The sequence below is a fragment of the Muntiacus reevesi genome, chromosome 6, assembly GCF_963930625.1.
Source record: "Muntiacus reevesi chromosome 6, mMunRee1.1, whole genome shotgun sequence".
NCBI lineage: Eukaryota > Metazoa > Chordata > Mammalia > Artiodactyla > Cervidae > Muntiacus > Muntiacus reevesi.
In genome coordinates this window covers 72,566,473-72,705,686 of record NC_089254.1, presented here as the reverse complement: position 1 = coordinate 72,705,686, position 139,214 = coordinate 72,566,473, and the positions used below count along the sequence as shown (strand labels likewise).

General features: G+C 50.9%; 4 protein-coding genes, 1 long non-coding RNA gene and 3 other non-coding genes across 20 annotated transcripts; 1 reads left to right on the top strand and 7 right to left on the bottom strand.

Moving 5' to 3' along the window:
• Positions 1-14,699: 14,699 nt before the first annotated feature.
• MYO1G (myosin IG) lies at positions 14,700-30,612 on the bottom strand. Its single transcript, XM_065938733.1, has 22 exons — positions 30,436-30,612; positions 28,761-28,969; positions 28,493-28,586; positions 27,528-27,693; positions 27,200-27,253; positions 26,473-26,568; positions 26,103-26,222; positions 24,752-24,976; positions 24,511-24,656; positions 23,693-23,807; positions 23,365-23,535; positions 23,090-23,160; positions 21,639-21,713; positions 21,321-21,453; positions 20,380-20,546; positions 19,772-19,979; positions 18,053-18,276; positions 17,332-17,476; positions 16,533-16,637; positions 16,078-16,191; positions 15,003-15,157; positions 14,700-14,921 (listed from the first exon to the last, which is right to left on the bottom strand). The coding sequence occupies exons 1-22, from the start codon at positions 30,528-30,530 to the stop codon at positions 14,765-14,767; spliced, it is 3,045 nt and encodes a 1,014-aa protein (XP_065794805.1). The 5' UTR covers positions 30,531-30,612; the 3' UTR covers positions 14,700-14,764.
• A 2,777-nt stretch (positions 30,613-33,389) lies between these two features.
• On the bottom strand, positions 33,390-36,458 carry LOC136171012 (uncharacterized). 5 transcript variants are annotated; one of them, XR_010663735.1, is made up of 5 exons: positions 36,326-36,415; positions 35,955-36,003; positions 34,405-34,686; positions 33,877-33,999; positions 33,390-33,577 (listed from the first exon to the last, which is right to left on the bottom strand). It is a non-coding gene; the product is annotated as an uncharacterized lncRNA (long non-coding RNA). The 5 variants fall into 5 exon arrangements; XR_010663731.1 differs by having other exon boundaries at positions 33,877-33,996; XR_010663733.1 differs by having other exon boundaries at positions 33,877-33,996; positions 34,405-35,611; positions 36,326-36,413.
• LOC136171294 (small nucleolar RNA SNORA9) lies at positions 35,406-35,537 on the bottom strand. The gene has a single exon (XR_010663834.1). It is a non-coding gene; the product is annotated as a small nucleolar RNA SNORA9 (small nucleolar RNA).
• A 7,627-nt stretch (positions 36,459-44,085) lies between the features above and the next one.
• Positions 44,086-95,278, top strand: CCM2 (CCM2 scaffold protein). Of its 6 annotated transcripts, XM_065939436.1 has the most exons (15): positions 44,086-44,280; positions 44,770-44,862; positions 45,404-45,460; positions 45,552-45,639; positions 46,687-46,750; positions 60,019-60,174; positions 66,157-66,330; positions 85,500-85,583; positions 86,076-86,259; positions 90,133-90,269; positions 91,112-91,247; positions 92,529-92,586; positions 92,912-93,050; positions 93,724-93,862; positions 94,757-95,277. In XM_065939436.1, exons 6-15 carry the CDS (start codon positions 60,076-60,078, stop codon positions 95,035-95,037), a joined length of 1,431 nt encoding a protein of 476 aa, XP_065795508.1. In that variant the 5' UTR covers positions 44,086-44,280; positions 44,770-44,862; positions 45,404-45,460; positions 45,552-45,639; positions 46,687-46,750; positions 60,019-60,075; the 3' UTR covers positions 95,038-95,277. The 6 variants fall into 6 exon arrangements, with proteins under 6 accessions (XP_065795508.1, XP_065795509.1, XP_065795506.1 ...); XM_065939437.1 differs by lacking the exons at positions 44,770-44,862; positions 45,404-45,460; positions 45,552-45,639; XM_065939434.1 differs by lacking the exons at positions 44,770-44,862; positions 45,404-45,460; positions 45,552-45,639; positions 46,687-46,750.
• A 984-nt stretch (positions 95,279-96,262) lies between these two features.
• On the bottom strand, positions 96,263-106,938 carry NACAD (NAC alpha domain containing). 4 transcript variants are annotated; one of them, XM_065939621.1, is made up of 9 exons: positions 106,811-106,938; positions 100,993-104,717; positions 98,289-100,716; positions 98,029-98,153; positions 97,885-97,959; positions 97,338-97,484; positions 97,111-97,260; positions 96,882-97,004; positions 96,263-96,793 (listed from the first exon to the last, which is right to left on the bottom strand). In XM_065939621.1, the coding sequence occupies exons 1-9, from the start codon at positions 106,875-106,877 to the stop codon at positions 96,779-96,781; spliced, it is 6,855 nt and encodes a 2,284-aa protein (XP_065795693.1). In that variant the 5' UTR covers positions 106,878-106,938; the 3' UTR covers positions 96,263-96,778. The 4 variants fall into 4 exon arrangements, with proteins under 4 accessions (XP_065795693.1, XP_065795692.1, XP_065795690.1 ...); XM_065939620.1 differs by having other exon boundaries at positions 98,289-101,114; positions 101,211-104,717; XM_065939618.1 differs by having other exon boundaries at positions 98,289-104,717.
• A 5,274-nt stretch (positions 106,939-112,212) lies between these two features.
• TBRG4 (transforming growth factor beta regulator 4) lies at positions 112,213-121,478 on the bottom strand. The gene is made up of 11 exons (XM_065939306.1): positions 121,359-121,478; positions 119,381-119,845; positions 117,257-117,580; positions 116,480-116,651; positions 116,044-116,201; positions 115,332-115,442; positions 114,212-114,356; positions 113,611-113,856; positions 113,353-113,464; positions 113,124-113,238; positions 112,213-112,516 (listed from the first exon to the last, which is right to left on the bottom strand). Exons 2-11 carry the CDS (start codon positions 119,792-119,794, stop codon positions 112,415-112,417), a joined length of 1,899 nt encoding a protein of 632 aa, XP_065795378.1. The 5' UTR covers positions 119,795-119,845; positions 121,359-121,478; the 3' UTR covers positions 112,213-112,414.
• Positions 116,296-116,431, bottom strand: LOC136171290 (small nucleolar RNA SNORA5). Its single transcript, XR_010663830.1, has one exon. It is a non-coding gene; the product is annotated as a small nucleolar RNA SNORA5 (small nucleolar RNA).
• LOC136171291 (small nucleolar RNA SNORA5) lies at positions 116,819-116,954 on the bottom strand. The gene has a single exon (XR_010663831.1). It is a non-coding gene; the product is annotated as a small nucleolar RNA SNORA5 (small nucleolar RNA).
• Positions 121,479-139,214: the final 17,736 nt, after the last annotated feature.

The following is a 139,214-nucleotide window of genomic DNA, read 5'->3' as shown; positions in this document are numbered from 1 at the left end:
TGGAGAGGAATGTTGGATTGTGTCCTGGAGTCACTCTGATTGGATTTAACCCCTATGACCCGGCTGGCCTCTGTCCTCCAGGTACTGCTGACCTTCCAAGACAGAGCTCTGCTCTTCCTCTTGACAATCCTGCTCCAGAGCTCAATGTTTGACACACAGCAGCTTCTTAATAAATATTTGCTGAAGGAATGACTGAATGGGAGAAGTGGTGGTCTTGGTCGGGGATGGCTAGTCTCTATGGGGGTAGCTCATCTCCCTTCCTGTCTCCCCAGGGTCCCCAGGGAGATAGATTCCCCATTTCCCTCAACTGAGAAATGAGGGCATTCACTTTGAAGTTAGTTGAGAAGATTAGTTGAGTTGTGTGTTAAGTGCTTTGGAAATGTCAGAATAAGTGTCTTCAGTCTTGCCTTCCAGCCAGTTCTGCCCTTGTATTCAAATATTGACATTGAGCTTAACATGGCAGATGTGAAAGAAAAAGTAGCCACCTGAATCTTTCATTCATTCCACTAGAGCCTTGGATGACAATCATTCATTCATCCCATTTGGCCTCCCACTGAGCATGGCCTCATGTTCAGTCAGTTCAGTTTGGTCGTGTCCGACTCTTTGTGACACCATGGACCGCAGCATGCCAGGCCTCCCTGTCCATCACCAGCTCCCGGAGTTTACCCAAATTCATGTCCATTGAGTCAGTGATACCATCCAACCATCTCATCCTCTGTCATCCCCTTCTCCTCCTGCCCTCAATCTTTCCCAGCATCAGGGTCTTTTCAAATAAGTCAGCTCTTCGCATCAGGTGGCCAAAGTATTGGAGTTTCAGCTTCAGCATCAGTCCTTCTAATGAACACTCAAGCCTTCTGTTAGGTTATGAGTATTTACCCACCACTTGCTGAGTGTGGCCTTCTGGAAAGGTCCTCAACTTTTAGAAGGGGAGTGCAGAGGGCGCAGACCACCTCCAAATGTCTGGGTGTTCTTTTTGGGTGAAGATGCTAGCAGGGTTTTTGCAAAAAAGCCCCCCCACCAGGGGCCAGAACGGATTGAGCAGAAACACGAGAAATCTGGCGGCCGCAGAGCGCCCACTCCCCCTGCTGGCCATCGACTGCACCTCGCGCGGCGCTCCTCTTCCTAGACAAGATCTCTGGCGACTTAGCCTTGCTCTGCGTTCCTTGGTTCATTCATTGATTGGTCCTGAATGATTTGCGGGCCTCCAGAGCACTCCAGTTGTGTTGTGCGCTGGCAGCCACAGGGCTATGAACAATTGCAATCGGGCGAGTCCAAACTGAGATGTGCAGCCAATGGGAAACACACACTGGATGTCAAAGACAGTACCACCCCTCCCCCCGCCAAAGTTAAATGTGCTATTAAATAATGTTTTATTGGTTCCAGGTTGAAATGATAATATTTTCAATAAATCGTGTTGAATAAAATATGAGTAAAATGCAACGTGGCTGCTGGAAAGCTTAACATTCCATATGTGGGCTGAATCCTATTTCTTTCTGTTGGATAGTGCTGTCTCTAGACCATCGATTTCCAGGCCCTGGGATTTCACTGATGAGCAAAAGCTCCCCAAATGTGACTACCAATTTTCCACTTTGCTAAGTGACGATGTTTTAAAAAGTACTAACCCCGCTATTCCAGTGAGGATGGGCTTTCTGCTACCAGAGAGGCAGCATGCCAGGGTTAAGAGTAGAGAGCCCGCTGAACCACTCACTCAATGGCCCATTGATTCTTTTTCTCACTGAGCTGCGTCAGGCCCCGAATGCGGGGCGGCTCTCTAAGGGGCTTCGCTTGCCCTCTTCCTTCTCGGTGTCCACACCAGTTGCAGCCCGATATCTGCAGGTGCCCCGCGAGGCTCTGGGACCCGGGAAAGCTGAGGAGGCAGGGAACCACAGACCTTTGGTCTATGGATGTCACGTGGTCCTTGGAGCCACGCCCTTTGTGTAAAGCTGAGAAGAGACGGAGGCAGCTGTAATCCGTTCCCAGGAGAAAGGGCAGGCTCAGTCCCTAGACCCTAGGGATCCCAACACTGTCCCCTGATCCCTGCTGCCCACCCTGCTCTGCTCAGGGGTGGAAAGAAATATGCTGGGGAAGGCTGCATTCCAGACCCACATCCCCAGGCTCACTGGCACAGTTCCTTGTCAAGGGTGTGATCTGGGCTCAGAATATTTTTTTTTTTCTTACTGCCACATAAAATTTGTTCAGAGCATAAACTTCAGAGGATAGAGCTGAGTAAAAGGAAATAAAGACACAATGAGGTCATACAAAGGCAGCACCTTTAGCAGTAAGATCTCTTTCCTGTCCTGCCTCTTTAACACACAACCATATAATTTGCAAAACTGTGAGCTATAATTATTCTATACTTACTTATTTCATTTTGCTTAGGTTAACATCTTCCCATGTCATTAAATATTATTTCAACAGTCTTAATGGTAGCATTATGTTCCTTTCTATGCTCAACCATGGCTTACTGAACTCATTTTTGAACATTTAAAATTTTCCAATGTCTTAAGTTTAAATACAATATTGACTTGATATTTCTGCTGTGTCAGTTTTGAAATGAATGTTGTCTCCCTAGACTACTTTTTAAGATGCATCCCTGCTTTTCATAAGCCACGTGAAATTGTGAAAGTTGGTATCTCATGTTTTCATTCACGTGTCTTACTCAGTTCAGTTCAGTTCAGTTCAGTTGCTCAGTCGTGTCTTATTACATTCAACATTTAATATTTTTTCATGAATTTATAGACCATTTGTATTTCTTCTCTTTGCAAGTCCTATATGTGTACTTTTTTCAGTTTTCCAGAAGGCTGGCAATATTACAAGTGATTTAAAAAAATATATTACAAGTGATTTGTAAGGACAATATATATGAATATAAAAACTTGACATATATGCTATGATTTTTTTATTTCATCATTTCTCATTTAATTTCATTTGTGGGTTTTTTTGTGGATTAAAGAATTTTGCTTTTTATATGCTGCTGCTGCTGCTTCTGCTAAGTCACTTCAGTCGTGTCTGACCCTGTTTGACCGCACAGACGGCAGCCCACCAGGCTCCCCCGTCCCTGGGATTCTCCAGGGAAGAACACTGGAGTGAGTTGCCACTTCCTTCTCCAATGCATGAAAGTGAAAAGTGAAAGTGCAGTCTCTCAGTTGAGTCTGACTCTTAGTGACCCCATGGACTGTAGCCTACCAGGCTCCTCCGTCCATGGGATTTTCCAGGCAAGAGTACTGGAGTGGGGCACCATTGCCTTCTCCATTCTTTTCACATAGTTATATACATATATGCAACACATATATATGTGTATATATACACACATTTTGCTGTATTTTATGCTTTTTTTTTTAATATTTTATGTTTTGCTCTTATGTTTAAAAAGATTTCCCACTGCCAAGATAATATAAAATTTGATATATATTATTAATGGTTTTCTTTTACATTTAAAACTTTACTCAACCTATATTAATTTTAGAAAGCGATGATAAACCAAGACAGCATATTAAGAAGCAGAGATATCACTTTGCTCACAAAGGTCCATATAGTCGAAGCTATGTTTTTTCCAGTAGTTATGTACAGATGTGAGAGCTGAACCATAAAAAAGGCTGAGTGCCGAAGAATTGAACTGTGGTGTTGGAGAAGACTCTTGAGGGTCCTTTGGACTATAAGGAGATCAAACCAGTCCATTCTAAAGGAAATCAACCCTGATTATTCATTGGAAAGACTGATACCAAAGCTGAAGCTCCAATACTTTGGCCACCTGATTCGAAGAGCCAACTCACTGGAAAAGACTCTGGTGCTGGGAAAGATGGAAGGCAAAAGGAGGAGATGGCAAAGGATGAGATGGTTAGATAGTATCACCAACTCAATGGACATGAATCTGAGCAAACTCTGGGAGATGGTGGAGGCCAGAGGAGCCTGGTATGCTGCAGTTCATGGGGTTGCAGAAAGTCAGACATGACTTAGCGACTGAACAACAAAAACATGTAGTGCAATAGAAACCATTTTTGAGATACCTAGCAGTTTTATCCTCAAAATGTTTATTAAGAAAGCAGCAATTCTTTGCAGCTGTATTTGTCATATTTCTTATCTTTATAATAGAATTCTGCTTTTGGACTTCCTAATTCATTTCATTGGTCTGTTCTTTATATTTGTCCTGGTGTCAAGAAGCCTCAAAATTAGTACCAATATGTTAAAATTTGTAGAGTGTGTCCTCCTAATTTATCTTCTAACTTTGTACTTTTCTGGTTATTATCACATATTCATGCCTTCCAGATGAATTTAAAATATAATAATATAATTAATATAGTCAATATAATTCAAATAATATATGACAAGCCTCTCCATAGATACAAGACAGATAGTTGAACAAAATTCAACTGCATTGACAATTTAAAGTTACTCAATAGTGTAAGAAATGTTTTAATAATAACCTCAGGTCAAAGCCAAACCCACCATATGGCAGAACTATATAGGCATTCCCTTTAAATTCAAGGAGATAATGCCTTTTACTGCCTGCTTACTATTTAAGTTTTGTTTTCTACCACACTTTTCATGTTTCAGTGTTTGGTAGGGCTTGTGGCTTGTGATTTCCTGGCTATTGTATCCTGGTAATTTTTCCCTATGAACTTTCATATCAACTCATCCATGTTCACAAGAGATCTTGGTGTTTTTATGGGAATTGTGTTGAATTTATAAATTAACTTAGGGAAACTGACATGATAATAATATTGACTTGCTCTATCTAAGACTAAGAAATACATATCTTCCATTTATTCCCATCTAGGCTTGTGTCTTACAGGAATGCTTTGATGTTTCCCTTCTACAGGTTTTGTACATTCCTTTTCAAGTTTCTTCCTAAGTAGTTTATTCTCTTTCGCGACATTGCATATCATTTGCTCTACCACTGTATCTGAAGGCTGTTTGTGATTTGTGTATGTGAAGGCCATTATGCATTTCTCTGTGTTAATCTTATATCCTCTCACATAGTGAATTCTTACATTGTCTCAGTTAAGATTTATCATTGCATCTCTAAACACAGTCTTGATCCTAAACTAACCTTAATTCTAATCCAACCTTTAACACTAAAACTCAATTTAACCCTAAATCTAACCTTAATTTTTTTAAAGGTACATTTTGTTGTTTTAAATTTTTTTTCTTTATTTATTTATTTTAGCAGTGCTGGGTCTTTGCTGCTGTGCACTGGCTTTCTCTACCTATGGCAAGCAGGGGCTACTCTTCACTGTGGTGCTCAGGGCATCTCTCGTTGCAGAGCCCAAGCTCTAGGCACACGGGCTTCAGTGGTTTCATCACGTGGGCTTAGTAGCTGTGGCGCACAGGCTTACTTGCTCCACAGCATATGGAATCTTCCCAGACCAGGGATCAAATCTGTGTCCCCTGAATTAGCAGGCAGATTCTTATCCACTCTACAGCTAGGGAAGTCATAACCTTAATTCTAAACCTAGCCCTAACCTGAAAGTGAAAGTCACTCAGTTGTGTCCGACTCTTTGCGACCCCATGGACTATACAGTCTGTGGAATTCTCCAGGCCAGAATACTGGAGTGAGTAGCCTTTCCCTCCTCCAGGGTTTCTTCCCAACCCAGGGATCGAACCCAGGTCTCCCACATTGCAGGCGGATTCTTTACCAGCTGAGCCACAAGGGAAGCAACCTTAAACTTAACCCTAATGCTGAACCAAACTTCAACCCTAAACTTTTACCACCCTAGCACTAACACCCTGTACCTAATGGTAACTAGCATTAACGCAAAAGTTAAGGCTGTCATTAACTCTAAATTTCATTCCTACCCTTAATCATAAACCTAACTATAACTGTGACCCTGATTCCAGCCTAATTTAACTCTGACTTGAACTCTAACCCTAATTCAGGCTTGGAACCTACCACTCACAGTAGATGAAACATTGCCTTCCTGGGACTTCCCTTTTCAATGAGGGCACATGAGCACTATCCCTGGTCAGAACTAAGATCCCACATGCTGCTGGGCCACTAAGCCTGTGGGCCACAACTAGAGAAAGCCCTCACTCTGCAACGAAGACCTGGGGCAGCCAAAAAAAGAGAAACACAACGTTCCCTCAAACTGAGTCCTAATCCTAAAGCTCTCTCTAATCCCTGGCCTTAATAGGCCTTTCCCGCCCCTAAAATTACCTTAATCCTAACAGTAGCTTCCTCCCTCTCACGTGAGTCTAACGTTACCTCTAGTACCGACCACAGCCCACCCCTAACCCTAACCCTAAGCAGTCAACCATTCTAAACCCTGAGACTAACTAAGGCTGAATGTTTGTGTGTCCCCCAAACCCACGTGTTGAAGTGCCAGTTTCCACTGTGGCTGTATTTAGAGATAGGCCTTTACGACGTAGTGAAGGTTAGTAAAAGTGAAAATGTTAGTCTTGTCTGACTCTTTGCAACCCCTTGAATTGTCGCCCACCAGGCTCCTCTGTCCCTGGGATTCTCCAGTCAAGAATTCTGCAGTGGGTTGCCATGCCCTCCTCTAGGGGATCTTCCTGACCCAGGGATCGAACCCATGCCCCCTGCATTGCAGGCAGATTCTTTACCGTCTGAGCCACCAGGGAAGCCCGAGGGTTAATAACGTTATAAATAAATAAGTGTGGGCCCTGTTCCAGTAGAACTACAGCTAAAACAAACTCCAACCCTAAAGTTAAGTTAACCCCAAGCCCAGTGCCGCCTCTAGCACTAAATGTATCCTTAAACCTAATACTACTCCAGCAGGAAACTTAACTCTTTTACTCTCAATTTTGATTTGAATAAATAATCCAACTCAAATCTCTGTCACTATGTTTATATTCCACTATGTCATAAGATGAAAAGAACCGTGCTGATAGGCACATCTCCCCCTAACCTGCTGTAAATGCTGAAATTCTAAGTAGAGGCCACATGATGGTTTTCGGAGAGACTGGTGCCCCTTCCGGGAAGGCTCCATCTGATACTCTGATCCCATTACCAGATCTTTGTGTGATCTTTCTTTGGAATCCCTTCGAGAGTGCACACAGAGGTGACCTGAGTTTTGGAGACTGATTCATACTAATAAAAATCTAACAGGTAAATGTATAAATCAAATCACTGGCCTTTTAATTTACTAGGTTCCATTTTCCAGTGGGGTCACCCATTTACTAGTGATTGGAATAGTTCTGACTACCGTTCATGAGACCGTTGCTAAAAAGTGTCTTTGGAAGACTGCTCTATGTGGCCACTGCCCCACTGTTTTGGTTCTTGTGTTCAGATGTCCCTTGGACTTGAGGCAAGGGTCCCCACAGCCAAGGAGATGCCATTTAGCACCAGCCAATGAGAGACTGAATATATAGACAATAGCCAGGCTATTTATAAAAACAGTGCTCTGACCCACAAGCCACAGTGGTCAGTCAAGGGAACCAACCCTTTCTCTACAGCAGCCAGCCAAGGAAGTCGGCTGCTGTTAGGTCAGACTTGAAGGAATCCAGTCTACTGTCTCTAGGGACAACCCAGGAAGCTAAACAATAACCCCTGTAATGTTTGGCCCCAAATGGCCAGCACTTTGTCAAACTGACAGCTTCCCCAATTTCTGTCCCTATTTCCAACTCAGGACCAAGCAGAGAAAGTCAAGCATGTGTCCCCTCCCCCAAACCAATCACATGAGATGCCCCCTTCCAGTGATGGTACCTCTAGCTTCCCCAGGCCCCCAGCTGCCTCCTGAGCACACCTGCACCCCTTCCTCCCCCAGGAAGCTTGCCCACTCCCTTGCTGGCCCATGAGTCTCTGCCAGACCAAGTGATGAGGGCGACTTCCTCATTACAGGCAGATCTGAACACACACCTCTGCCCTCCTCCTCTGGTTGGTCTTTGGGTATTTGCACCCCAATCAAGGTCTTGCCATCTTCCCAGCCAACAAGAGGCTCGGGCAGTGGCACAAGCCCAGTCCCTGGTCAGGGGTTCCTGGGAGAAATTTTCTCCTTGACTAAAGGCTTCAGGGTGGGCACACCCTCACTCTCTTGGGTGTAGCCCTGTGAGCATTGAGGCTTGAGTAATGCATCTTGGGGGCAGAATCAGACGCCCGTCAGACAGGCTGCCAGTACTAGGTTCTTGTTGCCGAAACTCTTCCAAGACTCTGGAAAGACTACGCCTCTCCTATGAACACTTACTTATTTCCAGACAAGACCTGAGTCACCCTGACGGCCTTGTGTCCCCAGGCCTCTGCTCCACTCTGGCCTCTAACTCCATCATCCTCTCTCCTGTCCCTTCCAGCTTGTGTTGCCCGTCACCAGCTTCAATCCCAACACTCATGGGGTTTTCAGATCCCTGAACTACTCCTTGCCCTGGCCTCTCCCCTCCATGTCCAGCCTGCCATTCAGACCAAGCCTCTCTCAGCTCTCTGGTCCCCTCAGTTCCACATGGGATCATGACAGCCAGCTGGTGCGGCCCATGCTGCTTTGGGGAGGAATCCAGCCTGCCTGACTGCAGGGCGAGAGCAGGAGAGTGGAGGGTTTCTGTCCTGCTTTCTTCACTTGGGAACTGTATGGACTGCTTGGTGGCATGTTTTTGACCCTGGGAAACTGAGGGCAGAGTGATGGGTGGAGTTGGGAAAATGAATTTGGGGCCGTGACTGCACAGTGCTGTGATGAGGACCTTTGCATCATGCCCTTTCTCCACCTGTAGCATCGTTTGACTGTTTGTTCAGCTCAGTGAAGATTTAAACAGAACAGATGGTCTGCTCGTTCAGATTTGGTTTCTGTAATATTCTGTCTTTTTGCAGGCCAGAAGGGTATTTTTCCCCCAAGCAAAAGTAAAAAGCATAGTCTGCTAACTAACCTTAAGGGAGGGGAGGAAAGAACAGGGCACAGCTCTGGCAAACCAGACAGTGGAGTGCCTTCACATAGGGAGCTGCCCTCACCCCATCTTGCATCTCATCTCTGGGCTGCCTCCATCAAGACCCTGTGCTGAAATGCCGGGCATCTGCACAAGGCTCTCAGGGAAGGTGTCAGGGGGTTGACAACACTGGCTTCGCTTCATGGATCTCATAGCAGCCTGCCCAGGGCCCTGCCAGTCAGGCCAGCTCAGGTTGGTGATATTTATTGTGGAAATCTGGAGAAAAATGAAAAGCACCTGCAAAAATAAGCTAGAAATCACCTATAATCCCAATAGCCAGACACAAGCACCCTTAACGTTTTGGTATCTCCTCCCATCTTTTTCTACACAGGAGACACATAGACAACACATATTATTCTGTCATAACAAATGTGGACCACCCCCTCCCTGGCTCCGGCTCTACCCTCTCGTACTATTCCTGATCCATCTCACTGGCCCAAGGCCTTGCCTGGGCTCCCGGGAGGGAAGCTGTGGGGGGTGCCTGCAGTGGCTGGAGGACTCTCAGAGATGGGATGGCAGACCTAGGAACACTAATCATCCTACCTGGGATCAAAATAGAGCTTCTAGAAGATACTGCTGCATTCTCAAGCATGGGGGCTGAGCACACTTCCTGGTGTGGGCAAAGCTTCATCCCTTCTGGGGCTCAGGAGGGGGCGGTGAGATCACTCATTACCTGTGGCCACCTGCAAGGCCACACATGCCTGCGTGACCTGCTGTCCGGACAGAGCTCTGGGTTTCCACTCCACATGGCTGGCGAGGGGTCTCGGTGAACAGGGGTCAGACCCAGCTGCTCCCGGCTTGGAGGAGCACCACAGTGACCACCAGGGAAGGGTCAACAGCCCACACATCATCTCAGCACACACCTTTCTGAGATAAATGGTGCTCACGTGAGTCCACCTCTCCCCGCAGACTCGTGAGGCAGAACACCAGCTCACAAGCCATTAGGGAAACACTCAGGTTAGGCATTCACCCAGAAACAGGATGAGGTTCATTGAATCAGATTGGGCTGAGAAGTGGGTCTCTCCTAGTACTTCAGACACACATTTGTTGATGTGCTCCCTCCCAATAGTCAGTGTAACTCTGGTTTTAGCCTATGCACAATATAAAACAAGGGCTTCCCCAATGGTTCAGCGGGTAAAGAATCCGCCTGCACTGCAGGAGACACAGGAGACATGGATTCAATCCTTGGGTCAGGGAGATCCCCTGGAGAAGGAAATGACAACCCACTCCAGTATTCTTGCCTGGAAAATCCCGTAGACAGAGGAACCTGGTGGGTTATAGTCCATGAGGTTGCAAAGAGTCAGACATAACTGAGCACATAAACTCATTACTCATTAATATAAAACAATGAAACCTTATATTGTTGCTTATTTTAAAAGTGGCAGAGGGACTTCTCTGGTGGTACAGTGGATAAGAATCTGCCTGCCAATGCAGGGGGCATGGGTTTGATCCCTGGTTGGGGAAGATTCCACATGCCAAGGAACAACTAAGCGCATGTCCCACAACTGCTGAGCCTGTGTGCTGCCACTGCTGAAGTCTGTGTCCACCAGAGCCCATGCTCTGCAACAAGAGAAGCCACCACAATGAGAAACCTGTGCACCACAATGAACGGTAACTAGAGAAAGTCTACATGCAGCAACGAAGACCAATTAATTAATTTTTAAAAAGTAGCAGAGTATCTGGAATATATAAAGAACTCCTACAACTCAATAATCGAAGACAAGTAACTCAATTTAAAAATGGGCAAAAGGGACTTCCCTGGTAGACCAGTAGTTAACACTGCAGTCTTCTACTGCAGGTGGTGCTGCTTTGATCCCTGTTCGGGGAACTACAATCCTGAATGTTATGTAGTACAGCCAAAAAAGAAAAGGACCAAAAACTTGAAGAAACATTTCTGCAAACAAAGTACATAAATGGCCATAAGCATATGAAAGTTGCCTGATACTACCAGTCATGAGGGAAATGCAAATGAAAACCTCAGTGAGACACCACTTCACACTCTTCATGATGGCTGTTAAACACAGAAGATAACAAATGCTGGGGTTTCCCCGGTGGTCCAGTGGTTAAGAATCTGCCTTGCAATGCAAGGGACACTGCTCTGGGTTTGATCACAGGTCTGGGAAGATCCCACATGCTGTGGGGCAGCATCTGCCCATGTGCCACAACTAGTGAGTCTGCACTCTGAAGCCCATGAGCTGCAACTTCTGAGCCCACATGCCACAACTACTGAAGCCTATGTGCCTAGAGCCTGTGCTCCGCCAGAGAAACCACAACAATGAGAGGCCCAAGCACTGCAACTAGAGTAGCCCCCGCTCACCACAAGTAGAGACAGCCCATGAGCAGCAAGATCTAAACACCAAAAATCAAATAAATGCATATTTTAAAAAATCTGGGACTTCCCTAGTGGTCCAGTGGCTAAGATTCTGAGCTCCCAATGCAGGGGACCCAGGTTTGACCCCTGGTCAGGAAACTAGATCCCACATGCAGCTCCTGAGAACCAGCGCAGCCAAATAAATAAATAAATATTAAAAAAGAAAAATTCTCAAGTGTCTGAGCTACTTTGTAAAAAAAAAAAAAAGAAAATAACAGATGTTGGCAAGGATGAGGAGAAACTAGAATACTCATTGGTGGTGGGAATGTAAACTGGTGCAGTCACTTTGGAACCGTTAGTGGTTCTTCAAGAAAGTTAAACTTAGAGTTACTTAAAAAAAAAAAAAGAAAGAAAGTTAAACTTAGAGTTACTGTTTGACCCAGCAATCCCACGCCTAGGTACATGCGAAGAGAACTGAAAACCTATATCCACACAAAAACTTGTGTACAATTACTCATAATGGTCAACCAAATGTCCATCAACTGACTAACAGATGAACAAAATGCTAACAATAGAATATTATTTGTCTGTAAAAGAATAAAGTACTGGAACTTCCCTGGTGGTCCAGTGGCTAAGACTTTGTGCTTCCAATATAGGGGGACTGGGTTCAATTCCTGGTCAGGGAAACAGATCCCACATGCAGCAACTAAGACCCCATGCAGCCAAATAAATAAATATTTTTAATTAAAAAAAAAGAATGAAGTACTGACACATGATACAATGTTACAATATGGCTGAATTTTGAAGACATTATGCTAGGTGAAAGAAACCAGACAAATGAGATTAGATATTGTACAATTCCACTTATGTAAACTGTCTAGAATAAACCAAATCTATAGACACAAAAAGTAGGTTAGTGGTTGCCAGAGGCTGGGGAGAAGGGAATGGGCGTGACTGCTAGTGGGCGGCAGCTCCTCTTTGGCATGATGAGAAGTTCTAATATTAGATGATGGTGCTGGCTGGTTGCACAACCTTGTGAATATACTAAAAACCACTGAATTCCCCAAATCAAAATGGTGAGTTTTGTAGTGTGTGAATTATATGTCAATTGAAAAAAAAGTGGCAGAAGTGTATGCAAGGTTAATTGAAAGAATTAAGTCTAAGCATTTTTTGAGGGGAGACCAATATAACTTCAAATTTTAAAAAAGAAAAGAAAAATGGCCACCTTAATGGTTCTGTTTCCTCGTCTGCTAAATGGAGATCACCTTTTCTGCTCCTGGGGTTGTGAAGGGGCCAGACACACTGAGGGAAGCCACTGATCGAGCCACGTATGAGATGTTCCTGTCCCTGCATCCGGATAAGGCTCACCCCTGTGTGCTGGGCATCTTCCCCACAGCCTCATGTAGTCCTCCAAACAACCTGAGAAGGAGGTTCTACCAGACTCACTCTGCTGACAGGAAGATGTGAGGGCGATTTCCATGCCTGGGGTCCACAATTCTAACAGAAAGAGCCGAACCTGATGCTGCTCTGTGGAACTTTGGGGTGGATGCTCCAGACCCTCACCTCAGCGTCTTCTCAGGGAATGGCCCTCAGAGCCAGCAGGTTTGTTTTGTGGGAACATGGCCCTTCTGGGCATCAAAACTCTTTTTCGTGAACAGGTCCCATCCTCTGTGGGAAACCTCAGCAGGTCAAAACACAAAACTGTGAGAGCAGCCCCTTCCGTGGATGACGGCCCTCCTGAGAGAGGAGGGGCTCAGGGGCTCTTGGGACTGACCCCCTCTTGGCAAACCCTCTCCAGACCCAAGCTTAGGTTTGTTTTCATTGTTTTACTGATAGGGGCTTTCCCTGTCAGGATGCCACTCAGCAGACACCTCCTGTCATTGGTCAGTGAGTGGTCCCTGCGTGCCCCACCAGGGCCAGCCCCGCACTGGAGCTTCAGTGGTGAGCAGAGCAGTGTCCATCAAAGCCACCATGACCAGCCCTGAGGACTGACTCGAGCAAACAACAATAAAACCAATGAAATGTTTGCAGGTGAGCGGGATGCTGCATGAGAGATGCACTGTGTGCATGACTATTTCATGACATGGTGCTCTGCAGAAGGGGGCCAAGGGGGTAGGGCAGGAGGGGTTCTCAAGGCATAGAGAACATGTAGGAGAGGACCTCAGGAATGAGGCTCAAGCAGGTGAAGAGAGGCAATGGGGACACTCTTCCCAGAGGTAGACGCATGTGCAAAGGTCCCAAGGAAGGAGGGGGCTGGGGTCCTGCTGCCTGAAAGGGCTTTGAGCTTGTGGTGGGGATAATTCTGGAAGTCCTATCTGATTAGGATTTGCCATCTTCCTAAGAGCAGTGAGAAGGGGGGCCTCAAACTAGGCAGCATTCTCCACAGACAACTGGTAGCCATGCGGAATGAGACCACAGTTTAGAATTTGAGAGAAGGTGGAAGTCCAGGGTGATGGCTGATAAGTGTGCTGATCTCAATGTGATTTAAAGGTGGAGACAGTTCGCCTTGATGGGGGCCCCAAATAATCAATGGAGGTGAAGGTAGGCTGCAGGATTATGGTGTGAGTCTTGGGGCAGGCGCCTGCCCTAAGACAAGAATACTGGAGGGAAGGAGCCAGCTTAGCCATCAGCACTGGGGAGAGACTCTGGAGTAGGCCATGTGGGGGCTTTGGGGGGGCCTCAAGTCTGGATTCCGAATCAAGCTGCTCTTTCAGGTCAGGAGCAGACACAGACTTGCATGGCAGGGAGGTTACCCCACCCACCTCCAGGAGAGGAGAGGTGTGACAAGGGGAAGCCTTAATAAGTTCTGAGCCCTTCCATGACACAGACAGAGTCCACAGCAAACAGAGGTCAACCTCTGTCTACACCAGCGGGTCACAATTAAGCAAGGATGCCCCCCAAATCAGAGTGGCCCAGGAAGAGGAAGGGAGCAGCTGTGAGAGCAGAGAGGCCACCCATCAAGAAAGGAGAAGGTCTGGGGCTGGAGAAGGGGTGGGAGGGGAGGGGCTCGGGGGGGAGGGGCTGGAGAGCTGGGACGAAGGGCTGGGGGGTAGGAGGGTGGGGAGGACCCAAGGGGTTGGGGAGGGGATCTGCTGGTCGGAGCAGGTAGAGGTGTATCCACTCTGACCTTCCCTGGGTTGGCTTCCTGGAGAAGCCCAGGCACAGGGATGCCCTCCCAGACTCTGGAAGGTCCTGGCTCCCAGCATCCCAGATGTAGGGTTCTCAGGGCCTGGGATGGCCACACTCAGCACCGACACAGACAGCAGCTGGGACAGTGTGTTCTCTGCCCAAGCCTTGCCCCAAGACAGTCCTGGGAGTCCCAAGCTTCCCCAGTGGCCCAGTAGGAACAATGGGCCTACAGGAGCGGGGGAAAGAGAAGGAGACAAGGCTGTAGGGACAGTCAGAAACCCAAGAGGGGCAGCCTCAGATGTAGGGGTCAGCAGAGGACATGGGTGACATTTGCCATGTTGGCGGCGGCTGGAGACTGTGTACCCATAGACACAAGCCACGCCCGTCACAGACTCAGCATCCTTTATTGCACAGTGAGACTGCGATCTGTCACTGGTGTCGGCGCAGGTGGAGAAACTCTCAGCAACTCGGCCACAGGAGGGTGAAGGCACCACGGCTGCAGCGGAAATCCGGCTCTGGCTGCTCTGATCTGGGCTCCACGGAGACCAGGCGCCGGGCCCCGCGCTGGGTCAGGGGGATGCAATCGGACACACGGACCTCCAGGGCCCGTCCCTCCCTGAAGGAAGGAGGTCAGGGTCAGGATGGGCCAGCTTCCTCAGAGAGGCAGCCACCGCCCTGCCCGTGCCCAGGGACTCACCCCTGGCAGTGCGCGGCCAGCACCCCCACCAGCTCCCCGATGCGGTTGTCCAGCGGCGGCTGGGAGCGGTGCAGACACACCACCAGATCGTCATAGCCCCGTGCATGCAGCACCACCAGCTGGTCCCGCCCGCTGGTCACGCTCAGCCCAGTCACCTGAAGGGGGCAGGGTCTCAGGGTCAAGGGTGCGGCTGGCCCTCCACCCCGGCCCTGCATTCTGGAGGGCCCCAGCATCCCAGGAACACAGGTCTGCCCTGGTGTCTTCCCCTTCCAGCACTCTCCTCTCTTCAGACAACCTCCTCTAGCTCCAGTCCTCCGTCCTCCCTGCAGACTCTACAGTCCTGCTGTCCCCTTGAGGTCCCCTTCCTCCCTTTCTGGTCCTGCCCATCAAGGAGAGGGTTGGGCAAGGTGCATCGCACAAGAGGACTTTTGCCGTGATGGAATATTCTAGATCTGCGAAGTCTAACATGGCACCATTGCTCACCTAGAGCTTTCTAGCACCTGAATGTGCTAGTGCGACTAAGAAGCTGAACTTTTGGTTTTCTTTCCTTGTCGTTTGCATTTAAATGATCACACTGGTAGTGGCCATGGTTCCAGATAGTCCCTCACCTTGGGAGTTATAAAGACCTCTAGTCTCAATTTCTGCCCTGGGTTGTCCCTTGCCCTGAGGGAGTATGAGCTGTGACTCCAGGGAGTAGGTGAGCCATAGAGCTGGGGAGAGGGGTGAAGGGAAGGGACGGGGTCCCATGGGTGGCAGCCACACAGTGCAGCCAGGACCATGTGGTCCAAGTAGGAAGGACCCCCAGGCAGGCTCAGGCGCAGATGTGGGGAAGCAGGGCCGTTTGGCTCTGCCCAAGAGTACAGCAGGAGGTGGGTGAGGAGGCTGAGCATGGAGTTTGAGGCCTTATACCCATGGGCAGGCTGTTCAGTGGCGGTTGAGGGGAAGCTGCCATCTTGAGCCGATGCTGAGTTCTAGATAGCTCTGGTCATCCCAGGGAGGCACGAGGGGAGGGGCCCAGCAGGACACTGGGCCCGCTGGAGCCTGGCGAATGCCTCTGCCCTCCCACAGGGCTCACCGCATCCAGGGGCACGGCCCGCATCACCCGGTACTGCCGGCCCGGCTCCAGCTTGTAGAGGTGCCGATCTGTGAGCAACAGTGCCCGGTCCCGGCTTTTGTTGAAGCGATTCACCTGCAGGACGGGTGATTTCAGGGTCACTGCCTGGCCCGGGGGGCTCCCCAGTAGGTGTGGCTGGAGGTCTCCCCTCTGTGAAGCCATTCTCTCACTAACTGGGTTGGAGCTGAAGTTTTTGAAATTCAAGAGTAGTTGTGGGGAATACTTCATAAGAGGGGCTGTTTTTTTTTTTTTTTTTTTAAGCTTCACTGTTACTAGTAGTGCTAACAACTTGGGAGTTTGTAAATTTTAGTAAAATCACACTTGTTTAAAAAAAAAAAAAAGAGTAGTTGTGAAACCTCTTAGCTGGGCCTGGGCCAGGGCTGTCATCAGCCAGCAGCCCTGAACCCACTGCTCACCTTTCGGACGTGGCTGGAGAAGAGCACGGCCCCAAAGCCGTCTTTCTCCCGAAGCGTCTTCAGTCGCTGAGCAAACAGGCCCGAGGCTGTGGGGTTGTCTGTGGCCTGGGGACAGTTGGGGGTTGCTTGGGGTGAGGTCGTGGGGCCATGTGTGATTGACCGCGACTCTTGAAGAATCCACACAGCTATCCTTGACCTCAGAAAACCTTATCAGGTCATGCATGAACCTCCCGGTGGGCCCAGCCACCACGCTGGGTTCCCTGAGGCCCGCCACACAGCCCTGCAGTCCTAAGGTTCTAGGCACACGTCTGAGTCCTTCACATCCACCCACCCACCCAGCTCCTCAGGCCAGGCCTGGACGGACACTGAGATGTAAGGGGCTGGGCGGGAACTGGCTTCTTCATGCTAAGCCATCCATTTAGGCCAACCTCACACCCCTGAGGCTTCAACCCCTGCAGAACTGGGGTAGCGGGCCACTCACAGCGCCCATAGTGGGCCAACGGGAGCCAGGGTGCCAGTCAGGGGGCTGTGCCTAACAAGGGGGTCTGTGCCTGAGAATGGGGGGCTGAGAACATAGGAAAGGGAGTGGGAGTAGGGTAGAGGAGGAGGCTCTCAGTAAAGCCTAGGTCAGCTTGTTCTGAGTGAAAACCCTTAAACTGTGGCGGGAAGGGGCAAGGACACGGGGACAGCCCACAGGACAGCCAGGCCCAGAGACAGGACAGCTAAGGTGGACACAGGCAAGGTCTCAGCCTGGAGCCCCTCCTTGGCAGCCGCCAGCCCCCGCAGCCCCAACACTTACCGACGACAAGTAGTCCCGGGCCCAGGCCCGCCGGCATCCCCAGTCCTGCCGTAGCTCCTGCAGGGCCGCCATGGCGGCCACCTTGGCCTTGATCTGAGCCATGTCCGAAGGGGGGATGTTCTTCACCAGCTGCCGGGCCCGCCACCTGGAGAGGGCCAGGTAGTCAGATGGACCGCTGTGAAGGCCTTAACCCTGCCCACTCCTGGTTCTGCTCCCCTTCCTGAGAACACACGTTAATGACTTCTCCCACCCTTTACCCAATAGGAGAAGGCCAAGGCCCTCAGCCTGGCACTGGCTGCCCTCTGTGTCCCAGCCCCCCTGGTCTCAATGGAAGGTGGCCTCTCCTGCTCTGAGTACACTGGTTGCCCTTCACACCTTGTCCTAAAGAACTCCTACTCAGCCTTCAAAGCCTGGCTCAGTGGCAGAGTTTCCCCCATTTCTAGCTTCAACCCACCACCCACCCTGCAGGGCCCTAGGAAGGAGATAAAGGCTTGCAAGCCCTCCAGATGTCCAGAATGGTGCTGGAGACATTAGGAATCTTCTAGCGGTTGTGTGGTGTAGGCTGTCAACTGATGCTCACAGCCCTCTGTCCTCCTGTTTATCCAGTGGGACTGTGTGTCTCTTGGTTGGCTCCGTGGGGTTCAGATGACCTGGTCCAGGTGTTCAATGGGCTCGAGCTGAGCAGAAAAGACCAATGGGTGTGGTGGCAGAGAGCAAGTACCTGGAGAAGAGGGCCTGGCAGACGTCCTGGAAGGGCTGCAGCACCGTGGGCGGTGGGGGCCAGACGAGGTCACGGCCATAGTGCGGGGGCTGCCGCGCGGCCTGGAATCGCCGCTGCAGCTCTGCCAGGTGAGCACGCACCTTGTGCCTCCGGAAGCAGCGCATGATGGTGTAGGTGGCCCTGAGTCGCCGGCAGCGCCTCCTGGCCAGCGTGCCCCGCCATGCCTGGGGGGCCAGTAGGAGGTAGTGCTCGGTTAGGCCATGCCAGGCCCCTCCTTCCTCACACGTGCTGCTGTGTTCCGCTTAGTCTCCCAGTTGAGCCCCACTTTTGCAACCCTATGGACCGCAGCCCTCCAAGCTCCTCTGTCCATGGGAATTCTCCAGGCAAGAATACTGGAGTGGGTTGCCATGCCCTTCTCCAGGGGATCTTCCCAACCCAGGGATCAAACCCAGGTCTCCCACATTGCAGGTGGATTCTTTACCGTCTGAGCCACCAGGGAAGCCCCTCCCTCATATGGAGAGACCCCAAATTGGAGGGGTACCCTGAGAATGTGACCATCAAACCAGACTGGAGACCCTACAAGGTAAGCAACCCAGTGAACTCACAGATTAAAACCTGACTCGAACAGACTGAGGACATGATTGGGGACATGTGGTTACTGACTGGACAGGACACAGGAAGTCAGTAACAACTTTCTAAATCCTATTTCTGGGATGGTGTGGTATTGTGTCATGTTCTTAAAAATAACCCCTGTGTATTAGAGGAGATATCAGAGGTAACAAAATGCAGTGTGTCATCATTCACTGGATTCTGGGTTTTTAAAAGACATAACGGGTCATAGTGGGACCCTTTCAGAAATTTGAATACAGCCTACATGTTAGATATTCAGCTATGTAGGTTATATTTTATCAGTATTAGTTTTCTTGAATGGGCTAGTGTCGGTATGATTATAAAGGGGAATGTCCTTGTTCTCAGGATACACGCCTGATGAAGGATTTAGGGGTCATTACTTTATGTGGCTAGGGAAAAAATACAAATATATGGGTATCTTTATGTGGATGTGGAGAGAGATAAAGACAGACAGACAGAGATGGGGTGGTGAGCAAGAACACATAACTGTAGTCATCCAGGTGAATGGTACATTGTACGAATCTTTCCAGTTTCTATATTGAAATGTTTAAAACGTTATGAGGAGAGGTGGGAGAGTCCTTATCCTTTGGAAAGGCATACTGAAGTGATTATAAACGAAATGATTCGATTCAAAATAACAGGAATGAAGGTGAGGTGTCTACACAAAACCACAGGGGTCATGAGGCAGGGCAGTCAGAGTGTGGGAATTTAGTACACCATTCTGCCTGATTTTCTCCAGGTTTGAAATATTTCAGGATAAATGGAAGAAAGGAAGGGAAAGGAAGGAAGTAAAGAAGCCAGATTCCTGATTATCTTGTTCTGAGCACCTGGACCTGAGGCTGGTGGCCACAGGACAGAGGTGACCTGAACAGAAATCCAAACGTTTTGCTTGTCAGTTTCAGTCTCCGTTTGTCACCTGTGAGCAGGGGACTTCTCCAGTACTTGGAACAGTGTCTGTGGTCCCCTCAGTGCACGCACGCCCCCACCTCGGGTGGTGCACACCCGTCTCTCCCCTACCCCCAAGTAATGCTCAGAGCGCTCTCCGGCCCCCCTCCACACCGGCCCTGGCAGGCGTCCAGCCGGCCGCACCTTCTGCAGCAGTAGCACGATGATGGGGATGAGACAGGCGCGGCTCTGCTCCAGCGTGACCAACGTCCGGGGTGAACGGATGAAGAGCTTGCTGTGACCAAAGGCCACGTCCCCCTGCAGCCCGTGCTGCTCCAGGAGAGCGCCCACGGCCGCCTTATCGGAGCCCAGCAGGTGATTCGGCCACGTGTACTCACAGGTCATCTTGTACCTGTCACGGCAGGACCGGGCTGTGGGCTGTGGGCCCTGGGGAGGGGTGTGGAGCTAAACCCCCATCCTCCTCCCCTCTCCTCCCCCTGACCCTCTCCCCCTGACCCTCTCCCCCTCCCCCCTCCTCCTTCCCACCCTTTCCCCCAAGCCACTCCCACTCCAACGCCAGCTCCCTGCCACGCCCACATCCCTCCGTGCCACGCCCACCTCAGTCCACCCTGCCCAGCCCCACCCCTTGTGTCACGCGAGGGGCCTCCAAGACTGGCAGTATCCCCGGGTCAGCAGCAGCTTGCAGGCTTCCGCACTGACGTCTGAAAAGCGCTCGTTGCTTTGGGCACCCCCTGCCGGCTTGATGGAACTTCTCAAGGACCAGTTCCCCGCCACGGGAGAAGGGGCTGTACCTGAGCAGGAATCGAGGATAGGGCTGGCGCGAAGCGAAGCCTGCCCTGCGGACCCTCACGTTCTCCAGCAGCCCCAGGTATGCGACCTGGTGGCGACAGTGGCCCTCGTCCAGCTTCCCAGCCACCTTGTCCTCATTGGGCTTGATGCAGCGGACGTAGAAGGGCTCCTGTGGGGACAAAAGACGCTCGGAGAGGCCAGTGTCACAGCCCTACAGTTACCGGCCAGGGGCAGCGAGGAGCTCAGGCCTGTCTCTGTCCCTCCCACGCTGCCATCCATAGAACAGAGGCTCTCTCAGGGGGATGGGGAGGCCAGGGGGCCAAGGGCAAGCAGAAGGGCCAGGCCAGCCAGGAGGAGAGTGGGGATGAGGGCATGGTGGGCAGAATGGGACCTGGGAGCTCCAGTGCTGGGTGTGGGCAGGGTGCTGGCCCACATTCAGGTTCTGACAGTGCAGCAGAGCCCCTCAGCCCTTCCTCTTGCCTTCCCAGGTGCCCTGCAGAGTGTCTGGACATTCCACTGTTAGGCTGGCCCTGGCATCCTCCTGCTGCCCTCTCTGACTTTGAGCCCCAATCTCTGCAAGATGTGAGTGCCACTTTCTTGTCTTGGTGGCTCCAGCTTCCAGAAAGCTAATCCTGGCTCCAGGCAGGACAAGGGCTGGGCCAATTCAAGTTCTGGGTGAGGTCTCCCCTGGCCCATCCCTGAGAAGCACTGGGGCCAGGGGAAGGCTACAAGCATCTTGTGTTTACTCAAGCCTTGGCTCGGCCCAGGGCATCTTAACCTGAGCAGTGGCAGGTCCCTTCCTGCTGGAGGAGGTATGGCTCACAGCAGACAGTAAAGGAACACCCCCTCATGATGCGCGGATGCAGTGGGGGACCCAACGTGACATCCAGGCACAGACAGAAGGATCTGGAAGGATCCAGACTCAAGGTGGAGGGGGCCATACCTTGGAGGCCAGGTTTTCCACCAGGGCCACCATGGAGTTCTTGAAGAGTGTGCCGGCCGTCAGGGGGCGCTTGGTCACCTCTGTGATGTCCTGTTGCCCATCTGGCCACATGGCCCGCAGGGTGGGATCCGTGCTGTGGACACAGGCCGCATGCCCAGATGCCCTCCAGGAGGATAGCCCCACCCCAGCTCGGCCACGTGTAAACTTCATGACCTTGGGCTGTGAGGGTCAGACGGAGTGTCTGAAGGCCCTTCCAGCCAGAGTGCCTGGGCCTTCACCGTCTGGTGCCCACACCTGTGCCCAGAGAGCCCCCCTCACCTGTTGTATAGCAGCCGCTTGAAGTCCTGGAAGAGGAAGTCTCTGTTCTTATCAATGAAGCCCTCCACAGAGTACCTGGGGGAGGGCCGGGGGAGGACCAGTGAGGAGACCAGGGGCTTCTGACCCCCCTAGCCTGCCCCTCCCCCTCCCTCCACCTGGTCAGCCTCCTTTCCTTTCTCCTCACATGCTCCTCTTCCTTCCCCTCTCCTGCCTGCTTTCCCTCTCGTCATATAAGACCTCTTCCCTCAGAAGTTTCTCTCTTGAAAGATGAGTTGCGTTATGCCCACGGAGACAAATGTCACATCACTGAATCCTGGCTTTAGCACATACATGCTGTGTGACCTGGGACAAGTGACTTAAACTCTCTGTGCCTCAGTAGACATCACACCCTCAGAACAGTGCCTACTGAGTTTCCATAAATAAATGTCAGCGATTGCAGTGACAACCAGGAACTCCTGAGTCATTGGTCTGTTTGGCTCCTTGGCCTGGAGAACCTCAGATTCATCATTCTACCCTTTGCTAGAAAGCTCAGTGCCAAAATCTTGGCTTCACTTGCAGTTCCTAGAAAGTCTCAGGGCCATAGGATCTGACTTCTGGCAGCTTCGTCTTTTTGATTCTATTTCTTCTCCTCATGAAGGATACGTGGGACACTTGTGCCTCTCTCTGTGAGTCACCTCAGATCCAATTCCGGGTGAGGTGTGTGACAGGGGAATTAATAATAATCATGGCCACTTCTGGAAGACACTAGGGACTTTGATGCTCAGTGTGTGGCCTGAGGACTGGCCATGTCCACCTGGCCTGGGAGCTCATTAGAAACACATCATCTGGCCTCTCTGCTCCTCCTTGCTGACAAAGGGTGACAAGAAATGGCCCCAGGGCTTCCCTGATGGCTCAGTGATAAAGAATCTGCCTGCCAATGCAGGGGACATGGGTTTAGTCCCTGGTCTGGGAAGATCTGCCGCAGAGCAACTAAACCTGTGCTGCACAACTGTTGAACCTGGGAGCCGCAGCTACTGAAGCCTGTGAACCCTAGAGCCTGTGCTCTGCAACAAGAGAAGCCACCACAATGAGAAGCCCACGCACCGAAACTAGAGAGTATCCCCTGCTCTCTGCAACCAGAGAAACGTCCACACAGCAATGAAAATCCAGCACAGCCAATAAATAAAGAAATAAATAATTTTTTTTTAAGTAAAAGAACTGGTGCTGGGCTCAGAACAGAGGTCCCACCCTAGCTGCACCTCGGAATCTCCAGCCCCTCTACCAGAAATTGGCTTTTTCTTTTTTAAAGCTGCCCAGAAGATTCTAGGATGCAGCCAGGGCTAAGATCACTATCTTAAAAGCCCCACTTGACACTTCTCATTTGTGAATCTGGTGAAGAGCATATTTCCAGTGTCTTAAAAAGGGGAGGGACGGTGGGGGGGAAAACCAGACGCCCAGTGGGGGGCCCTTACGTGACATCCCCTGCATAGTGCTTGATCCGGAAGTCTCGGCCAAACTCCATGGTCTTGTCTGTGGGGCAGAGCTATGGATGGGGACAGCCAAGGTCAAGACCTAGAAGGTGTGTGTGGGGGGGATCTGGGGGAGAAGGGGGAGACAGCCCTGCAGAGGAGGCTGAGTCACGACCAAGACCCCCCCACCCACCCCAAGACAGGCAGTGTGGCACTGTGGGGCGCCTGCCAGTGCCGGGACCAGCTGGAGGGGCACAGGGTGGGGGCCGCAGGGGCACCTGGCGGCTGGTATAGTGGGGGTGGTGGCGGTGGTGTGTGTCCAGCGTCTGCAGGAAGATCCGGTCGGTGATGGGGCCCGCGGTGCTGCAGGCTTCATCCAGCACGGCCAGGATGCCCCGGTGGGGCCGCTCCACCAGGTCCACGATGGTGGCGTTGTTGAAGTACTCCACCTGTGGCAGGCAAGCAGGGCAGCTCCCGAGCCCCGTCCGCCAGCCTCCTGCCCGCGTTCCTGCCCGACGTCCACATCTCGCAGCCCCGTACCACCCCTCCCCCTGCCCCCACCCCCAACCCCAGGACCCGAGGGTGCAGGGAGGGCCGGGCACCCACGGTCTGCCAGGCGATGCCCTCCCGCTCGTATTCCTCCTGCTCCTGCTTCAAGATGAGCTGGATGAAGAGCTGCTGTAGCTTCTCATTACAGTAATTGATGCAGAACTGCTCGAAGCTGGGGGAGGGGTGGGTGGAAGGGCCAGTTCAGAGTTATGCTTCGACCACCCACTCTAAGGCTTTGGCTCGGAGGAGAGTGAGTGCAACCAGTAGCAGCTGTTCTGTGCTGTGCTTAGTCGCTCAGTCGTGTCTGACTCTTTGTGACCCCATGGACTGTAGCCCGCCAGGCTCCTCTGTCCATGGAATTCTCCAGGCAAGCATATTGGAGTGGGTTGCTATGCTCTCCTCCAGGGGATATTCCCAACCTAGGGATCAAACCTAGGTCTTCCACATTGGAGGAGGATTCTTTACCATCTGAGCCACCAGGGAAGCCCAATGAATAACAAGATTCCCCCCAAATAGATGCCCTGAAGATTGCCTGAGGGGTCTGGAGCCAGGTACCCCAAGTGGCCTCCCAGTAGGGGTTGCATCTCCCACTCTAGGCTTCTCTTTTACCTGGTCGCTACCCCCCAGCCCACCCAGCACACACACCCTGAAGTGGATTGGGGAGTCCCTGTGAGGGGAAGTAAGCCAAGATCTTGCCATCCCAGGCACCAGTGGGTGGTGGCACGGCTGAAGCAGGCTTGAAGACATGAGCCTGGGGGCCAAGGACCAACCATGATGGACACTGGGCATCCTGTTCCTCTGCCCAGCCGAGCTCCTCAGGACTAAGAGTTATGGCAGGGGGTCAGAGTGTGGGATGTGGTGGCGCGGCTACCCACCTATTGACAGGGAACACCTCAAAGCCATAGATGTCCAGCACACCAATGACCGTGTCCTTGCCGTCACGCCGTGGGTCCCGGTTCCGAGGTTCCATGACACGATTGATCCGGTCCACCACCCACTCAAATAGTCGCTGGTACACTGCCTGGGGAGAGGCAAAGAGCCAGCTGCTTCTGATTGCCTCTGGTCTTGTTTCCTCTGGGAAGGCCTCCGGGGTTCTTCACCCACCCCCTAGAATACCTTGGCACAGGCGTCCCGGGCATAGCTGGCCTCGGCCGCAGTATGGCCTTTCTCAATGACCTCCCTGCCTCCAGAGGCCACAGTGCGAGCTAGTAGGCAGCGCAGCACTAGCTCCCGGGGTGTGGCCGTCAGCTCAGCCACGTGGTCCACCAGCCCTTCCTCAGTCACCGCTAGGCGCCCCTGCTCCAGGCTGTCCTCCTCCAGCTCCACGAACTCAATGTTTCCCTGGTGATGGTAAACCGTCAAGAGTCAGGCTCTGTGTCTCAGAGGAGCCTGTACACTTATGTCCAGGGAAGGGAAGGCAAGGGCATGGGGAGCGGCTCCTGGAGCACACCCGAGCCTTCCCCAAGGCTTCCCACCGGGAATGTCATGTGAGTGGTCCCACCGTGTCCTCCTGTAGCTCCTTATGTGCTGCCCACACCTCATGTTTCCTCAGAGAGAGCAGAGGCTCAGAGTCACCGAGTAACCTGCCCAAAGTCACTCAACTCTTAGGTGACAGAAGCAAGAGCCAGGTCTGCATGTTTGTTGTCGGTCGCTAAGTTGTGTCTGACTCTTTGCAACGCCATGGACATGCATGCCAGGCTTCCCTGCCCTTCTCCATCTCCCAGAGTTTACTCAAACTCATGTCCATTGAGTCGATGATGCCATCCAACTATCTCATCCTCTGTTGTCCCCTTCTCCTCCTGCCCTCAGTCTTTCCCAGCATCAGGGTCTTTTCCAATGAGTTGGCTCTTTGCATCAAGTGGCCAAAGTATTGGAGCTTCAGCTTCAACATTAGTGCTTCCAATGAAAATTCAGAGTTGATTTCCTTTAGGATTGATTGGTTTGATCTCCTTGCAGTCCAAGGCACTCTCAAGACCAGCAGTTCAGTTTGAAAGCATCAGTTTTTTGGTGCTTAGCTTTCTTTATGATTCAACTCTCACATCTGTATGTGGCTACTGGAAAAACCATAGCTTTGACTAGACAGACCTTTGTCGGCAAAGTGGTATCTCTGCTTTTTAGTATGCTGTCTAGGTTTGTCATAGCTTTTCTTTCAAGGAGCAAGCATCTTTTAATTTCATGGCTGTAGTCACTGTCTGCAGTAATTTTGGAGCTCAAGAAAATAAAAATCTGCCACTGTTTCCATTTTACTGAGCCCAAACTGCCCTTACCTGCTAAGTACAGGCTAATCTACCAGACATGGACCAGGCATATTATGGGAACCCATAATAGAAACAGTTTGGGTTTCAGCAGAGGGCGGAGTGGGCCAGTTATGCCGCTGGGTTGTTAGAGGTCAGTCTTCCCCTGCAGGGGAGGTGCCCAGCCAGGCACCACTTGGGTAAATGGCCGCAGTGCCCACAGGCAGGCTCACCAGGTGCAGTATAGCAGCCAGGATTCGGTGCACAGAGGCCACCTCCTCAGGACTGAAGCCGATCACCTGCATGGCCTCTGTCACCGCCTGGTGGTGGCTCTTCTCGTCGATGTCCAGGACCTGGGGGAGAAAGGGCTCAGCACACCACTGCCACACTGAACCTCAACTCCTCTGCCCCAGTGCACTTGCTCGCCATTGCACCCTTTCCCCACGCTGAGCTCTGATTCCTCCAACTGAAAGCCTGCTGAATCAGGCCCCACCAGTCCCACTGAGCCACTCACACCACCCTGGGCCCAGCTGAAGCCACTGGTCACCAGCCCCAGAGTCCTGGGACTAGGAGTGAGAGCCTGGGCTCCCTGCCCCCACTCACATTGAGCCCCGCACCCTGGCGGGTGAAATTATACAGTGCAGGGTTTCTCTGCAGGTGCAGTTCTTGCAGCTCCTTGTCCTCACAGCCCCGCAGCACCTGGAGGACCCAGACATCCCTCTGTTAGGCTCCTGAGCTCCAAAAGACTCCCCCCGCATACACCCTACCTGCAAACAGATGGCGTCCTTCAACCACTGCTGACCCAACAAATGCATGATATGAGTCAGCATGGTGATGGTGTGGACAGTGCCTGAGCCCAGGGAGAACCCACTTCTAGGTCAGACATGGTGTAGATCCTGAATAAGTCTGATGAGAACCCACTCGATGTGGTGTAGACACCACTAGAATCCAGGGAGATCCCATTTTGGTGTCAGACACTGTGTAGAAACTGCCTGTGTCCTGGGAGGACCTACTTCAGTGATCAGACATCTGTAGATATGGCCAGTGTCCAGGCACCCACTTTGTTGAGTCAGAAATGATGTAGATACCACCTCCAAGTCCCAGGAGGTCCCACCTTAGTGGATCAGACATGGTGTTAACATCACCTGAGTTCTCAGTGGGTCTCACCCAGTGTAGACACTACCAGTGCCCAGAAACCACCTCAGTGTCAGACACAGTGTAGACACTGCCCTGCCCAGGTCCAGGGAGACCCCGCGTCAGGGTCAGATGATGTACACACACTGCCATATCCAGAGAATTCCCAGCCCAGTAGGGGTGGGGGACGGCTCACCTGGTAGAAAGCATGGAAGTTCCTTTCGCCTACGTGCTGCTTAAGGACCCGAGACTGTGGAGAAAGGAAGAGCTGGACTCATGCCTGGGACTGGCCCCATCCCAGGGACCTGTCCCAGAGCCCCCAGGACAGGGCAGGTCGGGGGTGGTGGTGGACCTGGCTATGGAGGGAGCCCTGCCCTGTGAACCTGAGACATCAGAGAAGGTATGTTCCTGCCTCCAGGGCGCCAGGGCTGGGAGAGTCAGCAGGGTGGGACAGCTCTGCCCGGTCCCCCTGAGGGAGGCCAGTTTGCAGCCTGCCTGCCTGGGGTCTTGGTAGCAGGGCCCACCTTCTCCAGCAGGTAGCTGTGGATGTGTCCCCCCACGGGGTCTCCTTTGAAGTCAAAGTTGATGTCCATGTACTTGCCAAAGCGGCTAGAGTTGTGGTTGCGGTTGGTGCGAGCGTTGCCGAAGGCCTCCAGCACGCATGTGGACTTGAGCAGCACGTCCTTGACCCTGCGTGGGGTGGATAGGTGGAGGGGCCAGGACTATAACTTGAAAACCTTGCACTCGGGACTGTGTCCCCGTCCAGGATCACTGCCTGAGGCTTCCCAATCACAGGAGGAGAGAGAGTCTGAGGGCCCGGTCTCACCCTGCACTGCCCCTTGCAGGTGCTTGACTCTGAGATGCTGGGAAAGGCACCTGCCAGGCACTCATGCTGGGTCTCCTGGAAAGCCTTGAGCCTTGAAAGGCGTTGGCCCTGCCTTCCCAGACCAAAGCTGTAGCCCAGTGAGGAGCTGGATCTGGACACTTGGTGCTGTCAGGCATGTATGCTTGGGAATTTCCATTGTTGTTGCCACCCCAGTCCTACCCCGAACCCCACCTTACCCCACCTTAACGGGAAGAGGCAGAGCTCTCACACAGGAAGCTGCTCCCACAGATCCCTGTTGGTGAGCTGCTGGCAGGTAGATGGGTCCTGCTTTCTGGGTTTCTGGCCCAGCCCTGACACTGGCCTGGCATCCAGGGCTTTTCTTACGGGCAGCCAACCTCTCTGCTTCCGTTGGGTCCCCGTGAGGGGCCAGTACCTGTCTGTTGGCCCTCTACACCTCCTCCCTCTCCCGTCCCTAGGGGAAGGGCACCCCCATGCTGGGCCTCGCCTCTCCTTGGGTAGAGAGGTCCTAGATGAGGGTCACTTGGCATCTTACTGACAGCCTGTGAACTTGGCTGCAGCTGGGCTCCACTGTGTTTCTTGTCCTCCATCAGGCACAAGACACAGGCCAGCCCTTCCCTACCACCCCCGCCTCACTGCCCTCACCTCTCCACCTCGGCCCTCTGGCTTGGGTTGGTAACGGCTGCGATGTATTGCATGATGTGCTTACTGGCTTCTGTCTTCCCTGCCCCACTCTCTCCTGCCAACAACAGATGGACAGTCAGAATTTTTGGCTGCTCCCCCTTAGCCAGCTCCCTGTGCCCACCCGTACTCCCAGGCACTCCAACCACCACACCATCATTGACAAATGAGAACACCGGGACCCAGGAAGGCTGTGAGCCTGCACCTGGGCCCCCGAATGCTAGGCAGGTACCTGAAATAACAATGCAGGTGTCCCTGGACCGCCGCTTCATCGCCCTGTAGGCGGCGTTGGCCACAGCGTACAGGTGGGGTGGCCTCTCATAGAGCTCGCGGCCCTGGTACCTGGCGATGGCTTCCGGCCCGTACAGGGGCAGCTCCTCGTAGGGGTTCACGGACACCAGCACCTCACCGATGTATGTGTAGATGCGGCCTTTCTTGAACCTGGCACAGGCAGGGCAGGGCCTCTGTTCAGGGCCAAGGGGACACACACCTAGGTCCCGGGGCATTGGGCCCAGGTGGGAAGCCTTGGGGCCCTGGCCCACCCTCAGGGCTGAGGGCAGAGAAGCGCATGGCGGGGAAGTGGTGGGGTTGACTTGAGTCTGCCGGTGCCGTCTTGCTGGGAGCCTCACCCACACACAAGGTAGTGTTGGGATCCAAGCTGCTCTCCACGGGGTGGAGTCACAGGAATCCTGACTCTCGGTTTTATCAAGGGACTGACTTGCCCAAGGCCACACTGGGCCAGGCAGAACCGGCAGCTTAGGCGATGGGGTTGAGCTTGGGGAGGGGATGGGGGTGGGAGGAGGAGGGAGGGAGTTGTTTCCGTCTCAAGACCTGGGCGGGGACCGAGAAGCAGAAGCAGGACCCGCCCAGCCCCACCCAGCCGGCAGGGACTGGGAGGCACTGGGAGGGTGCCTGGGGCAGCAGTGCCGCCAGCCTCCCCCTGCACTTCCTCAGACCTCTCGACCCTCGACGTGAACCGAGTCACCCACGAGGGTGCCTGTGTCTCCTGACCTTTCTGCCCTGGGAGGAGCCCTAGCCCGCCTGCTCCCCGTGGTGTCTGGGACCCGCCCTGCCCCTGACTGCCGGTCCCGGGTTCCCCTTCCTCCACTGCTTCGGACACAGGAGTTCTCCGGCTTGGTTCCCTGCATACCCAGGACCTGCTGGAGACAGACTCTCCATCTGCAAGCTGTGCGGCCCTGGGTTCAGGGTCCCAGTGTTAATATGGTGATGGTAGTACCTATCTCAGAAGCTGGTTTGTAATCTGCTTAGTTCTGTGCCTCATACAACAGAGAAGCTCATTTCCGGTCTGACTCTCCATCCCACAACCCTGGCCTTGACTCAGGGCCGGTGGTGTCTGACTTCAACCATCTGGGCTCAGAGGGACCTGTCCCTAGGCTCTGCACAGGGGGTTACCATCGGCTCCTCGTGGCTGTCCAGGGATGAAGCCAGCTCCTGCTGCCACCCCTTGTCACCACCAGCTCCTCCCTGCCCTCTGCCGTCCGGCAAATAGGGCCCCGTGTCACCTCTGCCAGCCACACCCTGAAGCACCCCACATGTCCCCTTGAGAGTGTCATCTCAATTTGCCCACCTGCACCCCAGGGAGCTACCTCACCACTTCCCTTTGAGCCCCCAGGGCTCAGCACAGCCTCACTAAGAAGATGCAGCGGCCACTCGGTCCAGATGCCTGGCACCTGCCTGCCCCTGCCAAGAGGAAGGCTCAGGAGATACCTGGGCTCTATGGGAGGCACGGACCTGGGGAGCTTGCTCTAGCACTGGCTGACTGTCCTGGCCCTGAGAGGACAGTCCTCCCAGCCCCGACATCTCCCTGCGGTCACCCAGATGGTGGGCTGATGGAGACCAGTTGGGGATGGGGACGGGAAGAAGGGGAGCCCATGCCCTGGGTCTACCTGAGTTTCAGATTCTCCATGAAGTCTTCCATGGTCACCTGGTCCAAAAGCACAAAGTCGGGCTTGCCGCACTCAGGGCCTTCATCGTCCTCCATCCTGCCGGCGCGGGAAGCACCCAGGCCAGGTTGCCCCAACCTTCCTGTGCAGAGCGGCTGAGGGGAGGGGTGCTCTCGCACAGGCCCAGCCCTCCCTGCCCGCAGCCTCCCTGCCTGCCGCCCCAGCAGTGTGGTGAAGTAGGAAGTGGGTTCTTCTGGCTCCGGGAAGGGGTTGCCCTCCCCGCTTGCTGTCCCCTCCCAAGGGGCTCTGACCCCTGCTTCCTGGTTCCCTCCCCTCCGGGCGTGCCTAACGGTTGAGGTTGAGGCGGTCAAGGAAACTCCGACCCTCTGTGATCTCACCCTCACCCCAAGCAGAGGAGCCTCTGCAGTCCCCGGCCCTACTGGTCACTTGTGGGACACTGAGGAGAGATTTCTTGATGTGGTCCTGGCTACAAAACTCTTGTGTGTCCGTCAACTCTCAGACCTCAGCATTAGATGGATTTTAGGGTAGGCACATTGTGCCTTGAGAAAAAGTCAAAGAATGCTGTGATACCCAGGCCTTTGGGGCAGAAACCTAGGCAGTAATCCTTCAACGTGTGTGAGACCACGCCAGGATAAATGACAAATGACAAAGCCAGCTTCACCACATACCCCACCACGACCAGGGGCCTGATGTTTTGGGTTCATCATGCTGATACTCAGTCTTCCAGGCTTCTGGATGCTTCCTGGGAGGGTCCTGTGTCCTTGAGGCCCACCTGCCTGTCCCTCTAGTAGTAAGGACAGGAACTGCTCCAGGCCCCCCATCCCACCTCGGTCCTCACCTCACAGAGGTGTGGCCTCACTTTGCTGTATAGACCACGCAGCACCTTTAGAAGTGGCCAGACTGGCCAGCTCAGATTTTGACCACATGGCGTCTGGATTAGGGTTGGGGAGGGGACAGTTCTCATCTCTCCCCTCACACGGGGAGGACAATGTTTCCCAAATTTCAGTCATCTCTCTATTACCTTTGGGATTCTGTACTCAAAAAACTAGTTTATTTTGAAATATTGTTTGATATGCAAGGCTTTTTTCTCTTCAAATACCTTAAAATGACTCAATAGACATGAGTTTGAGTAGACTCCAGGAGATAGTGAAGGACAGGGAAGCCTGGTATGCTGCAGTCCCTGGAGTCGCACAGTCAGACATGACTTAGTGACTGAATTAACAACATCAAAATTGTAAAGTGTTAATTTTCAAATGCCTGAAAAAACCAAACCTCGCGTTATTACACACCACTGTTCTGAGGGAACCCTTCTGTTAGGATCAGGCTTTGGTTCCACCCCGTGCCAGGCCTGGAGCTCCTTTTGAGCAAAGTCTCCTCAGGTTTTATCCTCCCAGTCTTAAAAACACCCTCTTCATCCCCTGCCTCTTGGGCTGGTGCTTTTGAAGGGTTTTCCAAACTGAAGTTCAGGAGTATCTGGGGAGTTCTCACAGAGCCTCAAGGTTTCACTTCCCCAAGCTTTGGGCCTCCCCAACCTCCTGGGCCAGGGTTTACATTAAATTAACATGCATAAAAAATGATATGGTTGTTCCAGTGAAACGAGACACTGAAACCTGAACTTGATAAAATTTTCATGTCACAGAATAGTTTTCCCATGTAAAGATGTCAAGATTGTTCTTAGGTTGGGGATTGGCCTGTGGGTGGAGCTTGCCAGATCCTACTGCTGTGACCCTGAACTGCAATCATGATTACAGTCTCCACTCTGAGAACTCACAAAAGGGCTTCTCACTCAGTACCTCGTTTATCTCACGAGGCTAATGACAGCACACCAAAACTCCTTTCCCCTCCTGAATCTGGCTGGACCTCCGGGTCTGCTGGCCCCTGCCTCTTCTCAGGCAGGGAAAGTGGCAGCCCTATTTGCCACTTCCCTGGGGAAGAGTGTGACAAGCTGGGGCAGTTGACTAGGTAACAAGTGGGTGAGGAAGGACAGCTGGGAGGGGCTCCTGGGGGCTGAGGGTTAACAGTTTCACTGGTTATCTAGGTCAATTTCAGGATGCTGCCCTCTATCCAGTCCCTTCAATGACCCCCACTCTGGCTCCCCTTACTGATGCCATTGACCTATGTAGCAGGACTCCAGTTCCTATTTCTTAGCTCTCCTACACAGCTGTACCCATTTTAGGATTTGCTTTTGCTTTTGCCTTGTCTCAGAGCACACACTAGTTTTGAGTTAGTTGCAGGGAAAGGTCCATCCAAGGGCCCTGGAACCGCCCACATCCGCAAAGGCCACATGACCCAGTCTGAGGGTGCTTGTGAGGAGCTGCTACCTCTCACCAGGGAGGATGTCAGCAGGCTTTCCCCTGGTGTGTGGTTCTGAGGTGTGAGGCTTTCTGCCTCTGCCCCCCTCAGGATGTAGCTGCAGTGACTCAGGGTGAAGGAACCTTTGGGTACTTTTCCATTCATGACATCAGTAACAAACTGAACGTAAACGTGGCTTACTTAACTTTTTCTGGCTCAATCAGCCTTGGCCTAACCTGCTGACATTCCTTGAAGAGATCACCAAAAACAAGCTAAATAGGCTTCAATTATAAAATAGTTTATGAGATGAAAAAGATCTTGAGGATGGAGCAACTCATCCTAAAATTATCAATCCACATGCTGGGGTCTCAATACTTCGGTGTGTAACCAAGTCTGACCCACACTGGTGTAGAGAACAAGAGCCAGAGAACCCTGTTAAGTCAGTGGAACCCACTCTGGGATCTCAAGGTACAGCTCTTGATGACAGGTCCTAGTGCTCTATCAATCACTCTGCAGTCTCAAAAGCAATGGGAATGCGAGACACCTCAGGGGCTCCCCAAACTTGGCTGAAACTCCTTCAGGAAGGGCAGGGCCCTCCTCTTTGTATCTAACACACAAAAAAGAGAAACAGAGGCTGGGCGGAATTACAAATTTTAAACTGTTTTATTAAACATCGCTTTTTATTCAGGAGATGTCAGAGGGGCCTGGGTCCCAATGTATAGTGAAGATCCTGGTTCTGGAAGCAGACAATATGGCATCCAAACCTGGGGTCAGAGGAGGTCAGTCAGATGTGCACATGTCAGCTGGGCCAAGAACCAGAAATTCCTGACTCCTGGAAGGGGAACAAGTGAGGATTTAGACTTCTTCAGAAAACTGGTGCAAAGGCCTGGGTTCAAATTCTGCTGCACCTTCACCAGGTGCATCAATGTGGGCAAGCTACCACCACAGTTCCCATTTTTTCATCTGTTAAAACAAGTTGGAAACAGCATGGAGGCCTGTTGTAAAAAATAAAGTGATATAAGGATATAGGCAGGGATTGTTAAATTAAGTGGATGGTTTTGAACCTCTTGGCAGGGAGACCTACAGCAAATGAACAGAAATGATCTGCTAGGGCAGACCCGGCATACTTACCACTTCGGATTCCCTGGAAGAATCTATCATCCATGGAAGGAATCACCTCTCAAGTCTCTTCTAGTTCTCTCATCCTGGGATGTCTGCTGCTGAAGCTGGAGCAGGAACACAGTGCAGAGCCTGCTGGGTTGGGGGGCAGTGCCTGTCAGGAACTGTGAAGGATCTGATATACCCACAACCAAAAGCAGGTGACAAAGTAGCCTGTCAGTTACACGGATGCTGGTAGGAGTTGCTTATTCACCACAGCAACATCTAGAGCGTCGGTGTTCTCCAACCAGCCCCATTTCCCACAGGTGACACAGGGGAGCCAGAAGGCACCTGTACATGCAGTGGGCTGCATCACAAAAAAGGCTCTCTGAGCACAGGAAAGCCAAGCCCTTTACGTCGGACAGAAAGTGTGCCTGCTCTCTGCTCTGGAGGCACTACGTCAAATGTCCCAAGGCTGGTTGTTACTTGAGTATCTTTGAAAATAAAGTCAAAAGGCAGCTAGAATCTCACTCTTGAGGACCGCAGAGACATGAGACTCACCTAGAAGTGCCTCAGACAGCAACTTCAGGAGACGGGCGTGTTCAACGCTTGCACTGAAGAGACGGATCCAAATTTGCTAGAAGCTTTGACCTTCAGGGGAGAAGGTGTGGTGTGATCCCTCTGTCCAAGAGCACAGGAGCTCTGCTATGACCGTGCTGGCCGCTCTCTCCATCCTGGTGTATCTGTGCCTGGACCCAACAGCCCTTACACCAATGGCATTTCCCTCCAATCCAAACTTCCTATCCATTTCTGGATTTCATTCCTCTCTCCCTGTCTGGAATTCTGTGAAAAGAGAAGACCACAGGATTGGAGAGGCCTGACTTGCCATTTTCTGGCTAGGAAAGCCGGGCACACAATTCTGACCACGACTCCTTCATCTGCATTGGACCTAAGGCTACCTTATGGTGGTCCTCAAAGATTTAAATAGGATTAACAATTGAGTTGGGCACAAAACATAGTTCAACCAACATTTGTGCCCTCCTAGCCCACGAGGTCTTCCTTTACAATCAATGCATACTGACCTCACCCTCTGTAAGTTCCATGGGCACCCAGCACTGTTGCAGAACTTAGCCTTTGGTTCTATCTTGTTTACCAGCTAATAGTAACACCCTGTATGTCAGTCCCTCAGGGCAGGGCCTATTCCCATTCTTTCTTTCTACTCTATAGAAAGAGTTGCTGGTCTGACTCCACCTTTAGCACTCCCTCTGAGCTTCATTTTCTTCTGTGAGAGTTTTGTTGGAAAGATAGAATAAAATTTTCAAAGAGCCTGGAACACACCTAAACACCCAAAGTCCAAAACAATTTCTGCAAAGATATCAATGTTCTCTAATCTGCATGTTTCAATATAGTAGTCGCTTGCCAAATGTGGCTACAAGCACCTAAAATGTAGGTAGTGTGAAGGAAAAACTGAGTTTTAAATGTAACCATATGTGTCGAGTGGTCACATCAAACAGTACAGGTCTGTGTGCTGCCCAGAATAACAGATAGGGAAGGGAACAAGCAACTGTCTGAAATTTCTATAACCTTGCTCTGGATGGAGCAGGGCAAGGCCTCAAACCGTTTCAAAATTTTCTTGCAAGCACTGTAGGAATGCACAGGGTCACCGCAGACCCAAGCACGCTGGAGGCTTGCGGCCCACATTCCTCCAAGTTCCTAAAGCTCTGGGTAGACAGCAGTACTTTCACTAAGCACCAGCCTGCACCAGAACCTGGAAGAGATCATGAGGTTGAATTAGGCCTACTTGGATTTCCACGGACACAAATAAGACCCACAGTAGGGAAGAACAGAGGAGGGACAACAATCTTTTCTGGCTCAGAGAGTGAGGGAAACGGTCCTGGGGAGGCAACCTGACAGAACAGGATAAACTTTAACTTCATTTCTTACAAGCCTATAAATATCCTCACCATCACATCACTAAACAAAATAGCTCTGTCTTCCATATTCCCGGTATTTTTCTTTTTTTACTATTCAGAGAATACTTAGGAACTGCAGACCAAAAACGGGGACCCACTTCTGGGAGCGGGGAGCTGGGCCGGGGTAGCGTCACTTACCAGCACATCTTACAGGAGCTCTGCTGCGGAGCAGCCGAGGGTCGTCCACCTGGCGGGAGCACACGGTCAGCTAGAGGGAAGTCTCGTATCGCCTCCCTAGTTCTCGTCCCTTGGGAGGTCATACCCAAAACCCTATTCCTCCCGGAGCCGCGCGCCAAGCCCGCACGTATACTCCGAACAAGACTCGGAGAAGATCGGTTAGAGTCCCCCTGCAACCGCGGGATCGAACCGCCAGGGCCGAACACCCGGAATGCGCACCGGACCGACGGGCCCAAGCGCGGGAAAACTTGGGGAGAGCGCGCCAGCTCCCACTGGGTCCAGCGCCCGGCAAGTCACACCCTGGCAGGGCCTCCAGCCTCCACGATCCTCACCTGTACTTAGCAGGTCGCAGGCACCACCTGGGACCCTCGATGGCAGTGGATGGTAACAACATCCAGGAGCACCCTCACCACCGCAATCACACATGCCTGCAGTCGCGCACATTCTACTTGCGTCACCACGCTTCCCGCCGGCAGTGGTACGTGCATCACGTGACCCGCGGACCCGTGCGGCGCCAGGAGATGGCGTCACGAGAGCGCCGGGGCGAGGCGGGGTATGCTTTAGCTGTTCCTTACGGCTGTGTTGAGCAGTGGCTGGGAGGCACACCGCCTTACTGCTACCTCGGGGCGGGGACTGAAGGAAGCGGCCTTCCTAAAGGAACAGGAGTACCGGAGCCGACGGGGAGAGGGGCGCGGGCAGGCTGGTGCAGGCCAAAGGCAGCACACAACTCAAGATTATGTTTCAAAGGACCTGGGAACCCTCTTTCTGAAATATTGTCAAGGGACCGAAACTCTGATCTCCTTGTGTCTTGGAAGGTTAAGAGCCCACTTGTCGCCTGACTTCAAATTGCATAACCTGCCTAGGGTAACGGGTTATGTGCTCTTAGCTATATAGAAGAGTAGGATTTCTATGTTTGCATTTTTCTTCATTGTGATGCGCATCACTTTCTGGTTTAATACTTATCCGATAATAAAATTGTTTTCTTTCTCTTCTAACTTTGTGGAGAGGTTCTCTGAGTTGAGAGGAAATTTTGTTTTTTGTGTGTGTATTTTTTGACTGTACTGCGCAGCTTGTGGGATCCTAGTTCCTCCACCAGGGACTGAACCCCAGGCCACAGCAGTGAAAGCACGTGAGTCCTAACCACTGGACTGCCGGAGAATTCAGCAAGTATTTCTGCCACACAGGCTGAAGAAAAGCACATTGGAAATTACTGAGACTAGCAAGGGCGTGGCTTGTTGGAGATACAGTAAGTACTAATGGGGTTTTAAGAGTCTTTTACATAAGGAGATACATGAGAACTACATACTCAAGTCTTGAACATCAGGCTAGGAAAGCAAGAACTTGGTTCTGTAAAGAAAAGCAAGCAATACTGAAAACTCATATTTTATGTATGTCTGCATGCTAAGTAGGTTCAGTTATGTCTGGCTTTTTTCAACCCCATGGACTGCAGCCCACCAGGCTCCTCTGTCCATGGGATTCTCCAGGCAAGAGTACTGGAGTGGGTTGCCATGCCCACCTCCAGGGGATCCTCCCAACGCAGGGTTCAAACCAGTGTCTCTTACAGCCCCTGCATTGGCAGGGGGGGTTGGGGGAGTTGGGGGGTGGGGGTGAATCTTTACTGCTAAAGTTACCTGGGAAGCCCTTTTTTATGTATAGTACCTAGTAAATATATTCAATTTGACTTGGAGAATTTTGAGCATTACTTTGCTAGCGTGTGAGATGAGTGCAATTGTGCAGTAGTTTGAGCATTCTTTGACATTGCCTTTCTTTGGGATTGGAATGAAAACCCTGACCTTTTCCAGGCCTGTGGCCACTGCTGAGTTTTCCAAATTTGCTGGCATATTGAGTGCAGCTTTCACAGCATCAACTTTTAGAATCTGAAATAGCTCAACTGGAATTCCATCACCTCCACTAGCTTTGTTCATAGTGATGCTTCGTAAGGCCCACTTGATTTCACATTCCAGGATGTCTGACTCTAGGTGAGTGATCACACCATTGTGATTATCTGGGTCATGAGATCTTTTTTGTATAGTTCTTCTGTGTATTCTTGCCACCTCTTCTTAGTATCTTCTGCTTCTGTTAAGTCCATAACATTTCTGTCCTTTATTGTGGCCATCTTTGCATGAAATGTTCCCTTGGTAGCTCTAATTTTCTTGAAGAGATCTCTAGTCTTTCTTTTCCTCTATTTCTTTGCATTGATCACTGAGGAAGGCTATCTTATCTCTCCTTGCTATTCTTTGGAACTCTGCATTCAAATAGGTATATCTTTCCTTTTCTTCTTTGCTTTTAGCTTCTTTTCTCAGCTATTTGTAAGGCCTCTTCAGACAACCATTTTGCCTTTTTGCATTACTTTTTCTTGGGGATGGTCTTGATCACTGCCTCCTGTACAATGTCACAAACCTCTATCCATAGTTCTTTAGGCACTCTATTTATCAGATCTAATCCCTTGAATCTATTTGACACATCCACATCCACTGTATAATCACAAGGGATTTGATTTAGGTCATACCTGAATGGTCTAGTGCTTTTCCCAACTTTCTTCAATTTGTCTAAATTTGGCAATAAGGAGATCATGATCTGAGCCACAGTCAGCTCCCAGTTTTGAGCAAATGCTCAAAATTCTCCAAGCCAGGCTTCAACAGTATGTGAACTGTGAACTTCCAGATGTTCAAACTGGATTTAGAAAAGGCAGAGGAACCAGAGATCAAATTGCCAACATCTGTTGGATCATCAAAAAAGTAAGAGAGTTCCAGAAAAACATCTACTTCTGCTTTATTGATGACACCAAAGCCTTTGACTGTGTGGATCACAACAAACTGGAAAATTCTTAAAGAGATGGGAATTACAGACCACCTTACCTGCCTCCTGAGAAATCTGTATGCAGGTCAAGAAGCAACAGTTGGAACTGGACATGGAACAAAAGACTGGTTCCAAGTGGGAAAGGAGTACATCAAGGCTATATATTGTCACCCTGCTTATTTAATTTATATGCAGAGTACATCATGTGAAAAGCCAGGCTGGATGAAGCACAAGCTAGAATCAAGATTGCCAGAAGAAATACTAATAACCTCAAATTCACAGATGACACCACCCTTATGTCAGAAAGTGAAGAAGAACTAAAGAGCCTCTTGATGAAAGTGAAAGAGGGAACTGAAAAAGCTGGCTTAAAATTCCACATTCAGAAAACTAAGATCATGGCATCCGGTGCCATCACTTCAAATAGAAACAATGGAAAACAACAGAGAAACAATGGAGAAACAATGGAAAAAGTGAAGGATTTATTTTTGAGGGCTCCAGAATCATTGCAGATGGTGACTGCAGCCATGAAATTAAAAGATGCTTGCTCCTTGGATAAAAAGCTATGACCAGCCTAGACAGCATACTAAAGAGCAGAGACATTATTTTGCCAACAAAGATCCATCTAGTAAAAGCTATGGTTTTTTCCAGTAGTCATGTATGGATGTGAGAGTTGGACTTTATATAAAGAAAGCTGAGCGCCAAAAATCAATGCTTTGAAAAAAGTGTGGTGTTGGAGAACACTCTTGAGAGTCCCTTGGACTGCAAGGAGATCAAACCAGTCCATCCTAAAGGAAAACAGTCGTGAATGTTAATTGGAAGGACTGATGTTGAAGCTAAACTCCAATACTTTGGCCACCTGATGTGAAGAACTGACTTATTGGTAAAGACTGTGATGCTGGGAAAGATTTAAGGTGGGAGGAGAAGGCAATGACAGAGGATGAGATGGTTGGATGGCATCACTGACTCGATGGACATGAGTTTGAGTAAGCTCTGGGAGTTGGTAATGGACAGGGAAGCCTGGCATGCTGCAGTCCATGGGGTCGCAAAGAGTAGGGCACGACTGAGCAACTAAACTGAACTGATGATATTCAGTTTATAGTATTCAAATCCCATTATTTCCTTAAATGTCATGTGACAGAGTAGGAACAGTCTGCTAACATGGAAAGTAAGTGTGAAAAATGTGTAAGTGTTAGTTGCTGTCATGTCTGATTCTGCGACCCCATGGACTGTAGCCTGCTGGGCTCCTCTGTCTGTGGAATTCTCCAGGCAAGAATACTGGAGTTTGTAGCCATTCCGTTCTCCATAGGATATTCCTGACCCAGGTGAGATCCAGGTCTCCTGCACTGCAGGCAGATTCTTTACTGTCTGAGCCACCAGTGAAGCCCCAACATGGAAATTAACCTAGAGAAGTTAAATGGCTTGCTGAAGATCTCACAGAAGGCTAGGGCTTGATACAGGTTGTTTAAGCTCAGAATTTACTGTTCTCCATTTTGTCACTCTGCCATGAGATTATCAAAGAGATCCAGGAAAGTAAATGGTTATGAAGGGTCAGAGTATGGATGTGAGAGTGTGTGTGTGTGTGTGTGTGTGTCCAAAAATGGTGGACTTGCCAAGGACTGAAATAAAAATTTTTTTCTGAAATGATAACCAACAAAAGTCACTAGAAAGGGCAAGATGCTCCAAGTAATAAAAAATGATACGAAAACATTAAAAACCACACAATCAAAGCTCAACTTCCTTATACAAGGAGGCTGCATTAGACTGGCTCAAGGAGAGACAGACCTATCAGCAGTATCTTAACTACCTCAAATATTGAAAAGAACTTTTTCTAAAACCACATCTCCAGACTTTCCCAATGGTCCAGTGGTTAAGAATCTGCTTGCCAATTCAGGAGACAGAAATATGATCCCTGGTCCTGGAAGATTCCACATGCAGTGGGGCAACTAAACCTAAGCTGTACAGCTACTGAGCACACACACGAGGGCCCATGAGCCGTGACTACTGAAGCCCTTGTGCCTTAGTGCCTGTGTTCCCCAACAAGAGAAGCCACCACAGTGAGAAGCCCAATTGCTGCAACTAGAGAGTAGGCCACACTCACGGCAACTAGAGAATGCTGGTACACAGCGACTAAGACCCAACACATCCAAAAGCAAAAATAAAACCACATTTCTGAATAGTAACTTCTTTATTCTTCCAAATCAATTGGGATGTATGCCTGGAAATAAAGTTAGTGATTTGGCTCTGAAAGAATATAGAGTAACAACTACCTAGAGACTTCACTGGTGGTCCAGTGGTTGACTCCACGCTTCCACTGCAGGAGGCCTGGGTTTGATCCCTGCTTAGGGAACATCCCACATGCTGCAACTAAAACCTGGCACAGCCAAACTAACAACCCTGAAAAAACAATAAGGAATCTGTCTTCCTGAGTTTTGTGAGCCATTCTAACATTATTTGCATTCAAGGAGGGGATCCTGGGAACCTCCAATTTATAGCTGGTTGGTCAGAAGTACAAGTAACAATATGAACCTTTAATTGTCATCTGAAGTGGGATGCAGGGCAGTCTTGTGGAACTGAGCCGTTTACCAGTGAGATCCAATGGTCTCTACAGGTTGCTATATCAGAACTGATTTAAATATAGGACAGATAGCTGGTGTCAAAAAATTGGTGTGGGAAAAAAGCCCACACATCTGGTGTCAGAAGTGTGAGTATGGTAGTGTGAAAGCAAGGGAGAAATACAGGAATTGAGTGAGATTTTCCTAACATTAGGTTAAGGGAAGTTTTAGTAGGGTTATTGACAGCATTATAGCAGGATGAGTATGCAAAGGTACATTAGTGGAAGATCTCAAATATCAGGCCTCTTTTCAGTGAATGGTGGGGGAATAACCACTGAATGCATTGCATTATTTGTGTCTGTGAATGTGGGAAGCTAAATTATTGCAGGAGGGAGATTGAAAAGTCATTTCCCACACTTCAGCTTTATGTGCCAAAGGGACTGGAATACCTAATGCCTTTAGGGAGTACTAGAGACCACTCACTTTTGTGATATCTTTATCAAATAGGATTCAATCAGGAGATAGAAACAGTGTAGGAAACATTTACTATAAAGAATTATTAAGTATAACAGAAAATTAGGGTAACAAGGGAATCGGTATTAAAAGTGAAAAGAACTCTGAATACAAGAAACTACTGTAATGAAGGCTACTGCAGGGAACACAGGCTCTTCCTTCCCCTGGGGCTGAGGTCCAGACTTTGTCAGAGATAGGATAGCTACAGCTCACCGAATGGCAGAGAGGTGCTGGCAAAGCTTGCTGAAGTCTACCCTCTACTGCAGTGGCCCCCAACCTTTTTGGCACAGCACCAAGGACCAACTTTGTGGAAGGCAATTTTTCCACGGGCATGGTAGCGGGGATGGTTCAGTCAGTACTGTGAGCAGTGGGGAGCCACGGGAAAGGCACATGAAGCTTGGCTTGCTGGCCCACTGCTCACCCCCTGATGTGTGGTGGCTTCGTTGCTAACAGGCCTCCCAGAGGATTGGGGACCTCTGCTCTAGAGTGCCGGGAAAACTGTTCTTGGAGTGGGTCTTGCTGACCACTCCGGATATAAAACTTCTCAAGATGAGTGCTGAAGGAATCTGCCGGCTGCTGGGTGTTGCTGGCAGGCCCCCACTGCAGTCAAGTGCTTGGGAGAACCCAGAGTAGGAGAAACTACCCCTGATGTAGGAAGGTGTACGCTTCAGAGGCTTCTTTAAGCATGTGCCTGCCAAGAAAACTCACTGAATCTAGGTAACAAAGCCCCTTCCCTCTCACACTGTCTCCAAGAAGTTTCTCCTGGCAAAGCAAACACTGGGTTACTCGGCAAAGGACTAATGCTCAAAAGGCCAAGCTCCATCCTGCGATGAGAATTGAGAGTGAATGTCAAGCTGAGAGATAATCTACTGACAGCTGCCACAGGAAGCAATACTCTTAAAAAAGATCAGTTGAGGCAATTAGTGGTTTGTTTCGTGTGAGTTTACATGCTACCTGTGCTGCAAGGTTCTTACTGGCAGCTGAGTTGTGGCAAAAGAGTGGGCCTGCTGCAGCTAACTCCAATTTACAGTGTACTTTTGGGCAAACCAATCCATCCGGATCTCATTGTAAAAGTACTTCTAGGTGACTGGTTAAAGTTCGAATAACTGTGGTGTTGGAGAAGACTCTTGAGAGCCCCTTGGACTGCAAGGAGATCCAATCAGTCCATCCTGAAGGAGATGAGTCTTGGGTGTTCATGGAAGGACTGATGCTGAAGCTGAAACTCCAATACTTTGGCCACCTCATGCGAAGAGTTGACTCATTGGAAAAGACCCTGATGCTATGAGGGACTGGGGGCAGGAGGAGAAGAAAACGACAGAGGATGAGATGGCTGGATGGCATCACTGACTCGATGGGCATGAGTTTGAGTGGACTCCGGGAGTTGGTGATGGACAGGGAGGCCTGGCGTGCTGCAATTCATGGGGTCGCAAAGAGTCGGATACGACTGAGCGACTGGACTGAACTGAACTGAACTTCTAGGTGACAGGTTAAAGTTCGAAGTTCTATTCTATAGGGTTCGGACGTATTCTGTTGCATTTAAACTGTCCTGAAGGATTTGTATAGGAAGTCTGGAACATAGGCAGTCTTCCTAGTGCCTGCAGGAATGGCAAGTAAAGGGAGAAAAGAAAAGGGAGTGGTCCTGCGCCCCTCGCCCAGGCCCGGCTCCTCCAGCAGGCCCAGCTTTTGGCTTCCCGCCTTCCCGGTTCCGCAAGCCCCGCCCTTCTATCCCCACCGCCCTCTCCGCCGGTCCCGCCCCTTCGTCAGCTCCGCCTTTCCCTCCCACAGGCCCCCTCCCAAGGCCCCACGCCCTACCTTCTTCCGGCGCTTTACCTTCCCCACAGGTCCCACCCGTCCCGCCAGCCCCGCCCTCCGCTTCCTGTCGGCCCTAGCTCCCTCTCCCTGAGCGCGAGGCAGGCTGGGAAGTTGGCTGCCGTAAAGATGGCGGCAGACTTGAAAAGCTGGAGGCGCTCCTGTAGCTCTGAGGGGCAGGAGGACGGGCTGAAGGCGGGGCAGGCGCGCTCCGGCCCTCCCAGACGGGCGTGGCGGGGGTGGTGGGTAGGGGCGCGACAGACGCGCTCCCGCGTCCTGAAGGGGCGGGGAGGGCAGGCTAGCTCTCGGCGGCTCTGAAGGGTTGGAGGCGGGGCGTGTGGGCCGAAGGGGCGTGCGCGCACGGGGCGGGGCGTATTTGCGGGGGCGGGGCCGCGCCCTCGGCCCGGAAGTGCGGGGTGTGGGGTGCAGGGCGCGGACGGCCCCTGGCGGCCACGGGCGGAGACTGCGGCCGGGCGAGCGGCGCAGGACCGGCGGTGGCCGCGGGGCCAGGGCGAGCATGTAGCGGCAGCGGGCGGCGCGGCGCTCCCGGGGCGGGCCAGGCCGCGGGGGCCGCTCGCGGAGACATGGAGGAAGAGGGCAAGAAGGGCAAGAAGGTGAGCCTTCAGAGCGCGTCCGCCCGAAGGCTGAGCCGGAGGCGTGCTGGACCCCAGACCTAGGCAGGCGGAAGGCTGAGGGGCTGGGGCTGGGCGGGGAAGGGCTCGGGGGACTTGAGAGGGTCCCTCGGGGCTGCCCGTCGGTCGGCCGGTACGGGGCGTGGGAAAGTCTGGCTTGGGAGGTCCGTGGAGGGGAGTTCTGATTTAGGAGGTTCGGTGTGGGGAGGTCTAGGGCGGGAGTCCGGCGTGGGAAGGCCCGGCACGGGAAAGTCCGAGGTGGGAGTCTGGCGTGGGGAGGCCCCAGGTTGGAAGTCCGGCGTTGGGAGGCCCGGAGGCTCACTCTGTTGGAGGTGAGCGTGGTGGGCACGCCGGGGTCCCCAGGTGAACGGCGCACGGTCGGGTCCGGGACTGGGTCGCGGGAGTCAGTCTCCGCGCTGGAGTAGGAGACGAGCCCCTGGACAATGGGTTTAGGTGGTCTTTTGCCTGCAGGGCGCGTGGGGGAGGAAGGAGCCACGCCTTTCCGCCCCTTCCGGTCAGTGACTCTCCCCCAAACCTAGGCTCTCCACATGGCCTTCCCGGCGGGTGAGTGACCAGGGGCTGCAGAGCAGCTGGCCCCGGTTATGGGCCAGAAAGTTTTCTAGGGTTAGTGTCTTTTAGAAAATGGGGCGTAAGGTTAATGTAGAAACATTTGCTGCTTAGTTGACTTCATTATTGGAGTATCAAGTAAAAACAAAAACTGCTTCATGATACAGCCGGTTCACGCTTCTGCCGGCGCGGGCTGAGTTTTGCTCTACCTAGTACCAGCTGAGCGATTTCAGTTACATTTAGCAGTTGGATTTAGGACATAGTTCAAGAGGCTCCTTAGTCTGTGTACTTTTTAAACTGTCTTTAATTACAGGCTCGAGTAATTGATAAAGAAACTCAACATTTCAAGGAGACAAATAACCACATGGGATAAGCTATCATTGAAATGAAAAGTGGATTTCAATGAAATGTATCTTTCTTAAGTACAGGCTTTATAATCCCAAGTGTCTTACTTGTTATTTTCATTTTTACGTATGTGCACTTTTATGCACAAGTTTAAAACAGACCTTTATAAATCTTTTGATTTTCTGCTCTTCAGAGCCAGCTGTGTCCTTCAGTTGAGGATTACTCATCACAAGGGGCCCCATTTCAAAAGGTATTTCAAATGAAGTGCAGCCAGATGATCTTCAGGAGATCGTGTTCTGCTTCTCTCACTTTATTTACTCATTGTTTTGTTATGTTTTTAGCACACCTGTCTAAATTGAAGTGCGGTATCAGTTGCAGTTACCCGCAAAGTTGGTTTAAGTCTGGAAAACAACCCAAGAAAGTGATTCTGTAAGCAATTGACCACAGAAGGATGCTGCCCACCAAAAAGGGAGAAATCTGAATTTAATGTTTCTACCAAAGCTGATAGAAGGCTCCGTAAGAAATGCAGTCAGTTGCATCCTTCCCTGTCATAGATAGGCAGGTGGGCCAGGGCCCTATAGGAGAAGGCCTGTCACCAGCACTCTTGGCTGCCAGCATTCTGTAGATTAGCTGGCTCAGTTCTAGAAGAGGACCAATCCTAGCCACATGGTATCTTCCATAGTCAGTCCAAATGTTGTCTGCTAAGGAGAATTATTCCTTTCAAGTGGGTACTAGCCTGTCTGTGACAGGGAAGGATGAGAATGACTGAATTTTTTCTAGAACTTTCTACCAGCTCCGGAAGAAATATTTGAATATTCAGCATATTGAGAGAGACAAAAGTGGTAAGACACTCCTGAGTTTTAGGACTAGAAGTAAAAAACCAGTGAAACTCAAGAATTTTATCACTGGGGGCAATGGAAAGATTTAAGTCTAGAGAAGATTAATACATTACATTGTTTATTAAAGGAGATAGTTTGTTATTACATAGTTGCCTAAGCCAGGAATTTTGTGTTTTCTCTGTATTTTGCCACTGCCCTAGCCCATTTTCCCACAGGCAGACTAGACAGAAGGCTCTGAGGCATAGATTCCTATCCAGGCCACGACTTAGCACACTTTATTTCTTACTCTCAGCCAATTGCAAGCCAGCAGAATCTTCCTGCTCTCTCCCCCATTCAATGTGAGGTCACATACAACTCAGTTTGATGCTTAAGTTAGTCTCATTATGCTAAGTTAACCAGAGCTCTCTATTTTAAAGCTTTAACACAAATTCAAGCTAAAGCGGCAAATAAAGACTTAATAGTTTTATGAAAGTAGCATTTGGACATTTAAATTCTCTTTCCACGTTAGCTTCCTCAAAAAGTGCAGATTTAAACCTTAAAAAATGTGCATCGTAGGCTTTTCAGGTCTTCAGATGCTTGTCTCGGTGTTCTGTCGAGCAGTTATTCAGGCTTGTTCTAACGTGGCCTATTTCCTCAGGACAGGACTCATCGAGCTGCCAGAGAACCAGTAGACCAGAGTGGATTTCATATAAAGTGTGCAGGTACAGCCCTGTCCTTTCTCAGGCTACCCTGGCGCATATGATGAGGATGACTTGAGCCAGTAATGCCCGGTAGAAGGCGCTGGGTGATGGGGCGTGGGAGGAGCTGGTGGGGAGTTCGGGAGGCCTGAGGGATAAGCATGTGGATAGAGAGGTCCACCAGCTGCCAGAGGCCTGGGACCCGGGGAGTGGGAGTGACCACGGAGGTCCTTCTCCTGCCTAAATGTCCCCAGAGTGACTGGTACCTTTCAGACCACAAGTCCTGCTTGAGGGTTTGGAGAATAAGGCTGCCTCCTTATAGAACAGACCCAAGATCCATGAATTTTGATACTATTCTGTCAAGATGTAATTCTTTTTTGTGGGAAACTTAGGTGTACATCTGAGTTGTATTGTGGGCCTTTTTATAAAAACACTTGACTCAGATGAGGATCACAGTCCTTGGGAAGACATAGTTGTGGAAAGTCACTGTTGGCCTTCAGCCATGTTCAGGTCCTGGTTTCTGCTGCTTCTGCTGCTGTTGGGTCTGAGGTCCCATGATTTCAGCCTGAACGACGTTAAATCTTTTTCCATTTATCCATTTTATTTGTATTCTTTAAAAAAAAATTTATAAAGTACCCTAGAAATATAGGACTTGGTGTAAATGATAATGAAGGTTTACTATTAACTTTGTCAGGTGTAATGTTTGTATTATGTTTTATCAAGTTCTGAACTGATAGACGCATACACTGAGATACTTATAGGTGAAATAAGATGACTTCTGAGATTTGCTTTACTCAGACTAGAGAGAAAAGAGGGGAGATAGCTGAATGCTTTGGCAATGGGTATTCATTATTTGTTATTCTGCCTACTTCTGTGAATTTTTGAAGTTTCCATATAAGAAGTGGGGAGAAAAAATTCCTCTCTGTTGTGGGTCCCTAGTTATCAGCTCATGTACTTGCCAAGTCATCCCCTAGCTAATGTCTGTGAGGAACTCTGAGCTTGTGCTAGACTAGCCCTCAGGCAGCCATGTGTTTTCCACAGGTATGTGTGGGTATGTGTAAGTGTTTGTATGGCTGAAATGAAAGTTTAAAGAAACAATTCTAACTATAAGCAGTGCACTATGGCTTTTTTTTGAACTGCTGGTCATGGCTTAGTAAATTGCTTTTATAACTAAATTGATTCTATAGGTGTCCCAGTGATAATATGGGTTAACAGAGTGACTTTGGGCCTCTATACCTTGTTTTGTTTTCTCTCAAATAGTTGCCACAAGGATTCTTGGGTAGTATTTTGGCGCCCTGGGCAGAGGAGGCCAGAAGACCACTGCAGGAGGTATCTGGTGGGGACCAGATGTCAGGCCATCAGTAGATGAGTCCAGAATAACTGGCAAACGTGGGTCTCATTCCTTTTCCAGTTTGGATAATTACCATTTATATAGTATCATGTATTTATTATTTTTTTGCATTAGGAACTTAGATTCCCTGTTCTTCTTCAGTCAGGTTGATAATCCACTGACCGTGATAGTTTAGACTCAGAAAGCTCATCAGAATCTTAGTAGTACTTTTCTGTTTCTGCTCTGATCATCATTTGAGAGGAAGATAGTAAAGGAAGACATTTCTGTGACAAGTCTACAAAGGAACTGCTTTGGAATGAGAAGGGATGTCAGTATTCTGCCCTGTGTGGTCAAGGACAAGTGCCTTCTGTCCCTTATAGGTTTGGTCACTGCAGTTACTGTGGTCTTTTATTTCTTCATTTCTGTCAGCAGTAATAACCCAGCTGCCCCATCTTCATCACCACCCGGGTGTGACTCAGTTAAGTACTATAGATTTAGCTGATCTGTGTGAAATCATCCTGTTTATATGTTTGAGTGCCTGTTTCATGCTTAGTGCAGTGAGAAGGGCTGAAGACATTGCATTTTGTTTGCAGAGTAAGCTCTTCACGCCACGTTAGAGAATGAGAGAGGGCCAGTGCCATTATATCAGGAGAGACATAGGCATCTGCTAATTCCCTTGGGGGACCATGGATGTGATATGCAGACGCAGGAGAGGTGCTGGGAGGGCTTGGCGCCCAGGGCATGGGAGGGTGGAGTTTGGTTTTGGTCCTAGGTACAGCTGAAACCATTGGGGATTTTCATTCATTCCTTTAAGAACTGTTCATCGCCATTGACTTTGCGCTGGGTGCAGATGCTAAGGGGACACATGAGCTCTGTGGCCACAGAGATTGAAGGGAAGCTCAGTGGACAGACGAGGACAGATTTTAACGAGTGTGATTTGATAAGAGTGAATAAGGAAACATTTTTGTTATGAAGACATCAAGTACAAGTATAGAGAAAGTCTTCTAACAGAGCCCCCATCCCTCAATGTCAAGTATCATCAGTGCATGGGCAGCTTGTTTCAGGTACACTTTTTCCTCATCCACCCCTGCCCCCGAGCTGTTAGGGGCTGAACTGTACCCCCCCCCCCCCATTCATGTGGTGAAGCCCTGACCCCCAGTACCTCAGAATGGGTATGCATTTAGAGAAGGGCTTTTAAAGAGGTAATTAAAGATAAATGAGGTCACTAGGATGGCCCCTAATCCCATATGACTGATATCTTTGTAAGAAGCAGCAGTTTGGACACAGAGACACCAGGGATGTGCATTCAGTAGAAAGACGACCTGAGGATCAGGGAGAAGATGAGCATTTCCAAGCTGAGAAAGAGGCCCCAGGAGAAACCAGCCCTGCTGACACCTTGGTCTTGGACACGCAGCCTCCAGAACTGGGAGGAATATCTGTTGTTGAAGCCACCAGGTCTGTGGTGCTTTGTTCAGGCAGACTAAGACAGTGGGCCATTTTGAAGCTGACCCTGAACATCAGGTTGATGTGCTGAGTCTGGTGTAGTCAGTCCTGTGCTAGGGTGGTTTTGGTGGGGCCCTGTCTCATTCTAGCCCGGAGGTTCTGGGGACCTGGTCTCCACTGTCATCTTAGACATGGACAAGCTGCTTTAAGAGGCGGGATCACCTGCATGTGCTCTGGGCCACAAACTGCCCACTCTGTGGTCATGTGGCCTTGGGTCTGCGGCAGGGCGTGGGTCTGAGCCATGTTGCCCAGCCTCCACGCCATCATCCTGACTGGTGATTTTTGTGGGCCCTCTCACTACTCCTTTTGCTCTTTCTTATCTCTCAGTCCAAGGCCAGTGGCTCTTCTGCAAATGAGGCACTCAATTTTAATAGTCACGCAGTTGAGAGAGAGTTTAGATTTGGATTTGTCAATTTAGCAGGAATAAAAAGGACATTTTTTCTTAGGTCTGTGCCAGTGCCAAAAATGTTGCAGTTTTTCCTCCTAAGTGTGCCTGAACAGTAGCAGTTTTCTGCTGGATTGTGTTAAGAGTTAGGTGATTTGATCACAGACATTAGATGTGTATAGTGCCATGAAAATAATCCTCTTTAGTGAGTGCAGTAGGAAGTTAGAGTTTGGGCTTTTGTTCGAGGCTTAGGATGGTGAACTGCAGTGTGTATCTTGTAACCCAGGAGGTGGAATGAATAGTTGAATTCTGAAAGTGAGAAAAATGGTCAGTCTGACCCTGTTGTGTTACTGTTCTTCAGTAAAGCCTGTTGTGGGAGTCACCTGCTCCGGCTGGGGTATGTTGTTTCACCTGTGTTGTTACCTGTGACTCTGAGAAGAGAGACTTTTATTTGAATCTTTTATTCTTCATTCTGTGGTTTGAAATTATACACGCACTATTTTCCCCAGATATATAATATGCTTCCATGTGTTGTTACAGTAACTCTACAGTCAGGTGTGGTTTGGAATATTTCATTTTCCTTTTGCTGTTTACACGGTGGGGGGGGGGGGGATACAGTTTTGTTAATTAAATGCCTTGGACAGACCTGTGTGTTAGGTATGTTATCCTCCTTGTCACATGTCAGGAAATGTTCTGGGACCGACTGTGTCTTAAGTGTTTTATTACAGCTGGTGGACATGTCACTCTTCAGTTTTGTTCTGAGATATGCACAGTGTCTGAAGCAGACCTGCTCGTGATAATCTGATGTCAGACCTTTTTCAGCTCTGTTCTGAGGCTCCTTTTCCCAAACAATCATGCATCTTCAGTTCTATTTCTCAAAAGGGAGTATGCAGCCATAGTCTGCTTCCTCTATATGCCCCCCTGAAACATTTTAAAGGGTTTAAATTTTTATTATGTATTTATTTACTTGGCAACACTGAATCTGAAATCTTCACTATGGCATGTGAGATCTAGTTCCCTGACTAGTGATTGAACCCAGGCCCCCTGCATTGGGAGCACGAAACCTTAGCCACAGAATCACCAGAGAAGTCTCTACCCAAGCATTTTATTATGAAAAGTTTTGAATACGTCAAAATTGCAAGAATTTTATAGCAAATACCCATATATACACTGCCTAGATTCTGCCATTAATGTTGGCTGTATTTGTTTTATCCCATATCTACCCATCTTTTCATCCTTCTACCCATCCATCAACCCATTTTCTTTTTCTGATGCATTTCAAAGTAAACTGCAGACATCAGTTCACTATGATCTAAACACTTCAGTGTGCATATCGTTAGAGTTCAATATTTGTTTGCAATTTTCTTTTGCTGTAGAATTTATGTATGGTGAAGTGTAGACATCTTAAATGTACATTAGCTAGGGACTTCCCTGGTGGTCCAGTGGTTAAGAATCTGCCTTCCAATGCATGGGATACGTCTACTTCTGCTTCATTAACTGCTGAAACCTTTGACTGTATGGATCACAACAAACTGTGGAAAATTCTTAAAGAGATGGGAATTGCAGACCACCTTACCTGCCTCCTGAGAAACCTGTGCGCAGGTCAAGAAGCAACAGTTGGAACTGGACATGGAACAACAGGCTGGTTCCAAATTGGGAAAGGAGTACATCAAGGCTGTATATTGTCACCTTGCTTATTTAACTTATATGCAGAGTACATCATGTGAAAAGCCAGGCTGGATGAAGCACAAGCTGGAATCAAGATTGCCTGGGAAAAACATCAGTAACCTCAGATATGCAGATGACACCATCATTATGGCAGAAAGTGAAGAAGAACTAAAGCGCCTCTTGGTGAAAGTGAAAGAGGAGAGTGAAAAAGCTGGCTTAAAACTCGACATTCAAAAAACAAAGATCATGGCATCCGGTCCCATCACTTCATGGCAGATGGATGGGGAAACAATGGAAACAGTGACATAATTTATTTTCTTGGGCTCCAAAATCATTGCGGATGGTGACTGCAGACTTGAAATTAAAAGACGCTTGCACCTTCGAAGGAAAGCTGTGACAAACCTAGACAGCATGTTAAAAACAGAGACATCACTTTGCCAGCAAAGGTCCGTCTAGTCAGAGCTATGGTTTTTCCAGTAGTAAGGTATAGATGCGAGAATTGGACCATAAAGAAGGCTGAGCACCAAAAATTGATTCTTTGGAACTGTGGTACTGAAGAAGACAGTTGAGGGTCCCTTGGACTGCAAGGAGATCAAACCCGTCCATCCTGAAGGAAATCAGTCCTGAATATTCATTGGAAGGACTAATGCTGAAGCTGAAGCTCCAATATTGTGGCCATCTGATAAGAGAAGCTAACTCACTGGAAAAGACACTATACTGAGAAAGATTGGAGGCAAGAGGAGAAGGGTGATACAAAGGATGAGATGATTGAATGCCATTACTGACTCAGTGGACATGAGTTGGAGCAAACTTCAGGAGATAGTGAAGGACAGGGAAGCCTGGTGTGCTGCAGTCCATGGGAGTTGCAAAGAGTCAGACACAACTTAATGACTGAATAACAACATCAGTATTCTATTTTATATATATACCACAATTTGTTTTCTGTCACCTTTGGTGGGCATTTAGGTTCTTTTTGGTTTTATATTATAATGAAAAGCTTCTATGAACATCTGTGAATGACTCATTGTGTGGACATATGTTGTCATTTCTCTTCCCCAGATTCCTAATAATGGACTTGCCCAGTTATATGGGAACTATATGTTGAACTTTATAAAACACTGCCAAACCATTTCCTACTGAATTTTTGTCTGCTAATTCTGTCAGTTGAGAGAAAGGAGAGAGGGGGTGTTAAAATCTCCAGTTATTGTTTTAGATTTGCTTGTTTCTCTCTGTAGTTCTGTTTATTTTAGCTTTGTGTATTTTTGAAACTCTTCTTATGTATATGCATATATAGGATTACTGTGTCTTGAAATGGTTTTTTTTTCGTTATGAAATGACCGTCTTTATTTCTGGTAATCCTTTTTTTGAAATCTCTTTGGTCTGATACTAATATAGCCACACCGGCTGCATGTTTGCATGCTGTGTCTTTCTCTGTTTAAATTTTTGGCTGCTCTGGGTCTCCTTCGCAGTGCGTGGGCTTCTCTAGTTGTGGTGCGCAGGCTTAGTTGTCCCAGGACATGTGGGATCTTAGTTCCCCAGCTAGGAACCTGTGTCCCCTGAATTGCAAAGTGGATTCTTAACCACTGAACCATCAGAGAAGTCCCCCAGAGCTGTGTTTTTATCATAATTACCAGAGGCAGAAAAACCCATTGCCGCACATTCTCTTGGTGGTATTTTATCACCTGGAATACTCTGGGGAGAAGGCATTCCATAGCCATAAATTTCCCAGAGTACAAAACACCTGCTTGGGAAATCCTTATTTCCAGAGACTCCCCAGTGACACATCCCTTTTGGGTCTGCTGCCTCTGTCTGCCTCATCTCGTTGAACGCCCACTTTCAGCAGCAGAGTGTTGTGTTCTTGCCTCTGTGTCTTTTTCCTTCCATTTTTGGATCTCAGATAGAGAGGAATAAGTTAATCATACATATGGTTGGTTCCTGCCAGGCCTGTCTGGTGCTTTCTGTTGGTTTTATTTCTTCCCTTACTTGCTCTTTTCTTTGAAACCCAGTCCTCACTCCTCGTTCATGCCCTCTTTATTGGCAACCGTCCTTACCTATTTCCCTCAGGTCCTTTTGTTTGTGTGTGCCCTTGTAAAATTGTGTTGTTTTGATGTGTGTTGTTTAAGAATCTCTTTATTTTGACATAGTTTCAGAACTAAGGAAAACTGCAGAACTAGCTTGGGAACTCCTGTGAACCCTTACAGAGTTAGTGCTGCGGTGGCGGCTGGCAGTGTGCTATGACTCCCACAAGAATGAAGCTCCGGCGTCATCCGCATGTGCTGGCTTTGGGTGACTGAGGGAGAGTTCAGACAGTAAAGACCTACTGCTCCCTTTGCCAGGTGCAGGCAGACTGACTTTTGTTTTCTTCCCAGAGGGCACAGCTTTCTTCTGGAAGGCCCTGGTGGTGTCCGAGGCGGGAGTCAGGGAGCTACCTATTGTAGCAACACGTTCAGGCCTGGTTGCCTTGCTGGGTCAGGTGGGTGCAGTGACCCTGCAGTTTGAGAGCTCCATAAACCAGAGGCTTCTGTTACCCTGACTGGGTGGAGCCTTGAGCCCAGACATGGGTTCGGTAGTGTATCTTGGTCCTTCAGGGCTGCTAGCCACTCTTGCCATGCAGGGTCACCTACACCAATCTCCAGGCCCTTACATCAGCTTCTCTCTCAGTTACATGGGTCATTGAAAACAGCTAGTGCAGCTCAAACGGATAAACCACAGTCAGTGTTCAGTTCAGCAACACAGGAATATGTAGGCCATGGGGGATCAGGCTCCTCAACTTGTCCTCCTCCCGACAGACCTCCCCGACTAGTTCCCACATCCCAGTCTGGGCTCTTGTATCAGTAGCATCTCCTCCCACCCAGTTGCTCCACAGCCTCCCTAGCCAGCTTGGCTTTTCTCTTTGTTCTGTTGGAACTCCAACCTATAATAGAATGTCCTATTTATGATGACAAATACATACTTTAGGGTTAAAATTAACAGAAACATCCAGGGAATTCCCTGGTGGTCCAGTGACTAAGACTTCAGGCTTTCACTGCCAAGGGCACAGGTTCAGCCCCTGGTAGGGGAACTAAGATCTCTATGAGAGAAACTCCTGAAACATACAAACATGACCTTAAAGGAGTGGAAGACACTTTGTATTTGGGTAAATAACGGCGTCCTGACTGTATCAGCTCTCCTTGAGTTAATTTTTAATGTGATCCCAATAAATATACTTTTGGACTCTTTAATGGAGGGACATCACTTGACTTAAAGCTCATTTGTGTTATGAACAGGCAAGAACGATCTCTGAAAAAGAAGAAAAGCAAGGGAACAACCCCAGATTGGGCCATGCTGTCATCCCCCTGATTAAAGCTGTGGGGTTGTCCTGGAATAAGCTGCAGGAAGTGGAGAAAATACAGAAACAGACCTCACTCCGTGGGGAACCTAAGAGCACAGTAAAATGGCATTTTGAACCGGTGGGGATATTGACTGATGGGTGGTACTAGGGTAACTGGATGTATGGAAAGGGATAAAAGCAGACCCATCCTTCCTACACTAGAGTGAACAAAGGTGGTTCAGAGATTTAAGTAAAAGCAAAAATGATTAAGCCATAAAGGTACTAGGCAAAAAGATGGGTGAATTCTTCAGTGATGTGGGAGCTGTGGGACCTTTCATTATTCAAAATTCAGAGCAGTGAGGGAAAAACGCAGATCTGATAACATGAGCATAAGGTAAAAATGCTTCCCAGGTGACTCATTGGTAAATAATCTGCAGGCAATGCAGGCGACCCAGGTTCCATCCCGGGTTGGGAAGATCCCCTGGTAAAGGAAATAGCCAACTCCCTCCAGTACTCTTGCCTGGAAAATCCCATGGACAGAGGAGCCTGGCGGGCTACGGCCCATGGGGTTGCAAACAAGTTGAATGTGACTTAGTGACTAAACAACAAGCAAAGTTAAAAGACAACAAATTAAGAAAAATATTTGCAATTTACAAAACAAAAAGTAATTACTCCCTGTGTAAGGTGCTTCTAAAAATTGGGAAGACAAAAACAGGACCTGATAAGAAAAAACAAGTCGAGACAGGAAAAGACTGAAAAAGGAATGTAAATGGCTTTTAAATGTGTGAAAAGGCAACTGAGACTCTTGCATAATGAAAGAAATGTAAATTAAGACCGAAGAAAACAAAGAATGAGCTACCCCTTTTCACCCTTCAGGCCAGCAGAAATCCCTGCTTGGTCACGCATGAGGAACTGACCAGCACAGCCCTGACACCTTGTAAGGGGCAATGCCTGGCTGAACTAAGGTGCCCTGACTGACCCAGCATCTCGCTTCCAGAAACCTCGAAGGAAACATTGGCAGAAACATGAAGCAGTTTGTGTACCAAGCTGTTCCTTTTGGCCACTTCCCACCCCTGGGATACAGGCTCACTAAACTGGTACATCCTCATTGCAGGGTGGGAGGCAGCGTGGAGCCTTGTGCTTGGGTGTGGGTCTGAATGCTCTGCTACTGCTTAGATGGTTATCTAGTGGGGAGGGGTTGGTCTCTTAGCCTGGGCCTCGTGAGTTTGAAACCATGATATGTTTTACAGTATTACAAGTTGAATCCAAACATTAAAAAAAAAATAAAGTCACTTAAAAAAATCAAAAGCAAAGTATAAAAATAGCAAAACCAAACAAGACGGAACCCCACAGAGAGGAATTATTTCATTTAATTAAATCATAGAAATTTGACAGCAGGCCAGCAGTGGGACATGCACTAAGTACGTGAAAAGTCACAAATTATTTTCAGTAATCATTTTATTAGTAATAGTGGTGGTGGTGGTTTAGTCACTGAGTTTTGTCCGACTCTTGCGACCCTAGACCCTGTTGTCTGCCAGGCTTCTCTCTCCATGGGATTTTCCAGGCAAGAATACTGGAGTGGGTTGCCATTTCCTTCTCCAGGCGATCTTCCCGACCCAGGGATTGAACCCCAGTCTCCTGCACTGCAGGCAGATTCTTACCCACTAAGCTCCCAGGGGAATATAATACTGGTATTGTTATTTTGCAGCTCTTAACAATTGTTTTAGGATTTGTGGAATATAGTTACATTAGCAACATTATTCTCTGACTTTCATCCTAGGAGGTTCGGGTGGGTACAGAGAATACCAAGGAAGACAATCAATAGCCCTAAAATCCTAAATTTGAATTCTATAAACTCTGGAGGTTTTTCTCTTAAACACAGAATGCTTATTTCTTTGCTCTCTCTGGCACAGAGCCCTGGGAGGCAGTAGCACCTTCAGTGAGTGGTGGTGGGCCTGAGGTAGCACTTTGCTCTGGAAGCAGCAGTGCCCATCGGAATAGTGGCAGATTCCACTATGCCACTCATAGTGGCGGGAGAGTCGCCATTGGCCTGGGGTGTCCTGGAGCATCTATAAGAAGATGACTAAAAAAGTTGGCTTAAAGCTCAACCATCAGAAAACTAAGATCATGGCATTCAGTCCCATCACTTCATGGCAAATAGATGGGGAAACAATGGAAACAGTGAGAGACTTTAATTTTCCGGGCTCCAAAAGCACTGCACATGGTGACTGCAGCCAAGAAATTAACAGATACTTGCTCCTTGGAAGAAAAGCTATGAGCAACCTAGACAGCATATTAAAAAGCAGAGACGATACTTTGCCAGCAAAGGTCGAGGTAGTCAAAGCTATGATTTTTCCAGTAGTCATGTATGGATGTGAGAGTTGGACTATAAAGAAAGCTGAGTACCGAAGAATTGATGCTTTTGAAGTGTGGTGTTGGAGAAGACTCTTGAGAGTCCCTTGGACTGCAAGGAGATCCAACCAGTCCATCCTAAAGGAAATCAGTCCCGAATATTCGTTGGAAGGACTGATGCTGAAGCTGAATTCCGGTACTTTGGCCACCTGATGCGAAGAACTGACTCATTGGTAAAGATTGTGATGCTGGGAAAGATTGAAGGTGGGAGGAGAAGGGGACAACAGAGGATGAGATGGTTGGATGGCATCACCAACTCGATGGACATAGGTTTGAGCAGGCTCTGGGAGTTGGTGATGGACAGGGAAGCCTGGCGTGCTGCGGGGTCACAAATAGTCAGACATGACTGAGTGACTGAACTGAATAGACCGTTCACCTTGGGTGGTTCCAGGGAACCAGCACTGCTGTGAAAGCTACGGCCAAAGAGAGAGGATGATGCATTTAACTTTTCTGAATGATCGGTACCTCGGGGTGACCAAAAAGTCAAGGAGGGAAAAGGCATCTTTATGTAAATATTTCTGCTAATAGAGGAAGAAGGAATGGCAGAATTAGACTGTTGAAAAATATCATATCCAAATATGAGGCAAAGGGGCCATTCCATAGCCATCTGAGGCAGGTCACTGCCCCGTATCATGTGCCCCCTGATGGAAGCGTTCTTGCAAAAAACATCACACTTGAGTTAGAGCCTCACAGTCTGTAGGAAATGCCCCTCCCTCTTCCTTAGCTGCATTTATGAATGCTGTTCTCCTCAAATGCCTCTAAACCCTCTAGAATTTAAGCGCCTGTCCAGGCTCTCATTTGCCCTCTGTGCTCCCTGGCCTTTCTCTTCTGTGCTCACCCTGGTGATCATTGCTTCTGTGAGAGCAGAACAGGTAGACTTACATGTGCAGCTGGTTGGTTTCCTTTAGTTTCCTCTGTTTCCCTGGGTGGCGCAGCTTTGGGGCCTCAGAAGGGTTGTGTGTGCATGCAGGGGGACTTCTTGGGGAGCAGGCAGCGGACTCAGGCCCACAGTTAGCCGAGATGAGGCATGGTGACCACTCTGCATCCTGAGGTCTCTGTATATCACTCTTGATTCCCTTCCCTTCAGGACCACCTGGTCCTGCTCTGTGGGGACAGCTTTTAGAAAGAAGGAGAAATTGGAGCCCAGACGGTACCTGCAGCGCCCTGTGTCTCTAAAGAGTACAGTACCAGACAGTACCAGATGTTTGCTTAAACAAATCTAGAGCGGTACTGCTTTCCCGGTTTACTGTATTTTCTACATCTGCAGCATGTGTGGTAGTAATTAAGGCATGAAATGACTCTTCTGAACCAGTCTTTTCAGAATCTAGAAATATTAAACTTTGTTGCAGTTTAAATTGAACCATATGAAGTACTCATTTTTATGGGCAGAAAACTACTGAAAATTAGCACTTTAATTTGATCAAATCTAATTTGGCCACCTGATGCGAAGAACTGACTCATTTGAAAAGACTCATGCTGGGAAAGATTGAAGGCTGGAGAAGAAGGGGATGGCAGAGGATGAGATGGTTGGATGGCATCACTGACTCAATGGACATGTGTTTGAGTAAACTCCGGGAGTTGGTGATGGACAGGGAGGCCTGGCGTGCTGCAGTCCATGGGGTCACAGTGAGTTGGACACGACTGAGTGAACTGAACTGAACTGAATCTAATGTTAATAAATCTAGTATTAGTAAAATTGTATTACATTTGTTTTGAGTTGTGATTATATGTGGTCACTCTAATTAACCAGAACGGTTAATTAAATAGCTGCTTCTCTTTGCAGCCATTTTGGACTATATAGTGAGTGTAAGAATCTTCACCATTGACAAACCCAGTTTCCCCTTTTCAGGATCAGATTTGACCCTGAAGAAGTTAAAGTGAGCTTGCTCAGGGACCTATTCTTTAGTTTCAAAGTTGTATCTTAAACACAAGAGTCCTGGAAGCAGGTAGAGGCTTTTGTAGGCTGAGGGTCATGGAGGTGTGCTCTGTCCAGGCCCCGTGGACTGCTGTGCCCCAAAGCAGATGCCAGCAGGCCTTAAGCAGGCAAGTTGGCCGCTCCCACTGCATCAGGGACACTGTGTGGTCAGGAGGGGGAGCCCCAACAGTGCTCTCAGCTTGCTCGCTCATTCTTTCTAACTTTATGGTTTGGTTTTGCAGAATGGTCAAACTTCCAAAATAATGTCCTTTAGCTGATTATACCGTATTGGCTAGAAATATGGGGAGGCCACCCATGGGCTCTGTATGCTAGAGATAGTAGGGAAGGTGTGTTGGTTTTAGAAAGATGTATTTGGTTTTAGTAAGACGATGTGCTGGTTTTAGAAGATACGCTGGTTTAGCAAGAAGATGCAATGATTTACTTAGACGGACTGGTTTAGTAAGATGGACTGGTCAAATTAGAGAAATCCACTGGTTTAGTTAGAAGATGTTCTGGTTTAGTAAGAAGATGTACTGGTTTAGTTAGAAGATGTGGTGGTTCAGTAAGAAGGCGTGCAGCACTGGTTTATATGAAGATGTGTGGGTTTTCTTTGCATCTTTTTGTGCACGCAGCCTGTTTGGATTTTGTCAGCAGTTTCAGGGTGTTGCCTGCCTCTTAAACTTTTTCAAAAAACTAAACAGCTTCAGTGGGGTTTGCAGAAGGAAGCTGTGGTTTCTGGTCTTCCTGTTCATTCACATGTTTTTTTCAGAGGGAGGGCGAACATCTGACCATATTTTTCAACCAGATCAGAAGTGAACAGAGGACAATGCACAGTAACTGTCGGCAGAGGGGGAGGAACCAGAACTCCCCCAGAGAAATTCCTCCTCAGACAGACTTTCCGACAGGGTGTCCCATGGAGAACGAGGTAGGTGCAAATCCAGTGTGGAAAGAGCTATCTAGAATGACTGTTGGGTCCTGTGACCTTCACTTTGGGAGCATGGGGTGGAGGGTTCCTGCTGGCTTCCGGGTTTGAGAACCGGTGGCCGGTGAGCGAGATGAGGAGCTTTTTGTAGGTGGTTGGGTTTGTCCGTCTTTGCCTAAGAAGTAAAAGATTGTGGGTGTCAGGTCTGCTGTGGATTTATAGTCAGTCAGGACCCAAGATCTGAATTCGAAAATGATTTAGGGAAAAGGTCAGGAAAGAGTGCAGTCACAGTCATGGACTCGCGCCTGAGTTTCATTTGTGACACCCAAGGGAGGACGAAGGGGCTGTGTGCCCAGCTGAAGTGGTTTTGGCCGCCCTTGGAGGGTCAGACGCTGGGTGTCAGTGGAGCCAGCCACCACAGTGGAGGGCAGGTTCACGCCCAGCCCTGAGATGGGGAACTTGAGTCTGTAAGGAGGTCCTGGGGTGCTGGCTGTGTCCTGTTCTTTATTGAGGACTCCGAGGCACCTACGAAAAGCTCTTTTTCTGTTGGTAGGCGCTGAAGTACTTAACTTTTTAAATTTGTTGATTTGTATTGGAGTGGTAGAAGGTGGTTGGAGTTAAGATAGGCAATGTTGCGATGCAGTTTTAAACAGTGGTACTTATAGGAGAGGATTTGTGGGGGTGCCTTGCGCACCTAGGCAGGTCTGAACCTGGGTGGAGTAGCCTCTGCCTTGCCCAGCAGGACAGAACTGTGGCTCTGCCCAGCCCACCGTCTGGCCTTGGTGTCTCCCCTGGCCTTGCCCTGCAGCCCTGTGGAGCTGGAGCCCCGCCGAGCCGCTGTCTTCTCTCTCCCTCAGCAGGAGGGGCCCTGGGGTGGGGACAGGGGCCCTTCAAGGTATAGCCCGAGTGCTGGGCACAGGCTCAGTGCCCGTTAGACGTGCTGAATGCCCAGCCGAAGGCCCCGGGCCTTGCTCCTGAAGCCTCTGTTCAGGGGCAGCTCTGTGTTACCCACTAAGGGAGTGAGTAAGGCTGCCTGAGCACTGTGCTGGGGCATGCGAGGGTCTCAGCACGGGTTTCCTTCCTTCACCGCCGCACACTTTCTCCAGAATGTGCTGAGCCACGAGTTGTGCCCGAAGAGCAAGTTGGTAGGTGTTTTCACCTTATCATTCCTTTTGGTCCCCAAGTATAGGCTGCTGTTCCAGAAGTGGTTGTGCTGCTTCCTCAGCACATGGATTTCTTACTGTAAGTTAATAAACAGACGCTCTGACAGAGAACATAGCCTCTGAGGATTTGTTTAGGAGATGCACATACTAGAGCCTCGTCACCTCAAGTGAGATTCTAGGCCAGGCTTTAATCTAACAATACCCAAGGCCAGCCTGACCCTGGGGCCCTCTAGGAAAGTACTAAGTGGACCAGAGTCAGTTGTGTGTGTTTAACTAAAAGCTACATTTGAGATTTCCAAGTTCAAAAGTTGTTTCAAGCATAAGATGGAAAATACTGCAAGAAAAGTTTTTTTAAAAAAAAAACCTAAAAAACCCAAAAAAACCCTGTTTGTTTATTTGGCTGTACCAGATCTTTGTTGCAGTGTGTGGGATCTAGTTCCCTGACAAGGGATCGAACCCAGGCCCCATGCATGGGGAGTGTGGAGTCTTAGCCCCTGGACCCCCAGGGAAGTCTTTGCAAAGAGTATTGTAAGGCTCAGGGATCACTTGGGAGCTAGTTCTGGGAAGCAGCGTGTGTTCAACGTGTGAAGTGTGCATGAAGCCTGCGTCCCCTCCCTGGCTCTGTGCCTTGGACCCTTAGCCAGTTCCTTTCAACACTCAGGGCTTTGTTTCTTCACAAGAGACTTGGACACAGATGCACTCCGGGTGGCATCAGTGCTGGGGCATCATTCACCAAGAGAAGCTGTGCTTCGTGTTGTGCTCATTCCAGGGGCTCTTTCTTCCATCTTTTGGGTCGAAGATTATAAGATCGTTTTGGTGATGATGAACACGAGTGCTCAATAAAAATACCTGTTGAATGAAGAGTAAACAATTGCACAGGCTAAAACCATTTTTTAAAACTATATTGATTTGGAGGCCATTCCAGTGAATTAAAGAATCCAGTCATTTAATGGAGTCCTGATTCTGTGTGTCAAGAGTATTTTTAATTGTTTGTCAGTGTATTCTTTTTTTAAGCAACTTATTGACCAGAGACGTGTTAATATGTCTTTTGTTACCTGAATGTTATTGACCAGAGACATCTCAGCTTTCACTTACATAACAAATCACTGGCCACAGGTGTTAGTTTCTGCAAAAATCTCATGGTCGATAATGTATTAACTGGAACTTTGTTTTACATTTCATGTTTAAAAGCACCGTTACGAAAGAACAGCATGTATATTATCTGTGGTGAAACAGACCACCAACCCAGGTGGGATACATGAGTCAAGTGCTCGGGCCTGATGGGCTGGGAAGACCCAGAGGAATCGGGTGGAGAGGGAGGTGGGATGGGGGACCGGGATGGGGAATACGTGTAACTCTATGGCTGATTCATATCAATGTATGACAAAACCCACTGAAAAATTAAAAAAAAAAAAAAAAAAGCACTGTTAGTTCCAAAACCCTGAGGTGCCGTCTTGTTCACTCTGTTTCTGGAAAAGCTGAGGGGTCCCCACCATGCCTGCCATACCCCAACTCCCAGCCGGGTGTACTTTCTAGCTCCTGCAGTGGGAGCTGGGCATGCATCTCCTGCGTCACATGCCTGCTCTATTTGGGCGGAGCAGCTGCCCCCGTTCTGCACTGAAATGGGGCGAGGCAGCAGAGGAACACTGCAGGTTTGCTAGGGTGTCTTGCTTTACATAATGGTTACAACATTCCACTTTCTAGGAAGGCTCAGCCACCGGTGAAACTTCTTTGGGACATTAAGAAAAAGCACATGGTGCCTTGTGTATGCAAGGCTAAGGATTCAGTTTGGGAAGCTGTGTCCGATTGCCAGTCACTTAGGCCACGTTCACGCTCGACCAGGTGGTCTGGTGTGCAGCACCCTTTGCTAGCCTCTGCTAGCCTGTGAGCAGTGGAGGTCTGGCACCATGCTCCATCACAGGGCATACCTTGTTGCCAGGGTAGTTCCTTTAAATACAGGACATTTTGGCACAGAAGCACACCTTTGAGGCACCTGCCTAGCAGTTCTCATCGTGGGTTTAGTCCCTGTTCCTCTGCTGTGGCCTTGGTGGTGACTGCCTTGAGGGTGGGAATTCTCTCTCATGCCTCCACAGCACCTTCCCGATGCCTGGCTGGCAGAGGCACCAGACCCCTTCCTTAACTAGTTTTATTGCTCCCCTATGGGGTGCTGGGTCCCAAGAGGTAAAGGCAGAGGAAGGCGGAGTGGGGCTCAGCATAGGGAGAGCTGATCCTCGAGCAGTAGGGGGCATCTGCGGTGGGCCGTCCTGGTTTCTTCGGCCGGCAGAGTATCTCCTTAAGGTGGGTTGCAGGTCTTGGGCTCTGGGTCCTTTCCAACACAGACTGTGACTTTATGACCCATCCCTCATTGTTAAAACAGCAGTGTGGGTTGCATGTGGTGTGTGGCCCTGGTGGTGTGGGTGACCTTGGCAAAACCTCTCACCTCCGAATTGGTTTCCTGTTGCTCCCAGATGTAGAGGAGTAGTAAGGTGGAACATCAGACAGATTGAACTGAGCTGTTTTCACTTACTGTCAGATTCAGGATCAACCACGTCTGTGTCCCCGCTGGTTATGACCTGAGGGAGTGACTTCTGTGAGGTTAGCAGGCAGAAATGGTGTAGGGACAGATGTTTACTCTGGCCAGTTTCGGACATAGGTCATCTCTGTAACGTTGTGTTACATGCCTTGGTATTTCCACAGCCCTAGGGCAGTGACTTGTACATCATAGGAGCTGGGAGGCTCTCAGCGCATACACAGTCAGGCAGAACAGGATTGAAGCATCATCTGTGTGGGATGCCAGCCAGAGATGGAATCACAGTTCAGTATGGCCTGGCCTGGCTTGCCACAGTCACGCTGGTGAAATGTGATATTTACATTACTCCATTCCCAGCTTGCCTTTCAATGTAAAGTTTACTATCGGTGCTTGAGTGGGAAATTGTGGGTGACCGTTTCCCACCATTTCCATGTGAGCCCTGCATGGCAACAACCTGATCCAGACCCCGCCTCCCACCCTTGAATTTCACCTGAAGGGCCCCACCTTCTTCTTTTCCACTCTCCTGACTTGTGCTGGGGCTGACAGTGCCTGTGGAAGCGAGGAAAAAGAAACCTGAGAGGACCAGGAGGGCGGTCTGTCTGAGAGCTGGGGTCAGCCATCATGGGCTCCTCCAAGGGGCACCCTCTGCCCACTCTGCAGTTCTGAGACGGTGGAGATGACGCTGTCCATGTGATGATGGTATTGATTATCTTGTCCATGGCTTAAGTGTAAGCAGCTGTAGATGAGAACTATATCCTTAAAATAACAATGTTTTGAACGATTTCACATATAAACAAAAACAAAGTAAATGAATGCCCACATGTACGTTGTCATGATCATTACTAGCCCCGTGGGCCTCATATCAGCATTATTTTACACCCACCCCACCCCACACCCAGCATGAAGCGCTGAGGGGCTGCATTGGGGTGTGGAGCAGCAACTAGGCGGATATCCGGCACAAGGAAGGGGTACTCCAGGATTACTCCTCTGGTGGATCAGAGGAGTAAAAGGCAGATATCCAGAGGTCAAATACTCACGGGTAATGAGCACAGACCAAGGAGCAGAGGAGAAAAGCCAGACTGGCTAGAAGGAGCAAGAACGCTGGGGTTCACTTTGCAGAGGATGTCTTTTATGTGGTGTGGCCTTTGTAGCTGAGTGTCTCAGTGGGTGTGGGGCAGGCCCTGCAGAATCTCCCAGGAGGCCCCCAAGGCCTCACCTGCTTTAGTGGGGGTAGTCACTGCCCCCTCCACCCTCCATCTGTGAGACTGACGGGCTGACGAGGCACCTCACGGAATCATTGGCTCTGTGACATTCTTTTTTTGGGTGGGGTATGGCGGGTGGCTGATTTTCCCATGCAGAGGAGAAACGGAAACGAGAGCTTTTAGTGCATGTTTGGTGACATGTACATTGGTCGGAGGTACCCCTGCTGTGGGTCCTGCCCAGGCAGGCAAGCTGCAGCATCATAGACAGGACAATGAAAGGTGACTTCTCCATCTGGGATGGGTCACCAGCTCTGGGTTTTGCTCCTGTGTTCAGTGACATTTCCCTGCCAGGTCTGCACGCTGGTGTGTTGTCTCTGCTTTCATGTTCCTCTGGGTGATTGGAAGTGGTCACCTCCAAAGAACCCTTCGGAACTGCTGGGAGGGGCTCCAGGCCTTTTTCTGGGTCACAGGCGAGACTGACTTCATTCTACCTGACCTCCCTGGTTCTTGCTCTGCAGGTTTACTTTGATTGCAAGATTGGCCTCCAGGCCGGTCTAGACACTGACTTGGGGGTGAAGTTGCTCACCCAGGTGTTGGTCAGTGCCCTGAGTCCCTGAGGCCTGGGCAGAGATGGGGGACAGTGGAGCACAGGCCACACTTTCACAGGAGAGCGTAGAGCTGGCCTTGTGACTGTTGACTGCATTTTCTGTTGATGCCACAGCCCTGGGCACACCTCCCCACCTTCTCCGAAGACTGCAGTGAAATGACCCAGCAGAGCCGGGATGGGTGGAGCAATGCGACATTTTTTGTCTTGTGGGGGAATCTCCCCTTCCTGCCCTCTTTTCGTCTCCTGAGTTTACTCGCCTTGAGAACTGTCCTTTGAATCTTCTAAGAGTCTGTGAACAGGTGAGGGACAAGCCCCTCTGTACCTGAGGCAGCCCTCGGCCCGGCCCACCCTGGCAGCAATGGCCAGCCCTTGCCTGCTCGGGGACTGTGGCAGTGGCATGGGTCACTTCTGCTTGTTAGCCGTGGGTACACCACCAAGCCTTTGTGAATAATGAACTCCAACCATTGCCGTTTCTGCCTGCAGCCTGGAATTGTGTCGCCGTTTAAACGAGTATTCCTAAAAGGTGAAAAGAGTAGAGATAAGAAAGCCCATGAGAAGGTGACAGAGAGGCGCCCTCTGCACACTGTGGTGCTGTCCCTGCCCGAGCGCGTCGAGCCCGACAGACTGCTGAGCGACTATATCGAGAAGGAGGTGAAGGTAAGTCCACGGCTGCAGGACACACCTTGCCTGTCGCCAGCAAAGGCTCTCAGTGCACCACGCGCTGCGGTCTGGGACCCGTCCCCACGTGCACCTTGGCTGACCCCCACGCGGGGGTGCACCCGTGGCGGTATGTCTGATACCTGGGTGCCCAATCCCCAGATTGCTGTTTTCTGGCCTCATTTCTGGTTTTCTGTCCGGGAGCAAGCCGCCTCCTTGCTCGTAAAGCCTGGCCGTGTGTTTCAGTTCCTTGGTAAAGGCCGAGAGCTGTCCCACGTGTCATTGTCACAGCCTAGGACACAGGCTTCTGAATCCTGTCAGAGACTGTGCCTGCTTGTGGATTAACATGACATGCACTGCTGTATTTTTAGTACTTCCCCTAAACACTGGAGTGAGAAGAAATGAATAAAAAGGTATAAAACTATGCAAGCAGAGAGAATGGGAAAGGGCGCAGCAGTAACAAACAAGTCCTGTAAACTTGCAGAAGGAGCTGATGAAGGTGGGGTAGTGAGCTCACAGAGCTCTCGGAGCTGGACTCTCGTCCCTCAGATGCAGAGTCGTCCAGCTGGTCTCGGGGGGGGTGTGGGGATGTGGGGAGGCACCGAGCATGTTGTGAACGTGCGGAGGGGTCTGCTCTCACCTGGCGTGGTGGGAAGTGGGAGGTCTCCCTGGTGGAGACATAGCACTAGAGGGACTTTAGACATGGGGGCACCTGGCCCAGAGGAGGGTGGGGAGAGACCCAGTGTGAAGACGAGCAGATTGAGTCAAAACCTGTGTCTGGAACGGTGAGAATCGCCAACCCCGTTTCCCTCAAGCTTTCAGAAGGCCTGCAGCCTTCAGAAGGGTGCTTTTATGTGGAAGCCATGCAGCCCACAGAAGTGTTTCCTCAAATGACCCTGCTGTGACCACCCCGCCAGCCTGAAAGAAGCCGACGCTCTGCAGCTCTGCCCGTGCTAATGGCTTCTGTCATGGGCAGCCAAGGAGAAGTACATGTTTGAGGAAAGCATGTAACCTAGGGATAGAGCCCAGCACAAACATAAGAAGTAAACGTGTATGCGGTGGCAACAATGCAGAAACTGGAGGAAAAATAAAAGTATGTGATGTTGTCAGAAAGATAAGAAATACTGTTAACTGTGAGATAATAGGAAAACAGATGGAGATAAGAGCTTTTGGAATTAATATCTTAATTATATATCATAGTTCTTTAGAGGGGTGAGAAGGTAAAGAAAATCATCCAGAAAGGATAATCAAAAGACAAAGTAAACAAAGATGAGAGAGAGAAAAAAAAAATTATAGAATCTATCCAGGAGGTTTAGCAGCTGACTCATGAGAAGAAGCAATGGAGGAGAGTGGGAGGAAGTTGTTAAGACAGCAAAGGGCGTTTTGCAGAATTCACCAACAGACGTGACTCTCAGATTGAAAGGGTCCCTTTTTGGTTGTAATAGCTAGACAAATCAGCACTCTAAAACATGAGCCTGCAGAACCTATTCTGACAAGGTTCCTGGGGGATGTACTGCCTTAGTGCACAAGGATGCACCAGGAGAATGGAAAACACAGGTCCAGAACTGGAGTTTAGGCACAGGGAGGAGCAGAGGGAATTCCCAGGACAGGAATCTGGGCAACAGACCAGAGCAGCTCTGGGAGAACAGAGCGTGGATGGTTTTATATGTTTGGGTAGAGGCTGCTGACGAATTGGGAACACAGACTGTGCATTGGAAACAAAGCAAGTGAAAGGGTAGGCGTATATTACACCATGAAAATTTAAAGTTTGGGGGACTTCCCTGGTGGTCCAGTGGTTAAGAATCCACCTGCCAGTCCAGAGGATATGGATTTGAACCCTAGTCCGGGAGGATTCCATGTGCAGTGGAGCAACTAAGCTGATGTGCTGCAACTGCTGAAGCCTGAACTCCAGCGCCTGTGCTCTGCGGCAAGAGGAACCACCACAGTGAGAAGCCCAGGCACTGCAATGAAGAGTAGCCCCTGCTGACTGCAACTGGAGAAAGCCCTTGCAGCAACAAAGGCCCACTGCAGCCATAAATAAATAAGCAAAATAATTTTTTGGAAAATAAAGTTTGGGGACTTCTGCTTCCAGGAAGATGGAGCCAACATTTTCCCATTAAGTACAACTAAAAATCCTGGACGTTGTATATGTAACAACTATAAGAGGACTGAAAGGTAGAGAGATGGCAGAGCAGACCTCAGGACCCAAGCTGCGACCCAGTGGTGAGTTCCCCAGTTCTGTTTTCCCTCATGTATCTCAAACTTGGAGCTGAAGAAGCTGGCAAAGAACCAACAAAATTCACTCCCTCTGGCCAAAAGACCAAGAAAGGGATGGCTTAGCAGGATAGAAAATGTTTAACAGTACCTGCTCAGTTCCAACCAAAGGTGACTAAAAAAACCTATGGCCCCACCACTGCTTCTGCTTGGAAAGGCCAGGTGGGGACCAGAACCCACCCCAGAGGAGGCTGAGTAAGGAGCAGAGACTTTTATCCTTGATGAATGCCTAGTGGAACTGAAGTGTCTGTGGAGACGCAGGGAGCCTGGAATTCTGCCCTCAGACGGCAGCAGTGACACACACCGCCCCTCCTGTCAGCGGGGGCCACTTGGGGAGCTGGAGTGGAACTGTGTCCAGCAGGGAAGACGAGCCCTCCACTCAGGTGGTGGCAGGGGCCCCTGGGGCGTCAGCCCTGCCACCTGTGCTCCTTCCTGCTGTGGAACTAGAGTGGATTTTCTGACATTTGTGTCATCAGAGTCCTGGAGGGAGAAGAGATGGCTGGCTGGGGTGGGGTGGGGAGAGCTGGAAAATGATTAAAATAGTCATGGTTGAAATTTCTCTGATTTGGTAAAGAGACAGACAGAGATTCAAGAAGTTGAGTGAACCAACAGTAAACCCAAAGCAGTGCACACTAAGACGTGCCATAGTGAAATTTCTGAAAAGTGAAGACAGAGTCCTGCAAGCAGTGAGAAGGAACACTTTACCCATGGGGAAGACAGTGACAGCAGACTTCTCACCAGGGCCAGGAGGGGGTGACTGCCGTCCTCCAAATGCTCGGAGACAAAGGCTGCTGAGAGGGCCCTAACGACTACTCTCACCCTCAGAGAGCAGCCAGGAGATGGGCTGGTTTCTTGAAGGGCACAGACTACCACAGGTCACTAGTAAATAGATCACTTGAAGAGCCCTATAACTATTAAAGTAGTTTAATATCTAATTTGAAAACACCTGTAAAAAACTTCGCCAGGCTCAGGTGGTTTCTGGAAAATCGTGTCAAGCGTTTAAAGAGTTAACAGGCTGCACACTCTTCCAGGAAAACAAGAACAGAGGGAACACTTTTTAGCTTGTTTTCAAAGGTTAAATAAATTGCAGATATGAATACAGTTACTTAGGTATAAATCTAATGAAACATGTTAGAGTTCATATGCTGGAAGTTACACAACACTGATGAAAGAATCAAAGATCTGAATAGATGGAGAGATAGACCATGTTCATGGTTTGGGAGATTCAGCCTAGTTAGCATGTCAGTTTTCCCCAAACTGATATATAGGTTTGATACAATTCCTATCAAAATTCCAACAAGATATTTTACAGATATGGACAAGAGTATTCTAAAATTTATATGGAAAGGTTTTGAAAAAGAAGAGAAAAATGAGAGCAGTCAGTTCACCTGATTTCAGGATGTACTTTAGAGCTTCAGCAATGAAGTCTGTGTGGTAGCATCAAAGGGATCAGCACAATAATCAGTGGAACAGTATCATGAACCCGGAAACAGACCCTCACAAATACACCCAACTGATTGTTGACAGAGGTGCAAAGGCAAGTCAGTGGAGGAAGGGCTGTCTTCTTAGCAAATGGTGCTGGAGCCAATGGACCCCCATGGGCAGAAAAATGAACTACACTCTAAACCTCACATCTTACACAAAAATTAACTCAAAGTGAATAGTGGAATTAAAGGTAAAATGTAAAGCTATAACACTTTTAGGGGAAAACACACGAGGAAATCTTCAGGACCCAGAGTAGGGAGAGTCCTTAGACTTGACACCAAAAAGGGAACCATTGTTAAACTGGACTTCATAAAATTTAAAAACTTGTGTTCTGCCAAAGAATCCATCAGGAGTGAAAAGACGAGCTAAACACTGGGAGAAGATATTTGCAAGCCGTTTATCAGCTTAAGGTCTTTTATCTATAATATGTAAAGAACTCTCAAAGCCTATTAATAGAAAAGCAAATAATCTGATTAGAACACGGGCAAAAGTCATGAAGAGATGTTTTGTACAAAAGAAGGTATTCAGATGGCAATAAGCACATGAAGATGTTCAGCATCACTAGCCATTAGGGAAGTGCAAATTAAAATACAACGAGACATCATTTCATACCTACCAGAATCACTAAAGTGAGAATACCAAGTGCTGGTGAGAGTGGAGAGGATCACTTTTGCATGGCTGGTGGGCTTGTAAAATGGTGCAGCCATACTGGAAAACAGTTGGGCAGGTTCTTAAAGACTAAACCTGCAACTGCCATGTGATCTGGCAGTTGCATTTTGAGTATTTCTCGCAGAGAAATGAAAATTTAAGTCGACACAAAAACGTGTACATGGATATTAAAAGCCACTTTATTCATAATAGCCAGAAACTGGAAATACCCAGATGTCCTTCAATAAGTAGATAGTTAAACAAGTGATGGATAGCCATACTGTGGGACCCTACTCAGCTGTAAAAAGGTGAGAATTACTGATTCCTTCAACAGATTCCAGGAATCTGCAGAGAATTAAGCTCAGTGAAAAAAAAACCAATCCCCAAAGTTATATACTGTATGATTTCCTTTTATAGCATTCTTGATATGACAGTTATTGAAATGGAGAACAGAGAGGACTTGGTAGGGTTTAAGAAGGAGACCAGGTGGGTGGGAAGTGGGTATGCCTGCAAAAGAGAAATGGGAGGGACCTGGTGATGGAATGTTCTATAAGTTGACCGTGTAGTCAGTATCCCGGTTGTGGTCCTGTGTGATCACAGGATGTTTACCTTAGGGGGTAACAGGGTGTGGTGTACAGTGGATCTCTGTGTATTCTTTCTTAGAACTGCATGTGATTTATAATTATCTTAAAGGTTTAAAAAAATGAAAGGTTATGCATAAAGTTGAGATTTCAGTATGTCTTGGCACAGTCATGAAGTAGAATTATACATAATGATATAAGCGCCAGGTAATGCTTAGGTAGTAGATAATCTAAATTGTGAGAGGAAAGGAAGACGTGGGAGTGGTGGTAGACAAGAGGTGACTCTTTCTTTGCCATAACTGGAAATTACCAGCTTCTGTCTTAAATTGACGAATCAGAGAGTAGCAACGTAAAACCTTTATTTAGAAAGTTAGTCCTAGATCCAGAAGACCCAGAGTTGCTGCCCCTAGGGAGTAGTGTATAGAGTTGCCTGGATTGGGGCCAGATTGTTCTTTGTTAATAAACACTTTGGGGGACTGTGTAACCTTTTTTTAAACTTTATAAATGTATTACTTTGATAAAGTAAAAACCTTGACAGCAACACAACCTGCTAGTGGTGAGGAAACTTTTACTCCCACATACTGGAGTGTGGTTCCTTATGGGAAATATTTTGTATTTAGAATGAACATTACTAACATGAAAGGGAGAGGCACATAGTAGTAGCTTTCTCTGCGTTGAATGCCTACTGTGTACAGCCACACTGTTTGCCATTTTAACTCTTTTTCTGCTTGAATCCCTACCCTGCCTTTTTAAAGCAGAAGCATCCTTCCTCTAGTTGCCATCCCAAGCTGACATTTGTCCTGGAGGAACACAGTGCAGTGCAGGCTTGGGCCTTGTGAACTCACACTCTGGCTTTGAATTCTTGGGCCAGCAGCGGGTACTCACATGTGTGATACCAAACCCAAACCCAGGATGCTTCCTGCACCCCACCCCGGGATGCTTCTTGATGAAGCATCTGGAAGCATCATTAAACATCGTGATTTCTTAATATGTCTTACTTATTGTATTTTTAAAAGTTAAATATATAAGTTGTGGACGTGATGCAAAATTTAGATGGTGAGGAGATTCCTGGTGAAAAGAGGTTCCCTAGTTCCCACCCCCCCCCCCCCACCTCACCAGAAGGAATTCCTGGCATCAATTTCTTGTGTGCCCCTTCAAGGGGGATTTGTCCGTACACAAGATCACATGTGTGTGTCCCCAAATGATTACCTAGTGGGTACTTTGCACCTTGTTGTTTACAGGCAACAATGTATTGTGACATACCTTGGAAGGTTGGGACACATAAAGCTGCCTTGTCCATTTTGCTGGCTGTGTAGTATTCCATTATTTAGCTGAACCATATTTTTGTGTAACCAGTGATCTGTTCATACATATTTGTCTCTGTTACACACATTTTACTAACTCTCTAGGATAAATTCCAGAAATAGAATTTCTGGGTGTAAAGCTTTCTCTCTATTTTGACAGACATTTCGAGGTTGCCCTTCATGTAAGATTTAAGCTGGTAGACACTGTTGTCAGTCTGGGAGAATGCCTGTTATCCACACTCTTAAGGAGCCACACAGTGTACATGAAGGCTTTTCGATCTTTGCCAATCTGGTGGTCTTAGTTTGTTTCATCACAGTTCATACTTACAAGTGAAGCTGTATATCTTTTCCCAAGTCAGATCTCGTAAGTGTCTTTCTACAGCTGTTTTCCTGTTGAGTGGTTTGTGGTTTTCCATACATTTTCCCCAGCACTCAGTGTGGTTGGTAAGTTCCCCCTTTGTCGTGAAGTCAGTTGTAAGTTTTCCCTGTTTATCTCTTGTTGTTGTTCAGGGATGTCTGGGTTCTCTAAGAAGCAGAGCCCGAAACTGGAGATTGTGTTGGATGATTCAGGCCATGTTCTCAGGAGAAGGGCAGGGAAGGAAGCAGAATGGGACAGAGGAAAAAGATATGTATCTGCCCACTTATGGGCATGTACAGGGCACCTGAAGGCTACACAGGCACCTCGCTGTCCCCAGTATGCAGCAGCTTCCCTACCTCCTCATCATGACCCAGGCCAACCCTGCAGAACAGTGCCGCCTTTCTCTGCTTGCTTGTCTGTGGTATCAGGAGGAGACTGCAGTTTTAAGTGTAGATCCCTTTTGTTTCCCTTCACAGGAGCATTTTATCAGTAGGGCCAGGCTCTCAGAACCTACAGAGCCAAAAGTTTTAGGGCTGTGGGCACACGTTCCTCAAGTGTGTCTCTTGGGTTGATGGTGACCAGAGCCACTCCCACTGCCCTACTTTGGGCCCCCAGACCCATGCGATCTGTACACCAGGGACCAAGCGTGGTCGAATGACTGTTGCATCCACATGTGCCCTGCATCTCTGAAGAGATGGCATCCTTTCAGATGTCCTTTCTGGATGTGCCCCCAACCCTGAAGAGGACCTTGCTGGCCACCTGGGCCTGAGTTTCAACAGTGTCTCAGACCCTCTGTCCCACACACCTTGAACAGATTTTCCTCGAAGTAAGTGGTGGAATGGGGTGGTGGGCTGGGACGTCCCTGCAGTATCAGTGTTACCAACTCACTCTCTGGGGGCTTGGCCTCTCTTGCAGGCACTTTCTGAGACGAGTCTGGCTCGGAGATTGCCCCTCTGCATTGGAGCAGTGCACTCAGTGGTGGTGTCCTTCTTTGTATACATCACGCGGGACCCCACTTGGCTCCCAGCAGCTCTCTTGACACTGGGAACCCCTCTACTCTAGTTGTGTCTCTGTAGGGCCTGCATCCCAGCCCTGCCCTCCCATCCCCTGCCTTGCCATTTGACCATTTACAGTAGTCACTGCCCACTGCGGTGAGCACGCCTCCTGGTGAATAAGTGCTGCCCCCCTGGCTTCTGCTTTCCCAGGGTCGTGTTGTCCCCCTCGCTCCAGGAAAAGTGAAGTGAAAGTCGTGTCTGACTCTTTTAAGACCCCATGGACTCTACAGTCCATGGAATTCTCCAGGCCAGAGTACTGGAGTGGGTAGCCTTTCCCTTCTCTAGAGGATCTTCCCAACCTAGAGACTGAACCCAGGTCTCCCGCATTGCAGGTAGATTCTTTACCATCTGAGCCACAAGGGAAGTCCAAAGCCTGGTTCTAAAGCACCTCCTCTTTTCACCTCAGAGAGCAGCCACCACAGAGCTGCCTGGTGGTGCCAGCACCTCTGCCAGCCCGTTTGTTCCAGCTTGTCCTCGAGAATGGGGTGTCTTCTTAGACCTCCCAAGGAGCAGGGGCGGTCTTGGGGTTCTGTGTCTCACACCGTAGATCCCGTCCAACAGGCCTACCTCTCTGCATCTTTTGACACCTTTATCCACAGTTCTGGCATCTCCACTGGGTTTAATACAGGCTTCGAGTTTGCTGAGCTAAGCTGTACTAGCAACGAGTGAGAGCCGTGTCCGGGCCCCTGACCGGGGTTAAGGTCTATGGGCAGAGCTCCATAGATGGTGCTTGTCTACATGGAGTGGTAGGGTTCCATCCCCCTCCACCTGGTACCTGCTGCTCCATCAGTGTTCAAACTTCTCCATTTAGTAGGACCAGCAGGTCCCAGTCCTGCTATGCTGAAATTTGACTTCAGGAACTGGTCTTTTGCTGGGAAGGAAGAGGGCAGACTCCAAGGAGAAGTATTGTCAAGAAAGTTGCCCATCCTGGTGAGGCCTGTGTGTAGTTTGCAAGCAAGGCAGGTGTGTGTGTGTGTGTGTGTAGGTCTCAAGGGCATCTCCCTAGGTGTCCCCCCATCCAAGTCTCAGAGGCCCTCCCTCCCATCAGCACCCATGCTCTGCCATAGGAAACTTGTAGGTCAAGGCCAAAGAGGTGGATGTTATGAGGAGGCTGAGTTAGGATTGAGGTACAAATGGACTTTTCTTGTATCTCATTAGCAATTGTTTTTGGAAGTGCTTTCGGCTGTTTAGAGCTGAAGCGGTGAGCTCACCAGTATGCTCCTGAGTCAGCTGCAGTCTCTAGAAGGGCAGCAGAAAGAGTGGTGGGGATAGCTGGTGCCCACGACAGTCCACTTTTGATACCAGGGCTGATTGAGCTAATGTGAGTGCTCGTCAGATGTTCCCTTGGTCTCTATTGTCCCATCACATTCATCCCTCTGTAGCAGAGTCCTTGACATTCTAGGGTGAGTTCATTGGCACAGCATCTGACACCATGTTACCTCACAGCAGGTGTGGACTGGTCCCTGACGTTGGTGTAGGAGGCACTGCGTGTTGGTCAGCACTGGCCAGGGAACTGCCCAGGGCAGTGTCAGATCTGTCCAGAAGGCCCACACTGTCCCATCTCGAGTTCTAGCCGAGATGAGAGCTGCTCGTTTCCTTTTTGGTAACATTTGTTTTACTAATACATATTGTACAGAGAAAAAATCTCAAATGAGTGAGGCCTCACCTCTGTGAAGATAGTAGAATCTTTTTTGGTGATTTGTGAGCCTGAATTTCAAGCATTGTGGCACTTTGAGAAAGATGAGACAGTGGTGGTGACATTGTGTCCCCCAGGCCATGTAAAGGCAGGGGTAGTTCTTGTGCAGCCCTGCAGACATAACACCAGGGCATTTTTATATGACCCCAACTTAGTCAGTTTTTTTTTATTAAAGTATTCGAATTTAAACAAAACTAACAATTTTGGATGATGCAAATCTAGAAGTGGTAACTAATATATAGTATAATATGGATTATATTTCAAAAAGCTTTTAGCAGATAGTTATTGAGTAAAGCTAGGAAAAGATTTTTTCATTGTGGCAAAATATGCATCACATAAAATTAACCATGTTTAAGTGTATATTTCATTGGTAGTAAGTACATTCATATAGTTGTGCAGTCATCATCACCATCTATTTCCAGATCTTTCTAATCTTCTCAGACTGAAACCCTTCCCATTAAACAGTAGCTTCCTATTCCCTCAGCTCCTGGCAACCACCATTCTGTCTCTCTAAATTTGACTCTTCTAGGGATCTCATGTAAGTGGAATCATATAGTATTTGTCTTTTGTGATTGGGTTTAACTACACTTCATATAATGTACTCAAGTTTCATCCATGTTGTAGTATGTGTCAGAATTTTTTTTTTTTTGGAGACTAAATGCTATTGCATTGTATATATATTCTCTTCAGCTATCAGTGGGCATTGGTTTGTTTCCACCTTTTGACTATTCTGAATAATGCTACTGTGAACATGGGTATACAAATGTTTGTTCAGGTCTCTGCTTTCAATTTTTTTTCTTTTTCTAATTGTGTTAAAATATAGCATAAAACATACCATCATAAACATTTTGAAGTGTGCGGTTCAGTGGGATTAGATGCGTGCACATGATTGTGCAGCCATCACCACCGCCTATCACCGTAACTCTTTTTATCTTGTAAATCGGAAACTAAACCCATTAAATAAAAACTTCTCATTCTTTCTTCCCCACAGCCCCTGGCAACCATCTGTCTTTCTGTGTCTGTGAATTTGACTACTCTAGAAACCTCGTATTAGTGGAATCATACGCATTAGTATTTCTGTGACTGACTTATTTCACTTAGCATAATATTGTCAGTTTTTACCCGTGTTGTAATGTATTACAGAATTTCCTCCCTTTTTAAGGCTGGACAATATTCTAGTGTATGGATGCACCTCATTTTGCTTATCCATTCATCCGTCAGTGGACACTTCGGTTGCTCCCATGTTGTAGTTATTGTGAATAATGCTGCTATGAACATGGGGGTACAGAAGACTCTTTGAGACCGTGCTTTCAGTTCTTTTGGGGTGTGTGTGTGTGTGTGTGTGTGTGTGTGTGTTTTAATACTTATTTATTTGGTTGTGCTGGGTCTTATTTGGGGCACACGGGATCTTTGATTTATGTTGTGGCCTGCGAACTCTTAGTTGTGGCATGTGGGATCTAGTTCTCCAATCAGGGATTGAACCCGGGCCCCCTGCGTTGGAAGCTTGAAGTCTTTGCCACTGGACCACCAGGGAGGTCCTTTGTTTCTTTGTTTTTGTTTTTCACTAGCCATCCTAATGAGTGTGAGGTACTATCTCATTGTTGCTTTGATTGTATGTATTTAGTGACTAGTGATCTTGAGCATCTTTTCATGTGCTCACTGGACATTTGTGTATCTTCTTTGTAGCTTCTCTGGTGGCTCAGTGGTGAAAGAATCTGTCTACCAGTGGAGGAGACATGGGTTCGGTCCCTGGGTCAGGAAGATCCCCTGAAGTAGGAAATGACAACCCACTCCAGTATTCTTGCCTGGAAAACTCCATGGACAGAGGAGCCTGGTGGTCTATAGTCCATGAGGTTGCAGAGTCAGACATAACTGAGTGATTGAGCATGCCCCACACACATGTCTTCGTTGGAGAAAAGTCAGTTCAGGTCCTTTGCCCATTTGGCATCAGGTGTCCCTTGTTGACTTTTAGGAGTTCTCTTGTCAGATAGATGATTTGCAGATATTTTCTTCCATTCTGTTGGTTGCTGTTTTACTCTGGATAGTGTCTCTCAATGTACAAAATTTCAAAGTCTCATTGAACTCCACAGCCTCTGTTTTTCCCTTTGTTGCCTGTGCCGTTGGTGTCATAACCAAGAAGGCATTGCCAAATCTAATATCACAAAGCTTTTGTCCTATGTTTTCTTCTAAGAGTTTAATGTGTGCTTGGAATTCTTTTACATGTATATCCAAAAGTGGACTTACTGGATCAAAGATTAATTCTATGTTTTATTAAGTTATAACCGTACTGTTTTATTTATCGACTGAACCATTTTACATTCCCACCAGCAGTGTGCTAGGGTTCCAGTTTCTCCATGTCCTCATCATCGTATTTTTTTCTGTTTTGAGAGTAGCCCTTCACATGGGTGTGAAGTAATACCTCACTGTGGTTTTGATTTGCATTTTCCTAATTACTAGCGATACTGAGAATCCTTTCATGTGTTGGCCATCTGTATATCTCCTTTGGAGAAATGCCTATTTAAGTCTGTTGCCTATTTTTAAATCAGGTTGTTAGTTTTTTGTTGTGGAGTTACAGTTCTTTGTATATTCTGGGTGTTAACTTCTTGCCAGATATCTGATTGCAATTATTTTCTCCCATTGGGTAGATTGCCTTTGCACTCTGTTGATTGTGTCCTTTGATGTACAGAGTTTTAAATTTTGATGAAGTCTGGTTTATCACATTTTTTTTCTTACTGCCTATGCTTCCCCCCACCCCATTAAAAGTTTTTTTAAATTGTGGTAAAATACACATAATGTAAAATTTACCATCTTAACCATTTTTAAGTGTAGAGTTGAATGGTTTTAACATTCACGTTTCTGTGCACCCTTTACCACTGTTCATGTTCGGAATTGTTTTCACCTTGCCACACTGACACTCTGAACCTGTTAAACAGTAACCCCATTTCTCTGTCCCCGCAGCATCTGGCAACCACCGTTCTGCTTTCTGTCTCTGTGAATTGGACCACTGTAGATACCTCATATAAGAGAAATCATGTAGTGTGTGCCTTTTTGTGCCTGGGTTTATCAGCGTTGTTGGAAGGACTGATGTTGAAGCTAAAACTCCAATACTTCGGCCACCTGATGCGAAGAGCTGACTCGTTTGAAAAGACCCTGATGCTGGGAAAGATTGAGGGCAGGAGGAGAAGCGGGCAGCAGAGGATGAGATGGTTGGATGGCATCACCAAATTGATGGACATGAGTTTGGGTATACTCCGGGAGTTGGTGATGGATAGGGAGGCCTGGCATGCTGTGGTTCATGGGGTCACAGAGTCAAGACACGACTGAGCAACTGAACTGAACTTATCCGTGTTGTAGCATGTGTCAGAATTTCCTTTTTAACAATGAGTAATACCATTGTTTATAACACATTTGGTTTATCCATTCTGTCACGAATTGAGGTGTTTCCATGTTTTGTAACTGCCTGTGCTTTTAGTATCATGGCCAATAAGTCATTGCCACACCCGATGCCGTGAAGCTGTGCTTCTCTTTGTGTTTTCTTCTAAGAGTCTTAGAGTTTTAGGTGTTTGATCCATTTGAGTTAATTTTTGTATATTGTATATAGGTGTTAGGTGAGGGCCCAACTTTATTCTTTTGTTTGTGGAATGTTGTTTTCTCAGTACTATTTGTTAAAAAGATTGTCCTTTTCCCATTGAATGGTCTTGGTACCTGTGTCAGAGATCAACTGATACTGTGTGTGAAGGTTTATTTCTGACTCTCTGTTCTATTTCATTGCTCTGTATATCTGTCTTTATGCCAGTTCCACACTATTGGTTATTGTGGCTTTGTAGTAAGATTTGAAATCAGGAAGTGTGAGGCTAGATATGCAAGGGTCTGCATGGAAAGACCTCTGCTAACTGTACATCTGTAGAAACGTTCTGGAGTGTTCATTTGTTACAAGCTAAGTATGAGCCAGTAACTAGATGTGCTGCTTATTTATTTCTAAACTGCTCTGTCAGAGGGCTGGATTCTCAGCCCTGTAGAGTTGGGAAATAAATACACAGTTTGAAATGAAGTGAGGTGAAAGTTGCTCAGTCGTGTCTGACTCTTTGCGACCCCATGGACTGTACAGTCCATGGAATTCTCCAGGTCAGAATACTGGAATGGGTAGCCTTTCCCTTCTCCAGGGGATCTTCCCAACCCAGGGATCAAACCCAGGTATCCTGCATTGCGGGTGTATTCTTTACCAGTTGAGTCACAAAGGAATCCCAAGAATACTGGAGTGGGTAGCCTATCCCTTCTCTAGCGGATCTTCCCGACCCAGGAATCGAACTGGGGTGTCCGGCATTGCAGACTGATTCTTTACCAACTGAGCTATCATGGAAGCCCCAATACACAGTTTAGTTTTATTTTCTGTCCCTCACCCCCACCTTAGAAAGGATAAACTCTAAAACTTTTCAGAATAAGTATGCATTTTCTTATGGAGTCCCCCAGCACTCACTGAACAGCTTTTGGAAGCAGCTTTTCTGAGGTTTAGTAGAACTGGCTGTGCTTAGACTCAGCTTGTACCTGCCAGTTCCTCTCCTCTCTGTGCAGTTTTCTCTGCGTGGGCAGGTGGTTGCCAGGCACAGCAGGTGGTGAACCGACTCAAGCCTCTGTGTTTCCCTTCCTTGCATTTGATGATCCCCAGAGTGACCTACCTGCTTGGTTCCCCAGCCAGAGAGGCCTCTGCAAGCAAAGTTTGATTTCTTTCCTCCCAGTCAGTACCTTTTATTTCCCTCTCTTGTCCTATTCCATTAGCTAGGACTTCCAATACTGTATTGAAAAGCAGTGGCGAAAGGGGACATCCTTTCCTTATTCTGATCTTAGGCCATCTTAGAACATCTTGCCATCAAGTATTGATATTAACTGTAAGGATTTTGTATATGCTCCTTATCAGGTTGAGGAAATTCCCCTCTGTTTCTAGTTTGCTCAGTTTTTGTTATGAATGATTATTAGATGTCAATCAGATGCTTTTTCTTCATTTATTTGATATTATGATTTTTCTTCAGCCTGTTAATGTGATAGGTCACATTAAATGATTTTGAATGTAGAGTCAACTTTGCATATCTGGGATAAATACCACTTGTTTTTGGTGTATAACTCTTTTTAAACATTGTTTGGATTGGATTTGCCAATATTTTGTTGAGGAATTTTTTTCTCTCTTTATGAGAAATATTGATCTTTCCTTTCTTACAGTATCTTTGGTTTTGATACTAAGGTAATGCTGCCTCATAGAATGGGCTAGGAAGTATTTTCTCTGTTTTCATTTTCTGGAAGAGTATAGCGACTTGGTATAATTTCTTCCTTAAATATTAAGTCAAATTCACAAGGGAACCTGTCTGGGCCTGATACTTTCTGTTTTAGAAGTTATTATTGATTCAGTTTCTTTAATAGCTCATACTTATTCACATTATCCATTTCTTCTTGTGTGAATTTTGGTAGATTGTGTCTTTGGAGGAATTCCACTGGGATCTGAGAATATACTTTATATGGTTTCTATTCTCTTAAATTTATTTAGGTGTGCTTTATGGCCCAGAATATGTTCCATCTCGGTGAATGTTTATGTAAACTTGAAAAGAATGTGTATTCTTTTGAATGATGTTGGATGAAGTAGTCTGTTAATGTTAGTTATATCCAGTTGATTGAGAAGGTTGAGTTCACCTTCGTCCTTAATCATTTTCTGCCTGCTGGATCTGTCTATTTGTAAGAGGAGATGGGCGTTGAAGTCTTTGATTGTGTTAGTTGATTCATCTGTTTCTCCCTGTAGTTCTCAGTTTTTGCCTCATGTGAATTTTAAGCTCTGTTATTAGGTGCATATACATTAAGGATTGTTATGTCTTAGTGACATGACTTCATTTTTATTTTATGTATATATTTAACACCTCTCTTTAAAGTGGGTTTGTGTAGGCAAAAGATAGTTGTGTTTTGAATTTTTTTCCAGTCTGACAGTTTTTGTTTTTTAATTGGTATATTCAGACAGTTCACACTTAAAGTGATTGTTGATATCAGTGCATTAATATTTACCATATTTGTAATTGTTTCCTGTTTGTTGTTCTTGTTCTTTGTTTGGTCTTCCACCCCCTTTTTTTTTTCCGGTTGCACTAGGTCTTCGTTGCTTTGTGCAGGCTTTCTCTGGTTGCAGTGAGCAGGGGCTCCTCTTCACTGCACTGCTCATGCTTCTCATTGCAGTAGTTTCTCTTGTTGTAGAGCGCAGGCTCTAGGGTGTGCAGGCTTCAGTAGTTGCAGTGCACAGGCTTTAGTAGTTGCGGCTGATGGGCCTTAGAGCGCAGGCTCAGTAGTTGTGGCACATGGACTGAGTTGCTTTGCGGCATGTGGAATCTTCCCAGACCAGGGATTGAACCTGTGTCCCCTGCACTGGCAGGCAAATTTCTATCCACTGCACAACCAGGGAAGTCCCCTTTATATGATTTTATTTGAGCATTTTGTATGATTCCATTGTTTCTCCTTTCTTAGCATATCAGTTTTACTTCTTTATGAATATTTTTAGTGGTTGCCCAAGGGTTTGCAAAATACATTTATATCTAATTTAAATCCATTTTCAAATAACATTACCTTGCTTCATAGGTGGTGCAGGTACCTTATAACCAAATATTTCCAGTTCCTCCCTCTGTCCCATATAATGTATTATCATTCATTTCACTTTACCCTAAGCTATAATCACTGAATACATCTTGCAATCTTTGTTTTGAACAAACTGTTATTTCTTAGGTCAATTACAATTGGAAAAGGAGAAGGTATTATTTTACCTTCGTATATTTCTTCTCTTAGGTTTTTTCCTTGAAATAGGTAAGTTGCTGACCAAATCGTTTCCCTTCTCTCCGAATAAGTTCTCATTTCCTGCCAAGTAACCATGAAATCCCCCAGCTTTTGTTTGTCTGAGAAAATCTTGATTTCCCCTTCACTTTTGAAGTTTCACCAGATACAGAAGTGTAGGTTGGTGGGTTTTTCTTTCAGTGCTTTAGTATCTCACTCTTCTGTTGCTTGCATGTTTTCTGAGGACAAGTTTGATACAGTTGTTGCTATATTATTATTCCTGCTTCTTCCTAGGTAAGGTGCTCTTTGCTGGTTTCTTGTGGCTTCAGGGGTTTCTCTGTCTTTGATTTTTTTTTTGCAGTTTGAATATGATATGCCTAGATGCAGTTTTTTGGTTTTGTTTTTCGTTTTACTGTTTATCCTGCTTGATGTCCTCTGACCTTACTGGGTCTGTGGTTTTGGTGTTGAGGAAATTCTCACCCATTATTACTTGAGGTATTTCTTGTGTTTCTTTTTTTTTGGCTGTGCCATGCAACTTGTGGGATCTTAGTTCCTCAATCATGGATCAAACCTGGGCCTCCAACAGTAGAAGTGCAGAGTCCTAACCACTAAACCACCAGGGAAGTCCCTTCCTGTGTTTTTTTCCTCTTCTTTTTCTGGCAGTCCCATTGCACATTTATTATACCTTTTGTAATTTTCTGTTTTTGAATATTCTGTTCCTTTTTTGTTTGTTTTTTCCTTCTCCCCCCTGCCCCCGCAATTTCCTTTTCAGTTTTGAGAGTTTTGACATATCTCTGAGCTCACTGATTTTTCCCTTGTCTGTGTCCATCTGCTGATGAACCCATCCAAAGCATTCTTCATTTCTGTTGTAATGTTTTTGGTTTTTAACATTTCTCCTTGATTTTTTTAGAATTTCCATCTCTTTGTTTACATTGCCCATCAGCTCTTGGATGATGTTCACTTAATTATAACCCTTAGCATATTAATCGTGAAAGTATTAGTCACTCAGTTGTGTCTGACTCTTTGCAACCTCATGGTCTGTAGCCTGCCAAGCTCTTCTGTCCGTGGAATTCTCCAGGAAAGAATATTGTAGTGGGTTGCCATTTCCTTCTCCAGGGAATCTTCCCGATCCAGGGATCGAACCTGAGTCTCCCGCGTTACAGGCAGATTTGTTACTGTCTGAGCCACAAGGCTAAGTAATTAAGTGTTAGTCACTCAGTTGTGTCCGACTCTTTGCGACCCCATGGACTGTAGCCCGCCACGCTTCTCTGTCCATAGAATTCTCCAGGCAAGAATACTGGAGTTATTAATCATAGATGTTTTAAATTCTTGGTCTGATCACTCCAAAACCTCTGCTGTATCTGAGTCTGATTCTGATGCTTGTCCTGTCTGTTCAGTGTGTTTTTTGCCTTAGCATGCCTTGTAATTTTTTGTTGAAAGCTGGGTGTGGTGATTCAGGTGAGAGGAGCTGAGGTAAAGAGGTCTTCCGTGTGAGGCTATGTATTTATGTGGCCAGGAATTAGGCTGTGTTTACTGTTGGCTGCAGCTGTGTGCCATTAAAAGGGTCTGATACATGTTATCTCCTGTTGTACAGGCGCCCGTGGATGCAGTGGGGTTGCTGGGGAGGGGAGCGCACTAGCCCTCTGATGAGTAGGTCTCTGTCGTCCAGTGAGCTTGTGCCCCTGGACTGTGACCATCACACACACGTCTTATTTAGGAGGGATAGAACTGCTGGGGGGCTGGAGTTGGTATTTACCTTTCCCCAAGTGGGTCAGGCCCTGGTCAAATAGTTTTCCTTGAGAAAAGGCCCTTGTTGAAGAGAGCAAAGTACCAGTCACAGTTGGAAGTGCTTTCTTTTCCCCGCCCCACCAGAAGCTGAAGACAACTTCTGAGAATCCTGGCTAGGGGGGCCTCCTGGAGGTAGAGCTCAAGTAAGCCTGGGACCCGTATGACTGGCCCCAGAGTTGTGTCTTAAGCTCATCCATGCCCACGTCCAGCCCTTGGTCAGCCCCCTTCCGATACGCCTGCCCACCTGCAGCTAGCTTCTCTCTGTGGGCTGTGATTCTCTGTCCCCTGTTGCTCTCTCCAGTTTTGGGGGAAGCAGTTTGTGGCCTTATTCTCTGATGGATCTGAGAAGACATGTTCATTTGTTCAGCTCTTTTCTTGTGAGAACAGTAGTGACGACTTTACATGTAGAACCAGATACACAAAGTTCATTGTCATCCTGTTAACAGAAACCTTAAAAATTAGAGTTAGAGGAGCAGAAGTGTCGAGTGTAAGATATCTAGTCTTGGAGAGGAATCAGTTAACCCATTAAAGCACATTTAACACCTGTGGTAATTGGTGGTGATGTGAGCACAACTCACACTGTGTCCGCGCCACACTCAAGACCCTAGTCATTGAGGTTTGTTAGCCAAATGGTTCATGGCCTCCTGTCACTTCTTTCTCTGTGCTCATCGCTCAGCTGCCTGGCCCTTGATGATTTAATACGTTTCCTTTTTAGCAGATTGTTCAGAGCTATTGTTTGCAGTTTCCAACTGTGATCCGGAAACACAAGCCATCCTTGTCTTATCCTTTTATTTTTTATCTTTTGGCTGCACCATGTGGCTTGTAGGTTTGAACCAGGGCCCCTGCAGTGGAAACCCAGAGTCCTAACCACTGGACTGCCAGGGAGTTCTCTTATCTGCCTTTTTAGTATACAAATTCCACCACTAGTTTTGAGGTGTCCTTTGCAGGACTTTGATGACAACATTGATGCAGTGTGGTGGGAAGTGTGGGAGTATTCTCCTCAGCCAGTAGAGATTTTACTAAAAATTTGGAGCACACTGCCTAGAGGAGGCCCCCACTGCGAGCTGGGACTGTGGCCAGCCAGCCTGTGGTGGGAATATACAAGGCTTTCGCGATGTTCTGTGGCCTTTGATGGTGTTGGCTCACCTTCCCTTGCTCATGGCACTTCCTCTCTCCACTTTCTTTCAGTATTTAGGTCAGTTAACGTCCATACCAGGATACCTGAATCCTTCCAGTAGGACCGAAATCCTGCATTTCATAGACAATGCAAAGGTAACCCCATCTGCCTGACTCAGCCTGCTCTATCCCCATCCCTGACCTCTGACCCTCAGCCTGCTCCACCTCCTAACTCTGACCTCTGACCCTTGTTTTCTGATACCAACTCTTGGCCCTCTGACCCTGGGCCTTTATGGCCATGAGGGGTGACCCAATCCCATCATGTTAAGCGTGCACTTGGCCCCTGGCCTTACTTTTCCTCAGTCTGAACATTAACTTTTATTCTCCAGGCTTGCTCCTTGTGGTTTTGGATTGTTTTCAAAATTCACGTTTTCAAGATATCCAGACCACACCCCACAGGTCCAAATCTAAAGGCAGTTCCAGAAGGACCCTCCATGTGGTTTGAACACAGCAGTGTCCTGGGAGCAAGCATGGGCGTGGCGCCCTGCTTGTCTGCACTGGTGGTGTGGGTTGCGCGCACCACACATGATGCAGGGCCCCAGGGCAGCCCGTTGCCCTGTGTTTCTGACGCAGTGTGGTTCCTTCCAGAGAGCCCACCAGCTCCCCGGACACCTGACCCAGGAGCATGACGCTGTCATCAGTCTGTCTGCCTACAACGTCAAGCTGGCCTGGAGGGACGGGGAGGACACCATCCTCAGGGTCCCCATCCATGACATTGCTGCCGTGTCCTACGTGCGAGATGACGCCTCACACCTGGTGGTCCTGAAGACAGGTATGACCGGGGGTGGGGTCAGGAGAGTCCTCGCCAGAAGCAGCCCCCACCTCTGTCCTGAGGCATGTGTTGTGGATTTCATGGCACTCTGGAGACAAGTTTCTACAATGTTGGGTCAGCCAACTGCTGCCTGCTGTGCCTGGGAACTAGCCCTCTCTCCAGAGAAGGGCAGTGACCCAGGAGGCTGTGGTCTCTGGGTCCTGAGCTCAACCACTATCTCAGTGCAACCCCCTTCAGGGATGCTAGAGTGGCCTCTGGCACCCAGCATGGTAGACACCCTGGGCGCAGGCGGCTCCAGAAGCTGAGGGTGGGGCCTTGGAGCCGCCTAACCAACATTCGGGCCTTCCTTTGGCCACACCATCTTCCCTGTGCTGGCGGTGCAGGGAGGAGACCAGACCAGCAAGGAGCTCTTGATCTGTGAGACGCTCTGAGCACGTCCTTGTAGGAGAACCCGAGAGCCATCAGTCCCTGTCACCCAGCCCACTCCCCTCGCCTGATGAGGATACAGTGCCACCTTACTTGGCACTTCCCAACAATCTGTCTGTCAGGGTCTAGAATCTCTGCCCCAGCATAAGTCCCTGAGAAGTGAGGAGAGAAGTCACAGTTCACTCATGCCATGCCCTTCCCGGGTGGATTCTCAGGTTGTCACTGTAGCATGGACGCCATCCCTGGGCTCCTTTAGGCACTGGCAGTGGCTGGGTTGCCCCCTGGAGTCGTGCATTTCCAGGGGGCTGGTGGTGGTGTGTGAGGGTGGCCAGCTGGATTGGCCTGGGCCACACACTGTGCTTCAGGCAGTGCAAAGGGAAAGTTGTATTTCTGGTTGAGGTCGGTAGGCCACACGGATCTGAAGAGCCTGAGGAGCTTTCTCATTACTGACCCCTTGAGCTTCAAGGAAGTTCATATTAAAGGGCCCGTGAGTCTGGTGGGGATGCGGCAGGCCACCTGCACAGGTAATGGGAAGGGTTTGTGAAGGTGGCGGCTGGAGTATATCATAGCCCCTTGACTTTGTATGGCTGTGGCTTAGTGCCCCCCCACAGAGTCACACACATACACCACACATACTCACCGCACATACTTGTAGCACCCATCCACATACACTCATTCACATGCACTCACACACTCAGGTCCCACACACACTCACAAATGCTCACTTGTTCTCACACACACACACACACACACATTCCTGTTCTGTTATACTGCACTTTTGAGCATGGTCCCCTCTGTGCTCTGTTTTTCATTTCCCTTCATTGTGTTCAGTAGTGGTGGTGGTGTTGCTCAATCGCTAAGTCATGTCTAACTCTTTGTGGCCACATGAACTGCAGCACGCCAGGCTTCTCTGTCCATCGCTATCTCCCTGAGTTTCCTCAAACTCATGTCCATTGAATCAGTGATGCCATTCAATCATCTCATCCTCTGTCGCCGCTTCTCCTCTTGCCTTCAGTTTTTCCCAACATCACTGTCTTTTCCAATGAGTCAGCACTTCACATCAGGTGACTAAAGTATTGGAGCTTCACCTTCAGCATCAGTCCTTCCAATGAATATTCAGGACTGATTTCCTTTAGGATGGATTGGTTGGATCTCCTTGCAGTCCAAGGGACTCTCAAGAGTCTTCTCCAGCACCACAGTTCAAAAGCGTCAATTCTTTGGCATTCAGTTTTCTTTATAGTCCAACTCTCACATGACTACTGGAAAAACCATAGCTTTGACTATAGAGGCCTTTGTTGTCAAAATGGTATCTCTACTTTTTAAAACACTGTCTAGGTTTGACATAGCTATTCTTCCAAGGAGCAAGTATCTTTTAATGACAGGTATTATTTTGAACAACACAAAGCTGCCAACTTTTAACCATTTTAATCTCAAAAAAAAAAGTGCAATTTAACATGTCTCAAACTAGTAGAAAGCATGTGGCATGAATGATCTTATTTAGTCTCCACAAGAAACGTGTAAGGAGGATTCTGTTTCCTTCCACCTTCCGGTGGACTCACTGAGAGCAGGTGGGTTGGGTGACTTGGCAGGGTCCCCCGGTTGTTCGATGGTGGCTGATTGGTTGAGGAACTGTGTCACTGCTTCCACCAGGGCTGCCCAGCACCGTGGTGACCGCTGTTCCCTGCATGGGGACTCTCCCTGCAGGAGGCCCGTGGTATGGGGCCTCCCTGGGGACCAAACAGTGAGGCGAGTGCTTCTGGCTTGGGGCCACAGGCCTTAGGGCTGGTGGGAGGGGAGCGTAACCCTGGGTTTCTTGTGTCCAGAGCATTTCTCAGTGTTAATTGTAGAACACATTTTCTGGAAAATGAGTAACCAATTTTCTAAGAGACAGAATGAGCACCACAGGAGAAGGTTTCCAAAAAGAGATGAAAACCGGGACCCCTCAGGGCTTTGAGAGCTTTCCAGTTAAAAGGAGAGTGAACTCCATTCTGTGTTCCGGAGGTCCCTCCTTGTTCTAGCGGCTCTTCCTGAGGGAAGTCACCAGCCCCGGGGGCCTCTCGGTTTCTCAGAGGCGCTTGTCACAGCAAGTGGCTGTGTCTGAGGTGATGCGTGTGGCTGTCCTCAGCACTGGCACTGGCAGTGGTAGCTAACACTTACTGAGTGCCTCCTACACAGGGGCCTGTCTTTTATGCCTCCCCTGGCCTGGGCTGTGCAGGCATTGGGGACAATGTGGTGTCGGGGGTCAGGGTTAGGTCTGGCCGCAGAAGGCCCTGTGTGGCAAGCACGGCTTGTGGAGACGTCTCATTAAGGGATGTTTCTGTGGACATGGGAAGGTGGGCAGTGGATCTGAACCGGGACCTGTGGGGACAGCCTGTGGGACTGGGGATGGATGCTGCTGGGCTTGCTGTGCGTGGGTTCGGGGCCACATACCTAATTCCTTGGGAGCAGCCACAGCTGTGAGCCATAAAGCCATTTAAAATGTCCCAGAACATCTTGCCAGCGTGGTCACTGTAGCAGTCACTAGTGAGCAATCTCACAGTATTCTTTGTCCTGACTCTCAGACCCTGTGGGTGCTTTTCATTGGGTCCCAGCTCAGCGCCTGTGGCCCATGGCCGTGGGATGGTACAATCAGGGTCTGACAGTGGGATTCATGGGGCTCAGCCTCCACATGGGGTGCCACCAGCCTTGCTTTACAGAGCCCTGGTCTTTGCCAGCCCATGCATCCCAGAGTCTGGCTGTTCCTAGCTGGGGTCCTGTCTCACCACTGTCTGAGCTTTGGGTGGTCTCCCTGCTGGGCTGGGCTTGCCCTGAGATATCCTGGCACCAGGGGAGCTCCAGCCTTCCCCGGCACTTCCTACTCCCGGGTGTGTCTCCGTGGATCTGCCTGGAGCCCGCTTCTGCAGAAGCTTCCCTGGGCCACAGCCCCCACTTCCGGCCTCAGGAATTCCCCTCACGTCCTACGAGACCTTGTGTGTGTGGAGGCGGTGGTGTGTAGTGTTAACAAATAGGTGGGTGCTCTCATGGCTAGATAACAAATAGGCGGGTGCTCTCATGGCTAGATCCCAACCTGGGCTCTGCCCCTCATGCACCTTCGGACGCAGCTCTCTGCCCCCTCTGCCTCAGTTTCCTCATCTCCTGTCAGGATTGTGTCTTAAGCCTGTCACTAGAACTCTGTGAATACCTTCTTTTGTGTAGATCAGAAGCAGCTAAATATTGGCAGTTTCCGTCTGAGATATTCACTCTGTCTTTGGCAGAGAAGCTAGAAGGTCATGTTAAGGTGGTGGTTTTGAGTGGGCATTGGCAGGGGAGGGTGCCCTTGTGAAGGGAAGATGGGGGCGGGGGCTTGCCTGACTCGGTCTGTCCCCACCTAAGTCAGGTAGGGGCTGCCCAGAGCCTGCCGTTGAGCTCCCACACCGGCCCTAACCTGCCATGGTGTTGACTTCCCAGCCCAGGACCCCGGCATCTCCCCCAGCCAGAGTTTGTGTGCAGAAAGTTCCCGAGGCCTCACCACAGGCTCCCTGTCGGAGAGCGGAGTGGGGCCTGTGGAGGCATGCTGCCTGGTGATCCTGGCTGCGGAGAGCAAGGTGAGCAGGGTTGGTACCTGGGACCCAGGCCCTGCCCAGCCCCACCCATATCCTGACTCAGCCCCACCCATAGCTTGCCCAGGCTCCACCCATTCCAGCCCCAGCCCCACCCACCACCTGACCCCAGTCCCACTGAGTCCCAGTCTGATACCTCCATGCTGGTTCCTTCTTCTCTTGGTTGGCCCTACTTTTCCCTCCCCCATGTGGGGGCTGTGGTCTTCACACCAAGCTGTGCCATTGGGGAAGACTCTGGGGGAGTGGCTTGAGGCCCACCATAGAACTGCCAGCCTCAGGGAGCCCCCTGATACCCTTCTGTTTAATTTTCACATCTTTATTAATACCAGAGCAGGGATGGTGGTCTTTGGCAGCCTCTGATGAATCTCCCTCCTCCTCATCACTGCCCACCTTCCACCTGAGTAGTTCTTCCTTCTGGGGCTGCCTCCCTGGCTTGTCCCCACTGGGAGCTCCTCCAGATGTTGCCCCCTGTCTCAGGGGAAGAGCCTCCCCAGGTGGAACCCGCGTTGACAGCACATGTGTGAAGGGTTGTGCGGTGTCGGGAATGCTGTCCATGTGCCCTGGCTCGGATGCTGTCTGCTCTCTGCCCTTTTCCTGAGGCTGGCACGGGTGCTGAGATGGCTGTGGGTGGGAGAGCAGTGCAGGAGGAGGGACAGAGGTGATGCTCCTGCGGGTCCAGAGAGCCTCCTGGGTGTGGGCTGGCATCCTTGTGGCCCTGGTGGGCAGTGAGAGACAGTGGGCCCTGTTTCTAGGTGTTTGTTCTGCATCTGAGGTGTCGGATGCCCAGGAAGCTGCCTGGAAGGCTCAGCCTTGTCCTCCATTGGCAGGTTGCCGCGGAAGAGCTGTGCTCCCTGCTTGGCCAGGTCTTCCAGATCGTGTACACGGAGTCCACCATCGACTTCCTGGACAGAGCCATATTTGATGGGGCCTCGACACCCACTCACCACCTATCCCTTCACAGTGGTACGTGAGCAACTGGGCTCCCTCTCCCCTTCCCATCAGGGCTCTGCTGCAAGCTCCTGCCAGAATAGCACTTTGGTGGCCACCGTCCAGGGCAGAGTTTGAGTCAGCACCCTTCATTCCCAGACTTCACTGTTTATGTGTTCTCCCTACTCCCTCCTTTAGGCCCCCTGGTGGCTTCCTGCATAACTCTGGGGGCCAAGAACGCTTACTTTGGAACCACTGGTGGCTAAAGTCACTGTACCAGACTTAAAAGTGAGAGCTGGGAGGGGCTCCCTGCACCATGGGTGTGGAGCCCCTTCCAAGGTGCAGGCTGCCCAGGGCAGGGTGGGGCAGCGGCTGGAAGAGCACAGAGCCCAAAGGCGGTGCAGGGGGACTGGCACTCAGAGCACCGGGGAGTGTTTCTGGGAATTGTAAGCTCACAGCATGCTTCGTTTACATGTAGCCCACTGAAGCTCAGTCTTGTGAACACCAGGAGCATCGACTTTTCAAATAAATAGTTTATTGAGGATCCGTGTCTTCTGTCAGGGGAACAGGAAGAAAGATATTTGAGACAGCTCAGTGGTAGCCTCCAGGGCTGGAGGCCACTGGTCTCTCTGTGGAGAGGAGTGCAGCCCCACACCCTCCAGCGCAGCTCACACATCCCCGTGAACAGCACAGAACCCTCTGCATGTAAACACGAATCTGCAAGGGCGCTTTGATGAAGGGCTGGTTCCCTGGCTGCGTCCTCATCTCGCTGTTTGTGCTGGAGCTGCTTGCAGCCACACAAAGATAGCCTGGTGAGGCTGGTAGTCCTCATGGGCAGGTGGGAAGGTTGAGGCCCCAGTGGGCAGCAGGTGGTTTACTGAGCTATAGTTAAACATTCAACTTTAGTGTGGTTGCTTTGACCCTTGCATTTTTTTTTTTTTAAATATACTGTTGTACTAAAAGATACACACAAATCCAAAGTGTACAGCTGAATGAGTTTTCACGAAGTAGACACAGGGATGTTCACTGTCTACTGATGAAGTTTCTCTTGTTCTGGCCATTGGGGAGCCTGCTTCAGCCCCGCCACTTGGCACATCTTCGGGGACCAGAGCATTGTCCTGCCTCCTGTCCAGACCCACGGCAGGTGGTGCATCTCAGGAGAAGCAGGTGTAGGTGCAGCCCAAAGGGTGCACCCCAGGGGCCTGGGTGGCTCCCCACCGCCAGGACTCTGCCTCTTTGCTTAGCACGTGGATACTGGACTCAGGGCCCCCTCCCTCACATAACCAGAAGCATTTGTGTTCTACATTTCCTGCACAGATGACTCTTCCACAAAGGTGGACATGAAGGAGCCATATGAGACGGAAGCCAGCACTTTGTGAGTACCCCTACCTGGGTCTCAGTGCTGCCCATAAAGCTGCCTGGCCCCACCTTCCTTCCCCAGTTTCAGGAGTCTCCCACTGAATGTGCTCCGTGGGGTCACACTAGTGCTGTCATCGCTCCACTGAGACCCTGCTGGGCTGCTGGCCCCTTCTGGGTCCTTCCCTGCACATGTCCTTCTCTGTCTTTCCCCGAGCACCTCCTCCATGACAGGCCTCCTCTTTATCTCAGCCCCTGGCTCTCACTGGATCCCTGGGGGTGAGGGTGAGGCCCGGGGCAGGGCTAGGGGGCCGCCCACTCATATCCTGGCTTGTGCCTTGCAGCTCCTTCCCCGAGTGTGCACATGCAGGTGGCGTCTCGCCCTTGTCCTTCTGCATGCAGACAGCACCCCATGCCAAGACGGTTAGCGAGAGTGAGCTGAGCGCCACGGCTGCGGAGCTTCTGCAGGACTACATGCTCACGGTACGCCGCCTGCTACTTGCCTACCAAGGTCAGAAGATGCTGGCCCCGCCGGCAGGCCTGTGTGCAGTGCCTACGGGCTAGGAGCTCCCTGGAGGAGGTGGGAGAAAGGCTTGCTTGCCCGTGGGTGGAGCTGTGGGGAGCAGGGATGCCTTGCTTGCAACTGGGCCTCAAAGTCTTTCCTACCAGGTCAGTTTTTGGAAAGAGCATGAGGTGGCCAAGGCCTGAGTGTGGGGCTGCTCTGGCCTCTGGGGCTGAACCACAGACCTGTCTCCAGGTCTCTGGTGGGGAATGGTGGCATGGGTTGCAGGTCATTCCCTGGAAGGGCCAGATGGACCTTATCGCTCAGCAGACTTTTCCCCTGTTCCTCCACTTCACGTCATTAAAAACTTGGTCAATACACCGAATATCACTCTGGGCTCTGTGTGCAGTTCCGTGACTCTTGGCAGTGGTGTCAGACATGCGCCCTCCACCCACTGATGGCCAGCCAGGCCAGCCAGGTGGCAGGTTAAAGCAGATGGCGTGGGCTGGTCTCGGAGGCACTGGTGTGGGGGCCTCGGTGCTGGTGTGGGGTTCCCCTCCCTCCTGCTGACCTTCCAGCAGGGGTCAAGCTGGGTGTGGGCAGGGTGGAGGCAGCGCCGGTCACCACCCTGCCACGGGCCTTCTCTCTTGGCAGCTGCGCACCAAGCTGTCATCACAGGAGATCCAGCAGTTTGCAGCGCTGCTGCATGAGTACCGGGACGGGGCCTCCGTGCACGAGTTCTGCATCAACCTGCGGCAGCTCTACGGGGACAGCCGCAAGTTCCTGCTGCTCGGTGAGCGACTCTGGGGACCCTGCCCCTGGGGAGTCAGACTCGGGGTGAGCTGGGCACTGCATGCCTGGCAAGGGCTGAGGGAGGCTCTTCAGAGGAAGTTGGTGCAGGGACAAGTTTGGGGGAGTAGGCAGGAGCTTGATGGGCGGAGGAGTGATGACGCCATTCCCAGTGAAAAGCAGCCTCAGCTGAGGCCCCGAGAGAAGAGCCTGCAGAGTCAGCAGGGCGGGCGGGTACTCAGGGCCTGCCACAGATAGCCAGATGCAGCCCTGGATGTGTGTCCACATGCACAAGCACAGTGGAGCAACTGTGCTTTCCCTATGCCGATCCCAGAGAACATGGCTGATGGAGGCTCCCAGGTCCTGGGCTCTGCCCCCAACAATGCAAGGAGGGTGCTCTGCTGATGGGGTGGGGGTGGAGGTGAAGGGCTGAGGGCAGACCTGCATCCAGTCTGATCTCTTGCTGACTCCATAGGCCCCTTGGAGTCAGCCCAAGCCAAGCCTGGGGTCCAAGGCCTGTTTCATATTGTCCTCACATCAGAGTAGGTTTTCTCACACCTACTTTCCAGGAAGTAGGTGGTCACTTGGGAGCTGGGCAGTGGGGCCTGGTGCTTGGAGCCCGGTTTCAGCCTCCCCTGCGCCCTCTCCTCTCCTGTGTTTGGAAACCTGTGAAGTGGGGCTTTCCTGAGGACCGAGGGGAGTGATATAAGAGTGTGGCTTCTGGCCTGCACCAGCCCTGTTGCCAAGGCAGGGCCAGTCCACAGCATCTGTCAGGATTGGGGCAGACACATGGGGTAGGTGGGGTGGGTTTATCCAGGCCGTGGGCCCCCTGGGACAGGCACACATGTGCTTTCAGCAAGAGGCTTGGCTTAGGGTCAGGTGGGCCATGTGTCTGCAGGTCTGCGGCCCTTCATCCCTGAGAAAGACAGCCAGCACTTCGAGAACTTCTTGGAGACCATTGGGGTGAAGGATGGCCGTGGGATCATTACGGACAGCTTCGGCAGGTACCGCCGGGCCACGAGCTCCACCTCCACCTCCACCTCCAATGGGAACAGGGCCGCAGGCAGCTCTGATGACCAGTCCGCGCCCTCAGAGGGGGATGAGTGGGACCGCATGATCTCGGACATCAGCAATGACATCGAGGCACTGGGCTGCAGCATGGACCAGGACTCAGCCTGATGGCGCCGGGGCCCCTGCCAGTCGCCCTCCTGGGCCCCAGACACAGGTGGCTCTACTGTGAAGGAGGCACCCCCATGCCGGGGCAGAAAGTCAAGCTGCACCCACCTGCATGCCACCCTGCCTCGGGAGGGGTCCTGTCAGCCAGACCCTGGACAGCTGTCATTTTGCACACGACGTTTCTATTGAAACTCTCAGAGACCTTAAAAGAAGTTTACTGCAATGTGAATAATTTATCTCTGGTTGCCATTGTATTTCTACTCCAGTGGGATAAGAGCTGGGGACTCCTGTCTGGCCTCTGTCTCAGACCCACACGCCCTGGCGGGGCACGGTGGACTGAGCACTTGTGCCCGACACCTCCAGGGAGGGCCTGATTTGGGTGTGGACACAGGGTAGGGAGCAGGTGTCCTGAGCACACATGGACATGAGCACTGGGCTCTTGGAGGGGCTCGCTGTCCTCCAGCCCTTCATCCGTGCCCATGACCCCAGGCCACATTCACCGTCATGGTGGTTCACAGCAAACCTGCACACCACGTCTTCACCAGAAGTGCCATCCTCACCCTGAGAGCATGGCGTCTTGGAGCCCAGGGTCCCTGATCATCAGGGAGGCCAGTGGGGGCCCGTCAAACCCCTTGGCCTTGGTCCCCCATGGGCGGGGCCCCTCCTGTGCCCTTGGGACATGGGAAGGCCATGGGGGTGACCTCGGGGTCATCAGCCTGGAGGCTGGGGCCTGGCATTGCAGTGCAGGTGCGGGGAGGCCCAGCTCTGGGACTTCCTCCTCATCCCCAAGATACCTCCACACCTTGAGGCTCCTGACTGCATATGCAAGAAGCCCTGGGCTCAGCAGGGTGGGTACTTGAGCCCCTGGGAGGGAGGACAGGGATGTGCGCTCGCTGTCCAGCCCTGTGGGAACCAGGCAGGGGTCTGCAGTCCCCTAGTCTCCCTACCGCTGACAAGGGGCAGGAATGGAGGAGGGATCTCAGACCTCATTCTGGCCCTGGCGGACCAGGTGCTGGCTGTGGGCCCAGGCTGGGCAGAGCTAAGGGAGACAGTTGGTAGATGCCGTCTCTAGGTGTGTGTGCAAATCAATCTGCCCTGGAAGCATCTGGAACAGCTAAAGATAGCCACGTGGGCCAGGGGCCATCCCTTCCATAGCCCACCCTGTGCTTGTGAACAGTGGGGACTTGTGTCCCATGAGCCTTCTGTGATGGTCAGGAACTGCTGCTCTTCTCCAGGGGCTCCACCCACACGTGGTCCCTCACTCAGTGGTCTCCCTCTTTTGTCCTGGGACATCACCCCCACCTGCGGGTCCTGGGACTTTGTAGGAGAGAGAGGACAGGGAGAGGATGGTGACTCTTAGAGCTGGGCCACAGGGAGGGGCCAGGAACTTTGGGTGATTGTGCTCTTCACCTGAGCAGACACTACTTCCCGCAGCTCCCCCAGCTTGAGGGCCCCTGCATCTGGGGACTTCCTTCCAGAAACTGTTATTCCCAGGCCCATGCCTTGGGCCACAGCCAAGTGACTGGACTGTCCACAATCCCTGGACAAGGTGGATTCCCTGGGACGCGGGGGAGGGACCACCACCCTCCTTGGGACCTGTGTGGCTTCAGGAAGTGTCTGCACACCTCCTGCAGTCTGTTTAGCCATAGCCTGTGCTGGAGGAGCAGAGAGGCGATGAAGGGACACCACTTTATTGAGCAGCAGAGCTAGGGGGCAGGGGTGGAGCCGGGTCTCTGGTCAGCAACTACATTGTCAGCTCCTGTGAGAATTGTAGAAAGAGAGGGTCATGTTGGGGACAGGCCCCGGCAGACAGCAGCAGGGCACTTGTGAAGGGGCCAGCCACTCACCATGATGGCGTTGACGATGTCACTCTGGTTGTCCCTCAGGGCCCGCACGGCCTTGGCTCTTGACACGTTGGCCTGCGCCATCACCAGCTCGATATCGCGCAGCTCCAGTCCTGCCTCATCCACCTGGAGCGGGATGTGCAGGGAAGTGCTGCAGCGGCCCGCTCCCCCAGGGAGAGGCCCCCAGGCCGAGCTGCCCCCTCCGCGAGGGGCCCGGGCCCCGTGGCCTCACCTCCTCCTCCTCCTCCTCCTCTTCCTCCTGCTCGCACTCGGGTCTCGCCCTTGGCCCAGGTGCTGACTCGGGCACCAGGGCGGAGGGCTCCGAGGGCACCTTGAACTTCTCGGCCGCAGCCCTGTGCACCTGCTGCGACAGGTCCTCGATCTGCAGCACAGAGGTCCGCTGTCAGCCGAGCCTGCGCCCCAGACGCCCACCCCGCGCCCCTGGCCAGCCGCTCAGACCTTGGCCTCTCCGAAGACCACGTAGGTGTCTGAGGCTGGGCTCTTAAAGACGTCGGGCTTGGCAATGACAAAGAGGATGTTCTTGGACTTCTGGATGGTGATCCTGGTGACCCCCTGGATCTGTCGTAAGCCCAGCTTGGACATCGCCTGGAAGCACAATGGTCTCAGACCTGGGCATGGGCCCCAAAGTTCCCAGGCGGGAGTTGGGGGAGAGGAACAAGTCGGGGGGAGACGGTCCACTGCCAGGGGCACAAGGGTTCCACCACCCACCCTCTGTGGAGGCTCCCAGGGGGCTCACTGTGTGAGCACATAGGACGTCGGACTCAGGCTATGAGTCTGTTTCAACCGACAGCCCAGCCCCAGTCACTTCACCCAAGGCATCCAGTTATTCCCTTTATCCTAGGGCCCCCATCGATGGGATTCATCAGCCATGGGGTGGGAAAGGGTCCCCTTACGCTGCCAGCCCCACTTTCGGGGTGGCTGGGGTTGTCTGGCCAGCCTGGTCCCTCCTGGAGGGAGCAGGGTCCCAGATGTCTGCCCAGCCCACCTTTCGGGCCTTCTTCTCACTGCGACTCTGCTTGGCTTTGGCGACTGTCTCCTCGCTCCCGCTGCCAGCCGGGGCCTAGAGAAGAAAGGGGGTCTGAGCACCCGAGGGTAGGGCGTGGAGCCCTCCCCTGGGCGCACAACCTGCCTTTTCGGGCACCTGGGCTGGGCACTGTGCGGTCTGCGGTCCTGGGAGGTCCTGCTCCTCCAGCTCGGCTGATGACTCCCCATGGCTGTCCGAGTGCTGGCCAGAGCCCAGAGCGCGGGGCGAGTCTGAGGAAGGGGAGTGTGAGGATGGCCTGCCCTTCTTGACAGAGGCAGGGGGCGAGCAGCTCTGGCATCCCTGCCCAGTCCTCTGCCCCCTGGGTCCCTGGCTCAGGACAGCACTGCCACCTGCATCCCACTCACCTTCCTCCAGACTGTCACCGTCATCCTGCTCAGTGGCTGGGAGCGCTCGAGGGCCAGCTGGGCTCCGGGGTCCGGGGCCCGGAGGCACTTGGCGAGGGGGCGAGAGCCTCGAGGCCGGGTCTTTGGCATGGGTACCCCTCTTGGGGGCTGCCTTGGGGCTGAGGAGGGTGGGGTGGGGTGGGAGGCTGACCTGCCCAGCCCCAGCGGGGGTTGTGATCCCTGAGGAGGCAGCCACTGCCCGCTGGGCTCTTGGCCGAGGTGGTGGGTGGCCCGGAGAACCCAGAGGCTCCGCGCCCTCCACCAAGTCTTCCCGGGGGCCCCGGCAAGGGCAGGGGGCAGGGGATGCCAGGGGGGTTGGGACTGCCTCCATGAGGGCACCAGGAGCAGGGGGCTCAGGGCTCTGTATCCTGTCTTGGGGTGTACTGGGCAGGCCCCCTATGGGGCTTTCTGGAGGCTGCAATGGGGAGGGGCCAAGGACTCCAAGTGCTGCCTGGGCCTGCTCTCCCCTGCCTGGGCCCAGCACAGGCTTTGGCTGCCTCAAGGGCAGTGGAGATGTTGGGGCAGGATCTTTGGCACAGTGCCCTCCCAGCCTGGGCACAGCTCTTGAAGGAGACTCTGAGCAGGAGCCCAACCCAGCCTCTGAGCCCACAGCCATGGGAAGCCTGTGCCCAAGAGTGGCCCTTCCATCCTCCACTGGGCTTGGGGTCCCCAACTGGCCAACCTCCAGGCTGGCAGTGGGACACACCCCTGCACCATGAACCACTGGCTTTAGGGCTTCATGCCCCTGGTGCTCAGCCCCCAGGGCTTTCTTTGGGAGTGAACTGGACTCAGTTCCATCACCCCCATGTGCACAGACATCATGAAAGGCTTCCTGCTCAAGTGCCAAAATGCCCTTGGCTACTTCCTCCCCACTGGAGTCAGGCTTTGGGGGACCTTGGACAGCTGTGAAAGGCTCAGGTATGCCTGGGATCTCTGTGGCAGGCTTGGAGGGGCCTGCATCTCCCTCCAAGGGTGTCCGAGCATCTGCAGGTAGGTCTGGGCCACCCAGATGTATCTGATCCAAGGCCAGAGAGTCTGAGCCTCCAGTGTGGTCTGGGTCTTTTTCCTCAGGCGCTGGCCTTAGTCTCAGGGTCTTTCTTCCTTTCCTACGGGCTGCAGTGACTGTGGGTTCTGTCCCTTGGGTACAGCCTGTGTCAGTCATAAGGGCCTGAGGGCTGGCACTGGTGGCAGACACTTGACTGGAGGGGAGACCTGCATCCTGCAGGGGTGGGGATGCTGTCAGGTCTTCTTCTGACTGGGGCTCCGGGCTGGCCTCAGAGGCAGATCCCTGGACCAAGGGGAGACCTGTGTCCTGCAGGGGCAGGGATGCTGTCAGATCCTCTTCTGACTGGGGCTCCGGGCTGGCCTCGGAGGCAGATCCCTGGACCACGGGGAGACCGGCATCCTGCAGGGCTGGGGAGGCTGTCAGGTCCTCTTCTGACTGTGGCTCTGAGCTGGCCTCGGAGGCAGATCCCTGGACCAAGGGGAGACCTGCACCCTGCAGGGGTGGAGAGGCTGTCAGATCCTCTTCTGACTGTGGCTCTGAGCTGGCCTCGGAGGCAGATCCCTGGAGCAAGGGGAGACCTGCACCCTGCAGGGGTGGGGAGGCTGTCAGGTCCTCTTCTGACTGGGGCTCTGAGCTGGCCTCGGAGGCAGATCCCTGGAGCAAGGGGAGACCTGCACCCTGCAGGGGTGGAGAGGCTGTCAGATCCTCTTCTGACTGGGGCTCCAGGCTGGCCTCAGAGGCAGATCCCTGGACCAAGGGGAGACCTGCACCCTGCAGGGGTGGAGAGGCTGTCAGATCCTCTTCTGACTGGGGCTCCAGGCTAGCCTCAGAGGCAGATCCCTGGACCAAGGGGAGACCTGCACCCTGCAGGGGTGGAGAGGCTGTCAGATCCTCTTCTGACTGGGGCTCCAGGCTGGCCTTGGAGGCAGATCCCTGGGCCAAGGGGAGACCGGCATCCTGCAGGGGTGAGGATGCTGTCAGGTCTTCTTCTGACTGGGGCTCCAGGCTGGCCTCGGAGGCAGATCCCTGGACCACGGGGAGACTGGCATCCTGCAGGGGTGAGGATGCTGTCAGGTCTTCTTCTGACTGGAGCTCTGAGCTGGCCTCGGAGGCAGATCCCTGGACCACGGGGAGACCGGCATCCTGCAGGGCTGGGGATGCTGTCAGCTCCTCTTCTGAGTGGGGCTCCGGGCTGGCCTCGGAGGCAGATCCCTGGACCAAGGGGAGACCTGCACACTGCAGGGGTGGGGAGGCTGTCAGATCCTCTTCTGACTGGGGCTCCAGGCTGGCCTCAGAGGCAGATCCCTGGACCAAGGGGAGACCGGCATCCTGCAGGGGTGGGGATGCTGTCAGGTCCTCTTCTGACTGGCACTCCAGGCTGGCCTCGGAGGCAGATCCCTGGATCAAGGGGAGACCAGCATCCTGCAGGGGTGGGGATGCTGTCAGGTCTTCTTCTGACTGGGGCTCCAGGCTGTCCTTGGAGGCAGATCCCTGGACCAAGGGGAGACCTGCTTCCTGCAGGGGCGGGGATGCTGTCAGATCTTCTGACTGGGGCTCCAGGCTGGCCTCAGAGATAGATCCCTGGACCAAGGGGAGACCTGCGTCCTGCAGGGGTGTAGATGCTCTTAGATCATCTTCTGATTGGGGCTCAGGGCTGACTTCGGAGGCAGATCCCTGGACCAAGTGGAGACCTGCTTCCTGCAGGGGCGGGGATGCTGTCAGATCTTCTGACTGGGGCTCAGGGCTGACCTCAGAGGCAGATCCCTGGGCCAAGGGGAGACCTGCATCCTGCAGGGGTGAGGATGTTGTCAGGTCCTCTTCTTCTGACTGGGGCTCCAGGCTGGCCTTGGAGGCAGATCCCTGGACCAAGGGGAGACCAGCATCCTGCAGGGGTGGGGATGCTGTTAGGTCTTCTTCTGACTGGGGCTCCAGGCTGGCCTTGGAGGCAGATCCCTGGACCAAGGGGAGATCTGCATCCTTCAGGGGTAAGGATGCTGTCAGGTTCTCTTCTTCTGACTGGGGCTCACTGCTGGCCTCGGAGGCAGATCCCTGGACCAAGGGGAGATCTGCATCCTTCAGGGGTAAGGATGCTGTCAGGTTCTCTTCTTCTGACTGGGGCTCACTGCTGGCCTCGGAGGCAGATCCCTGGACCAAGGGGAGATCTGCATCCTTCAGGGGTGGGGATGCTGTCAGGTCCTCTTCTTCTGACTGGGGCTCACTGCTGGCCTCGGAGGCAGATCCCTGGACCAAGGGGAGATCTGCATCCTTCAGGGGTAAGGATGCTGTCAGGTTCTCTTCTTCTGACTGGGGCTCACTGCTGGCCTCGGAGGCAGATCCCTGGACCAAGGGGAGATCTGCATCCTTCAGGGGTGGGGATGCTGTCAGGTCCTCTTCTTCTGACTGGGGCTCATTGCTGGCCTCGGAGGCAGATCCCTGGACCAAGGGGAGATCTGCATCCTTCAGGGGTAAGGATGCTGTCAGGTTCTCTTCTTCTGACTGGGGCTCACTGCTGGCCTCGGAGGCAGATCCCTGGACCAAGGGGAGATCTGCATCCTTCAGGGGTAAGGATGCTGTCAGGTCCTCTTCTGACTGGGGCTCACTGCTGGCCTGGGAGGCAGATCCCTGGACCAAGGGGAGACTTGCGTCCTGCAGGGGTGGGGAGGCTGTCAGGTCCTCCTTGGACTGGGGTTCCAGGCTGGCCTCAGAGGAAAATTCCTGAACCAAGGGGAGATCTGCATCCTTCAGGGGTAAGGATATTGTCAGATCTTCTTCTGACTCGGGCTCAGGGCTGGCCTCGGAGGCAGATCCCTGGACCAAGGGGAGACTTGCGTCCTGCAGGGGTGAGGAGGCTGTGCGATCTTCTTCTTCTGACTGGGGCTCCAGGCTGGCCTCGGAGGCAGATCCCTGGACCAAGGGGAGACTTGCGTCCTGCAGGGGTGAGGAGGCTGTGCGATCTTCTTCTTCTGACTGGGGCTCCAGGCTGGCCTCGGAGGCAGATCCCTGGACCAAGGGCAGACCTGCATCTTTCAGAGTTGAGGATGCTGTCAGGTTCTCTTCTGACTGGGGCTCTGCGCTGGCCTCAGAGACAGATCCCTGGACCAAGGGGAGACCTGCGTCCTGCAGGGGTGGGGATGCTGTCAGGTCCTCTTCTGACTGGGGCTCAGGGCTGACCTCAGAGACAGATCCCTGGACCAAACAGAGACCTGCATCCTGCAGGGGTGAGGATGCTCTTAGATCTTCTTCCGACTGGGGTTCAGGGCTGGCCTCAGAAGCAGATCCCTGGACCAAGGGGAGACCTGCATCCTGCAGGGGTGAGGATGCTGTTAGATTTTCTTCTTCTGACCGGGGCTCAGGGCTGGCCTTGGAGGCAGATCCCTGGACCAAGGGCAGACCTTCATCCTTCAGAGGTAAGGATGCTGTCAGGTCTTCTTCTGACTGGCGCTCCAGGCTGGCCTCGGAGGCAGATCCCTGGACCGAGGGGAGACCTTCATCCTTCAGGGGTAAGGATGCTGTCAGATCTTCTGACTGGGGCTCAGGGATGGGCTCGGAGGCAGGTCCCTGGACCAAGGGGAGACCTGCATCCTGCAGGGGTGAGGATGCTGTCAGATCTTCTTCTGACTGGGGCTCAGGGCTGACCTCAGAGGCAGATCCCTGGACCAAAGGGAGACCTGCATCCTGGAGGGGTGAGGATGCTGTCAGGTCCTCTTCTTCCAGATGGGGCTCAGGGCTGGTCCTGGAGGCAGATTCCTGGGCAAAGGGGAAACCTGCGTCCTGCAGATGTGGGAATGCTGCTGGATCCACTTCTGGCTGGGGTTCAGGGCTGGTTGCAGTGGCAAACTCCTGGCCTGTGTCTTCCTTCAGGGTTTGCAGAGAGTTGAGATCTGCTTCTCCCTTCAAAATCCAGGGCTCTGGGCCTAAAGTAGCAGTGTCTCCCTCCTGCAGAGGCTGAGATGGGACTGGGGCAAGAGGTACTGGTCCCATGGTGAAGCTTGGCTCTTCTCCCTGGGCCTGAGGGCTCACCCCAGTGAGGTCCAGAGATTCCTGTGGGATGTGAGGGGCCATAGCAGCAGAAGACACCTGGGCTGCAGCGGGACCCACCCTCATTATCTCAGAGATGGGTTCCTGACTCTTGGCAGCCTGGCCAGCCTCTCCCTCAGACACCCCAAGAGTGAGCTCTGGGCCCCAGGAGGCAGCCTCCCCAGGGCTGTCCTGGAGCAGTGTGGTGGGCTGTGCGTGGGGCTCTCCGCTGTACAGCCTCTCATCATCAGCCCCTGTGTAGGAGGCCGAGTCGGGGTCAGAGGAGGCAGCCGAGGTGTCATCCCGGAAGGCGAAGGCCTCGTCCATGCCCTCGGTGATGGACAGGTCGGACAGCGACTGCAGAGAGGATGCAAATGTGCTATCATCCTCGCCCTCCCCGGCTAGGTCCCCTCTGGGGAGGGGGACCTCCTGGTCCTCTTCGTGCTCCTCTTCCTCCACTTCCTCCTCCTCGTGGGGCAGGGGTGTCACCTCCACCGCCTCCACCTGGAAAATCAGGCTGCCCTGGAAGGGCAGGAGGTAAGCAGGGATCATCGGGTCGTTGGCCAAGAAGTCCAGCTCGAAGAAGTGGCCCTCCTGACCCCAGGAAGAGCTGCTGTCTGCTGAGAGGCTGGACTCTGGGGACGAGCTGTCCGGGGTCCCAGCAGGGGGCAGCTCCCTCTCATCAACCACAGACCCAGGTGGAGAGAAGCCCCAGCCTGAGGGTACATCCAGCCCTTCGGCCAGGGCCTGCAGGCTCAGGGAGCAGGATGGGGATGAGGCCCAGCTGTCCCCGTCTGCTGTGATGTATGAGCCAGTAGGCGAGGCTGGCGGCGAGTCCCCTAGCTCAGCCTGGGCATCCTGGGCGTCCCTGTGGGGCCCGGGGCCAGGGAGCAGGGTGGAGGCTGTCTTGGTGGGGCTGGAGGGAGGTGTGAAGTAGGAATCGGGGTCTGGGGAAGGGAAAGGCACAGCAGGGTCACCCTGAGAACACAACTCGGGGGGTGGGTTCAGGTTAGCATGCCCACCCTCCCAGTCCCTGAGCTCCGGCACGGTTGCCCTGGGCAGTGGGGCTGCCTGGCGCGTCTCCTCGCCCATTACAATCCGGGGCTCCAGGGAGGCTGGGAGAGGACCTTCAGTAGTAGGCCGAACCTCTGCAGGCCCTGGGCTGGGGCCGCCCTCTGCCTGGACCGCCCAGGCTGAGGGGGCGCGGCCCGGCCCTGCATCCCAGCTGGCTCCCTCAGGCGGGGGCCGGGCACCAGGCTTGCCGTGCAGGAACGCGAGAGCCAGGGCGCTGGGCCCAGATGTCAGGGCACAGTGCTCCAGCCGGTCCCCCTTTGGGGTGGTAGCCGCAGCCGCATCACAGGACAGATCTGTGGAGACAGAAGGGCATGAGAAGGGCAGGCATCTTCCCTGAAAGGCAGCTCCCCGGCTGCAGCTGCCCGTCCCTCAGACAAGAGTTGAGCAGAGGACCGGGGGCCCACGAGGCTGGGTATCTGCTGAAAAGCGAGGTCAGGAGAAGGAAAGGGTATTGCTGTGCCCGAGGGATGATTTCCAAGAGTTCTGACCATGGCAAGCAGCCTGGGGTCTGGCTTTCCTCCAAGATGCTCGTTAAAGATGAGACCAGCTCCTGTCTCTTAGGACACTAACTTGCTGACTCCATGCACGTAATCTGTGCCGCCTCAGCGGGGCTTGCCAGGAAAGGTCTGCTCATGACCTCCTAGGTCGGTGGGCCCCCAGGGAGCAGGAAGCCTGCCCTCCACTCAGCTCTGGAACATTCCAGATCTCATACTTGCTGTGAAGTGGGAGTCTTGCTTCTCTGCCTTGTCTCTCTCCTTTCCCTGCTGCCTACCCCTGAGGACGACCTGTCAGGGTCTCACTGGGCTCCGCTACCCCACATCTGTTTCCAGAGTTGGCACACGCGAGAGAGAAAGCAGGGGCCATGGTGTGCTGTCCTCAGGCAGGACATCCCAGCTCACTGCTGGCTCGGTGATGGCCAACTGTGGAGCACACAGGGGCCCCGCTCTGCCCCATAAGCGGCTCTGAGGGGCTGTGGGCTCTTGGGGCTCTGAGTGCATTCGGCTGAGTTGCCAGCAGCAGCCACCCCCACAGAGCTGAGGCTCATTTGTGTGGGTCCCACGGCAGCAGATAATGACTGCCCAGCTCTGGTCATGTTCTCTTGAGGCTTCCACGTTCACCCATGACCACCCACAAGAACATCTCCTGTGCTTCAGCTTTCTGCCTGCAGAGTGGAGGTGAAGCTTAGGGCAGCCCCCTCCCCAGGCTCTGGCAAATCTGCTGCAGCGGTGGCAGAACCCTGGGCCCTTGGGCCACACTGCTGGGGTGCTGCCGAGGCCAGAGGGTCCTGAGAAGAGAGTCCTTTGGGTCCACGGGAGTGTGATGAACACCTAAACCCTGGAGGTGGGTGTGGCCGGCGGGGCTGGGTGCTGGAGACCAGGCTCTTGGCACTGGCCTGGTAGGGTACCCCTGTGCACCCTCACTGGACTCCAGGACCCCGAGGCAGGCTGAGGGTGGGGTTGGGCACCAAGAGGACAGAGGAAGGGAAGCCAAAGGTCAAAGATTTTTGTGCCTCATTCAAGGTTGTTAAACAGTCCAAGCAGAGACAGCCCCGACCCACTTTACTGGACCCAGAGGGAGGCCGGGCCCCTGGGCCCAGTATGGGTTTCATCCCCAGGGGACTTCTCACCCACAGCAAGGTGCCCTTCGCCCTCCCCGAGCCACACATGGCTGACCTGCCCAGAGGCCATCCTGGCTGGTCTTCCTGGGCCTAAGGCAGATCCCCTCCAACGCTTGCTCCCTAAGTCTCTCCAAGGATTTGGGCTTGCACTCCAGGGCCGATGCTCCCCAAGCCTTGCTCCCCCAGGGCCGCCCACCTTCCAGCCCTGGGCTTCCCCAGGCTCCAGCTCCAGCCCTGTCCCTCCCTCCAGAGCCAGAACCAGTCGCCGCCCAGAGGCAGCTCTCAAGCATGGGGGGGTGGAGGGGGATGGGGAGTGGGGAGGACAGGCGCCCCGCGAATCCGCATCCCCAGTGGCTGGGGTGCAGGTGACAACCCACGCTGCAGGGGCCGTCAGGCCCATTCCCTCCCCCCCCCCCCAATACAATGGGGCGCGGCGGGGGACGCCGACCGGAGCCGGGAAGCTCACGCCTTCAAGTCGCTTTTGGCTCCAGGGGGACATCTAATCCACCCCGCCCTTCCCTGCGGTCCTGAGTAGGGGCCAGGGTTGGCCTACGTTGGGCTAGGACTGGGGACCAAGGAAGGGGACGGGGCGGGGATGGAGAAGGGCCAGGAACGGACAGAGGGCGGGGAGGGGGGCGCGAGGAGAAAATGGGACGGAGACGGTTGAGGGACAGGGTCGGAGAGGGAGAGGGGTAGAGACGGGAGGGACGAAGAGAGGGGTTGGCGGAGACACACGCAGGAGGGAGGGAGAGCGCGCCGCGGCCTCACCTGTGCGGGGTCCCGGCCCGCCCGCCTCCGGCAGCAGCAGCTCGGCGCGGGCAGCCTCCCCGGGCATGGCCTGGCCGTACGCCCGTCCTTCCGTCTCCTGTCTGTCCGTGAGTCCGTCCCGCGGAGCCTGCGCGGCCACCGCCCCTCGGCCGGGGGGTGAAAGGGGTCAGTGGATGACGTCAGCGTCGCCCCGCCCGCCCAGCGCCCCGAGTGAGCGAGTGAGCTTGCGCGGGCGCGCCAGGCACTGCGGTGCGCCGGGAGCGCAGGGGGTGGGACAGCCTCCCTCCCTCCCTCCCCATACCCCACCCCGACTGCACTCTCCTCCCGCGGTCCGCGGCCCCGCCTTTCCCGCAGCATCCCAGCCCTTGACCCCCCTCCTCCTCTCCACTAACGGGAGAGGGCTTCAGGGCCAGTCGGAGGTATCATCCCTTAGTCGGGTCGGGAAGAGGCAGAAGGTCGTCAGAATTCGGGATGCGGGGCCGGGGAGGGTGTTGGGGATTCTGGGGGACCGGCGCTTTGGGGGTGGCGGCGCCATAGGCCCCCTCCTCGAACACCCGGCTCCCAGCTGCCTGGGCAGGGGTCCTCATCCTAGCCCGGTGCCTCCATCCAAGAGGTGAGCTGGCGCCGCAGCTCTTCACTGATTGGTCGGTCCTCGCACGTCGGTCTCCGTGGCAACCGCCTCCTGGCTCTATGGCAACCAGAGCCGGCAGGCAGGAGCGCATCAGGGAAAGCAGCCCCAGCGGAGCCTCGGGTTGACTGGTCCCCCGGGTTCCCCGCAGCTCAGCGCTGTCCCATCCTTCAGCTCTTGGGCAATGGAAGGAAGACGGAGAAGCTTGCCTTCCTCCATTCTCAGCAGACGTCCCTGCCACACCCCCAAGGTTGCAAACCCTCCCTGAGCTTTCCGGAGATGTGCCCTTGCTTCCACACAGGCCCTCCTGCACTCAGATTCACCGAGCATCCGCCCCGTGCCAGGCTCTGGGAGACAGTTGAACATTGTCACCACCCCAGAGCTAGACGGGGGCGGGGGTAGGCAATCAGAACGGCCATTGTTGTAGGGGAGTCTCCTCCATCCTCAATCTTCTGTTGGCTCTACCGCGGAGTCCATGGAGCCAGCGGCTGCCTGCTGGGCATCTCCCCAACACACCAGGCACCAGACCCATCATGTTCCAATCTAAGCCCTGCATCTTGCATCCCTCTGAGTCGCTGGCAATCTGTCCAGCTATCCACTGATAGGGAGCTCCTGTTTTTTATCCCTTTTCTCCACACCCATCTTCATCCTCACCTCCTACGAGTTTCTAAGTTGCCTCTTCCAGAGAATTCCCTAGTGGCCCAGTGACTAGGACTCTTTTTTTTTTTTTTTTTTTTAGCAGTGCTTTCACTGCTGGGGCCCGAGTTCAATCCCTTGTGGGGGAACTAAGATCTCACAAGCTGCATCACAGCCAACAACAACAAAAACACTTGCTTCTTCCTATGGCCTCTCTCTCATCGCCTTAGCTGAGTCCTTCGTAAGTCTTCACCGTTCTGCCAGCCTCTACCACCTGGCAACACCACAGACGTTCCAGAACACAGAAGGCTTTCATCAGTGCCTGAGTAGCTTCCTGTTTGGACAGGATGACACAGGTTTGTCTCTCTGCTCCTCCTGGCTAACCAGTAAAGAGGTAGGAAATTAGGGACCACCAGAACTGAACTAAGACAAAAAGAGAAAGGTGAGCTGGGGAGGGACCCCAGGATTGGAGGAACAGCAGAGCAGCCTACTCAACAGAAGGGGAGAGAGAGCCTGGCATTTCCTGTCATCACCAGCTACTACATACTGGAAGGAGGACCCTCATATGAACTGAAGCCTGTGACAACTCTAGGGAGTGTGGCAGAACTGATATTGAAGATCAAGGGGAAGCCTCCTAAGGGGCCAAGGGAAGCCATTCCTCCCCACCTCATGCACCCCCTCTCTGGCTCTTACCCCCCACCTGACTTCCTGGGGGCCACTGGCAAAGGAAATTGCACCACAGCAGGCTTTCAGCCCAGCAAGCTGGGTTCCCCCCACTGCCCCCCCCCACCAAAGTCACAGGATGGTCCAGCCCAGAAAGTGCCTCAAGCCCATTCAAGAGCAACAGCAAAGCCGTGGCAGGAGACCAACACAGTGCTGCGGGTCATGAGAACCACAGGCCATGTAGCCCAGGACTACCCAACAATAAGGAAAATTACAGAATAGGAAAAATGGTAAGAAACACAGAACTGAAGTAAATGAAAATAAAAGTATTAAATTATGTGGTCTGCAGGTAGAAGTGCTGAGAGGGACATTTATAGCGCGTTGGAAGAGAGGAAAGGTCTCAGTCAATCATCAAAGTTCCTACCTCAGGAAACTAGGAAAAGGACAAAATCAACTAAACTCAGCAGTAAGAAGGAAACAGAGCCAAGAGCAGAAATCAATGAAACAGAAAACAGGAAAAGAGTGGAAGGAATCAATGAAACAAACAAACAAAAAAAACAATAGTTCTTTGAAAAATCAGTAAAATTGCAAATTGGGACAAAAATAGAGAAGACACAAATGACCAGTATGCCATGGGGGCTATGACGGTTAATTTTATGTGTTAGCTTGACTGGGCTTAGGGATGCCCAGATAGTGGATTAAATGCTGTTTCTGGGTGTGTATGCAAGGACATCTCTGGAGATGAGCATGACTCAGTAGACTAGATTCGGCCTCACCAGTGCGGGGTGGGGATCAACCAATCAGTTGCTGGGGGGAGGGAGGGTAGGGGCAGAGAAAAACAAAAAGGCAAAGTGTGAATTCACTCTCTTGAGCTGGGATGTCCACCTCTGACCCTCGAACATTGGAGCTCCTGGTTCTCCAGCCTTTGGCCTCCAGGGCTGACACCAGTGACACCACAGCCCCACCTGCCACCCTTCCACATTCTCGGGTCTTTGTACTTGAACTGAATTTATACCAGTGGCTATGGCTTTCCTGGTTCTTCAGCTTGAGAACAGCCAATTGTGGAATTCCTTGGTCTCTGTAACTGCAGAGCCAATTCCTGTAATAAATCTCATGTTTATCTCTCTCATATATTCTGTCGGTTGGTTCTCTGGAGAATGCTGACTAATAACAGGTCTAACACTCTGGAGCCTGAAGACATTACAAGGACATCAAGGGAATGCTACAAACAACTTAATGCTCATAAATTCAACAACTTTGAAGAAATGCACAATTACTTGAAAATTAATACCTATCAAAAATTCAAACAAGATGAAATAGGTAACACAAATAGTCCTAAAACCATGAAAGAAACTGAATCTGTAACTTAAAAAAGCTTTTCCCAAGAAGTCTTCAGGTGCAGATAGTTTTATTTGAGTTCCATGAAGTATTTAAAGTAGTTCAGTTCAGTCAGTCATGTCTGACTCTTTGCGACCCCATGGACTGCAGCACGCCAGACTTCCCTGTCCATCACCAACTCCCAAAGCTTGCTCAAACTCATGTTTAAATGAGTAGTTAATTCAACTCATTTAAAGTAGAATTAACATCAATTTTGGACAATCTCTTTCACCCAAACTTGGAACTTTTGTGTTTCAAAGGACACCATCAAGAAAGTGGAAATACAGTCCACAAAATGGGAGAAAGTATTTGCAAGTCCTCTGATAAGAGATTTGTTTCTAAGTATATAAAGAACTCTTACAACTCGGTAAGACAACCTAGTTAAAAACTGGACAAAGGGTCTGAACAGGTGTGTCTCCAAAAATTACATGTAAATAGGCCATAAACACACGAAAAGGCACCAATAGTCATCATGGAAAAATGAAAATCAAAGCCACAGTGAGATACCACCTCACACCCACCAAGATGACTAGAAGTCAGGTTAAGTGTTCCATATCCCTAGCCATTAGGCAAATGCAAGTAAAAAGATGACTCCACACCCATTGGAACTGCTCCGGCTTGAGAACGCCATAGGCTGGCAGGGATGTGAACTTCACGGCTTCCCACACTGTTGGTGGGAATGTAACATGGTGCAGAACCTTTGGGAAACCCTGTGGCTGTTTCTTAAGAAGCATATAAATCCCTTATGACCCAGCAGCTGTACTCACAGGCACTTGTCCCAGAGAATGAAAACTTGGGTTTACACAAACACCCACACATGGGACTGAACCACAGTCTAATAGCAATAACAAGGAAGGACCTACTGGATCAAACTCCAGAGAACTGTGCCTGTGAAGAAACCCAATTTCCAAACTTCATATACTACATCATTCCTGTACGGAACATTCTCCAAGTAACAAAATAGAAATGGAGGACGTGTTGGTAGCTGCCGGTTAGCTCAAGGCCAAGGGGGTAGGTATGAACATAAAGGGCAACATGAGGTGTCCTGCTGGTGATGCAGGTGTGCTGCGCATGAACTTTTATTCTTGTCAGTCAGTATCCTGGTGTGACACGTGCCTATCACCTTTGAGGAAACTGGCAGAGGGCACAGGAGGCACTGTGTAGTTTCTCTGAGCTGCAGGGAATCTGAAAAAGTATCTCAACTACAAGCCACAGATCCCGTGAACATGAGCTTTCCTTTGTGTGTGCTCCCAGAGGTCCCCAAAACTGGCTCAGCACCCCTGATGCTTGTCCATCCTGGCCCTTCACTTTGGTACACTCTTCTCCGCTCCCTCACTTTGTCTGGGCTCTGAGTCACCGGCTTCAAAAAGCCATCTTGGCTGTTTTGTTCTCTGGGCCAAGAACCTCAGTCAGCCTGTGCCGAGTGCCAAGCATCCACATCATGTGAGTTAATAACCCAAAGCTTGTGTGACTTGCTTTCTGAGGGACCACTTTGGAGGGAGTGGGGATGAGTTGAGAGCAGGGCCCAGAGAAGCCAGATGGCCCTTCTCTGCTCAGCTCCACAGCAAAGTCTCTTATGATGGACTAGAAGCTAGAAAGCCTTTATTTTGGCTTTGGTACTTGGCTTGTGGGATCTTAGTTCCCCAACCAGGGACTGAACCTGGGCCCCCAGCAGGGGAAGCAAGGAGTCTTAACCCCTACACTGCCGGGGAAGTCCTGGTGACGCTGCTGCTGATGTGGCGAAGGGGGCTCTGGGCTCCTTAGGCAGATGGTTACCACAGCGGCGGCACACCACCATGGCACTCTGGTTCAGGTGTAAGGACCGCAAGGGGTCTCTTCTGGCCCTGCCGTGTCAGTCAAGTACACTCCTTTCTTCTTCTCAGAGCCAGTGCCTCCTGAGGGAGGGGACCTCCCAGGATGCCATGCACTGAAACCCCAACTGGCCTCCCCGGGAAGTCCTCACATGCTGACGTTCAGAACTCCAGGACTCAGCCCGTACGGGGGCTGACTGCAGGCTTCCGAGCAACAGGCCAGCTGTGCACAAATGTATATGAGAGGGATCCTCTGTGGGTGGCAGAGAAGCCGGGATAGTCGGGCAGTTGATTAAGAATTTATTACTCATGAGAGAATGACCTGCTACTCAGAGATGCTGGCCACCGGCCCACTTCCCCACTTCTAAGGCCAAGGTCCTGCACTGAGGTCTGTCCTAGAGCATGCCACCTCTTGCCCACCCAGTGCCCATAGCTAGGCCTCTGGAGAAGTCCGGCCCCCTGGGCACACAGTCTTTGCTATGGGGCAGGTCATTTGGCCAGCTCCTCTGCCACGGCTTTGCGCATCTTGTCCTTGAGATAGGCGCTCTTCTGCCATTCAGACTTGAGTTCCATCCACTCATAGTATGGGACCTGGGGGAGGTAGTGGAAATGAGTCAGGGCAGGTGGGACCCCCATCATGCCTCCCGCCCTGCACATCACACCCCTGGCCCCCAAATCCTGAAGGAAGAAGCCTATGGAGCGAGAACAGAATGGGTGGGCAAGAGACCCCCCACTTGGTCAGTGCTCAGAGCTGCAGGGACCCATGAGTAAACGGGACCAAGAGCAGCTTCGAGATTTTAAAAGCTGTGTCAAAGGCAAAAGAAAACACTCAATAATGAGCCACTTGTGCATTTTCTGGCCCCATATAGGACTGCCTGCTCTCTGGTGCAAATGTCTCCATGTTGAGAACCTGGGACCAGGCCTGGGGCTGGACCTTAGCACACAGCCCCGCGTGAGGCACAGGTCAGCATGAGGCCCTGGGCACCGGGTTTGTCTTACCTCTTCCTCTCAGAAACCCTGGCTGTGGAGATGGGAACAGCAGCAGACACTTATAAGCTGTGTGACGCTGGGAAAAACCTAACACCCTTCTAAGTTCCACTTTTCTCATGTGTGAAGGGGGAACCCCAACATGGGCGACCTCAAGAGCTGGGGTCCGACACTGGCTCCCATCAGCCAGCTGGGACTAGAAGATACTCACGTCGACCAGCAGGAAGCCAGCGGCCAGCAGGTGGCGCCGGGCCAGCACAAAGCGCCCCAGCAAGTCTTTGCTTCGGCTGTTGAAGTTGGGGAACTCCCAGCGAAGGAAGGCTAGCCTGGAAGGGGAGACAGGGTGCTGTGGATGCTGACAGCTCCCTCAGGCCCTTGGAGGGAAGAGGGAATGCCAGAACCAAATGCACATGGCCCCCAAGGGTGGTGTGGCCACCTACCTCTTGGCCCCAGGGGGGAGTGGCCGGCTGCCAGAGGAGGGGGCGAGATGGGGGGCCACAAAGTCCCTCAGGGGCAGGAGTTGGCTCTCGGTGTCGAGCAGTACCTCGGCATCTGAGGAGGGCACAGAATTAAAATGTGGTGGGGACTATCCCTCAGAGATCAACTGGGCTCATAGCCCCTGCCCTTACAATGGATGAACAGACACCCTGGGGAGCAGACGGGATTTGCGGGGAGGGAAGGGGACGATGGGTCCTCACCCAGAACCCAGCCATACTGCGTGGCCACCATGAAACTGCCCTTGTCGGCACTCCCCAGCAGCCCCTTCAACGTCTCTTGCAGTTCCTTCTGCAATGGGGTCATCTTCTGTTCAAGGGCCGAGGGACTGGGGACCAAGGCTGAGGTAGGCAGAAGGGGTCCCGTGTATTCAGGGTGCTCCAGCTGGGCAGTGGCATTGATATGCAGCAGCTTCTGGAAGGTGCTTTGATCCTTTGGGGACTTGCCACCTAAGGGGAGATGATGGAGTGAGAAAAGAGGGCCAGGAGGACTGGGATGGAGGGACACAGGGGCCAGGTGGGAGGGTCGGCGGCACCCTCCCCCACACCCAAGTCTCACCCTGGACTCTGGGTCAGGAGCAGCAGAAAGAGGGTCTGCCGGTCACCCACTAGGAGTGGACAGAGAAGGAGCAGATGCTGGGTGCGCCCTGGCCTGTCCCATCTTCCCAATGCTGAGTGGAGCCCAAGGCTGACAACCAGGCAGCCATCCCAGCTGCAGTGGTCCCTGGGATGAGGTGGGGGAGGGGGCACGCGCGGTGGGCTCGCCATTACTCAGGAGAGGGAGGGATGCCTCCCCACCGCTCACCTAGAAACTGGGCGTGAAATTCAGGGCGGAGCACAGCCTGCAGCTCGGCCTCCCGCACCTGCTGCAGCACGCACAGGGCCCACACCACGTCCACCTGCAGGGCTGGCTCCAGGCCCACCAGCTCTGACCCCAGCTTCTCATGCACCTGGGCGAGGACAGCGCGGGGTGGGGAAAGCAGGTTTTGCTCAGTGGCCACAGGCATCCCTGGGCGGGCAGCAGCTGGAGCTGCCCTATGACCTGGACATGCTGAGGCCCAAGGGGGTGAGGCAAGTAACCTTGACCGAGGCACTCCTGGTCAGGATTGGGGGACCCCTGGTGGCAGGTACCAGAAATCCTCCTCATCCCTTAGCTCCAATCTGGACAGCAGCTGGGCTACCCCTACTGCCCCCTCCTCCCACCCACTAGCAAGAACCTATGCACAAAACCATGCCACCAGCACAGGGGAAGTGTTTCTGGCCCCAAGAGCTGGAGATTATGAAAGGGGAAGCAGCTGGCTGGCTGGGGGAACACCCACTGTGGGGGCCCGGGGTCATACCCAGTTCACTCACTGGATGCTCTCACCCTGGCAACTGGATTGAGTCTCTGAGCCCCAACAGGGCATTAAGGGAACACTAGGAAGTAAGATAGCCCAGAGCTTCCCTGGTGGCGCAAACAGTAAAGAACCTGATCTCGAGGTGGAAGACCCAGGTTTGATCACTGGGTCGGGAAGATTCCCTAGAGAAGGGCATGGCAACCCATTCTAGTACCAGAAACCCATTTTGGCCTGGAGAATTTCATGGACAGAGGAGCCTTGTGGGCTACAGTCCCTGGGGTCACAAAGAGCTGGACATGACGGAGGGACTAACACACACACAGGAAGTAAGAACAGGGGTCCCCCAGCCTCACTGCCAATGAGCCACTAGATGCCTTCCTGGTTCTTGGCTGCCATGCTGGCTCTCGCCTGTCCCCAGACAACCCCTGGGGTGTATGGCTCCAGCCGGCTCCTTCCACACTCCCACCAGGCTTTCTTCCTTTCTGCCTCCCTACTTGGGACCCCGCAGTACAAATCCAGCCTCTTCCCTCCCTCCCCCTCAGCCCTATGCTGCTCCGAGCACAGAAGCAGAGGGTGCGAAGACCCTACCAGGCTGAAGAATGGATCCTCCCGCTCTGGATGGAAGTTCACACGGGCGAAAGCCAGCAGCATGTTGCACAGGTGTGGCAGAGTGATGCTCTGGGCTCTGTCCAGGACGTGCTGGGCCAATCAGGGAGGACAGAAAGGCAGGATGAGAGGGGCCTGGTGCTATGCAAACCTGGCCCTCCCCCAGAACCCATGCGCTCCCAGCCCAAAGGGGGTAATTTACACAGGACAATGGGCAGAGGGCTAGCGCTGTCCTCCCTGAGGCAATCATACACACATAAAAGGTCCCTGACAACAGCTTCAGAAATACTCTTCAGCTTATAGACAACTTGCTGCACCTAAATCTCAATGCAAACATTCTCTTTCTTCACAACGCCATTTTGCAGTTGTTGGAAGTTTAGGGAAAGTTTTGAGTGGATTCTTGGCCTTCCTGTCTGCACTGCTCCCCGCACAGTCACCCAAAGACACACACAGTCTGTCACCTACAAAGTTTGGTGAAATAATGAAGAAAGCCATTTCAACTTCACTTTCTTTCACAACTGAGTCATACTGCTTCTCTCCAAAGAAACTGGGGTAAGGACTCCGTATCTGTCACTAGAAAGTGTTCTGGACTGGCTGAGCCTCCCTGATGAAATGCCCAGGGAGCGTGTCTAACCAGCAGGTCAGGCAAGGAGGGGCCTCAGAACCAAGGCCTGACATCTGCACCCCAGCTCACCTGGACGAACGCCTCAAACAGGGGCAGGTTGAGCCACTTAAGGAAGGCGAAGGACTTGGTGCAGCGGGCTACCTCGCTGGACGTCATGCTTGGCGTGTGGGGCAGCAAGTCGGCTGCCAGGCGCTGGAACACCTGGGTCTGGTGGAAGCTGAGTTTGCCTTGGGGACAGAACCTGAGATTTAACTGGTAAGAAGTGGCAGGCTGCCCTCAGGCCCACCCCACCACCCACCCTGGTCTCAAGGAGTAACAGCTTGGTGTCTGTAACCAAATTTATCCCTGAGGCCTAGCACAGAGGATCAGGGCCCATGAGTCACAAGTGTTTCTGTAGCAGCCTTTTGGGCCAGTGCCCGCCACGGGTGAGGTAGGCACCGAATTTGACACAGCTGCGGCCAGAACCCTCCCCCTCCCAGCCTCACCCCTCGTGCACAGGGCTCACCATAGGCATAGGCCAGGTCCAGCAGGATGCTTTTAGTCAAGGGGAATGGCTTCTGGACCAGGTGGTAAGAGATGGCCCGCAGCAAGGGCACCGATCTCCGGTTCTGAGCTGCCAACGTCACCAGCACCTTCCGCAGCTCCTCAGGGCCAAACTGCTCCACCAGCTCCAAGCACTGTCAACCACAGCCGGCAGGGGTCAGCTTGATGGCCTGAGGGCCAGGGGTCCCATGCAGTGCAGGCCCTGCGAGACAGCAACTAGGCCTGAGCTTACTAAACACAAGCCCGATCAGTGCAGGGCCTGCCTCTGCTCCTACTCCAGGGAGTCCCCAGACCGGGGATGCCGTGTCCGTAGCCAAACTTATCCCCAGGTCCCAGGGCAGGGGACCCAGGGCCCATGAGCTGCGGAGCTTGCTGTGGCAGTCATCCGGGCCAGCCCCTGCTACCACGGGAACAGGGCTGAATTTGACTTGACTGCGGGGCTGAGGCAGGGGTAGAGCAGGGGGTGGCAGGTGTGATGTCTCTAGGAAGCATTAACCGAAGCTGAGCCAGTGGGGTGGCTGAGGCCACACTGCAGGAGCTACTGGCCATGCTGTTTCCAGGTCATGTGCCAGATGCAGTTCTGGAGGAACTACAATCTTGTTCAGGCTCTGCAACCCCCTGGATTCTTGAAGGAACCAGTGGGCACACAGTGCTGCCTGTAGCTACCTAAAGTACCAGTCCTGCCAGTGCCATGCCCCAGACTATGGACAGAAGTCACAAGGCTCTTGTCCCTTAGTACCTTGTCTTCCAGGCGGTTCATCAGAGACTCCGAAAGATGCCCGGTTTTCATCATCATGGCCACCACCGTGCGTTTGTCTTCAATTTCCGCCCAGCGCCGCTCGAGGTGCACAAGCAGCTCAGCCAGCAGCTCCCGGGAGCCCTGCTCCTGCATGTAGGTGGCGCTGGACTCGGCCAGGAAGGCCAGATGCTTGTACTTGAGCCTGCGCATGCGCCAGCGGACCTCCTGCTCCACTGACCGCAGCTCCTTGGAGGTGGCGGGGAGCCCCAGCGCGTAGAGGCTCCGGAGCAGCTTCACAAGGGTCCCATGCCAGATTACAGTTATCTAGGTGGGGGCGGGAGGAGACACACACAGGCAAAGTCACACCTGGGACCTTATTGATCCTGTCATGGAGCAGGCCAAGGCTCTGAGCTGGAGCCTGCCTCCCAAGAACCAGTCTTTTTAATGTAGGCATTTCTACTGGGCACACCAGGCGTCTCCTTAATAGCCTGTCTGGGCCTGTTTTTTGCCCACAGCACTCCCTCCTCCTCCAGCTCCATTTCTGAACAGGGGTGACCCAGCCATTCCCTGCAGGGTGTGCTTCCAGGCCTCAGAGAAATATGAGGAGCCCTCTGGCCCAGACCCCACCCTCAGGGAAGGCAGTATGTGGTACATGAGAATGGCTCTGTTGTCTGTTAGGCTAAGGCTGTTAACACTGCCACTCTTCAAGTCTCCAGACTCTTCTGTGAAATGGGGCTGCACTGCCAAGAAGGGGAACTGAAATCATACACATGAGGTGAGGGGCAGACAGAAAAGCAGTTGTGTGAAGGGTTGGACAGAAGGACAAAAGTATGGGGGATTCCCTGGCAGGGCAGTGGTTAGGACTCCAGGCTTTTACTGCCAGGGTCCAGGGTTCAATCCCTGGTGGGGGATCAACAATCCCACAGCCATGGTGAGGGGGGAAAAAAGAAAAGTATGAATTTGATCTCAGCATCACATGAGCCTTCAGTGACTTCTGCTGTTTCTGCAGAATTCCCAGACAGTAGGAGGACTCTTTAAAAGAAAGCTTGATCAGTTTATATTTCTAAATGCTGGTTCATTACTGGCTTGTAATTTTGCTACAATGTTTAGTCTGTGTCTAAACCTTTTGTGTAAAACGTTTAATAAATAACAACTAGAATGATAGTCTTAGAACAAGAAGGGATCTAATCAGGATAATTTATATGAACTATATTCTCAGTAAGAAAAAAAGTCTGTACTGTGACCCCAACACATGGGCTCACAGTACAGATCTGTCTTTTAACTAAAGACAAAAACTTTCGTGAAACAATATTCCCTGACTATCTGTGAGTTGTTTCCAATATTACTCTATTTCCACATCCACTATACTCTCATAACCTGCAGTTGAAAAAACTCATTTAACTCGACCCCTCCCTTGAGCGGTGAGTCTCTTGTCATCCCTGACAAGCAGCCTTGCCTTTCCAGAGCAGCCAGGGTGAGGGTTTGTACCTCTTTTCTATGTCACAGGCCCTTCGGCTCCAGCAGACCCCAGGGTGCCTGAAGTCTGCATGGAGTCCTTCTTCACACTGAACAGGAACTGGGTTGATTTCTTCCTGCACCCACCCCTGCCACACACAAGTCCCTTCTCTCCATGTTCCTCCTCTAAGGATCTGACTGGCTGGGATAACACCCATGGTCAGTTCCAAGTTTCTGAGATCCTCTCCTAGTCAAGAGTGTGTCCAGTTTCAAGAGTGGACACACTCCTCCAGTTTCAAGAGTGTGTCCCCTGTCAGCCAGACACAGAGGAGGGGCCACATCAGTCAAGACTGCGTGGTGAGGGGGAGGCCCCCGATGCACTGAGGAAAAACCAGGCTCAACCCTTTTGTTTGTACTTACTATGCCTGGGCTGCCTGTAAGATGAGGACAGCAATATTCACCTAACAGAGCTGTCATGAGGATTAACAGAAGTGAGAGCACATTGAAGTATTCTGGACTCTATAAAATGAAAAAATACCACAGGACGTGGATGGACTCAGCACACAGCAGAGTTTCTGTCTATACTGGGAGAGTGACTGGATGCTTTGGACTCCGTGGCCTCTGCTGTATTCTGCTTGCTGAACCTGCAGAAAAGGCTCCAGAACCCACCTGGCTGTTGACAAGATGGAGAAGTTGCCAAAAGCGAGCATCCTGTATGAGTGTGGCTTTGTCTTTTGGCTTCTCAGAGAGTAGGCGAGAGAGCTGGATAAGCGCGAGGGCGGCGTGGTTCTGCTGCAGACAGTGACCACTCCCCAGGAGCTCCAGGAGCTCTTCGGGCTGGGTGGCCTTCTCGATGAGCTGCTCCACCTCCTGGCGCCCAGGATAGGGAGTAAACACCTGTTCCTTCTCCACAAGCTCTGACAAGGGACCTGGGAGGCGGGAGCTAGGCGAGGTAGCTGAGGAAGTCAGCGGCTTCTGGGTTCCCTGGGGGAGTCTCAGCTGGCTGACAGGGGACACAGCGGGGGCCAGGCGGGTGGCCTCCCTTAGGAGGCACGTGCATCGCCTCACCAGTCGAGCAGCCATGGTGGCCTGGGCGGCAGCGAGGGGAGCCTCCTAGCAAGTGACTCCAAAGCCCTGAAGAGGAAAAGAAGAAAGGGGTGGTGCAGGGGCAGTTCCCGGTTCACAAACACAACAGAAGAACCCAACAAACGCAAGGGAGCCACAGCCACACTCTCCATAGGCCAGCCCAAACTCCTCGTGACTGACCACCCACAGGCAAAGGCATGTTCTGAAGCAAAAATCTCAGAGGGCTTTTGTTTCAGGGCAGAATGTAACCCAACATGGAAACTCAGGAGCATTACAGTCTGGGTTGGAGGGCTTCTGGTCCTGGCTGTGGAATTACCTAGAAATGGTTCAGCACTTCAGAACCCCAGGCCTGGTCCAAGACCTCTTGAGTAGGAGTTTCTGCAAGCAGGTTTTGAATAGCATTCCACCCACTCCCCCCTCACCCCCGCTCCCTTTTAAGTTTTAAAAGTACCCAGGATTAAAAAATTATTGGCTTACAGAGAAAATGAGACAGAATATTTTAAATTAGATTACTCCTAGAAAATCCTGGACATATAATCCATATATACATCCCACAGCTTCTGTGGATGTATTTTTAATAACTTTATAGACATGTGAGTGAGCCTTCCCAAACCAACTTGCACTATTACATCACTACTAAACACACATACAACCCTTCTGGGAGCAAAACCCCTGAACCAATCATAAAAAGCAGTTCACAACATGGCGCAGAATTATTTCCCCAGTTTTACATTTTCTTCCCCTCTGGAGCACACTCCCTCATTCTCAACAGGCCTTGCACTTTCATTACATCTGGGCAGGGCAGGGCAGGGCAAGGCCTGCTGCCTCATTTTTTTTACCCGCCATCATAGGGCTCAGGAAATCAGCCTCCATCTTTCCGCACTCAGATAAAACGTTACCTCCTCCCAAAATGTTCTATACCCGATGCTACTGCTTTTTAACAACTCTGCCTCGCGCACTAGCGTGATTAAACAACCTAGGTAAGGCAGACCACCTGGGTTAACCCGGGATCCGTTCTGCCAAAGCAGAGAGCGTGTTTGACCTTAGATTTCCCAGAACTTGGTCAGGAACATTTTAACATGAGCTGATTGTTGCAGCTGTAAAAAGTTTAGACTCACTGTACACAAAACAAGAGGCTCAGGGAGGAGAAATATTGGCACAAGGGCAACATTCACATACATCCACAAAGCCCCAGCGGCGGGGAAGCACTGGAAACGATCCCTACTAAAGACTACGAGCTAGTGAGGAAGCGAGTTCAACTCAAATGGACTTAAGGATCCTTAACACCAACCCGGAAGTTCGCCCCTCAGACGCAGAAAAGGGAATCACCTTCACAAAGAGCACGCAGCGACCGCGCCGAGGGTCAGTGCGGGGATCGTAGGCCGTCACGCGGGACCTCAAAAAAGGGGCGCGTGCGCACGAGCGGGCACTGCTTTAAACCAGACCCGGCCCCTGCCACCCACCCCGATCCACTGCGTCCCAGTGCGCCCTTCAGGTCTCCTCTCCCAGCCATGACCCCAGGTCTTCAGGACCCCATTTCCCCCCTGGTCCCGATACGTACGGCGCCACCGCCGCCGCCGCTACCGCGAGCTCCGCCGCTGACCTCCATGCGCCCCAGTACTGCCCTCGGTCCACGCTGCGCGGCGCGCTCGTTTACGTCACTCGGAGCGCCGCAGGAAGCGAGGCTCGCCGCCTGCCGCCCGGCCGGAAGTCGTTGCCTGTTCCCTTTTCCGGCCGGATGCCATCTTTGCTGAGATCGGGAACTAGGTAGTGGGAGGTGAACTGAGATGTGTTGAGCGATTTAGGAAAAAAATGGAAGGGGGAAAAACATAAAAGTGTCCAGAAACGGAGGCTTTGGGGCTTGAGCGCCGGCCTCTGGTTAGTGCCTAGGTTTCATAAGGAGTATAGGAGGCGACCCTTTGTCGTCAGTCGGCTCCCGCGGCCTATCGCCGCGGCTTCCCCGCCGGCCTCTTAAGTCTCTATAAAGAAGCCCCGGCTGTAGACTGTCCAGGAGTGGGTTGGGCTGTGACTCGCTGGGAAGGTCTCTCAGCCTAGGTCTTTTACTTACCAAAAGCTCCTTTTTGGCTGTTGAATGTTCCTTTTTTTATGGTATCGTTTTTTGTTCTTTCATGATTGCAGTATTTTATCTCTGAGGATTTTTGTGATAAGGAATTTTTCTGTAAGCTTTTCTTCTCTCTGTAGAGTTGCTGTTCTTTTTTCCTTTTGTGGGTATTCATATTTGGTTTTTATCCTCAGATATCTACTTATATTTAAATATAGTAAGAAGGAACTCTTATCCCTTGCTGGTGGGAGTGCAAAAAAGTACAGCTACTTTCAAAGACAGTTTAGTAGTTTCTTAAAAAACAAAACATACTCTTACCGTGTTCAGTGAACTGAATGTTTATGTCCCCACCTGCGCCCCCGCCCCGGCCAAATTCACGTGTTGAAACCTATTGCCCATGGTGTTGGTATTAGGAGGTTGGGCCTTTGGGAGGTGATTAGGTAATGAGAGTGGTGGCTTTGTATTGTGATTAAGTTCTCTTATGAAAGAGACCCCGGAGAGCTTCCGTGGTCTCCACCATGGAGAACATTTTGTGTGTGTGTGGTGTGTGTGGGTGTGTGTGTGTGTGGGTGTGTGTGTGGTGTGTGTGTGTGTGTGTGTGTGTGTGTACACATACAGGTGCTCAGCTGTGTCTAACTATTTGCAACCCTATGGACTGTGTGTGTGTGTATGTAGATGCACAGGTACTCAGTTATGTCTGACTCTTTGCAACCCTATGGACTGTAGCCCTCCAAGCTCCTCTGTCCTTGAGATTTTCCAGGCAAGAATATTGGAGTAGGTTGTCATTTCCTCCTGAGGGGATTTTCCTGGCCTAGGGACTGAACCCACTTCTCCCACATTGCCAGTGGATTCTTTACTGCTGAGCCATTGGGGAAGCCCAGGAGAACACAGTAAGTCTACAATACAGAAGAGAGCACTCACCCAACTGTGCTGATGCCTAATCTTGAACCTACAGCCTCCAGAACTATGAGAAACAAATTCTTGTTTTGGGGCCACAGAATGTGTGGTATTTTTGTTACAGTGGCCCTAATGAACTAATACAATCCAGCAACTGTGCTCCTTGTTATTTACCCAAAGGAGTTGAATACTTATATCTACACAAAACCTGCACATAGATGTTTATAGCAAATTTATTCATAATTGTCCAAACTTGGAAGCAATCAAGATGTCCTTCAAGGACCTCTTTGGTGGTCCATTGGCTAAGATTCTGCCCTCCCAATGCAGGGGGCCCCAGTTTGATCCCTGGTCACGGGACTATATCGCACATGCTGCAACCAAGACCTGGTGCAAATATCTATTTTAAAAAATATATATCCTAAATAAACTCTGATAAATTCAGACAGTGGAATATTTTTCAGTGTTAAGAAGAAATGAGCTATTAAACCATGAAAAGAAATGGAGGAAACAACATGCAAGTTACTAAGTGAAAGAAGCCAATCTGAAAAGGCTGTGTACTGTATGATCCCAACTATAAGACATTCTGGGAAAGGTGGAATTATGGAGGCAGTAAAAAAGTCAGCGGTTGAGGGGTAGGAGAGATAAATAGGAGGAACACAGATTTTTAGGGCCCTCCAAATTGTATGATACAATAATGCTGGATACGTGTTACATACTTGCTTAACCCATAGAGTTCAACAGTAAAAGTGACCCCTAATGTAAACTGTGGTCTTTGGATGATAATAATGTGTCGATGTAGATTCATTGATAATAATACATGTATCACTCAGGAGTGTATGTGTGTGTATATGTGTTTGAGGGTTATATGGGAACTCCTGTACTTTTCACTCAATTTTGCTATGAAGTTAAAACTTCTCTAAAGAAAAACAAAGAATACTAATTAGAAAAAAGAAATGAAAATCTGATTCACATAAGGACATACATGAATCTCAAATATGTCAAATCAAAAAACTCATAACAATAAAATGCAATAACTCAGTTTAAATATGGCCAAAAAATTCGAATTGACATTTCTCCAAAGAAAACACATGAGTATCCATAAACAAATGAAAAGATTAGGAAATGCAAATGAAAATCACAGCCGCTTCATATCTATGTAGGAGGGCTGAAGTTAAAAACCCAGAAAACAACAAGTTTTGGTGAAGGTATAGAGAAATTGGAATATGTATACATTGTTGGTGGGTGTATAAGTGGTGCAGCTTTGGAAAACAGTTTGTCATTTCCTCAGAACAGAATTACTGTGTGACTCCTTAATATGTAGGAAATGGAAAATGTCAACACCAAAACCTGTATGCAAATGTTCATACAAGTATTATTCATAAAACCCAAAAAGTATAAACAGCCCATATGATGACCAATGGATGAGTGAACAAAATATGGTATATTCATAAAATAGAATATTAGTCAGACAAAATTAATGTAGATGAAACTTTAAAACATTATGTTATGTGAAAGAAGTGTGAATGAAGAATGTCCCCTGCTGTATCAGTGAACAAAGGATTCTGCAGCCATCAAGCCACTACAGCTGTGTGCCTCCCACCCCACCCCCCATGCTCAAGGAACTCAAGTTGGAGACAAATGGGCTGCCCTGGGCTGCCTGGCCCTCAGCTGCTATAGCCACCCCCGAATGATGCACCCTAAGGGGACTCAGAATGGGAAAGACCGGGATACTGGCCCTAAATAATTAAGGTGCATATCAAAGGAGTGATTTCAATGAGCCCAGACTCTTGCATCTTCCCATACATAGAATCTAGCACTAAACCAATTAACTTGAGATGCCAGGTTTTCTTTAATTAACAGTAACCTTTTGATGTTCTGACTAGATAGTTTTTGTTACAAAACTCCTATATTCTTGGCTTCTCTTTTACCTCTTCAGAGTCATCCTCAGAGCAATCTGAGAGTCTGCTCCCCTAGTCTTGAAATCCTCAGAAAGTCCCACCAAATAAAACAGAACTCTCATCTTTTAGGCTGTGCTTTTTTTTTTTTTTTTTTTCAGTCAACAGAAGCCAGTCAGATGAGACTATATATATTATGTCTTCATTTATATGTAATGTCCTGAAGAGGCAAGTCCATAGACTCAAAAGTAGATGAATGATTTCCAGGGGTTGGGGAGATGGTGGAGGTGGTGATCTGGGTGGTGGTTGGGGAGTGGTGGTGTAAAAAGGGGAGTGATGGGTATGGGATTTCTTTTTGGGGTGGTGAAAATAATCTGGAATTGAATTAACTGGATATATAACAAGTCACTGAGTTCACATTAAAGAATGAATTTTATGTTAGGTGAATTATACCTCAATAAAGCTGTTATATTAAGAAAAAAAGAACAGTGGGCTGAAAAGAAGGAACTCTAGCACATGAGTAGAACAGATCGGAAGAATAGTAGAATTATCCTTGCCATCAGGCCATTTTGTTGGGTAATTACTGCTGTCATCTTTTTAGGTCTTCCCTCTTGGGCTGGTGAGATTTTGCAGAGGCATTTCCAGAGTTGCCAACATTTTGGGAGCCTGGTTGAGGAGGACAGTAGGGTGATGAGCCTTCTGCCCTTGTGAATCCTGAGCACTGCCAGCTACCATGGCCCCACACCCCATGGAATGACTTGTCCGACCTTCCCTTTTGCCCTTCTTTCCACCATGTTCATTCTACCTTTCCATCCCCCCCACCCCTTGCCCATTCTCCCACCTCACACAGCCTTCCACCTTGTCCACCAGCAAGTCCTGAGAGCCCTCCCGGTGCGGGGTGGAGAGGTACACAGTATAGTATGCAGCATGGGGTCTGGGGATGGCAGCCCGTGGGCCAGGTGCTGAGCTGCACTGACAGGGCCCTTCTCACATTCTCTACTGGCTTCCCCCTGGGCTCCTGCTCGGGGCTTTTGGCACTGAGGACCTCTGTAGCAGGGGACAGCCTTTCCAGGCAAGGTAGGGTGGTGAAACTGGGGGAGGGCCAGGGGATCAGCCTAGTAGGGAGCTCTGGAGTACGCTGCTGTGAGCAAACCTTGAGAGGTGGTGGATGGGGAGAGAATCCCCTCATAGCCTCTGGTTCCCTCTGGGAAGGATGTTCAGCTCCCAAAGTGACTGTATTAAAATATAGTGTGTTAATAGAAAATCTGAGATGACTCCCAGTGAGGATAGTTTATTACAGTTCTCAAGAGAAGGAGATACATCACTCCTCGAAGGACCACAGGGGGAAGTGAGGGTCTGCCAGGAGATGGGGGGAGGAGTCCAGGAGAGGAGAGGAATTGGCAGGAGCCTTTACTGTGGTTTCCTTGGGAGGAGCGGGAGAGTCAGGATGAGCAGGCTTAGGACTGGCTTGTGTGAAAAATGTCAGTGTGCACTGGGGTATGGGGGCTGCCCCTAGTCATCTGGTCCCTGGCCTTGCACTGGGAAAGTGACCTGGAGTATAAGACCTCCATAGAGGAGATGGTGGTCTCTGGATTGGTTAATTTCCACACCCAAGGAGGGAGGTGGGGAAGGCAGAAGGGAGCCGGCATGGCATCGAGGTGTCCAGTATATGCCTGTAGGGCAGGTGTTAAAGTATCAAGGTTATAGAAGCTGTGGTTAATGAAATGACTGGGGTATGATGAGTGTTCTCCACAGGGGAGGAGTCCCCAGCATGGAGATGGGAGGCTGGTTTAATGTGGGAGACCTGGGTTTGATCCCTGGGTTGGGAAGATCCCCTGGAGAAGGGAAAGGCTACCCACTCCAGTATTCTAGCCTGGAGAATTCCACGAACTGTATAGTCCATAGCGGTCACAAAGAGTCAGACATGACTGAGCGACTTTCACTTTCAGTCTAAACACAAGTCAGGGTGGACTAGGGACTGTCTAGGTTGGGCGCAGTATCCGTCAGAGATCATTCAGGGCTCACCTCTCTTTTCAGAAGCTCTTCCAGCACCTGCCCAGCACAGGCAGGGGTGGGGGAGTGTGTGCCCCTGTCCTCCAGCTCCTGGACCGGGCTTCCAGGAGGCGTAGGTCACTGCACTGTGAGCCCCTTTGCGTGGTGGGTGTGGCTTCCCCAGGACCTGCAAACCCCTATCTCACGTGGTGGAGTGGCCCTGTACCTGCCCAGCGCTCAGGCCTCCCTCTGTGCATCCTCTATACACCTCCTCAGAGAAGCTCTCCCCTCCTCTCCCGAGCTGTGCTCCTGGTTGTGCGTTACCCAACTGGGGACCTTCCAATGTGGCCTCCTGCGCAGTCCTCCCACCACCTGGTCTCCAGTGCGCCCCAGACTTGGGAAGGCCAGACATCTTTTTTACTTCCCCTGGGAGTGGAAACACAGAATTCCAGACTTCTGGAATTGGAGTCTGCATTTTGGTAAGATTCCTGGAAATCGGGAAGCCCTGCAGCCTCCCTCTTGACTTCCCGGAGCTGGTGGGAGGCCCCACTGGCCCTTCTGACCCAGTAGGTCTGGGTGGAGCTGTCCAACACCCCAGGTGATGGTGCTGCCTTTTTGGGACCGCACTTTGGGAACCGCCCTAAACTGCCTGTACTTTGAGCCACCTGAGGTGGCAAACTAGTCTAGGTATTTACTCTGACTGGACAGACAGAAAGGGGCTCATGGGGAGGTGCCAAAAACTAGGCTGCACATGCAGACACTAAATCTGGTCTTTGGCCCTGGCACACAGTTTCAAAAATTCTTCAAATTTCCTGAGTGAAAGAGATAGAAGTCTTTTGTTGTTTGTAAAGAGTCCCCTTTCTGTATCTGTGTGTGTGCGTGCTCAGTTGTGTCCAACTTTTTGCGACCCCATGGACTGTAGCCTGCCGGGCTCCTCTGTACATGGGATTGTCCAAGCAAGAATGCTGGAGTGGGTTGCCATTTCCTTTTCCAGGGCACCTTCCCAACCCAGGGACTGAACCCGAGTCTCCTGTGTCTCCTTCATTGGCAGACGGACTCTTTACCGCTGAGCCACCGGGGAAGCCCTTTTGTACCTGAGTTTAATGAGGTGACTCTTGGCATGGGGGTGCCTAGGTAGCTTGGGAATGGGGCTGGTGGCCAGAGGAAACAACTGTGGGATTCAAGGACTGGGGATTGAGTTAATCACTCTTTGCTGGTGGTTTTCTCATAATGTTTTTAATACACATTATGAGAATGAACATATTAAAAATAAGACATTATTTTTAATAGACAGAAGCTTCTGTACCCTCTCCCCTCCTCACCTTATGTGTCTCTTCCTTTCACTGTTCCTGGTCTGTATCCTCTATAACAGAACTAAAACATAAGCACTTCAGAGTTCTGTGGGTCTTTCTAGCAATTTATTCTGTACCTGAGTTCACTCTAATGAGGTGACTCTTGGCGTTCTAGCAATTTGTTCTGTGGGGGTGTGGGAATCCCTGAATTTACAGCCTTGTGGGATGAGCCCTTAATTGTGGGGCCTGACTTGAACCTTGGGTGGTTTTTCCTTTTTATTTTTGGCTGACCCGCACAGCTTCTGAGATTTGAGATCCCAGATCTGGGACATTGGCAGTGAAACTGAGGAGTCCTAACCACTGGACTGCCAGTGAATTCCCCTCCGGGTGGATTTGTCAGAACTGAAATGAATTACCAGCCCTCATTGGGTGTGAGTGTACACACTTCGCTGGGGGTTCTAAAGCAGGCTGCCAGGGACTTCTCTGTAGTCCTGTGTTTAAGACTTCATGCTCCCAATGCAGTGGCCTGGGTTTGATACCTACTCAGGGAACTAAGATCCTGCATGCTGCAACCAAGGCCCAGTGCAGCCAAATGTTTTTATATATAAACTCCAAAAACCCAGGCTGCCTGGGGAATGGCCTGTAACCCTTTGCCCTCAATGTGCCCCCTGAGCAAGTCAAGGCTAGTGAAGTCTGGTGACTTCTACATCCCAAGTCCTCCATGCAAGTTCTGTTCCTGTTTCCCAACCTGAGCCCAGAAACACTTCTGCAAGGGGTCAGACCAAGAGCCTGGTAGACAAGTCCCTCCCAGCCAGAGCCCCAGCTTCCAGCTCCTGGCTCTACCTCCACACACACTCATCACCAGGTGGAACTGCCTGTTTCCAGGAGCTTCCAGTCCTGCTGGGGTGCTCCCGGAGGCAAGGCCTGTGTGCTTCCTCCCTCCCAGCAGGTGCCAAGGACAGACAGGATGGAGAGACATGAGGCCGAGTGTGGGTTTTATTAGCAGCAGGTAGGAGGCATCTTGTGCTGTCTGGATCCGAGAGAGAAGGTTCCAGTTGAGCGGACTCGGACTGTCACTCCTGGCAGCCAGGGGCTCTTAGAGCTGTCCCTCACTGCAAAGGGTCCTCCGCAGGGGACACGGAGGCCTCAGAGGAGGAGGAACACGGCCACAGTGGGGGCAGGGGAGGGAAGGATGCTGTGGGTGGGCCAGTGAGCCCTCCACACCCACCATCCCAGACCCTCACCATCACCCATGGACAGGTAGGCAGCTCACAGCTGGTAGGGACTGTTATTTGGGAACCATGTCTCTGGACTCCTAACCCAGAGCTCCTTTCCAGACTAAGTGGCATAGGCACAGACATTGCTGGCGGGCCTAGCTGGACCAAGTACCACCAGGCATGTCTCTCGGTGCCTCTGAGCCCCCTTGGCTGGTCTGAGACCCACTGTGTGACCCAGTGGCTTGAAGGATTTGCAGAAACCTGCCGCTGGTACAACCCTGGTCGTTGGCGTCTAAGCCTCTGCCCTCTTCTTCATCATACTCCTCTTGGGGCCCTGTGGGGGCCCCCAGGTCAGGGGAGGCACAGGGAGAAGCCAAGTCCACCAGCTTCAGGGTGGTGTCCCAGGATGCTCACCTGTGGTGGGGACCATACAGCTCATGGCACACGAGCTGAAGCAGCATTTCAGGTTGTCCCTACACTGGTCATCCCTGGAGCACTCACTTCTCTCCAAGCAGAGCTTTGGGCCAGTGGGGCCTACACCCAGGGGCAGTGGCCAGCCTTCAGGACAGGTACTGGCAGAGAGATGGGCCAGGGGTCACTGCCCACTGGCTCGCTGGGTCCGCCCAGCTGCTGGTCACCAGGAGACACCCCCCCCCCCGCCACCCGCCACCCGCCACCACACACTCCCTTGGTGGCCTGGAGCCTGCAGGGCCCAGGCTAGGAGGGAGACAGTATTCACTCCTACATCATACATCACTGGGTGGGGCTCTGGTGATACTGGGAGAAGGAGGGGGAACCTCAACTGGGCCTCAGGTCAGTCCAGCTAGTGAAGCCCTGTTATGGCCGGGCTGAGTTCACTGGGCTGCTGAGAGGTTCACTGAGAGAGGGCTGTGGAGTGCAGGGCTGAGGGGACTCTTGAAAAAGCTGGGCCCTCCCTTCCTCCAGTTTATGGGGCTCCGATGGGGCGCAGGGTCGGAGGCCTTACCCATGAAGGGGACCACACAGGACCAGCCCCAGGGACTCCTGGCGCAGCACTTGGTTCCCTGGGGACAGCTCTCATCATTGACACAGGAGGCAGTGCAGGAATCTTTCTCCGAGGAGCTGAGCTCTGGGCACACAGCCTGTCCTGCACACAGAATGGGCCGGGGGTGAGGGTGGGGGTGGCTGGATCCCTCCTCCCATCTCCCCTTGGCTCCTCAGGGAGAAAGCAAGGTGGGGCAAAAACAAAACCCAAGGGGAGCCCAGTCCCCAGCATTCCAATGCTCTGCTTCTAGGAAGGAAAAAACTGCCAGAAATATGATCCGGCTGACAAAAGCATAAGTCAGCGGTGAAAATTAGGAAACAAGGCTGCAGGCCCACTGCAGGGGGTAGAGTTAAGCTTCTGCGGGGCCTGGACAGGCTCTCTCCAAGACCAGTTAAGTGCCCAGTCACATTTCACCCTGGGACATGGCCTCGGCCCTGCAGTTCTAGGCCTCCAGCTCACGGGCATTTGTGGGCAACACCCTGTTCTTCCATTGTTACTGGCCTTCCCCAGTAGCCTTCCCCGTTCTTTCCTCTGGTCTCAGTCACCAAACTGTCAGGTTTGGAAGTGTTTTGGGGCACACCTGTAGTGGAGGGAGAGCAGGATGACCCTCCTGAGCCTACCTGGCAAGCTGAGGGCAGGGCCAGGGCGAGTAGTGTCAGAGCCAGGGCGGCAAGACACTGCATGGTGGCAGGTGGCAGGTGGTGGCTCGTGGCCCTGGAGCACCTTTAAAGGATGTGGCGGGAGGAGGACCATGGCGGGGCTGGCGCTGGCCCAGTAGGGCCGAGGGGCTTCCGGTTTGGACAGACCTTAGACTGGGCAGTCGCTGCCTTGGGCCACATTTGTAAATAACAAGAGAATTCCTAATGTGGTGTACCATTTTTTTTTTTCCCACTTTGAAAGTAATGCATGCTTACTGTGAGAATTTTTTTTCATTTATTTTTATTAGTTGGAGGCTAATTACTTTACTGTGAGAATTAAGAAAATGCAGGGCAGAAGGAGGAAGAAATATCCACCATGACACAACACAGTGTTGTTTTCCGTGGTCACAGAGGGGCCCTTCAGGGACAGGGAGTGACCGGTCCAGTTCAGCACATGGTCCACAGGTGACGGAGAAGGAGAAGGAACCCAGGGGCGGGGTTATCTGGGAGGGCGTTGTCTTTTTCCCATGGTGTCTTTTAGTCTTTACCTGAATGTTCTACAGCAGGAAGGACAGACAGAAGGAAGAAATACGATCTTGTGTTTATAGGCTGCATGCTCTGTGAGGAGAATGTTGGGGATCCAAGAAAGAGAGGGGCAAGTTCAGTGTCGGGGCTGTTTCCTCGCAGGGTGGACACCGGGAAGGCCTCTTCCCAGAAGGGCCCCTCCTGGGCCCTGAGAGCGGGGCCGGGGTGGGGCAGGATGAACACCCAGGTGACGCGCCCCTCCTTCTCTGGGGAAACCTCCTCCATCCTTCTGCCCTGAGGGCCTGGACAGGAAAGGTGGCCTTGGCGTGATCAGGTGTGCTGATGGTCATTGCCCACCCTGGTTCAGGCTGCACTCCTCTGCCTGGCACATGGCCTCGTGACCTTTAACACAGAGCCCCTCAATGCTTCCTGGGTGCTCACATTTCCAGACGTTCTAGCCCAGGACACCCTGCCCCTTCGACAGGCAGCTCAGGTCCCCGAGGCTCTCCCTGCCCCGGGCCTTGTGTAGCACTGTCTTGGCCGCTACAACCCCTCAGCAGGGTTCTCAGACCTCCGCCCAGGCCCTTCCTGTGGTGACCAGTGCCAATCTTCGGGGATGGGGATCTGAGGTCCTGGCCACTGGTGACTTGCTACCTCCTGGTGCCTCTCCACGCTGGCAGCTCACAAAACGTTTCCCTTTCAGCTGTTTCCCTCCTGCAGCCTGAGAAGAATGCAGTGCACAGGCCAGAGGGGGCTCTGAGGTTCAGAGAAGTGAGGGGTGGCCAGGCCAGGGCCACTCGCTGCCTGGCCCTGCTGGCCTTTCTCTCCCCGTTCTCTCTCTCTCCCTCTGCGCCACGGCTGGGAGGGTTCACGCTCCTCCTTGCTCAGATACTGGGTCTAAGGCCAGGCTGACGACACCAGGAACTCAGGCCGTGGGGCTGTGTCCTCACACTGTGTTGCCGGCCTCTGACTCCCTGGGACATAGTCTATGAGACCTGCGGTCACAGGTTTACAAGCCCTGGAGCCTTCCTCCCTGACTATAGGACTGGTCACATCCTGTGTGGGGTGCTTTGTTCAACAAGCAAGAAAAAAGTGTTGGTAAGGATACTAAACATAAAGTGCAAGTTGCTTAGTCGTGTCTGACTCTTTGCGACCCCATGAACCGCAGCACGCCAGGCCTCCCTGTCCATCACCAACTCCTGGAGTCCACCCAAACCCATGTCCATTGAGTCGGTGATGCCATCCAACCATCTCATCCTCTGTCATCCCCTTCTCCTCCTGCCCTCAATCTTTCCCAGCATCAAGGTTTTTTCAAATGAGTCAGCTGTTTGCATCAGGTGGCCAAAGTATTAGAGTTGCAGCTTCAACATCAGTCCTTCCAGTGAAAACCCAGGACTGATCTCCTTTAGGATGAACCATTTGGATCTCCTTGCAGTCCAAGGGACTCTCAAGAGTCTTCTCCAACACCACAGTTCAAAAGCATCAATTCTTTGGCACTCAGCTTTCTTCATAGTCCAACTCTCACGTCCATACATGACCACTGGAAAAACCATAGCTTTGACTAGGCGGACCTTTGTTGGCAAAGTAATGTCTCTGCTTTTTACTATGCTGTCTAGGTTGGTCACAACTTTCCTTCCAAGGAGTAAGCGTATTTTAATTTCATGGCTGCAGTCACCATCTGCAGTGATTTTGGAGCCCAGAAAAAATAAAGTCAGCCGTTGTTTCCACTGTTTCCCCATCTATTTGCCATGAAGTGATGGGACTGGATGCCATGATCTTAGTTTTCTGAATGTTAAGCTTTAAGCCAACTTTTTCACTCTCCTCTTTCACTTTCATCAAGAGGCTCTTTAGTTCTTCTTCACCTTCTGCCATAAGGGTGGTGTCATCTGCATATCTGAGGTTATTGATATTTCTCCCGGCAATCTTGATTCCAGCTTGTACTTCCTCCAGCCCAGCATTTCTCATGATATACTCTGCATATAAATTAAATAAGCAGGGTGACAATATACAGCTTTGATGTACTCCTTTTCCTATTTGGAACCAGTCTGTTGTTCCATGTCCAGTTCTAACTGTTGCTTCCTGACCTGCATATAGGTTTCAGAAGAGGCAAGTCAGGTGGTCTGGTATTCCCGTCACTTTAAAAATTTTTGACAGTTAATTGTGATCCACACAGTCAAAGGCTTTGGCATAGTCAATAAAGCAGAAATAGATGTTTTGCTGGAACTCTCATGCTTTTTCGATGATCCAATTCTCCAGGCCAGAATACTGGAGTGGGTAGCCTTTCCCTTCTCCAGGAGATCTTCCCAATCCAGGGATTGAACCCAGGTGTCCTGCATTGCAGGTGGATTCTTTACCAGCTGAGCCACAAGGGAAGGCTTTCCTCTTTTCCATGTCTTTCTTTTGTTTCTAAAAATAGTGTTTTAAAAATTGTCACTCTAGGGACTTTTCTGGCTGCCCAGTGGTTAAGAATCTTCCTTGCAATGCAGGGGACACAGGTTCTATCCCTGGTCCAGGAACTAGGATCCCACATGCCTTGGAGCAACTAAGCATGCATGCTGCAACTACTGAGCCCATGTACCACAGTTAGAGTCCATGCACAGCAACAAAGATCTGCATGCTGCTGCTAAGACCCAAGGCAGTCAAATAAATATTAAAAATGTCACTCCAGTTAAATCAAAATTAAATGTTTACATTATTAGTGTGAATATTACCACTCCTCTTTATATTGTGCAATGCCAGTTTAAAGGCGAACACAAGAGCATTTGACTCTTATGTGGAATCACCAAAATCGTACCCTTCATGTCCCTGGCTGGAATGGGCATGTGTAGTTCATTCTGCACAAAACTCACTCAGCTGCTTTGTCTTCACATTTTTTTCACATTTCCTTTTATTTTCAGATTCACTCTTGTTCTGAGGAATCCATTTCCTTGGAAGCACTATTATTTTCACGACACAATCAACTGGTTGACTGCTTTTGTCAGACTGGACTCTCCATCAACAAAACCACTTTAACTCGTGATGGCCCTGACCACGCCCAAAGGCAGGAGGCCAGACGCTGCCTGGAGGTCTGATTTGCTTCTATGGTCACTCATTTCTAGGTATATTTTTGTACTAGTGAGGATCAAATTTTTCATTTTTATAAAAATATAAATTTTCTATTTTTATCTTATTTATTTTGTGTTAGTTGCTCAGTCATGTCCAACTCTTTGCAACCCCATGGAATGTAGCCCGTCAGGCTCCTCTGTCAATGGAATTCTCCAGGCAAGAATACTGGAGTGGGAAGCCTTTCCCTTCTCCAGGGAATCTTTCTGACCCATGGATTGAACCCGGGTCTCCTGCACTGCAGGCAGATTCTTTACTGTCAGATTCTTTACTTCCCTGTCTTTGAGTCCAGGGAAGACCATTTTTATTTTTCACTGAGATTTACTTCCCATGCCATATAATTCACTCTTTTTAAGTGGTTTTTATATATTAACAGAGTTTTGCAACCAGCTCTTTAATTCTAGACCATTTCATTTTTCCTAAAAGAAATACTGTACTCACTAGCTGTTATTTCCTATCCCTCCTCCCCCAAACCCAGCAACTGGCAACCACCAATCTACTTTCTATCTTGTGGATTTGCCTGTTTTGGACATTTAGAATAGATGGAATCATATATTATGTATCCTTTCATGTCCGGCCTCTTCCAATGAGCAAAAGATCTTCCAGATGCATCCACATTGTAGTGTGTGTCACTTTCTTCCTTTTTATGGCTAAATGATATTCTACTATGTGGGTGGACCACATTTTGGATAACCTTTCACCCCACCAATGGACACGTGGGCTGTTTCTGCTTTTTGGTCATTGTGAGAAACACTGCTGTGAGTATTTGTTATTTCACATTGTATTTTCACAGTCTGCCCACATTCCACCTGGCCGACTGGGAGTCTGCCAGTCTGAAGGAGAAGTAGCTCCTTCCGTCTCTCTCTTTTCTCTTCTGTCATCATTTTCTGAGTAACTGTTGGGTCCTGTGGGTCAGAAGCTAGTTAGAAAGAGAAGGTGGGGTTCCTTGGTCTCTTGGGTTTCTTAGAAGCCCCTGCCCTCTCTCAGCATCTGAGGTCTCCTGGGACGCAGGGTGGCCTCTCATCTCCATCTGGGGTCCTGTGGGACATCATGAATGCTGTGTGCACATAGGGTGGTCAGGCATGGAGGACACATGCATCTCCCTGCCTTCATGCAGGCTCCGTGACTTATCACGTATTCCACTGAGTATGGAGTTAGAAAACCTGGGAACACTTTTAAAAAAACATTTTCAAAAACTGAAGTATAGTTAATTTACAATGTTGTAAGGCACCCAGGAGAGGAAAGTGAAAAAGTTGACTTAAAACTCAACATTCAGAAAACTACGATCATGGTATCCGGTCCTATCACCTCATGGCAGATAGATGGGGAAACAATGGAAACAGTGACAGACTTTAATTTTTTGGGCTCCAAAATCACTGCAGAGGTGACGGCAGCCATGAAATTAAAAGACACTTGCTCCTTGGAAGAAAAGTCATGACCAACCTAGACAGCATATTAAAAAGCAGAGACATTACTTTGCCAACAAATGTCCGTCTAGTCAAAGCTATGGTTTTTCCAGTAGTCATGTCTGGATGTGAGAGTTGGACCATAAAGAGAGCTGAGCATGAAAAATTGATGCTTGTGAACTGTGGTATTGGAGAAGACTCTTGAGAGCCCCTTGAATTGCAAGGAGATCCAACCAGTCCATCCCAAAGGAAATCAGTCCTGAATAATCATTGGAAAAACCGATGCTGAAGCCGAAATTCCAATACTTTGGCCACCTGATGCCAAGAACAGACTCATTTGAAATGACGCTGATGTTGGGAAAGATTGAAGGCGGGAGAAAAGGATGACAGAGGATGAGATGGTTGGATGGCATCACGAACTCCATGGACATGAGTTTGAGTAAGCTCTGGGAGTTGGTGATGGACAGGGAGGCCTGGTGTGCTGCAGTCCAGGGAGTCACAAAGAGTCGGACAAGACTGAAGGACTGAACTTAACTGACTAAGGCACCCAGAGCTCCTGGGTGCCTGAATTTCTTTTATTGGAGAATAGCCTCCCCAGAACTTGTTAGTTTTAAGTGTAGAGCAAAGTGATTCATTTATACTCACATCCATATTCTTTTTAAGATTCATTTCCTTTATAGATTATTACAAGATATTGAGTATAGTTTCCTGTGTTATATACTAGGTCCTTGTTTATCTTTTTTATATATAGTAGTGTGTATATGTTAATTCCAAACTCCTAATTTATCTCCCCCCAGTGCTATCCACTATGGTGACCATTTGCTTTCAATGTCTGTGAGTCTAATTTCTGCTTTGTAAATAGGTTCACTTGTGCTGTTTGTTTGAATTCCACAAATAAGTGATATCATATGATATTTGTCTTTGACTTAATTCACTTAATGTGATAATCTCTAGGTCCATTTATATTGTTACGAATGGTGTTATTTCATTCCCTGGGGACATTATATTCTCCTAAGGGTTTGGGAGTCTGTCGCGCGTCTCCTTTTTGGGTGAGATGAGTGACCTCTGTGGGTTGGAAGGCCTCTTTCTGTGTTTTTCTCCCTCTGTTTCTGGCTGCCTCTGTCTCACCGTCTCTGCCAAGTCTGGCCTCCTGTGAAAACGTGCCCCTTGGTCCCCCTCCGTCCCCTTCCCCTTCTCTCCTCACCCCTAATTCCTCCAGTCTCCACCCCCGCCCCCAGCCCCTCCTGGTGGGCCCCTTGCCCCCCACCCTACTCCTACTGCTCTGCCTTTTTTGGGGTCACATGTACACCTGACCCTCAGCCCCACTGCCCCAGCCTCTCTGCCTCGCAGGCACAGCAGCCTCTGCTGCGATGGGCACAAACCAGTTGCTGGCTTCTCAGAGCTCCTGGGTGCCTGAATCTCTTCTATTGGGGAACAACATCCCTCTCCCACTCCCAGAGCTTGAAGCCTGGAGCCAGCACTGCCTCCTCCCTTTTGTCCTCCGAAGCCCTCACCCCCACTCCTGCTCTAGGGCTGCTGCCCTGGGAAGGCTCTCCCAGTGCTGGGCTTCTGATGACTGCCTGATTAGAGATGATCTTAGTTATTTGTTGGTTTTTCTGTTCACTTTCTGCTCCTCCTCAGTGTAAGCCTCCTGTGGTCGGGCTCCCTTCTGTCTCACTTATCAAGTGTCCCAGCGTCTGGGACAGCATGCTCTATTCTAGGGGAGCTTCGTGGACATCTGGGAGCAGGAGACGGCTGCAGCAGGGCTCCCCTTTCCAGGGAGTTGCCCATGCTGACCTTCCCCACCAGCTGAGCTTTCATCCTATCACGGTCCCGCCCTGCCCCCATCTGAAACTCTTCCCACACAGCCTGGAGGGGTGGGGAAGTGCAACCACAGAGTGTGGTTTGAATGCCCTTCCTAAGAGTGGCTGAAAGGGAGGTTTGAATGTTTGAGTGGATTGGTGCAGCCCTGGTGACCTTGAACTACTGACTGTTTTCTCTTGGCGTGAGGATGATACCTAGGGGACTGGCTTGTTGTGAAAGCATTTGACGCCCACTTCATAGCACATGAGCCGGTACTCCTGACCTTGACCTCCTCTTATCTTCATGGTCTAGGCTGGGACTTTTGGGGCGGTGAGGGCTGTTAGCAGATCACATCTCAGAATGTCTTTTTTAATCAACACAAAGCACTGGCTACAATAAGTCTTGGCTACGATTTGAAGGCTCAGGGTTTAAGGCTCCCAGGCAAACCCATCATGGGAGGAGTCTGTCCTTGGGAGTCAGGCTGTGGTTTCATTAGCTGTGTGACCTCAGAGAGGTCGTTTCCCTTCACTGCTCCTCAGTTCTCCCGTCTATGAGACGGAGACAATGACACTCTCTCCTCAGGGATAGGCATGAGGATTACATGATGTGCTAAAGTAACGAAGGTGCCTCTGAATCTAAAAAACTTTCTACATATTTCAACTGAGATGATTGAGAAGCTAATATAAAAAAAATTAAATTAGAAAAATAACATATACATGTTGTAGAAAACTTGAACAATTCAGAAAAGCATAAAGAAGAAAGAGAAAATCACAGGTGATCTCTGTCCCAGTGTTTCTCTGTTAATGTCTTGGTTCACTTTCATTTTTTTTTCCTATGTAAGCATCTGTGTATGTAACACATCCTCCCATATATACACAGACTGCCCACCACCCCTTCTTCCTGCAGACAATCTCGTGTCCCTGGGGCTGGGCTGCAGGCGTGGTATGGTCACATTTTACCCAGAGCAGTCCCACGCCCTCAAGACTCCTGGAAGGCACTGTGGTCAGTGCTGGGGCACTTTGAGGAGTTACGAGTCCTTTTGTCTGTCCTCCGGTAGGTGGCGCTATCTCACGTGTTTTTGACTTCTCTTAGCCGAGCTGCCTCTGGTTCTATTTCAGCGCACTTTCCAACGTCACCATCCCTCTATGAAGTCCACCTCTGTGCCTTTATTGTCGCTTCTTGTGTCCCTGGGGTCATTGATGCCTTGCTTCTGCCAGAGCTGCTGTCATCTCTAGGGTGGTGGGTTGTGTCTGGGATCCCTTGAGACACAGGCTCCACTGTTGGGGGTGGGATGTCCGAAGGGGAGCCGGGGTCCACAGGCACCTCTCCTGTGGTGTTGTTAAGTTCCCGGACTCCACTACTGCAGATGGGAGGGTGTCATGGGCACCTCGGAATCTGGAAGGATGGTGCCCCAGGCCCACTGCTGGTGTTGCCCAGTTATCTGTGGCCACAGGCCAAGTGCAGCTGGAGACCTGAGTTGCGTGTGCGAATACTCCTGGGTTGTCTGTGGCTGTGAGCTCAGCTGCTGCGGTCAGAAGGCAGGGACTGCGCACACCCACTCCAC

Coding starts and splice junctions, on each gene's coding strand:
- NACAD (XM_065939618.1), bottom strand. CDS start 106,877: ATGCCCGGGGAGGCTGCCCGCGCCGAGCTGCTGCTGCCGGAGGCGGGC. Junction 104,718..106,810: donor CGGGCCGGGACCCCGCACAG/GTGAGGCCGCGG, acceptor CTGTCTCCACAG/ATCTGTCCTGTGATGCGGCT. Junction 97,960..98,028: donor CAGCCCAGGTGCCCGAAAAG/GCAGGTTGTGCG, acceptor TTTCTTCTCTAG/GCCCCGGCTGGCAGCGGGAG.
- CCM2 (XM_065939434.1), top strand. CDS start 44,251: ATGGAGGAAGAGGGCAAGAAGGGCAAGAAG. Junction 86,260..90,132: donor CCTGGTGGTCCTGAAGACAG/GTATGACCGGGG, acceptor TTGACTTCCCAG/CCCAGGACCCCGGCATCTCC. Junction 93,051..93,723: donor TGCAGGACTACATGCTCACG/GTACGCCGCCTG, acceptor CTCTCTTGGCAG/CTGCGCACCAAGCTGTCATC.
- MYO1G (XM_065938733.1), bottom strand. CDS start 30,530: ATGGAGGACGATGAAGGCCCTGAGTGCGGCAAGCCCGACTTTGTGCTT. Junction 23,536..23,692: donor AGGGCATCGCCTGGCAGACC/GTGGGTGCCCGG, acceptor TGCCTGCCACAG/GTGGAGTACTTCAACAACGC. Junction 21,714..23,089: donor CACTATGCAGGGGATGTCAC/GTAAGGGCCCCC, acceptor GCCCTCCCCCAG/GTACTCTGTGGAGGGCTTCA.
- TBRG4 (XM_065939306.1), bottom strand. CDS start 119,794: ATGGCTGCTCGACTGGTGAGGCGATGCACGTGCCTCCTAAGGGAGGCC. Junction 115,443..116,043: donor TGTTTGAGGCGTTCGTCCAG/GTGAGCTGGGGT, acceptor TGATTGGCCCAG/CACGTCCTGGACAGAGCCCA. Junction 114,357..115,331: donor AGGATCCATTCTTCAGCCTG/GTAGGGTCTTCG, acceptor GTCCTCGCCCAG/GTGCATGAGAAGCTGGGGTC.